Source organism: Oryctolagus cuniculus, chromosome 1 (assembly GCF_051225735.1).
Source record: "Oryctolagus cuniculus isolate XC-2025 breed Fujian yellow rabbit chromosome 1, ASM5122573v1, whole genome shotgun sequence".
NCBI classification, from domain to species: domain Eukaryota; kingdom Metazoa; phylum Chordata; class Mammalia; order Lagomorpha; family Leporidae; genus Oryctolagus; species Oryctolagus cuniculus.
The window spans coordinates 186,419,939-186,541,834 of record NC_142867.1 but is presented as its reverse complement, the minus strand read 5'-3'; the positions used below and the strand labels follow the sequence as shown (position 1 = coordinate 186,541,834).

Here is a 121,896-nt window from a genome sequence, read left to right as displayed (position 1 = left end):
ACTCCTTTTTCTTGTCACTGTCCCTAAATGAGACAGTATATCAATCATTTCCATAACATTCACATTGTATTAGATATTATAAGTGATCTAGGGATGATTTACAGTATACAGGAGACTATGCATAGATTATATGCAAATATTATGACATTTTATATATAAACTTGAACATTTATGGATTTTGGGGAGGGGGGTCCTGGAACCAATTTCCTTTGGATACTAAGGGAAAATTGTACCCAGGTGCTAGCCAAGTACCCACTTGAAGTAGGGCTTCTAAAGATAGTAGTCTCAGGTCTGCTTGGTTAACTCTTTTTTTAAACAGAAGAAAAAATAAGGAAACTAAATTTTCTTGAGCACTTTTGTGTTATTGTTGGTAGATTTTTTTGTTTAGTAGCCCATTTAATTTTCACAAAATCTCCATGAGTTAACAATTGCGGAATATCTGGAGCTGATGGGTGATGAGATGTAATTAGAAGCCATTATCCAGCCACCGCTGGATCAATAGGCTAATCCTCCGCCTTGAGGCACCGGCACACCAGGTTCTAGTCCCGGTTGGGGCGCCGGATTCTGTCCCGGTTGCCTCTCTTCCAGGCCAGCTCTCTGCTGTGGCCTAGGAGTGCAGTGGAGGATGGCCCAGGTCCTTGGGCCCTGCACCCCATGGGAGACCAGGAGAAGCCCTGGCTCCTGGCTTCAGATCAGCGCGATGTGCCGGCCGCAGCGGCCATTGGAGGGTGAATCAACGGCAAAAAGGAAGACCTTTCTCTCTCTCTCTCACTGTCCACTCTGCCTGTCCAAAAAAAAAAAAAAAAGCCATTATCCCAGGCCTTAAGGTTTAAGATTGCTTTAAAACTTTATATCTAATGGCAACAACAAAAGGTTAGAATTGTTCCTCATTTCCACCAAGTGGATACAGGCCTTTTTGTTTTCTCCTGTGGAGTGCATAGTTATATGACAACTTTAGGCCGGCGCCACGGCTCAATAAGCTAATCCTCCACCTTGCGGCGACGGCACACTGGGTTCTAGTCCCGGTTGGGGTGCCAGATTCTGTCCTGGTTGCCCCTCTTCCAGGCCAGCTCTCTGCTGTGGCCAGGGAGTGCAGTGGAGGATGGCCCAAGTGCTTGGGCCCTGCACCTGATGGGAGACCAGGATAAGTACCTGGCTCCTGCCATCGGATCAGCGTGGTGGGCCGGCTGCAGCGTGCCGGCCGTGGCGGCCATTGGAGGGTGAACCAATGGCAAAGGAAGACCTTTCTCTCTGTCTCTCTCTCTCACTGTCCACTCTGCCTGTCAAAAAAAATAAATAAATAAATAAATAAAAAAATATGACAACTTTACCCTAAGAAGAAGTTGGTCTTCTCACTGCCCCCTCCACCTAGTAAAGAGGGCACCTACACTCTGAGGGAGCTTCAACACTTTCTGTGTTCTTTCTGTGCTTTATGACTTCTCATAAAGAATGCAAACATGCACAGAGATTAGCACGTTTGTCAGGGTCTCCGAAGAAGTGGAATGAATTTTGTGTGAGTGTGCATGTGGTGTACGCACAGCACACACACTGTAAGATTCAGGAAGAGATGAAGTTTAAGTTCAATTCTAAAGGCAAGAAAAAGCCAATATGAAAGGCAAACAGGCAGAAGGAATTTTCTCTTAGGAGGGGGTCAGGCTTTTTTGTTCTATTCCAGCTATCAAGTGATTGGATAAGTCCCATCCACATTAGGCAGGGCAAATTGCTTTACTTAGTCTGTACATGTAAATATTAATCTCATTTAAAAACAGCCTCACAGAAACACCCAGAATATTCTTAACAGGGGACTGTGTGGCCCAGGAAAGTTGACACATACTATTTACCATCACAGGTGAGTTTTATTTCTTCATGGAATAGCTGATCTGAGAAATGTCAGAGAAATGCAAACATGCAAGAATGTGTTGAACAGCCAGTCTGACCGTAGCACAGCAGAGATCAAGGGATTTTGCTATCACAGCTCCCCTAGCCGTCTTCTGATAGCTCTATTACCCCATTAACCTGCCCCCCAGCCAGCTTCTTTTGGGGGAACGCTTTCTCTCCTGCTTGTACAGGTTCTTGGATACTTGCCTTTATTTGCATAAAGTGGAGCATGTGCCCCGTCTATTGGTTTCGAGTTCAGCTCTCCACAAGTATCTGGAGATAAAAACGGGTTAGGGAGAGCCACTTCCTCTCTGAAGTGAGATGATTTGAGCTTAAAATCTTTTACACATTAGGAGGAAAGAAGGCAACTGGAAGAGAAAACTAGGAGCAAGAGATTTCATGTTGTGACTGGTCTCAGCTGTGCCCCACACTGCTCCTTTCTGCGAGCTGTTTTAAAATGGACTAGTTCAGGTAGAATTTTTTCCACTATAAATTACAATGGCTCTGGCCCCTGGAATAATCTGTTATACCTAAAACACATTCTTGGGGAGAAGAAAATGAAACCTGGGGCTCAGGATCTTTAAGTGTTGTAGTAGAGGAGGTTCTTCTGCAAATAAACATTCACCCCCCCCCCCCAGAGTAAACATTTTAAGTTGAATCTGGTGTGCAGGGCCAATGGAAACCCAACACAGCTGTAGCTTGTGTCTTTGAGCTGATAGCATTGTAGAACCTCCTGGAACAAGCCAGGCTGTTTTGACCATGAATCAGTTGTGCTTGTTTAGTTATCTATTAGTTAACGTTGTACTCTCTGGCCAGGCAGTCTGGATTACTGACCAGCCGCTATTAGTCACTCCTGTAAGTAAAGTTCATATCTCCCCAGTCTGGACTTTTGGGTGTTATTTTTTTTGGAATTGATGAGTGTCACGCATGAGCCCTCTGAGACCTTGGGCTCCCATAGTGTGACAGTTAAATATTTTTGTGCAGAGTCAAGGGGGTCCCTGCCATGTTAATGATAGCTTTCTCACTTGAATAAAAAAGCTAAAAATGTACATCATACTACAGTAAGCACTGTCTTGGTAGATTTCTAGTCACAAACTCAGAGTTTTATGTGATTGCGTTGAATTCTAAAACTGCTTTCAGAAAATAAGGTTTATCATAACCAGTTCGTTTTGCTTTAACTTTTTACTTTGTCGTATGTTGCTTGTTTCTTTTCAATTTCCCAACACAAATTGCTTTCCTTTCTGTTAGTTACCACTATCTTTGGACAAAACGAACCAACATCTGCCAAATCTATGTCTGATTTATAAATAATCACATTTCACACGGAATCAGTTGTGTATCAAACCACAGACGTAATGCAATGAGATATGCTGTGTGAGTTTACTTCCAAAAGCCTTTGAATGCCATGTTATCCTGGTTGCCTCTTTGTGGTTGTACCCTTTCTTAAATTTCTTGGAGAACTGCCCTGGTTTTGCTGCTGTTTAGGAAAACAATTTGCCATCTAATGTGCTACTGCAAAGTAGCTGGAACTGGTTGCTGTGGGATATTTGGGTGTTTGCATGGTACATATTTTTCCCCTGACGACTGCTGTCATATCCACTCACTTCAACAGTCAAAATAAGCCTTTAAAATGTTTCCCTATGTGCTCCAGACTAATCCAAACCTAAAACAATCAGGCTGACTTTGTTTGCCTCTTTGAACACCAGCAACATCAAGGTAGCAGACAACACTTCGGGCTTCAACAATGATTACCCTTGCTGAAGATTTGAGAGCCTGATAGAGGGAAGCTTGACTTTCATCAAAGAAATTGTCTCTGGAGGGCTTAGAGTGGCTCAGAAAGAGCTTGCCTGGGGAATCGGGGAGACACTATCAATGATTTTAGGTGTCATTTCATAAAGAGCTCCTTTTTCTTTTTTTTTTCCCCACATTCTCCACCCCCGACAATGTTGGCAGAAATTTTTGCGAAGTTACAGAATGAAGGTGAACAGGACAAAATTAGTAGATTCCTGTGAGTCATGACAGTTTCAACACAACCCCTAGTTGTTCTTCATGTTAAATTATAGTGTGGGATATCTTAGTATGCATCAGGGTGATTAACCATGGGGCAGGCTCACCTCCAAAGGTGGTACTTTATGTCATTGTGCAACATAGATTGAGAGAGAAATAAAGGCAGAGTAGGGGGGCAAATGGTTTGAATTTATACCATTTTCATCTCATTACCTTAATGTATGGTATAGACAGCAGACTTAGTAACTTCAAGACTCCCTATTAACAAAAGGGATCTGTAATGAGCCCTGGGCTACACAATGCCAGTGCTCACGTGGCCCAAGAGACCATTCTTAAAGGCCTGATATTAGCTATGGAAGTCCTGACGTGACATTTAGAACTGTAACAACAACAAAAAAAAGAGATGTCTTTCTGGAATGAGGCACCAAAATGATCTTAGAATCACTGAAATGTAAGGAGGAGTGAGAAACTGAACCTTAAGTTACCCTTGCTTTTGAGATAGAGCTGCATTCAGACAGGAAGGAGGAGATTTTGCTCTAATAGCTTAGGAGCAGAGTGATCGGTTTTGCAACAGCAAAAATAACAATTATTGAGATCTCACTGTGTGCCAGATGCTGTGCTCATGTTTACCCCAAAACATAATAGACTCGCATCCACTCCAAATGTTAAGCATGCACTGATAATGTCCATTTTACAGATGGGGAGACTGCAGCTTGGAGAGATTGATATTGTGAAAGGCCACATTGCCAGTCAATGGTGGGACTGCATATGTCTTCTCTTAAGGGTTGAGGGGGTGGCACAGAGGTAGACTGACCTTGGAAATGTGAAGGCACTGATCTAACTAGGATGCAGAGTTCCATGGTTTATCTTGCTGTATTTAGCTTCCTAACGAAAAAGGGGCCCTAGTTTTCTGTGGCAAATTCAGTATCAAATATCGTTTCTGCTTGGCTGCAGTTTAGAAATATGAATGCATTTGTTTCTGTTTGCACCCTTTTCCAGCTGAAAACCTCTCTTGTTAGCTGTCGACAATGTCACTTCCACATTTTCATGTGATGGGTTTCTACTGCTGCTTATTTTGAAACAGAGGTGATAATTAATCTTCCCACATTCAAGCATTGCAAACATATTTCAATTTCAAATGAGATAAGACCCAAGCTGAAACACCCACACTTATATTTTAGATAGCTTTGTACCATGCATTGTAACTGGCTTGAATTTTCTCTGTGGCAGTTGCATTATCCATGATGAGTGTAGAAGTATTATTTCTAATGGGCAGTCTCAGCAGAATAGGGAGCCCATACATTAGCAGCTTCAGTGAGACAGGAAGTTGGAGGAAGAAAGAGAATGAGAATCGGGATAATGGTGTGCTGACCCTGTACACTCCCCCTGCTTCATCTACTTGTCTTTCAATAGCAGTATAATTTTTAAACTTACCTTTGTAGCAGCAGGTAAACACATCTCTTCCTTTATTTGCTGTCATTGATTTTTGAAGTGTGAGTCTTGTCAGAGTACATTAGAATTGGAACTGTAAGAGACCCATAAATCATGTAATTTATATTTATATGTGTGTGTTTGAATACTTATTTCTGAATAATAATTTTAGTAAGCATTGCTGACAGGTGACAGTATCATTAAAGAGGTTAATTGTAATAGTAGACAATAAGAAACCTTTAATAGGTTACATTTTTTATGATTTCTCATTGTGTATGTTACATAAGATTCAGTTTTTATGGAGTTTTTGAAGAAACTGTAAATGCCACTTAAAGTCTTAAATAACATTAACATTAGCCTTAGAGAAGTTGGGTAAGAGGCTTTGCAGAGCACAACATACAATTTTCCACAGATACACATTATGGGCACTTATATTTCACAGAGAAACCGTAACAAAGTTTTGGTTTTTATTTCCTATTTTTGTAAAGGTTTTACTTATTATTTAAGAGGCAGAGTTACAGACAGAGAGGGAGAGACAGAAAGAAAGGTCTTTCCTCCGCTGGTTCACTCCCCAAATAGCCTCAAGTGCCAGATTTGGGCTGATCTGAAGCCAGGAGTCGGGAGTTTCTTCTGGATCTCCCAAATGGGTGTAGGGGCCCAAACACTTGGGCCATCCTCTACTGCCCACCTAGGCCATAAGCAAAGAACTAGATTGGAAGAGGAGCAGCCAGGACATGAAATGGAACCCGTATGGGATGCTGGTGGTGCAGGCAGAGGCTTAGCCTACTATACCACAGCACTGGCCTCCTAATCTGTTATATGCCTTCCAACTATGAGTGGCTTCCAAGATACTGTGACCACTCACCTTTCATGCAGGCTGGTTTGTGATAGCTGAGGATTCCGCAACCTCAGAGCACCTGTGCTAAGGAGAGTACTACTTTGCATTAAAATCACTGTTATTGCTAGAAATTCCTGAGGGTCTTTCTGGTAAATTCATTTTTCTTGATTTTATAGAAATGCATCTACACATATATATAGATTGATGAATATTTATAGAAGCAAAGATGTTCATTTACTTTAACAAGCATAATATAGTGAAATATAACAAAAATATCCAGCAAAGAAATAGAATAAAGGGCAATATAAAAGTAATGGATTGCCTTACATTATTTGTCCTATGACCCAGTATTTCATGTGCCATATCCTGATGGTAGATTCAGTTTTAAAATACTATTCTAACATAAAATGTACCAATCGGGGCCGGCGCCATGGCTCATTAGGTTAATCCTCCACCTGCGGCACTGGCATCCCATATGGGTGCCGGGTTCTAGTCCTGGTTGCTCCTCTTCTAGTCTAGTTCTCTGCTGCGGCCCGGGAGGGTAGTGAAGGATGGCCCAAGTGCTTGGGCCCCTGCACCCACATGGGAGACCAGGAAGAAGCACCTGGCTCCCGGCTTTGGATTGTCATAGCTCCGGCCATAGCAGCCATTTGTGGGGGAGGGGGGGAGGATGAACCTTTCTCTCTCTCTCACTGTGTAATTCTGACAAATAAAATAATGATTGTTACATTTTTATTTTTTTAATCTATGTATTAGATTTTAAGCTTTCTAAAAAGAACAAATTGAGCTAATCCTGCAATTAAACTGTTCCTTTTGGGAGAGTGTTTCTGTTGCAGAATATACTGACTTGGGCATTTTTTCACACTAAGGGATAGTGTAATAAAAAAGGATGATATGGAAGGACAGCAAACAGTGATGGGAGTGATTTGGAGGAGGATACATAGTGAAATTGGGGTGTGGTAGTCTGAGGTTCTAGGTTTTGATCTTGGAAGAATTTCTTAACAAATTAGGTGGTTTAAATATAAACCTCAGAATAGAATTAAAAACTTGATATTAATTTTAAAATATTTTTTTAAAAAACATTTATTTGAAAGGCAGAATTACAGAGAGACAGAAAGAGAAAGGTCTTCCATCTGCTGGTTCACTTCCCCAGTGGCCTCAACACCTGGAGCTGGGCCAATCTGAAGCCAGGAACCTGGAGATTTCTCTTTCTCTCCTACACAGGTACAGGGGTCCATGGACTTGGGCCATCCTCTGCTGCTTTACCCACCACACCACAGTACTGGCTCCTAAAACTTTTTACAAAAGTGACATTTAAGTGTTTTTGAATTGCAGCTGACACACTTCATTGTCAGGTGTTGTCCTAAACTATGTGAATTTACTTAATCGGCACAACAACCATGAATGATGCATATTAATAATGGGCCTATTTTATGGACAAGGGAGGGGCAATGAGAATAACAGGTTAAATAATTTTATACAATAATTACATCAGGAAGTATCATAGTCCGAGTTTCCAAACCAGATAATCTAATTATAGAATCCAAATTTGTAAAATGAGTGAATATAAAAGTACATGCACCAAAAATATCAATGAACAATCACATAGAAATTGCCCCTGACTAACGGATGTAGCCCAACACATATCACTCATTAATTGGGGGGGGGGGATTTTTACTATAAGGTAAAGGAGATACTGTATTTTCAAGCTTATTCATATATTCATGACTCTAAAATCCACCTTCTTCTCCATCCGCTGGTCCACTTTACTTAGGGAATGAGAAGTTGTATTCTATTTCTGCGCAATGTGAGAAATGGAAGGGTGAATTTGGATACCCTCAGAAAGGCGGCATGCCTGAGTATGACCCTGTCCACCCTTCACTGGCACTGAGTCCACTGTGAATCCTTCCACGCAAGAGAAAGGCACATTCTTTGCCACAGTTGCTTGCTTTACCATCTTCCAGCACAGTTTAGTCTAACTCAATTCTCTGAACTTGGAGGTGTGATTCTTGTGCAGAGACTTCATTATTTGTTCACAGTCATATTTTTACAGTATAATTTTATTTTTGAAACAGAAGTTTCATTGTCAGGTAACAAACCCACTAACTGAAAGCTCCAAGCTCCCAAATACCACAACCCGAGAAGGCAAACTCCACAAAGTTCATAACCAAGTACAGTTGTGCTTTGTTTTTAAGAACATGTCCACTGGACACTAAGGAAGCCAGTTTTTGATCTGAAGGTATTAAAGGTAACTATTTCATGCATCGATTCTAGACTGTTCGTTCTTCCTCTTTCCCTCTCCCTTCCCTTTCCTCTGCAACTTTTATTTATTTGAAAGACAGAGACAAAGATCTTCCAAAGCTTAGAACAGCTGGGAATGGTAGAGGTTAGAGCTAGGAGCTAGAAACTCAATCCAATTCTCCAACATGGGTGACAGGGATCCAAGTACTGGACCTACCAGCTGCTGCTTCCCAGGGTCCATGCTAACAAGAAGTTGGAATCTGAAATGGAGCTGGGACTTGAGTCCTGGCATTCCAATATGGTATGCAGATGTCATAAGTGGTGTCAACCCCTGCACAAAAGATCACCCTTGATGATAGACTTTCTTAACAAAAACACCCTCAATAGAAACCAAGTTCTGATTTCCAGCACTTTTTGGCTACTGTCCAGAAATTTCTTCTCTCACTTTGTTTCCAAAGTTGGGAGTTCCAAGGTTGAACTTCAGACACCTGGCTTTGTTTCAGAAAAGACATAAAAAGAAAGGGATGTTAAGAGGGGAATTGTTGTCTACAAAATATATGTAATTTGTACATAATTACTTTCCTGCGTAAAAGAGACACAGAAGGGTGATGAATGTGATATCTGCAGGTGCTTTGTCCTCATGAGGAGCAGAGGCGTGGTGGTACAGTGCAGGTCTCCGGACCTAGAGAAAGAGGATTCTGCTCCATTCAGCAGAGCACTATATCCTGATTTTTCAAGATATTTAAAAAATGTTAATGGTTACTTAAGGGCAGAATGGAAAAGTGTGGACTGGGAATTAAAGCAATTAAGAGACTTCTGCAAGTTAAAACAACTTTAATTTAAAGAATGTTTTTGAATAAATTAAATCACTCAAATTGAGAAGCAGGATATAAACAAAGGATTAATGTCACCCTGGGTGAGGTACCTAGTATTGTGTACTTTAAACTAATTTTATTTAATTTTTAGTAATTAAAACTCAGAATTAAGGGTTAGAGAGAAGTGTATTACAAATATTCCCTCTGTTAGAAGAGTTGAAGGAGACTGTTCCTTTTCTCATGGAAATGCATGATACCTAATAAGAGTAGAATTCGCTCAACTATCCAGGGCCTGTCTGGGAAGAACACGGAGCTGCCTTGTCACAGCTCATCCCACATGAGCAACCAGCTTACCTGGAACACTGGACTAGTGTCTATGGCCTTCAGAGCATTTTTATATTCAACATACTCCTCCACAAATCCCCAGAAGTTTCTGAAATATATCTATTAGTTTCTGTAATTATGAGAAAATGAGGGAAATGCAGTAAAAGAGCAATTCAATTCCAACTCCAATTCCCTTGAGAATTCTCTCCAAGGGAGGAGAGGAAAGGCAATTCAATTTCTAACTCCAAGTCCCATGAGAATGCTGGGGGGAAATGACTATCTGTTTGTGAAAGTCTGAAAAACAATGATTCACTGCCTTCACCATTTTCACTAAAATCGAATATTTCTCTGTGCATTTGTGTTCATCTGCAACCAGAGAAAGTTAATCTGAATGTCAAAATACAATAAAATCTTACACTAAAATAGCTTTGCTTATCAATAATGTATCTAAAAGACATTTTATTTCTTGTGCATACTCCTTAGAAGTACTTTTTCTGGTGAGCAAATACCTCATTTGAACCTTTTATCTGCTTTTCTATAAACAACCATGAAAAATAGAATGTGATGGGAAATTATTATGGAAACAAGGGCAAAGAAACGTTAGGCAAAGTAGGGAGAATGTTTATGTCAATTAGTGGAGGCATATAGATGATGTATACTCTCAAAAATACCTCCTTGCTTTCATGAGAATTAGATTTGAACTCTGATGATCACAACTAGTAAATAATATTTTTGCCTTAGAGCCCAAATAGCTGGAATCTAAGGACATTTTCCTTCACGCACAGTTGTTCACATGCTATCATACACTCTGAAAAGGTCCTCAGGGTAGCACCTGTTAACTCTAAAAATCACAGCTTTTGTCCAGAGAGAACTCAAGAAAATCAGTTCCATTTCTGAGCTCTTAAATAGAATAGTAAGTGAATATTTCTAGATGCCTGTAGATTTGTGCTATCTAAGGTTTTTTGGATAGATATAAATGGTACTTCTGTATAGCTGAGGAAGAATATTAATATTATTGATGTGTTAATTTTTGAGTTTACATGAACAACAAAAATTAAACCTTGAGGGGAGATAGCAAAAACTGCTGCTTTTTTTTTTTTTCCTGGAGATTTTCAACAATTGATTTGGATCAATTTTGAAACTTTTTCAAAACATTAAAATACAATTGGGAAAATAATACACTGTTCAGATACTAATAGTGGCACAGTTTATTTTATATAAGTCCACAATTAATTTGCTACTAGTTTTCCTAAAGATCATTCTGAAATTCTTCATTTATGCTACTTGTTTACAAATACATAAGAAAACAATAAATGTTTAAAACACCATCTGCCTGTATTTTCCCCGAAGGGTTTTGCATATTTTCAGCAAGAAACACATCTAAATATCCTGTAATTTTCACAAATGTTTCCTAATTTCACAGCAGCCCTGCTAATGAAGTACAGTATGAGCCCTTATAATAAGCCAAAATGGTTCCAACTAGCAGACAGAGCCTCCTAATATTGTGAAAACATAACAGGACTGCTGGGGAGCAGGAGGGTTGCTTCCTGGTTTGGGCAGAGAAGAAGGCTGAGAGGAAATTTCATTTTGAAAGAGAATGTGAAAGGCTGATACATGTATCCACCTTAGACGAAGTTCAAGGAATTCAGAAACATGGGGAAATGAATCTAAGAGGACTCTTAATATTAGATGTGAGCACTGAGATCTAGTAACAATTTTGGAGATAGATACCAGATCATCTCCTCATATGTGGTATATGAACATCGATGTAGAAAATCAACGTTTAGATACCTGAAGAAAGGAATAGTGGAGATCGCAAAATTGGATATGAAATTAATTTCCTGGTTTTGCACAGTCATAAATCCAAGCTTTCAACATAGTGCAGAGATACGACAGCATATGAAATTTTATTGAAGTTGGACTCATAGCATAAATTAGTTTCTCTAACCAAGTAGAAAAAGAACCACAAGGACACAACCCGTTATAGCAGCTACTAGCTCTAATTGAGTGCTTATGCGCCCAACACTGAAGTAATCCCCCCATGTAATGTCACATACCCTTGACTCTCCTTCAGAGTGTTATACTGACTTCGCAAAAAAACTTGAGACTTACAGAATGTTTGCTTAATGATTTAAAGCTATTATGTGACAGAATTAAGAGAAATGTCTGATGAAGCCCATGTTCATTGTACACCTGCCTTTCTGATCATCAAGCCCAATGGCTATTTGGTGCTCATTACTCAAAAGTGTATAATGGGATATCTGGAATGGGATGACTATTTTAGGTGGTTTTGGCTGCAAATTATTATATATTTAACATGTTTGCTAAACATTGTTAGCATACTTCAATGTTTCACCTAGTTATATTATTTGGAGGACAAAGTAAAAGTTAAGGCAGAGCCCATGCTCTAATCCAGCTTACATAAAATACAAATTACAGTGTGAACTGAATGCTTCAAACATTTGTTAACAATGTTCTGCTGCAAATCTTCTGAGAATGATAGTGATGTATACATGTCTGTCCATCTGTTTATATCAATCACATATTTATGACTTATCTTCCTACTACAGACTTTGACTTTCTAAATTTCCAAGCCCTTAAGCCTTTTCAGCAGTGCATTATATTTTCATGTAATACTAATCAAATACAGAAAGATTTACGAAATAGGATGTGAGAGATCCAGTGGATTCCAAACTTTTAAAAGTACCAACCAAGAAAATTAGGTGTGTATTATAAATCTATATAAATATATTGTGTGATGTAAGATGTATACGTATAGACAACTTAATGGAATATAATAATACAGTAATATATAAGAACTTATTTTTTTGCTAAACCAATTCTGGATCCACCCACTCCCACACACATAAACACACAATATACCCAAAGGTATTCATATACAACTTTGGAGACCACTGATTGATTTTTTTTTTGTGATTATAGATAGAAAAGGCTGCAGTTTAATTTTGCTAATTTTTATTTATTTTTTGAAAGGTAATAGAGACAGGCATGTACAAAGACAAATCTCTCATCTAGCAGTATGCTCCCCAGATTCCAGCAACAGCGGAGGCTGGGTCAGGCTGAAGTCAGGAATCCAATCTGGATCTTCCATATGGACGTCCAGGACCCAAACAGTTGGTGACTCCAAAGGTGTACATTAGCAGGAAACTTGTATTAGGGGCAGAGCTGCTACTCATACTTGACTCAGTTGCTGGTGTTCTAAGTGCATTTTTAATCACCACACTAAAACCCTATACAGAGACACTTTTTAGTAACTGCTATGTGCTGAGTAACTTCATATACCCAATCATTTAAAAATGCAACAGATTTGTTAATTTTTTTCTGTCACAAATGAAGTCACAAAAGAAGGTTTCCAAGTGCCTTATTGTGTTAAGTATTCTGGGGATCACTATAGTCATAGGAGGAAACATAAATTCATAAAGGTGTGACGCTTGGAATGAAAAGGAAGTATAAATGTAATGAAATCTTGAAAATGAAATAGGTTCAATAGCAATGACTAGTGTTTCAGGATGTAAATTTACACTGATATGAAAAGCACACAGAACATTTATATACTAACCATCACATGGTAACCCTTAATGATGTGTAATATTTATGTATCAGTTAAAATAAAAACATCAAGTGTGGCATTTGAATATAGTTTCTTTCTTTAATTTATTGTACTTATCATCATGGAGATCATTGACATCTCTGGGTAATTTATTCCAAGATATTTAATGGTTTTTTTTTTTTGTAGCTATTGTGAATGGGATTGATTTTAGAAATTCTTTCCCAGCCATGCCATTGTCTGTGAATACAGAGGCTATTGATTTTTGTGTGTTAATTTTATATCCTACCATTTTACCACTCTCCTATGAGAGTGGAGTCTTTTGGACCCCCCATATTTTGAATCGTGTCATCTGCAAATAAGGATAGTTTGACTTCTTCCTTTCCAATTTGCATCTTTTTTATTTCTTTTTCTGCCTAATGATTTTGGATAAAATTTCCATGACTATACTGAATAGCAATGGTGAGAGTAGGCATCCTTGTTTGGTTCCAGATCCTACAGATCTTAGTGGGAATGCTTCTAATTTTTCCCCATTCAATAAGATACTGGTCATGGGTTTGCATTAATTGCCTTGATTGTGTTGAGGAATGCTCCTTCTATTCCCAATTTGTTTAAGGTTTTCATAATGAAAGGATGTTATATTTTATCAAGTGTGTCTATTAAGATAATGATTTTTGTTCTTCAGTTTTTTAATGTAATGCATCACATTTATTTATTTGTAAAAGTATAACTATCACTGCTTGCCAGGCTTAAGTCCTACTTGATGCCAGTGAAAGATCTTTCTGATGTGTTGTTGGATTTGATTAGCTAGTATTTGGTTGAGGACTTTCAGATCCATGTTCATCAGGGATATTGGTTTATAATTCTGTTTCTCTGTTGTATTTTTTCTGGTTTGGAATAAGGTTGCTAGCCTCATGGAAGGGGTTTGGGAAGATTCTCTACCCTTTTAATTGTTTTGAATGCTTGAGAATTGGGATTAGTTCTCTTCTAAAGCTCTAATAGAATTTAGCAGCGAAGCCATCCAGTTCTGGGCTTTTCTTTGTTTGGAGGTCTTTATTACAGATCCAGTCTCCATCTTGGTTATTGGTCTATTTAAGTTTTCTGTGTTTCATGACTAAATTTTGGTAGATAGTTTATGTTAGGGATCTATCCGTTTCTTCTAGGTTTCCCAATTTGCTGGGATAGAGCCCTTTGTAGTAATTCCTGATTTTTTTTTTTTAATTTCTGTAGTATATGTTGTTACATTTCCTTTTACATCTCTGATTTTATTGATTTGGTTCTTCTTTCTCTCTCTCACTTTTGGTTGAACCAATCATATCAATTTCATTTTTTTTTAAACTCTTCATTTCACTGATCTTTTGTATGTTTTTTCTGGTTACAATTTTGTTAATTTCTTCTCTAATTTTAATTATTTCTTTTCTCCTAAATTTGGGTTTGGTTTGTTGTTTTTCTTGGTCCTTGAGATGTATTGATAGCTCATTGATTTAGTGCCTTTCAAATTTCTTGCTGTAGGCTCCAATTGCTATAAGCTTCCAAAATAACATTATGTTTGCTGTATCTCATAAGTTTGACATGTTGTATTGTCATCTTTATTCGTTTCCAGAAAAATTTTGATTTTTATTTTGATTTCTTCTCTGACCCACTGTTCATTTAAGAACACGTTGTTCAGTCTCCATGGGTTTGCACGTGTTCTAGAGATTCTTGAGTTGTTGATTTCTAGCTTCATTCCATCGTGATCAAAAAAGATGATGGTATGATTTCTCTTATTTTTATTTTTCTGAGACTTGCTTTAGGGTCTAGCATATGTTCTATGCTAGAAAAAGTTCCATGTGTTGTGAAGAAGAATGTGTATTCTGCTATTGTGAGATAAAAAGTTCTGTAGATATCACTTAGGTCCATTTGGTCCATAGTGCCAATTAGCTCTTTTTTTTTTCTTTTTTTTTTTTTTTTCTCTCCAGTTGAGCTGTCCTTTGATTAAAGTTGGGTGTTGAAGTCCCCTGTTACTATTGTAATGGAGTTGATGACTATATTTAGATCTATTATCATTTATCTTAAATAGCCAGGTGCCTAGTAATTGGGTATATATACATTTATTATAGTCACAGCTTCCTTGTGAATTGATCCATTAGTCATTACATAATGCCCTTCTTTGTCTCTTTTAACAGTTTAAGTGTTAAAGTCTAGTTTGTTTGATTAGCGTGCTTATATCTGACCTCTTTTTTTTTTTTTTCATTCTGTTAACATAGGATATTTTTTTCCATCATTTTACTTTCATTCTGTGTATCTTTGAAGTGTGTTTCTTGTAGGCAGCAAATGGATGGGTCTTATTTTTTAATCCACTCAGCCAGTGTGTATCTTTAAATTTGAGAATTGAGGCCATTTACACTCAAGGTTACTACTGATAAATCTATCAGGAGTTATATGTGCTTCCTGTACCTGGGCATCTCTTTCTCCAAAATGGGAAATTTTTCTATAATTATTTCACTAAATAGGCTTTCTTATCCATTCTCTTTCCATGCCTTCAGGAACTTGTAAGACCTTTATGTTGGGTCATTTGATAGGACACCATGAATCTCCAACACTGTTTTTAATATTTCTAATTTCTTTTTGTCTGAAAAATTTCCAAAGATTTGTCTTCTAGCTCATATATTCCTTCTTCTGCCTCACCAAGTCTGCTCGTAACATTTTCATCTGCATTTTTCATTTGATTATTGAACTATTCATTTCTAATATTTCATTTTGATTTGTTTAAAATCTCATTGGGAAAATTATTTCATGCATGGATTTCTTTTATTTTGTGGATTTGCTTTTCATTGCTTCTGATTAATTCTGTGATTAATCTTTTGATTTCTGTTACCATCATTTCATCAATCTTTTTTTTTTTTTTGAAGATTTATTTATTTGAAAGACAAAGTTACAGAGAGAGGTAGAGACAGAGAGGTCTTCCATCCGTTGGTTCACTCCCCAGATGACCACAATGGCTGGAGTTGCGCCGATCTGGAGCCAGGAGCTTCTTCCAGGTTTCCCATGTGGGTGCAGGGGCCCAAGGACTTGGGCTATCTTCTACTGCTATCCCAGGTTAGCAGAGAGCTGGATCAGAAGAGGAGAAGCCAGGACTAGAACCAGTGGCCATATGGGGGTGCCGGTGCTTCAGGCCAGGATGCTAACATGCTGTGCCACAGGGCCGGCTCACCAATCTCTTATTCTTCATATTATAGTATTGAAGTGTTGTTGTGTTCCTTTTGGAGGAGTTCATGTTATTCTCCTTATCTTGTTGAATTTCTGCTTTAAGTTTTGGGCATTTGCCCAGAAACTTTTTGTTTTTTTCCTCCAATGGCTTTTATATTTGAACTATACCTATGTGGCTTAGAGGAATATCTGCTCTTTCAGTGAATACCCTGAGATGTGTGCTGGATGTGGCCAGGGAGCTATGGTCAGTGCTCCATGGTAGGGTGAGTATCCAAGTCAACACCCACGTTGGGCATGGTTCATCTCCTTTTATTAACAGAAGGGGTATATGTTTACCTCCATTGGCTTAATCATACCCTCACATCCTATCCTCCAATGTGATTAATGCCTGGCTGTTAGCCCTCAGTGAGTGTAATACTCATCCATGCTTCTACATGAGCTGCACAAAGGATCTGTACAGTCCTCAGTGTTGGCCTGGATCCCACTGCAGTGACTCACAACAGGTGGTACCGATGTCGGAATGGCTGCTTCTCCCTACCCATTGCTGGGTGGGTGCTGTGAAGCTGCTGTGGCTGCCTCTGTGGACAAAATGGAGACTGACCTCATGAGCTGCTGGGTGCTCACACAAGACCTGCAGCAGCTGCCATCTATTTATGTCCAAAATGGCTCCTGCCCTTTCATATCCACTTGCTGGATGCTGCGGTGGTGAGGGATGGGGAGTGATTCTTGCCCCTTTCCTTTTTCTTTGGGTGAGTGGATGCCCTGTTCCCCTCAGGGCTGTGGACCCTACTCAAAGACAATGTAGTGCACTGTGCTCTCCTTCCAGCTATTCCAGTAGTGGCACAGAAAGCTGCAGTCTGATCCACTTTGCTCTCCAAAGCTGGTGCTTTCTCTGGCTCAGGGCTGCTGGGGTCACGTGTTGTGTCTGTGTTCATTGTTGTGCATCTGCAGCTTCCACACAGATCCATGGCATTTCTCTTCCCTCCTCAGAATCTCCACTGCAGTTTTTCCTCCAACTCTCTCCTAATAATGCATATGCATATATATATATATAATTTTTTTTTACTATTTTAGCTTATCCTAGAACAGACCACCCTGTCACTGTTCTGCCATCTTGGAATTCCCTGATTCTAGTTTCTAAGAGGAGAAACATCTGTCCTAAATGTTATAAAAGTCTGCCAGTCTTAATATTGGATTAGTAGTTTCATAAAACAATTAGAAATATTGCTGATATTATCAAAGAATTGCTCATCAGCAACTCTGTATATGGAATCATGTGTGTTCCCCAAACCGGGGAAATCCAATAGCAGTTTCAAACATGTCAACATGTAACATGCTCAATGATATTCTCTAAGTGCCATTGTTAAATCAATAATTTAAAAAGTTCAAAGTGATTTTCCAACATGTGCAAAAAATGTCTAGTTTTTCAAATGCAAAAATGATTTTCATAGTTAAATGATGTACTTTCCCATGAGAAAAATTTAGAATGCAATGTGCTGCCTTGGTCTGGTAGAAATATTGCTTGTGCCACTCTGTGAAATCATTGAAAACTCCAAATAAAAGATTAAGTATGTGCCAGCTGCAGACTGAAGTGATAAAAGAATTGAAAGCTCAACAAAAGGAAAATGGTTTGGTTTGAAATGCATATACACAACTCTGCCTGCCATAAATAAGACAGTAGGCAGCAAGAATCGGAGTTCAATTGTAATTATGTTAAGAAAAAATTAAAATCTCTTCCAATATTTTGCTAATGTAGACTTCACTTCCCACATTGTTGAACCTAGCTTGTTAGTAGTTATCATGATGAAAATAATGCTATTGTATCTAAGAAATGAAATTTGCTGACCAATGGTTCCTAAAAGAATAAATCTGGTTCTTTTTTAATGAAGATAAGCAAACTAAGGAAGGATAATTTTTTATAGTTCTGAAATATTCATGAACTCCTGGGTTGAACTTTGATTTGTTCTCTTGTCTCATATATCCTGTGCATATGTCTCCTTTCATAGTACAGTCGATCCTCCATAGCTGTTGTTCTGAATCAGTAGATCTAGCCAACCATGGATCAAAAATATTTCTTTAAGATTTGTTTGTGAACTGAACATGTACAGACAATTCCTCTTGTCATTATTCCTTAAACAATATAAGGTAGCAATTTCTTACATTGTACTAGTTATTACGAATAATCTAGAGATGATTTAAATGGTACAGGAGTATATACAAAGTTACATGCAAATACTAGGCTCCTTTCTATGGAGGATATGAGAATCATTGGATTTTGGTATACAGGTGTCCTGGAACCAATCTGCCATGGATGCTGAGAGATGCTTGTACTTACGAAGTCACCAATGTCGATTTATGTTGCATATCCCTCATTAGACTCCTTGAAGGCCAGACGTCGGCATACTTTGCTGCCAAAACTTCAACAAACACTTATCAAACACCTTAAATGCATTTCCCCAAATATATTCTGAAGAACTGCCAACTTTACAAGTAGGAGTTGGCCTGGTTAGATCCATAGAGATCTAACTTTTGTACCAATTAAAGTTTATAAATATCTATATATTTTTTTGCCCTAGAAGAGATTACATTGACTTGAACATCTGTAATTAAGCAAGATGTCCTTGTTTTGGTGATTTAATACAATTAGACTTCTATAACCCAAAGGCATTCTGTTTGTACATAGAGAACTGAGGAAAGATGGAGTAAACAAAGATTTAGAAAAGTTACTCAAAGTTCATGTTAAATAAGAATGATCAATCACAGTAAGAATATGAAAGAAATAGATAAGAAACAAACCTTCTTGCCTAAATATTATCACAACTCACAATATATATGCAGAACAATAGATTGAAATGTCTAAGGGGCTTGAGCTGCAGTGTCTCTGAGGAACTATGCAAAAATTACACTTTTGTCTTGAATGAAGTGAGAAAGCTATAAAGGGTAAAAGAACTATCTACAAATCTAGATCCATTATGGCAATACAAAAGAAAGTCACTCCACTGAAACAAAATGTGAGCTATAATGAGAATGAAATAGAATTGTTGAGATCGAGTAAATATTGTTATATATGCTATAAAAATTGAAAAATAGCTGATTTATAATTTAGATGTTCACAATTTCCTGGAATGCTACACCAAATCGTGTCTCAAAGTGTTTTTATTTTAAAGAATTAAGATCTTTATAACACATTATATAAAGCTTTACTTTTACAAAAATTGTAAAATTGCCAATATTTTCAGATAACAAAAGTAATTTACATCCTTCAGGAAGAAATTCTGTAATGCATAAAGCTTACATTACTTACAAATTTTTGCAACAATGAGCACTGAAATAGGTTTTCTGATATGCAAACTTAAGCCACATCTTTCACTGTTTTCTTGAGTTACATTTCAAGGAAAGGAATGACTGGTTGCGAAAGGATTTGGCAAGTTCTAAAGTTCTTTGTACATATTGTAAAAAGTTTTGCAGGTTACCTTTACATAATTTTATTCCAGTTTATTATTTAAAAATCAAACAGAAATGTTTCTCAAAAGAATAAAATCCATATACCCACTGACTTAGCTTAAGCAACAGTTAAAATATTTCCATATTTCATATACATACATATGCTTTTGGGGGCAGAACCATTTGCAGAGAGTCCTTACCATCTAACCCCTAAATATTTCCACTTGTATTTCCTAAAAGTGTGTTTTCTGTACTTGTATAGTAGTATTATCATAATTAAGAAATAGCAATATTTTCTCTTTTTCAGTTATTAAAAATGTATGTCACCAAATTGAGTTTCATTGACTGAATTTACTTTTTATATTACTTTAGCTTCTATTAGCTTTTGGTAGTTTATATTTTTTAATTTAGTCCATATGAACTTTTTTCTCTATATAACATGAATTACATTAGTTACTGACTGCTATGTAATGAATTATCCTCAATCTTCATGGCTTCAAACAACAAACATTATTACATCACAGTTTCAGTAGTTTAGGAATCCAGGAGAAGCTTAGCTGAGTGATGCTGGCTTGGGGGCTTTTCATTAGGTTCCAGCCTCGATGTCATCTGATGGCACAGTTGAGGCTGAAGGCTACTCTTCCAAGTTCATTTACAAGGCTGTTAATGAACACTGACTTCACATTGGCCCTCTAATGCTAACCACTTGGGAGCCCTATAGGTTTTTTCAAAACATAACTGGCTCACCTATTGGGTGAGTAGAAGGAGAGCGAGAGAGAGAAGCTGCAGTATTTTCATAACTGAATCTCAAAAATGACATTTATTTCCAGTTTGTTCCATTTTATTTTCTATTCCTTAGAAATGATCCAGGAAGTATAGCTGATAGCCAAAGGGTGGAGAATTAAGTGTACCTGATGACGAGATGGGTATCTCGAACTTACGACTGTATCTTTTAAAATCACCACGTTGAATAGTTGAAGAAACCAGTCTTGTAACATACCTTAAATGGTGAATTTGTACAAACTTCAGAGAACCAACATCAATTAGGGTAACTCTGTGTTCAAAATGAAAGAAGACAAAATAGGAAAAATGAAATAAGCATGTTTAAAACTCAGAGATAGCACTGCAAATCATAAAAACGACTAAATATCTTTTCTATTATCACTTGACCACGTGATTGTTTCTTCTTGGCAAATATAGCTGAACTCCAGTTACCTTAGTTTCTGCTGCACCCAATATACAATTATCTAGTTACTGAATCGCCCATTCTCTCTGATAGCATTGGTTTCAGAGAAAGCTCTTGTTTCTCTAACTTTCCTGGGATTAAATAAATAACATAGTACCAAATCCTATAACAAGCCATATCTAATATTCTGTTGTTGGAACATCCAACGGTTTCTCTTGGTATGCTGATTCAACCTTTTATTACCATGGGCATTTGATTATATTTAACTTGTGATCATAAAGTAAGTTACAATTTCTTTATTTTTAGAATATAGAGTATAAAATTTAATATTCTTCTGCAAGTTATATGCTATTAAAATTTTATGTCTTCTATATTCTTTATATTATTTTATTTGACAGGTAGAGTTACAGACAGTGAGAGAAAGAGACAGAGAGAAAGATCTCCCATCCGCTGGTTCATTCCCCAAATGGCAGTAACGGCCGGAGTTGGGCCAATCTCAAACCACAAGCCAGGAGCTTCTTCAGGGTCTCCCACGTGGGTGCAGGGGCCCAAGTCCTTGGGCCATCCTCTACTGCTTTCCCAGGCCATCAGCAGAGAGCTTGATTGGAAGAGGAGCAGCCGGGTCTAGAACTGGCGCTCATGTGGGTTGCTGGTGCCACAGGAGGAGGATTAACCTGTGCCACAGCGCCGGCCCCTTCTATATTCTTATTTGATTTTTGCTCTGCTTGATTTGTCCTTAACAGAAAGTTCTGTGTCAAAGTTTCATATTAGCAAGTTTCTGCATGGTTTTTCTTGGGTGAACTTCAGTGTCTTTATGAAGTTTGCTACTCTGTTTATGGGTGCTTAGAGATGCATAATTAATCTTCATTATGAACTGCAGATTTAGTGATATGAACCACTGTTCTTTGTCTTGTTTAATGGTTTTTGCCTATGAATTAACAATTTCAAACATTAATATCGCAACTTCTATATTATATTGAATTTTCCCAAAATTCCTTTGTCCATAGCTTTAATTGGTTACTATTATATTCAGCAATGAGTTTTGGGGTATAGCTTACTGTGAGCCATTAGAAAATATTTTTAATTTACATTTGCTCTTAGCCAAAAGGCTGAGAAGTAATGAAAATATTTTTAATTTATCTTATCTGTATTTAAACTTATCTGTATTTTACATATACCTGATCTGTATTTCTTAATATGACTGATGTATTTAGTCTAAATTCACATTATTTTGATTCTAAATCATTATATGTATTATATAAAGGGGCTGGCATTGTGGTGTAGCCGGTTAAGCAGACCTTTGCAATGCCGACATCCCATATCACAATGCTAGCTTTGCTTCTGATTGCTCCACTTCTGATCCAGCACCCTGCTAATGAGCCTGGAAAGGTAACAAAGCATGACCCAAGTTCTTGGGCCCCTGCCACCTATATGGGAAACCAGGATGAATTCCTGGCTCCTGGATTCTGCCGGGCACAAACCTGGTTGTTGTAGCCATTTGGGGAGTGAATCAGTAGGTGAAAGATCTGTCACTCTATTGCTCTGCCTTTGAAATAAGTTAGTAAATCCTTTAAAACTGTATTGTATTTACTATATTTCATCCACTTGTGATTTGCTTTCCTTTGTTTTTATCTGGATTTTATTTCTTTTGATAATGATGAACTTTTTTTCTAGTGTTAACATTTATGGTGATAAATTTATAACATGAACACAGTGTCCTTTTCTCTTCCATTTAGCCTTCTATTGGTGAGTAGATTATTATTAGCTCTAATTGTCCAACTGCTCCTGTGTTCCCACTCTTTTTTTTTTTTTTTTTTTTTTTTTTTTGACAGGCAGAGTGGACAGTGAGAGAGAGACAGAGAGAAAGGTCTTCCTTTGCCGTTGGTTCACCCTCCAATAGCCGCCGCGGCCAGCGCGCTGTGGCTGGTGCACCGTGCTGATCCGATGGCAGGAGCCAGGTACTTATCCTGGTCTCCCATGGGGTGCAGGGCCCAAGCACTTGGGCCATCCTCCACTGCATTCCCTGGCTACAGCAGAGAGCTGGCCTGGAAGAGGAGCAACCGGGACAGAATCCGGCGCCCCGACCGGGACTAGAACCCCGTGTGCTGGCGCTGCGAGGCGGAGGATTGGCCTAGTGAGCCACGGTGCCGGCTCCCACTCTTTACCATTTGATTTTGGAGTAAATTCATACTACGTTTGGTTATGCTTGCATTTCTGCCTGTATTTTTGCTTTGACTTTGTCCATATGACTCTTTTTGGCCCATAGAATAAAATAAACACAATAATATGACATTTTAAAAACCAAGTTTGAAGAGGCACTGTGTGTTTCCAAAAGTTCTATTGTACCTCTCCAATTTCCATGAGAAGAACATGCCTAAAAGATGAAGATATGAAACATTACCACACTGCCTTGCTTGACTTTCAGCTCATTAATCTTCCTGCACAACAGTGAAGAAGGCAAAGAAGACAGAGTTGCCCAGTGGAATTTACCCCTATTCTTGTTAATATAATTGTTGCTTTAAATTACTGAAGATTTAGGTGGTTTTATGAGCTACAGGATTATGTAGTTGAATGGTATACTTTTTCATTTTTAATTGCTCTCTTTTGAGCAACACCCATGTGGCATTCCACAAGCTTATTCAATTCAATTTTACTGATTATCTTTCTTCTTCCATTTAAAATTCTGTGTAAATTCCATTTACATAGTATTCTTCTATAATTATTCTTGCCTTTATATTACTCTTAGATTTATTAAATATTCATTATATTCATCCTCAGTCATTTTGCTGTAGTGACTCTAATTGTGTCTTAGTTGGATAAATCTACCATACCCCTTAGAAGATCTCCTGTGTATAAGTTTTTTTGTTTATCACATTAAAACTGGGTTTCTTTTGACAGGCAGAGTGCACAGTAAGAGAGAGAGAAAGGTCTTCCTTTTCCATTGGTTCACCCCTCAATGGCCACAGTGGCCGGTGCACCACGCTGATCTGAAGCCAGGAGCCAGGTGCTTCTCCTGGTCTCCTATGCGGGTGCAGGGCCCAAGCACTTGGGCCATCCTCCACTGCACCCCTGAGCCACAGCAGAGAGTTGGACTGAAAGAGGAGCAACCGGAACAGAATCTGGCGCCCCGACTGGAGCTAGAACCTGGTGTGCCGTCACAAGGCAGAGGATTAACCTATTGAGCTGCAGCGCCGGCCTCTATAGTTTTAATATAAGTTCAACTGTGTATTCCTTCATTGGTTAGTTCTTAGATTTTGCTTAATGGCATCATCCCACATTTTTGTACATTGGTGTTGAGGAGTTAGATGCCTATACTTTTTGACCTTGTTAATTACTTCATATTTGGCTGTGGCTCAGAGGGTGTTTTCTTTAAGCATAAGAAGTTATCTGTTATTTAGTAATGATTTTTTTCCCACAAACTTGATGGAATCTAGCAACATGAGAGTCAAGTCTTAGTGAAGTTGTAAGTTACATCTTGTTTTCTATTAAACATCTGAATTGTTTTGACACTCGTATAATTTCTTTGTCATTTATACCAGTTTTATTCTGCTCTTATAGCATGTCTAGTTATTTAACCTTTACTTTTGATCCTATCTACACTCTGTTGGATCTTTTTATTTTTCCTTTCTGAAATAATGTTACCTTAATCTTTAGTTAATTTCTTAGTAATATCTATTACTATTTCTATTTTCGAAATTCTGAATTAGTGATGTTCTTTATTTTTTAAATATACAATTTTTCAGCTAACACAAGACATAGGTTTTTTTTTTTTTTTTTTTTTTTTTGCTTATATTTATTTATTTGAGAGGTAGTTACAGGCAGAGAGAGAGACTGAGAGATTGAGAGAGGTATTCCCTCCGCTGGTTCACTCCCCAAATGGCTGCAAAGGCTGGGGCTAGGCCAGGCTGAAATCAGGAGCTTCTTCTGGGTGTTCCATGTGGGTGGCAGGGAGCCAAGCATTAGGCCATCTTCTTCTGCTTTCCCAGGTGCATTAGCAGGGAGTCAGATCATAAGTGGAGCAGCATGGGACACAAATCAGTGCCCATATTTGATACCAGCTGCAGGCATCGCGCTAGCTTCATCCACTACAACACAGTGCTGGCTCTTGAATAATCTCTTTCGTGCTTAACATCTTGGATGACCCACAATGAAATACAGTTTCTAAAAAAATAAATGATGAGGTTATTTGCTTTTCTATTTTTTGATAAGATTGTCTCATCGTTGTTTTTAGTCACATCTACTTTTTTTCTGAGTCCCAAGCCTGCAGAGAATACCTACCTTCTCGAAGTTGCCTCCATCTTCCCTCAGTCATCTTCCGAAGACTGCTACCACTCCCTTTTTTTTAAAGCTATCCAGTGGCAAATCATTTAAATTATGGAGTCTTAAGGTTTTTTTTTTTTTTTAGTATTTCCCTAGGCACAGTAGCATCTGTTCCTTTTAGCGTTGCTGCCTACAAGATGTTATCTTTCAAGTGCCACCATGGACACGGTAGGATCAGCAATTCCTGTGTGTAATGGCCCAGGTGTCTCTGCCAGTGTGGGCTCTCATCCAGCTTCTCTGCTTCCAGTGTTTGTGTGATCATGGACAATGTTTTCTAGACTTCCTCTGTCGCAGTTCTTGGTTGGTTTTCTGTTCTCCTTAAAAGTTTATAATGTTTTAAAAGGACATGAGGAAGCATTAAAATATAGGTAGCCTTTTTGTTTAATGATTTCTTTATTTCATTTGAAAGGTTTACATAGAGAAGGAGAGGAGGAGAGAGAGAGAGGGCTTCAATTCGCTGGTTCACTACCCAATTGACCACAGTGGGAGGAGCTGCGCCAACCTGAAGCCAGGAGCCAGGAGCTTCCTCTGGGTCATCCCATGTGGGTGCAGGGGTACAAGGATTTGGCCATCTTCTGCTTTCCCAGGCCATAGCAGAGAGCTGGGTTGGAAGTGGAGCAGCCAGTACTTGAACCAGTGCCCATATGGGATGCCAGCACTGCAGGTGGTGGCTTTACCTGCTATGCCACAACACTGGCACCAGGTAGCCATTTTTATTCTACAGAGACCTAATAGGCCTACATTTGTTTTAATTATAACCAAACTCTTTCATGATTAACTTTATAATTCCATGAAGATAACTTTTATTTCTGACTGCAATAAGCTATGAAATATGACTTGTATCATAGGTATTCATCAACTGAAGTTTGAATGTAAAAGAAATATAATTTTTAAAATGTGATATTTCTTGGTATTATCATGCACATTTTTGAAAGTATATTCAAAATCAACGAATGTGCTCATATGGAATGCACCTGCTAATTGTATAGTGATGAAAGAATTATTTCATTCAAAAAAATTAAAAATTCTACCAGGTAACATTCTTAGGGTAGTCAACTAATATGGTATAGTTATACTCACAAAACTATTCTGAAGAAATTTTAGTTCTGTTAGTGATTGCTATAGGAATAGCATTCCTAAAAGAAATTTTAATCTGCTATTTTCTATAATTATATACTGCAGAACTTATTTGACAGTGAAGGGCAAGTTAGACTGCCCAAAGGAAGACATTGTGATTTAATTGTCTTCACTAGTTATCACTTACTACATGTTTTTGTACTGAACTAAAGTTGATCCTTGCTTCTCACTTGGGCTGATAATATTGAAGCAATTTGATTCTCTTTCCAGGGATCATATTTTTATAACTGTAATTTTGTGTGCCCATGGGAGCTGTGGTGGAAACTAAAACAGGGAATTGTGATGGCTTCTTTAATTTTGTTTAACTTTTATTTAATAAATATAAATTTCCAAAGTACAACTTTTGGATTATATTGGCTTTTTCCCCCCATTACCTCCCTCCCACCTGGATCCATCCCATCTCACACTCCCTCTCCCATCCCATTCACATCGATTCATTTTCAATTATCTTTATATACACAAGATATTCTTAGTATTTACTAAGTAAAGATTTCAACCGTTTGCACCCATACAGAAACACAAAGTATAAAGCCCTGTTTGAGTAGTAGTTATACCGTTAATTTGCATAGTACAATACATTAAGGACAGAGATCCAACATGGGGAGTAAGTGCACAGTGACTCCTGTTGTTGACTTAACAACTGACACTTGACACTCTTGTTTATGGCGTCAGTAATCACTCTAGGCTCTTGTCACGAGCTGCCAAGGCTATGGAAGCCTCTTGAGTTCTCCAACTCTGCTCTTATTTAGACAAGGCCATAGTTTTTGTTTTGTTTGTTTGTTTGTTTTTGCCACATTGTCTTGGCTTTCCATGCCTATAAAAGTCTCATGGGCTATATAATACATGGAGTTGTTTAAGGATTCTACAATGTTCTACACGGTGTGCCTTTCTTAAAGGTGCTAATTTCCTTGGCTTCTGTCAAAAAGAAAAGAGAATAAGTAAAAGTAACATTATCTTATATCCAACAACTAGGTTATCAAAGAAAATAAGAGGAGGAAATAAAATACAGTATATAAAGGAATATTATATACATTATGTAAATATATAATATATATTATATATAAAATGTATACTAAGAAATATACTGTATAATAGAGTATATAAAAGAAGAAGCATAGTGGTAATGAAATGAAAAATTATGTTATGAGTTGAAAATTAGTAAGAAGGAAAAAGATAACAGCTAAAATTCATGTGAACTTTTTAAGTCCCTGTCAATATACTATAAATAATTACCATGGTTGGAGAAATGTTATGCTTAATCACTAGCCTCAGCAAAATCAAGAGTCATAGATGTTAACTTCAAAGACATTTTGTAGTAAAGACCTCTGAGCATTCAGCAACATCTAACATTAGGATGGGATATACTTTTCTGCTACGATATTCTTGAAACTGGATATTAAACCTGAGAAGATAAATTCTCCAAGTTTATTTGATGGCACACATACTAAATTATAAACTCAAAATAGTAAAAACCAGACATTATTCAATTTACTTTTTCAAACATATTACTGACTTAAAAGAAATCTGTTAGTATGTTTCAGAATGAAATGAATAATGATAATCTTTAGATTTTTTTTAAAACTAAGGGTATATGAGTAATTAAAATTATTTATCCTTTTTACAATCGTTTATTCAATAAATGTTAAGAAGCTATATGTTGCAGGGATTGTTCAATAGCAGCATAGTGACAACCTAAGGAAACTTGTTTTACTCATTTCAATGGAAGATATACATAAAGTTAAGGAAATAATGTAATTTATAATATTCTCATGAAGATATTGGAGTAAGTAGAGTATCATGGAAAAATTCCGAAAATATTAACTGCATGGAGGGCATCTTTAATATTACCCAGAATTTTAATTTCTTATTCTAGGAAAATATTTTTCTTAGGATGTGATTTAAAAATGTGTGTGTGTGTGTGTGTGTGTGTGTTTTATTTATTTGACAGAGTTACAGAAAGAGAGGGAATAACACAGATCTATGGGCTGTTTCATTCTCCAAATGGCCTTAAAAGCCAGGGCTGGGCCAGGCAGAAACCAGAAGCTTTGAGCTACATCTGGATTCCTTATGTGGTTTTCAGGGGCTCTCAGACTGGACTCATCTTTTGTGCTTTCCCAGGCATATTAACAGGGAGTTGGATCGGAAGTAGAACGGCCAGGACTTGACCTAGTACTCAAATGATTGCTGCTGTCACAGGCTGTGGTTTAACCGCTGCATCATAACACTGATCCTCAGGGGTTTAATTTAAGAATTAATGATTTTAAAATCAAATCAGCATGCCCTCAGATTTTGACTTTGTTCCATAAACTGGCTATTTTATTTTCAAAAATGATTATCAGATTCTTATTAGGATTAACTGTGCTCATATGTGTATAGTAGAATAACTGATTCTTGGTAAAACCTTATTTCTGGTGTCCTTCCTTTGTTATTGAAAGCAAAAAAGTTGTGATATTTAAGCAAGAGAAAACACAGCATCTACTTGTAACTTATTACACTCAGGAATGTAAAATGCTTTCATGCTATTTTTTATCTAGTAGATTAAAAAGATTAAAGTAGAAGAATTTTATAAAATGTGAGTTATAATAGTTATAATACTTGATGTTTAATAAAGCTCAATATTCTATGTAAATAATCCTAATTCCCCAAGTTACATGTAATTGATATCTCCTTTAAGTCACGAGATACTAACAATTACAGATCATGTTATCTTTTGTTCTATCACCAATGTCACCTAGAATATATCCAGGATAATGAAACAAAATTCTCCTTTATTTTCTATGCTATATGCATCCAGAATTACAGATTATTCATTCAATTATATTTTTATATATAATTTTGATAGAAATTAAAGTGTAAGAGACAAAAACTTTTTTACCAGTTTTTTTTTTAAAGATTTATTTATTTGAAAGAGTTACACAGTGAGAGAAGGAGAGGTAGAGAGAGACATCTTCCATCCTCTGGTTCATTCCCCAATTGGCCGCAATAGCCAGAGCTGAGCCGATCCGAAGCCAGGAGCTTCTGGGTCTCCCCACATGGGTGTAGGGGACCAAGGACTTGGACCATCTTCCACTGCTTTCCTAGGCCATAGCAGAGAGCTGGATTGGAAGTGGAACAGCTGGTTCTGGAATGGTGCCCATATGAGATGCCAACACTGCAGGCTGCAGCTTTACCTGCTGTGCCACAGTGTGGGCCCCATACCTGCAGTTTTACAGTAAATCATTAGCACACAATGGAAAGTGACCCTGTTGAAAACTTGCCTTAGGAGAATGTGTATGAATGCTAGAGTTGATAGTCTAGGCTTGGTCGTGCTATCAACAAAGCTTTAAGAAGTTGTGATAGTTTAAGAAGGGGTAATGAGCTGAACTGAAGGTTTAGGCATGTCATCCAAACTATCGAACACTGGAGTAAAGATGAGCTACACCCAGGCAAGCTGATGAAACAATACTAAGCAAGCCTCTGGATGGAGGCACTCACAGGCACTAAGCACCCCATAGAAGGCTTACAGAATGCATGCAACAGAATGAAGTACCATGCGTAAATCGATATAGAAGAAATTTGCTGTTTAAATCAAGAGCATTCCTGCTGGGGCAGGGGGAAAAAAAGAAAACAAATCCCAGCATGCTGAAAATTTAGTTTTATGGGAAGGGGGTTTGTGGCATTTGTGTCCTGTTAGAGATGCCAAGTGTTCAAAAAGAATGGGAATGTTCTGAACGGAGCTTCTAGCTTAAGGAACAGCATGATTATGAAACCTGTCTACACTCTCTTCTCTTTGAGCCATAGTGCCTGTGAAGAAAGAATTCTCTACAAGATTAGTCCATTTCTAGGACTTTGAAGATCTTCCTTTATTGCCTTTATTTTCCTTGTTGAAGATCCTGTATTTGACTAAACTTTCCATGATGGCTAAGATTGAGACTTCCCATTTTTATGTTTTTATGATTATGCCTAGTGTAGTTACTGATCTGAACAGTTTCTTAATATTTTTAACAGGGAAAATATCCCCATCTTTTGTACTCTCTGCATCTGAAGAGAAAGTCCCAGATTGACTTGGGGTTCATAATAGCTGTTTTGAGTGTGTTTAGGTTATCATAAAATTTTGATGATTCAAATTCACTTCTATTACTTATGTGGTAAAGGTGCTTCTGTTTTTTGATGTGAACACTGGACATGGAGCTGAGTGGTGTGAGGCACAGGAACACCCAGATGTCCTTATATTCTACTTGATAATACTGTGAATGTTGAAATGCTAAATGTTCAACAAAATGGAAAAATGTAGAGTAGAAACTCCTAAAGAAACCTTAGAGCAATTTTTAGTTTGCTTTCTTGAGAAATGGGATGCTTCTTAGGTTTGTAGATTGTTTCGGGGAGGAATAAGACTAGAATTTGAAAAAGAATGGACAGAACATAGGCTGGTATGTTCTCTCCAGTGAGTCATTTTTAGTAGGAAAAAGATGGGAGAACAGATCCTACAAATATTACAGAATAGTCACAAATGCAATTCATTTAAATTGCTCTTTTCAAACCATTTTGATTTAATTAGGGAGTGATATGGTCATGAAAACAAATTAGGAACCAGATGATACAACTTAAAAAAAATAATCAGGGCAGGCTAAATAAATAGTTCTGCAGGGACCAGCATTGTGATGTAGCCTGCGGCACCAGCATCCCATATGGGGAATTGGATTGTGCCCTGGCTGCTCCTCTTCCCATCCAGCTCCCTGCTAATGGCTTGGGAAAAGCAGCAGAAGATGCCCCAATTGGGCACCTGTCACCTACATGAGACTGGGGCGAAGTTCCTGATTCTTGGCTTCAATCTGGCCCACCACTGGCTGTTGCGGCTATCAGGGCGGTGAACAATTGGATGTAAGGTCTCTGTCTCTTCAACTTTCAAAATAAATAAATCTCTTTTCAAAAATAAGTCCCCAGAGGAAGAAGGTGTGCTTTCAGATGACCTTCAAACTCAAGCTACTTGGTTCACTTCTGTCCCTGCATATGTGAATATATATTTATGCACACATGTATACTCACATACATGTCAATATGTGTATAACACAGATACATCTGGAGAATGTTGGTCACTATGGGACTCCCTTAAGAGACCGACTTTGAATCAAAAGAATTTAGTCTTTTAAATAATTAAATAAATGCCAGTTCCTATCGCTCCACATCCTGCATTGAATACAAGGATAGCCTTGGTGTCAGGTGTGCACTGGTTTTTCTTCCTCCACTGTCTTATCCCATTCATCCCTGCCTGATAAACTTCTAATATTTTTCAAAGATTTTATTTGAAAGTCAGAGTTACACAGAGAAGGAGAGGCAGAGAGACAGAGTTCTTCCATCCGCTGGTTCACTCCCCTATTGGCTGCGATGGCTGGAGTTGTGCCAATCAAAAGCCAGGAACTTCTGGGTCTTCACATGTGAGTGCAGGGGCTCAAGCACTTGGGCCATCTTCTGCTTTCCCAGGCCATAGCAGAGAGCTGGATCGTAAGTGGAGCAGTCAGGACTCGAACTGGCACCATAAGGGATGCTGACACTGCAGGTGGCAGCTTTACTCATTACACCACAGCGTCAGCCCCTTCTCATCATATTTTAGGCCAAATCCACCTTCTAGCTAAAGGCTGTTTAATCTCTCAACCTTGTGCAAATCCTATACCTTTAACCTTTGCTATTATTGCTCATGCAACAGAATGCAATTAAAACCTTGAAAGTCGAGTCATCAGAGGAGGCAAGATGGCGGAATAGGAAGGGAGCACACTGATAGTCCGGGGAGAGACAGTTTAATAAAAGTGGAGATACTGCAGGTTCAAGGAAGAGTAGGGGAGGAAACAGCAGAAGAAACTCTTCCGGAATACGTGATTCACAGTGGACCTGCGTGGAGAGCATGGGAGCCCACAGTTCGGGACACCAGCGGCAGACTCAACACACCAGCGCTGGAACGCGAGGTGAGCCAAACCTCAATAGCCCGAGACACCGGCAGGCAAGCGGAGAGAGGAGACTAGAGGGAACGAACCCCGGGGGGGGGGGGGAGTTCACCAGGCTAACTGGAAGAGAGAGAGAGAAAAAAAAAAGGTGACTGGTACGGACACGGGTTTCTCTCTCCGCTCACCTCTCATGCGCGAGCAAGACAAAGAGCAGGCGCCATCTTGGACATATGTCATAAGCAGAGCGACCTCAGGTCTGCACCAGCCCTGAGACTAGCAGAAAAACCTGACTCTGGGTGGGGCGAATTAACAGGAGATTAGGACCTAGTAAATTTGTGGTGCTACTGAACTGAGACTGTGAAAAAAGAGATGGTGGGGGAGAGAACTCACGGAATTCACGTGAGTACTCTCCAGAGACGCTACAATTCCATAACTTTGGCAACCCAGTGGGAGACTGAAGGAGAATTTGAGCCCACTCTGAGGGCCGAACAGATTCCCTGTGTGGTCCTTGGGAAAGAGCTTCCGATCTCTGGCTCCTGTGAGAGAGATTTACCATGCCTAATCTGGGAATGTCACCTTTGGCACACCAAACAGAGCTCTCAGGCCACACCCATCTCAAGCCCTAAGGCTCCATCAAAAACAGATAGTCCACTTAATCTAGAGTCATAGTATAACAAGAAAAAGCACCACAGTGAAGAAACCAAATATCTCCAATATGCCAAATAACAAACGCAAAAACCGAGGTAATAAAAACAAGGAAGTCACCATGACGCCCTCAAATGAAAAAGACACCCCAATTCAAGATTATGAAGATGATGACATAGAAGAAATGCAAGAAGCAGATCTCAAAAAATTGATAAGAACATTAAGAAGTTCTCAAAAACAAATTCTTGAACTACAGAAATCCTTAATGGACAAGATAGAAAATCTCTCTCGTGAAAATGAAATATTAAGGAGGAATCAAAATGAAACGAAACAACTAGTACAACAGGAAACTGTGATAGTGACGAGAAACCATAATGAAGTGAGGAATTCAATAGATCAAATGAAAAACACAATAGAGAGCCTTACAAACAGAATGGGTGAAGCAGAAGAGAGAATATCGGACTTAGAAGACAGAGAACAGGAAAGGATACAGTCAGACCAAAGAAAAGAAGAGGAAATTAGAAATCTAAAACATATTGTCGGGAATCTTCAGGATACTATTAAAAAACCCAACATTCGGGTTCTAGGAGTTCCTGAAGGCATGGAGAGGGAGAAAGGATTAGAAGGCCTTTTTAGTGAGATATTAGCAGAAAATTTCCCAGGTTTGGAGAAGGACAGAGAAATCCTAGCACAGGAAGCTCACAGAACCCCTAATAAGCACGGCCAAAAGAGATCCTCCAGCCCCTGCCTTCCTGACCCCTTCCCAGTGGCCCAGTCTCAGGCTTTCCTCCTCCAGCCCTGCGGCCGGAGGGGCCGGAGCCCAGGTGCAGGGGCCTGAAACGCGAGCCGCCCAGAGAGACGCCAACTCCACCCTTGCACTTCCAAAGCAATAGAGACCCTCTTTGCCACCTGGCCCAGCTTTGAATGGCATTAACCGGCCTCAGGAGCCTGGGCCCTGGTGGGGGTGGTGTTGTGTCTGTTTCTTCAGATCTGCTGATGTCTGCTCCCGTGACCCTCCGCCCGTCTGTCGGCCTCCAGGCCCCAGCACTCGGGGCTGGAGCTTTGAGGAAATGCCAGTGACTTATTCCAGAGTGCCTCAGTTAGGGGACTTCTCTGCAAAGAACCCTGGGTATCGAGCAAAACCTTATTGATATTACCGCTAAGGACCCGTATGTGGAAGCTTCCTGCCTTTTTTTGGTTGCTCCTGTGGAAAATACTGAAAATATGACTGTTTTGTTTCCTTGTCTTTTTATAAAGGGGAGGTGGAGAGACCCCCTCAGAGCAGGGATTGTGCCGGGAGAGTGCCTCTGACTTTGGGACATTGCATCCACAGAAATTTCCAAGCTGATGCTTTGTTTTGGGTTTTGGTTTTTAATGTTTGTTTGGGGGTTTGGCAAAACAAGCATTTTTACCGTGCACGTAAATTGGCCAGCGGAAAAGGGAGCCCAGGAGCGGCGGCCGACGGCCCGATGCCCTCGCTGGGCTTGGCTTTTCTTTGGGACTGTGAGGGGGAACTGGTTTTTAGAGGTGGAGGAAGAGAAGTGTCTCTGGGGACAGCAGAGCCTGGCGCTGCCCCGCGCGGCCCTGCCGGGAGAGGCCACCCTCAGACTGCAGGACCCGGCCCTGCCTCCATCTGTCCAGCACCAGGGCGAAAAACCACAAAGGAAAGGAAGAAAATTTATATATATATAATATAAAATCACTTGGTGATTAAAAATAACTGCTCCATAAATAAAACTCCTAAAGTCACTATGTTTAAAAAAAAAATTACAAAACCTTAAAGAAAGAAAGAGAAGAGGATACCAAGAAATGGAAAAATCTTCCATGCTCATGTATTGGAAGAATCAATATCATCAAAATGTCCATTCTCCCAAAAGCAATTTATAGATTCAATGCAATCCCAATCAAGATACTGAAGACCTTCTTCTCAGATCTGGAAAAAATGGTGCTGAAATTTATATGTAGACACAAGAGACCTCGAATAGCTAAAGCAATCTTGTACAACAAAAACAAAGCTGGAGGCATCACAATACCAGATTTCAGGACATACTACAGGGCAGTTGTAATCAAAACAGCATGGTACTGGTACAGAAACAGATGGATAGACCAATGGAACAGAATTGAAATACCAGAAATCAACCCAAACATCTACAGCCAACTTATATTTGATCAAGGATCTAAAACCAATTCCTGGATCAAGGACAGTCTATTCAATAAATGGTGCTGGGAAAATTGGATTTCCACGTGCAGAATCATGAAGCAAGACGCCTACCTTACACCTTACACAAAAATCCACTCAATATGGATTAAAGACCTAAATCTACGACCTGACACCATCAAGTTATTAGAGAACATTGGAGAAACCCTTCAAGATATTGGCACAGGAAAGAATTTCTGGAAAAGACCCGGGATGCACAGGCAGTCAAAGCCAAAATCAACTATTGGGATTGCATCAAATTGAGAAGTTTCTGTACTGCAAAAGAAACAGGAGAGTGAAGAGACAACTGACAGAATGGGAAAAAATATTTGCAAACTATGCAACAGATAAAGGGTTAATAACCAGAATCTACAAAGAGATCAAGAAACTCTACAACATCAAAACAAACAACCCACTTAAGAGATGGGCCAAGGACCTCAATAGACATTTTTCAAAAGAGGAAATCCAAATGGCCAACAGGCACATGAAAAAATGTTCAAGATCACTAGCAATCAGGGAAATGCAAATCAAAACCACAATGAGGTTTCACCTCATCCCAGTTAGAATGGCTCACATACAGAAATCTACCAACAACAGATGCTGGCGAGAATGTGGGGAAAAAGGGACACTAACCCACTGTTGGTGGGAATGCAAACTGGTCAAGCCACTGTGGAAGTCAGTGTGGAGATTCCTCAGAAACCTGAAGATAACCCTACCGTTCAACCCAGCCATCCCACTCCTTAGAATTTACCCAAAGGAATTTAAATTGGCAAACAAAAAAGTTGTCTGCACCTCAATGTTTATTGCAGCACAATTCACAATAGCCAAGACCTGGAACCAACCTAAATGCCCATCAACGGTAGACTGGATAAAGAAATTATGGGATATGTACTCTTTAGAATACTATACCTCAGTAAAAAACAATGAAATCCAGTCATTTGCAACAAAATGGAGGAATCTGGAACACATCATGCTGAGTGAAGTAAGCCAGTCCCAAAGGGACAAATACCATATGTTCTCCCTGATCGGTGACAACTGACTGAACACCAAAAAGGAAACCTGTTGAAGTGAAATGGACACTATGAGAAATGGTGACTTGATCAGCATAGCCCTGACTGTTAATGAACAACTTAATACATTATCCCTCTTAGTATTTTTTTGTCTGTTCTACTTAATATGACTGGTTTAATTCTGTAATTAATACACAGTTATTCTTAAGTGTTGAAATTTAACTGAAATGTGATCCCTGTTAAACATAAGAGTGGGAATAAGAGAGGGAAGAGATGTATAATTTGGGACATGCTCAAGCTGACTTGCCCCAAATGGTAGAGTTAGAAACATACCAGGGATTCCAATTCAATCCCATCAAGGTGGCATGTACCAATGCCATCTCACTATTCCAAGTGATCAATTTCAGTTCACAACTGATCATAATGAAAGGACTAAGAGTCAAAGGGAGCACATAAACAAGTCTAGTACCTGCTAATACTAACTGATAGAATAAAAAAGGGAGAGAATGATCCAACATGGGAAGCGAGATACTCAGCAGACTCATAGAATGGCGGATGTCCTAAACAGCACTCTGGCCTCAGAATCAGCCCTAAAGGCATTCGGATCTGGCTGAAAAGCCCATGAGAGTATTTCAGGCATGGAAAGCCAAGACACTCTGGGGTGGGGGGGGAACCTAAATGAAAGATCTCTGTGAGTGAGATCCCAGTGGAAAGAATAGGTCTTCAAAGAAGGAGGTACCTTTCTCTGAAGGGAGGAGAGAACCTCCACTTTGACTATGACCTTGTCTAAACAAGATAAGAGTCGGTGAACTCAAAAGGCTTCCATAGCCTTGGAAACTCATGACTTGTGCATAGGGAGATTACTGATGCCATAAACAGGAGTGTCAATTTGTAAAGTCAACAACAGGAGTCACTGTGCACTTACTCCTCATGTAGGATCTCTGTCCTTATATGCTGTACATTGAGACTTAATGCTATAACGAGTACTCAAACAGTATATTTCACTTTGTGTTTCTATGTGGGTGCAAACTGTTGAAATCTTTACTTAATGTATACTAAACTGATCTTCTGTAAAAAAAAAAAAAGAAGAAGAAATTATCAATTCCCAACTTGACTCTCACTGGGATTAAACATGGCAATAGGTCTGATCTGATTTCATCATCATTTAAAAAATCTTCTATTATTTTTCACTTTATGTTTCTTTGTGGGATTAAACTGTTGAAATCTTTACTTAATGTATGCTAAACTGATCTTCTGTATATAAAGAGAATCAAAAATGAATCCTCATGTTAATGGAAGGGGAGAGGGAGTGGGAAAGGGGAGGGATGCGGTGGGAGAGACGATATGGGGGGGGGAATCCATTGTAATCCATAAGCCGTACTTTGGAAATTTATATTCATTAAATAAAAGTTAATAAAAATAAAAATAAAAATAAAACCTTGAAAGTCATTGGCAAATGTTTGTTATTGGTTCTTGGATATGAATCCTTCTATTTTTTACATTGGCTCGGTGCCCTCTACGACTCCTTCCTCGAGAGCTTTGGAAATTCTGACTGTGAATTCATCTTCAGCAGGAGCTGCTTTTTATGGGGATTTCCTAAACCTTGTAGTTTCAAAGTTTCCCTATAGAGCACTTTTCAAGTTTTCCCTTTCAGAACTGAAGTGGTTTTAGTAGCTCTGATGCAGTTGTTACATTAAATATTATCCTGGGATGAGAATATTATGAATTCAACTCCTACGTGAGGACTAGCCTTGACATTTTGGTTTTTCTCAGATTACCCTATTTCTGTCCGCGTGTTTGCCAATTTCCTTCATAGAAATAGCATTCAAATTTGTGGATAGATAAGATAATTCTATGCGTTTTGTTCTATTAAGGGACAATTGAGAAGATGTGAGTAGGTAAGTGTACTATGTAAATAGCTATACTTTATGGGTAGAGACAATGGGGTGATAATATGTTTGGGGTATTGGAGTAGCACCAGGGTGCCCAGTGAGGATAGAACGTAATGAGAATGATTGTGAAACTGATAAAATGATGTCAGAAAACATGATGGCCTATCTGTTTAGGGTCTTATATACCTTACAAAGGATGGATTCAGAGAGAATATGGTGGTGTGGAGGAGGATGGTAGCAGGATAAGTGGTGGGAGAATTAGAGATACTGGATATATTTTGAAGTCAGAATTTTCTATTGGGCAATTCATGCGTTTGGAAAGAAAAAGGATTTAAAATTACTTAAGAGCTTTATAGCTATGTGATTTTGGGATATTAACTTTTTCTAAAAGATTTGTTTATTTGAAAGAGTTACACAGAGAGGAGAAGCAGAGAGAGAGAGAGAGAGAGAGAGAGAGAGAGAAAGATGTCTTCTATCCGATGGTTCACTCCCCAATTGGCCGCAACAGCCAGAGCTGTGCCAATGTGAAGCCAGGAGGTTCTTTGGGTTTCCCACGCAGGTGCAGGGGCCCAAGGACTTGGGCCATCATCCTCTGCTTTAACAGGCCATAGCAGAGATCTGGATCGGAAGTGGAGCAGCTGGGTCTTGAACAGGCGCCCATATGGGATGCTGGCGCTTCAGGCCATGGCCTTAACCTGCTGTGCCATAACACCGGCCCAAGATATTAACTCTTAACTTTTGTAGGTGGGCTTCTTTGTGTATAAAATTCATTTTCCAGTGAGTACTTGTTACACATAGTTATTTACATTAAAATTAACAAAATTAAAAAATCTATAAGGGGTATTTGGCACAGGTCAAGTGCTCAACAGCCCCAGGTCCAGAATATTGCTACAAATTTATATTGCAAGGTGCCAGATTAAAATGTTTCCAGATTAACATGTAGATACAAAATTTAACCATTGAATAATCCTAGTAGAAATTGTAGTAGGATTACATTGTTTCTACTTGTCAGTTAATTTATTTTGCCCAATACCTAGCCTTATTTATAGTAGAGTGGAGTGTTGGCAAATGCTTACTGAGTTCTAAGACTAGTCCAGGAAACCTTTAAGCGATGTATTTATGAAACTATGATAAACTGAAAGTCATTAGCTACAGTGAGGGGAAAAAAAGGAGGACGTTGGAAGGCCAAAAAGGGAGAGAATGGTGAATTCTTGAAAATTAACTGTGTAAAGTTGAGTAAGAACTGAAGAGCAATTGGAAATTTACAGCTATTGTGGCCAAGAGGAAAATGGGTCAGAAGAAGGAGCTGCAGCAGTCTAGAAGTGAATGTACAGCTCTTAGGGTGCAGGCACATGCTTGTCTAAAACCTGTCTCTTAGGTTAACTACTGGGAGGAGACAGGAAGAACAGCAGCAGAGAGAGAGACAAGGTGAAGTCATTGATTACTTTTATGAGGATCATCATAAATATATTTAGTTACCAGAAAAATAATTTCCTCCTATGAGGGAGCAATTGGCACCTACAGAAAGAAAATATTGAGGTCAGCTTGCAGATCTTACTTCATTGAACCAAGTAGTATGTCAGGTCCTAGTAGTGACGCTAGTACTAACATTTGCTATTATTAGCAAATAATTACTGTTTATTCCTTCTTGTGGGAGATAACTTACTAGATAAGCCATTCTGCTCACTGCTCCTGTTTTGTTACACATTGACCTCTATACTAAGTAATGACCCAGTTATTTATCTTAGTCCTACATTAAAGAATAGGAATTGAAAAATTCCTTATGACCAATATTCTATATTAAAGCCACAAATAAATTCAATGCAGGAAACCACTGCTCTTTAATAAAAAGAAACTAAGGGATAAAAGAAATCTTAGCAAAACAATTTCCAAACCTCTAATTTTATGGATGGGAATTGAAGACTCTGGAAGCATAATACTTTACCAAGTTTCATACTTAGCTCAGGAGGAAACTGAAGCTGAAACTAAATTCTGTCAACAACCGCTTACTAAATAGTTAGTTACAAAACCACTTTAATGATGAGTTCAAAATAGTAGCAACAGCCGTATAAAATTCTTATGTTTGTTTGAATTTTTACCATGTTATTATTGTTCCATTTTAGATTTTAGCATTTCAGCTGGTTCAGAAGAATTTCTGAATTGTTTTCTTATGTTTTAACAGATTTAATTCTATTCACAATGCTATAAAATAAATTCTAGCATTATACAGTATTATAAGTACACCAAGGCAAAGAGGGGTGGATTCCAACACTTAAGGATCTGTGTTCTGTACACTTTCGTGCATATATTCATAACACAATTTCCTTTTCCATTTCTTGCAGTGTTTACTGTTTCAGTAATAATACCTGATCATTTCTTGAGCAGAATAAAACAGAGTCCCTAGGCACAAGGAGTTCAGAGTCCACTGGCTGATACTTTTACTTAAACCAATCATTACCACCTGCTGTGATAAGCTATATAATGTATTTCACAAGTATGACATTTTTATTTTTCATACTTTTATAATATGTTTCACAAGTATGAAATTCAATAAATGAACCTACTCACAGCTGGAGAAAAGGGGACGATATGCCTGAGTTGTGCATTACAGGGAAGTTTACAGGGTGAAGTGGGGGTGGGGAAAGCATTTCAGGTCGCAGAGTGGTAGAGAAGTGCCCTGAATAAACTCACCTGGGCAAGTGAGTAATATGAAATATGAGGTGATAGAGATGACTCCAGAAGAAAAACCTTGGTGCTTTTTCATAAAATTTCTGTGTCTTCAATTACTTCTAAACCCCTTAAAACACAAGGAAATTCATACATTGTATAAATATTTGCTAACTAAATTGAAAACTGATTTGTTGATTGAATGTGACCATACCTCCACTCATTCCTCAGATGTGCACAGGGTGGTGTGTGGGAATATTTTAATCTAGCAAACAAAGAAAAACCTTGGAATCCTTAAACCAGCTCATGCATAGTGGCGATAAATTATGCATTTCCACTTGGCATCTGTTTATTAAATAATTCATTTGGTTTAAATTTTGTCTAAGTATCTTTCCCCAATAGTTTAGAAAATCCCCTGACTGTCAATGAAATGAAATACATAAAGTTCATTTTCTCTCTCCCTCTCTCTCGTTCTGTCCATCTCTTCCTGCTCTGCCCTCTTTTCCTTTTACCTACCTACCCTTTTGCAGCTCTAAAATGTAAATGGGGTGAAGTCTGAGATTTACCAAAGATGTTATTAACTTATTCTGTGTTATGTAAGAGTGTCAGGATACGTAGAACATTTTAGATGAGAGAAATACATGATTCATATATTTAGGAGTGTAGGGAAGTTTTTAACAGAATTCTAACTTTAAAAGATAACTTGCCTTGTTTTATTTCTTTGTCATCTGCCCTCCAATCATTTCTACTGATAATGCCACAAAGATTGAGGACAATAACTTCTCACTGAAATCAAGTAGCTTATTCTTGCCTGCTTTTATTGACACCAAAGTATAATTCTAGAATATAGCTTGTGTTTTTGGTCTTCATTTACTTTGAGGGGAAGTAGAACTGGTAAATTGGCTGTCAAATTGTTTTTACAAAAGCCACTGCGTGGGCCTGATTGAAAGCAGAGTACAGGACCCAAATGGTAAATCTTTAACAACAGGGAATTCTCCTTCCTTTGCTTGTCCTCTGACACAGATCTGTAATACTAATAATTGGCTTTAATTAATAGGTAGCTGTCTCTGAAGTCACAGCTCTTCCAACAACTCACATACACATCTTATTCTGTCTTTTACTATGGATGGGTCTGTAATATTTTCCACAATAAATAATGCTCTCCTCACCTTTTGTCATAAGTAACACTCCTTGGGGCCACTTATGAGTACCAAACAGGAGCATTTGTTTAATGTGCAAATGTATAGCTAAATGAAGACTGAACTATTTTTCCCTTGTATATTTTTATTTCATTATTTTGGTGATAATACTGCCAGGTTAGATTAGTATGATAATGATTACAAATTTTTGCATTTTATAGTTCTTTGCCATTTGCAAAGTAGTCTCTCATATGAGGAATCTTTAAAAAAAAATCCATGTACTTCTAAAAAATGCATAGATTTCAAGTTGCTTTGTATGAAAAAAATATATTTCATTTAAAATTTAAAAATTATTTATTTGAAAGGGAGAAAGGTAGGTAGGGGAAGAGGGAGGGAGATGGGGGGAGAGAGAAAGAAAGGAGAGAAAGAGAGAGATAAAGATTTATCCCTGGCTCACTTCTCAAATGCTTGTAATACGCAGGACTGGGTAAGACCCAGGCCAGTAATCTGGAGCTCAACCTGGGTCTCTCATGTGGACGGGTGGGGACCCAAGTACTTGTGCGATCACTTGATGCCTGCCAGCACGCACATGAGCAGGAAGCTGGAAACAGTAGTGGATCCAGGAATTGAACCTAGGTACTCTGGTATGGGACTTCTCAAGTGGTATCTTAACCACTATGCCAATCTCTTACCCAAATTTACTTAATTCCATTTCCCTCATGAGTTTTTAAAGATGATCTTATATATTGACCCAAGCAATTTTCATAAATAAAAGATAAGTTGGTTGAATACACTCATTTTCTCAGGTGGTTAGTACTGGTAACTTCAAACCATGCAGGTCTTTTTGTCATCAATTCTAGTGGGTTTGTAATTATACTGAACTGTGACCCCAATGAATCATCTTAAACTGCAGGTAATTTATGATTATAGGGGGATTCCTGCTGTTAAACAGGACATACAAGAAAAGATGTTAGGAAGCAAGATGGCAACATCATCAAAAATATTAACTACTTCTGTGACACTGTAAATTTTATGCCAAGCAAATATAGTTCTTGTTTTTAAGATTTATTAATTTGAGAGGTAGAGTTACGGAGAGGCCGAAGCAAAGAGGTCTTCCATCTGCTGGTTCAATCCCCCCAGATGGCTGCAACAGAGATGGGCAGATCTGAAGCCAGGAGCCAGGAGCTTCCTCTGGGTCTCCCTCGTGGGTGCAGGGACCTAAGCACTGGAGCCATCTTATACTGCTTTCCTAGGCCATAGCAGAAAGCTGGCTTGGAAGTGGAGCAGCCGGAACTCCAGCCAGAGCCCATATGGGATGCCAGTGCTGCAGGCAGCAACTTTACCTGCTATGTCACAGTGCCAGCCCCACAAATATGGTTCTTAAATAACTTATCAGTAACATACTATCAGAGACAAACACAGCTCATAATAAGGAAAAGTTACCTTTGAGAGTAACAGTCATATACTTCTGTGCTATATCTCTGGCAGTTTATATATGGCTTGAGCAATAACTTATTTTTAAGTATTTCAAGGTCATTTCCTACAGTAGACTGTGCAGGATGGAAACAGTGTGGCCAGATGTGACCAACAGCAAGGAAGGCCTTGCTGCTCGGCTGCAGCAAGTGCAGTCAACAGACTTTCTCTGCTTCCTCCTCCTTCAGGGAGGGCCTCAGTGCCGAGTCACTCTCCTGTTCTTTCTCATTTGGATACTCAGGGAAAATGTAGTCTTATAACCCAGGGCCGAGCAGAGTCATTCAACGCAGAACATTCAACTCTGCCGCTATAGCTATTTGGAATTGAACAAGCAGATAGAAGGGGTGTGTTTGTCCCTCTATGTGTCCATGACTTGAAAATAAATAAATAAAAATTTCAAAGGATTAATTAATTAAGCAGTAGACCATCAGCCCCAGGCTGTCTATACTTTGAACTCTTCTTAACTACTTAAGCTTCTAACTTGGCACATTGTAAAACTGAAATCTAAGTTAATAGGATTTTTTGGTAGCAAATGACCAGGTTTCAGTCGATAACAAATAGCTCAGCTCCAGCCAGTCACAGGCAACCAGTTAATCAGACCTTGCCTAAATAAGAAAAATACCTAGCTGTAGTCATTAGATGTTTTCTGTACCTTGTTTCTGTGAGAAGTGAGAAGCTCACTACTCATACTGCTGGGCAGCGCTCTCTGAACCTCCTCAGGTTCTGAGTGCTGTCCAATTCATGAATCACTGTTTGCTCAAATAAATTCTGCTAAATTTAGCTAAAGTTTTTTCTTTTATCACACTAGACTACTTTTTTCTACAGAAAAGTACATTAAATAATCAACAAGCAATTCCCATAATCTACATTGACTGATAGACTTAGTATTATATCAGTGTATTACCCCCAATTGAGAATGAGTGCCAAATAAAAATAATTGTATTTTATATTGTTGTATTTTTACAAGCAGCATATGAAACTTTATTTTATTCTTCTGTGTCCCCATGATTTAGTCAAATTCTCCACAGATGCTTTCTTATTCTCTAAGTATACCCTAGCTTCCTTCTCAACTGCTGGTTAGAGCCCTGTTAAGCTGTGAAATAATTGCATAGTCTGTCTTTACTACTATAATAGTTTTGAATTTTGTGTGCAAGTTTTAATTTCAAACACAGAAAATTTACAAGAATAGCATGAATATATCACATCCCCTTTGCCCGGATTTGCCGATTGTTAATTTCATATCCAATTTGTTTTATTGTATCCAACATGTCATCTATCTATCCATCCACTTATATGTATGTGTATGTTTGTGTGTCTGTATGTATACATGTATAATTTTTCCTGAATTCTTTGAAAGTAAATTGTTACATGATAGCCTTTTACCTTAAAGACTTTAGTGTGTGTTTCCAATTTTGTCAGTAGATACAGTAATGTCCTTTATAGTATTTTCTTCTACAAAAATTCAGTCTAAGACCATGTGTTATTTTAAATTACCATGTCTCATTTTATCTGGAACAGATATGCAGCTTTTCTTTGTATTTTATGTCAATGGCATTTTACAAGAATACAGTCCTTTGAAACATATTTTAATAGAATGTTCCTTATTTGGGGATTGTCTGATGTCTCTTCAGATTGTGAATTCCCAGCTGGAAAGCTTTATAGGTAATGGTGAGTCCTTCAAGTTACTGCATCCATAGTACACAGTGTGTTCCTGCCCTTGTTCATATTTGTTTAAATCACTCAGTCCGTGTGCTGCCATTTTTCTGTATGGTATATTTACTCTTGAAGATTGTACAAATCTGTTCCACATCATAACTTTGCCCATATAATTAGCATTTATTGGTGATTCCTGCATTAGCCAATTTTTACTATGGATTGCATAACAATTATTTTTCAATCCTGATTATTTATTGATTCAGCTATTAATGTGGATTAATAACAATTTCAGTGACTCATTCCCCCCCTGCAAAGTGAATAACCCCTTACTACCTCTTTATTTTGGTCCTCAGTTATCTTAGATTTAACCAATATGAGCCACTTTAATCTAAGTCTTGTATTTTTATGACACAGTCTCTTAATTTTTTTGGTTCTTGCTTCCCTAAGATTTGGACTAGTAAGAGCCACGTTAACCTAACTCTTGTATTTTTGTGGCATATTCCCTTTATTTTTTTTTCAAAGCACTTCTTTACTTTCTGGCATAAAAGGAAACCTTTTGATAGATGAAGGGACCAAGATTATGGAGCTTCAATAAATGTCTCAGGTTTTTAATTGGATTTAAGAATTCATGTTGATTTCTGTAAATGCTTGTAGGAAGTAAGATCATGATAAATGGATCTAGGCAAATGTGTACCTTCCTTCACAGTATTAGAAATATCTGACAGTGTATTAGGTTTCTCCAGAGAAACAACCAAGAGGGGACACATTTGAAATATTATTGGAATTGGCTTTGGTGATTGTGGAAGCCAAGAGATCCATGAGCTGGAGAACCAGGACAGCTGGTGATGTGACTCAGTCGAAGTTTGAAGGTCTGAAAATTAGGAGTAAACAATGTAAGTCTAAGTTTGAGTCAGAAAGTCCAAGACCCAGTACCTGTAATGTCAAAAAGGCAGGAGATGGTGAATATCTCAATTGAAACAGTGATAGCACATTAACCCTTCCTGTACATTTTTTGCCCCCCCCCATCCTTTTGATCTCTTAAAGCACTCAGGGGTTTGGACACCTACTCACATTAGTAACATCTCTATTCAGCCTACTGATTCAAATACTAATCTTTTCCAGGAAGACCTACACAGCTACACCCAAAAAATATTGTGCCAGCTATTCTCAGAACCCTTAGCCCCAACATGTTAGCAAAATTAACCATCACATAACCAGGGAGATTGAAGCAGTAGGTTAGTTTTAATAACTCAACTATTCATAATAGAGATCTTTGATGCTGCTTTTTAATAACCCTGTTCTCATGAGGTTTGAAATCATATGCATATTAATTTAAAAATTCTTCATAATTTTGAGGTTAATTGTCTTTCAGTTAATTACATAAAGAAAATAACATCTCCCATTTATTTTAAAGTTTACTACATTTGAGACAGTAGTTCTGGCTACTTGCATGAGTCATCACTTTTTATTTTTAGAATAGCAATTTTTCAGAAAAACTATAAAAGTAGTACAGAGAGGTCTACTATACACATCTAATTTCTCCTAATATATTATTAGTATGGTACATTTACTATAATTAATGAAGCATATTGACCTGCATTATTGACTAAAGCCCATATTTTCTTCAAATTTCCTTAGTTTTCATGTAGCAATCTGATTTTTTTTGGTTTCAGGATCATTATACAGAGTGCCAGATTATATTTAATACTCGTACTTTCTAAGAATCCTCTTTTTTATTTGAGAGGTAGTTAGAAGGAGAGACAGAGAAGTCTTCCATTCCCTGGTTCACTCCCCAAACGCCGGAGCTGGGCCGATTTGAAGCCCAGCTTCAGATCAGGAGCTTCTTCAGGTCTCCTTTGTGGGTGCAGGGGCCCATGCACCTGTCCCATCTTCCATTGCTTTTCCAGGCCATTAGCAGGGAACTGGATAAGAGTGGAACAGCTGGACTCAAATTGGCACCCATATGGGATGCCAGCACTGCAAGTGGAAGCTTAATGTGCTATACTGCAGTGCAGGCTCCTAGATTCCTCTTGAATATAGAAGTTTCTCTAAATTTCCTTGTTTTTGAGGACCTTGACAACTTTCAGTAGTCTCGGTCCCATGTTTTGTTCAGTTTCCATTAACTGGTGGTTGGGCTGATCTTTTTATCTCAGGATTAGGTAGAATACTGTGACTTGGGGAAGAAGACCAAATAGATAAGGTACCATTTTATCACCATCATGGTTGGTAACTGGTTGCTGACTTTGATCACCTGGGTGAAGTATGCAGTGTTCTTTCTAATTTCCATAAGTAACATTTTAAATATAATAGGTATTTTACTCATTGTAAAGATATATTTTTTATTCATTTTAAAGATATACTTTACAGGCCAGCGCCGCGGCTCAATAGGCTAATCCTCTGCCTGTGGCACTGGCACACCAAGTTGTAGTCCTGGATGGGGCGCCGGATTCTGTCCCGCTTGCTCCTCTTCCAGTCCAGCTCTCTGCTGTGGCCCAGGAGTGCAGTGGAGGATGGTCCTATTGCTTGGGCCCTGCACCCTCATGGGAGACCAGAAGCACCTGGCTTCTGGCTTTGGATCAGCGCGGTGCTCCGGCCGCAGTGGCCATTGAGGGGTGAACCAACAGAAAAAAAAAAAAATAAGGAAGACCTTTCTCTCTGTCTCTCTTGCTGTCCACTCTGCCTGTAAAAAAAAAAAAAAAGATATACTTTACAGATAAGGAGTCATGGAACTTGAACCTATTCACTAGCAAGACTGGCAAGCCCATCATTTTTACCAATGAATTAAGCCATTAAAAAAGTGAGATTAGAGTGAATGAATGATACAGATAAATGTTTCAACAGGAAATTGTGAGTGCTGAAAATTTAGATAAAATTCCTATGACCTAGAGCAGTGCTTTGTCCAAAAATGAGAGAAGGCACACGTACTACACTGCATATAAAGAGTCCAGTATAGTTTTAGGACAAAAATGAAGGCTGACGAAGGCTGATGAAGGGTCATTTCTCAATGAGAATGTCTTACTTGGTCATGGAAAATTAAGAGGTAGAAAATTAATATATATATATATATTTACTCTTTTATTTATATTAAATCTGGAGTAAATTCTGGAATTAAGGTATTCCTTGAATACCTGTCAAGTACTAGACACTTTAAATAGACAATTTCATATATAATATTTGCAATAAAGCTATGAAATAGAGGTATCACAATTTTGCTAATACAGGAACTAGAACTTAGAGATTTTAAGTGACTTGACCAGATTCAGAGGCCAAGTAAGAGGTGACTAATCCATTAAATTAGTCGATAGGGACATGATTTTTTATCTTTGCCTAAAGTACAGGTTATAAGACATAAAATATTATATTAAATTGATGAAGTAAATGGACAGCAGGATGAAGAGACAGCATCAAGTCAAACAACTGCCTCCTAACTCCGAACTCAGTGGGAAGTGGTTAGAGGAAGCTTTATACCATCTACTATGTACCTTGCTATGCTCTAGTATATAAAGATGATTTTTTGCTGGAAAAGTTAACCCTTGAAAATACCTCTATCAAACTGCGTTTCATGGAGATGTCTAACAATTTAGGCAGAATTGCATTTCTTGGCTACTAGATTCATTTAATGTAATTCCAATGTCTCAAGTTTGGACATGCGATAGCCCTATGGGAAATGTAAGCCAATTAACGAACCCAGGAAACAGAAAATAATAAATTATAGTTGGCATTATTAAGGAACAAATTGAGACTATACAAGGGGTATAACTCCTCTAAAAAGCAGAGCCTTTTATTTTTGTAAAGATGTGTGGTTAAATGTTTTAAACACATGCATTCAAAATAGACCATCCAATGACATCTTAAAAGAAGCTTTAAGTAAGTTTATTTGTATATTTTTCTTAAAGAATGTAAATAATATCACAAGTCAGCAGCTACAGAAATGTGTGTTAGAGGGTGGGTAGGAGCACTGTCATTCATTAAGAGATGACAATATCAGTTTTGTCTCCTCAGAGGAGTATCAATGAGAGCTAATGGAATTTCCAGAAAGTCCTCTTTTGATCCTGGATCAGATGATTCTGTGTATTTTAAAACAAAAATGAGTCAGGGGCCTTGAATTCTTCCTATGCTAAGTCAGAACTCTGTGAGAAAGCATGGAACTACGGCCATTTCTCTTCCACTGCTCTGAATATGAGTAAATTGAATTCATAAACCCCCACTGTTGCACACCTCTGTAGCCTTGCCCCTTAGAAACAACACTCAGGAGCTCTTGTTTTTGAAACTGTTCTTCCTGCATTCAGATTCAGGTACAGCAGGGGATGGAAGAAGCAATTTTCAGATTCCATGGTGGGCTGGATTAAATTACTCCACAGGCCATATGTCTCACAGACCTACTAGAGTAGATTAAGTGTTTTGCTTCCTTTTTGCATTTGAATATTTTTTTCATAAACGAAAGAAAATGTTAATGCAGTCCTAGTAGGGAACAAAGAGACAAACAAACAAATTTAGTTAACAAAGAAGCATCCTAGATATTTCCTATTGGTGCATGACTGCCAGGGCTAGATAGATTTGAAGATGAAAAGATGTTGAAGTCCCTGCTTGAATTTCATTAACCATTAGCATATGTTCTAGCAAGGACCATTTTTTAAATTTCTCATTCTTTTCCTTAATTGGATGATTTACATTATTGAAATTTGTAAGCAAAATATCCTAATACATATTGGCATTTGGAAGTAGAATATAATTTAGAGTTAGAAAGAGGTGGGTTTCTATTCCTCAACCAGGTGAATATAGTATTTAATACCTTGAGTCTTTTTTTAAGTAGCCCATTGGGACTAATGATAGCTATTTTTTTTGCAAACTTTTAAACATAATAGTGATTTTAGAATTTTTTTTTGTTATATGCCTCACATTTTGCTTGTCATTTTATTATCCAGCACACTCTGAGGTATGTTATTTTAGTAATGAAATTTCAGGCTTAAGTAACATATCCAGGGTTATACTGTGAGGCTGGGATATAAACCCTGGTTTTGTAAACTCTTGAACTTGGGTCATCAACCACAACCTTACATTTACACTTGTGCAGAAAATGAAAAAGTCTAAAACAATTGTATTAATTCATTTTATCAGATTTAAAATAGCAAGATGTGATTATAGGAGGGAGAAAATTGGAAAAAAATTAATTTAGGAAGAATTTGAGATTTTTAGTTTTCCATTATTTTTAAGCCAGAGAAAAAGCAATAAAAATGAGGTTGTCATTACAAAAACACAGATCTCAAATATCAAAAAAGCACTTTTTTATTATCATGACTTTCCAAGGCATTTGAGTCCAAAGAGAACAACAGAAGTTTATTATAAATAGAAAGTATTAGACCAAATGAAACAAAGAGGCTTGGAGTTATATGAAGAAAAACCTGTTGATGATATAATTGAATATGCTGATGAGTATTTATATTGTCATGGAGAAAAGGAACTAAACCATTAAGGCATTCTTTAGTGTGGGTTCCTTTAATATTATCACTGTTTATAGCTCATGATGTTTCAAAAGTGGATCAGATGGTATCATTTAAACATATGAGGGCACTTCAAAAATTTGGAACGAAGGAATTAAACATTTTGGTGCAGGAAGATTTTGAAATTTATACTCTTTTCATAATATGCATTTCTATGAACATTTGAAGACCCCTCATATTCCCTGTGAGCATCAGACATTTTGGTGGGACAAATATTAAGGCTAAATTTTGGATCAAGAAAATGAGAGATCCTACAACTGTACAAATGGATTAGGATATTGGCAATCACTGGAAATCCATGTATAGAGCCTCACTTTTGCCTCTCATCCTAGCTCTGAGTATAATTTCTAAAAAAAAAAAAAAAAAATGCCTTACTTCTTTGAAGCTTCCTTTGAAGGTATTAGTAAAGTCAAATGTGCGGGCCTAAATAGTAGACTGTGAAATAAACACTCCTCAAGGGCTCTGAGTGCTGTGGTTAGGTAGGCTGCCAGCCCAAGTAGTGTGGCCTCAAGATGCAATTAACCAGACCATCTTAAACAACTGCGTGCACTAGGTTTTGCTCAGCAAGTACTGAATAAATTGAATTTTAAGCCATCTACAGATTAAACTGTTAGTCAAAGAGATGGCTAGGCTGGCAAAGACACTAACTTTGCATATTTAGCAACTTTTAGTTTATGATTAAATCTTTTCACTCCCCTTCTTTAAATTCTCATAATTGGTTTGAATTTAATGTTGGGAAAATGCTGTTTGGTGAATTCATTGCTTCTCAATCTTTTTAACATGCCAAATGCAGATATTGAGTATTAAAAGTAGCACATATTGTTCCGGAAATCATTCATTAAGCAAGTTTGGATGCCACTGAAAGAGCTCATCAGTTTTAGTGAAGTGCTCCGAGTATGAAAAGATTTTCTTGGAAAAATGTGTGGCAAGAGCCCAACTCTGCTTCTTTCTGTCCCCCACACTGAATCCAACTGCCCACACCTTGACAAAAGACAATTATCAAGTGAAATCAGTTTGCTTCTATACTTTCTGTGCCATAAAGGATGTCTTGCACAAAAAGTTCTGTGTGGAACCAGAACAATGGCAGCTGCAAAGCCACAGAACTTGAAAACTGATTCAGGTGAAGGAATATTTTATGAATTGCTTCTATTATATTATAGTAGGCAGTATGTCACCAGAACCTGACAAGGTTAGGAATAATCTCATAATTTACACTGCAGGAGAACTCACAAAAGCATTGTAAGGTTGAGAGTTCATTGGAACAGAGAAATAGTTTCACTTAGAGCAACCTGAGTTTGAGGGTTATAAATCACTATAGAAGGTAGCAGATTTTTTCCCCCAAGAGCATGTCGGTTCATTTAGGTAATATTTACTAATAATATTTTTCCTAATTATAGGAAGTGGTGTAAATAAAAATTAAGGTGAATTAGATATGACTCAACCCAATTCCTGAGGAACAGCTATCACAAGTATATTGAACATATTTTTCTAGTCATTGCTATGAATATATATGTATTTACATACATATATGTATGAGTATTTAACATTAGCAATATTGTTTATGTATTTTAAAATATATATTGTGGGCGCTTTCTCTTCTTCATTATTTATATAATAATACTATTATAGTATTATAGTGCAATGATGTCCTCCCAAAAGTCACATGTTAAAGCCCTAACCCCTGACGTGACTCTATGTGGAGATAGGCTCCTTAGGAAGGAACTAAATAAAAGTTGGAGGCTTAATTCAATAGGACTGTAATCTTATAAAAAAGAAGGAAGAGAGCAAGAGATATTTATCACACTTAGCCATTTGAGGACAAAACATGGGGGCAGGCATCTTCAAGCTTGAACCAGAACCTGACATAATGGCTTCCCAATCTCAGACTTCTGGTCCCAGAACTCTGAGAAATAAAAGTCTATTGTGTAAGCTGCTCAGTCCATCATCTCTTGTTATGACAGCCTCAGCGGACTAAAAGATACAGACCTAACTGAGACATAGTCCCCTGTCACCTTTGGTTATCTCCTTCCCTTCCTTCCTACCAGACTCTGATATTCAGATATTGCCTGCATTCTCTTTTGCAGAGAGGAGCTTCCCAAACTGCCTGAGTTGAATAAAGAGGGTCTGAGACTTCTGTGAAAACGACTTGTGTTTTGAGGCATCCAGATGAGATGTGGATGTCTGATGTGGTGTTTGATGTGACACCTAAAATATCAGGAGGTGACCTCTAAGCAAGATGCCCACCATCTTTTGCTTTCAGCAGCATGTTGACAGTCACAGGGATAAGTTAAGGAAGGTGTTGCCTTGTTAAGTTGAGCATATTTGTTAGCTGAACTAATGGAGAGCTGGCAAAAAAAGTATGGAATCTGTAGAAAAAAAGTGATTTCAGATGAGAAATTGCTTATTTGTAGAAAACAAATGGAAATATCTTACAACTTCCTATGATGTTTGTGAATGGTGGCCTACAGACCTACAAGTGACAGTGAAATATTTCATCTTTATTTACTATTTGGTGAACAGACTACTTTCCTATTTATATTTCAAGTATGAAAATGAGGTTGCTTTTCTCAACTTACATAAAATAGCTCTGAAGGGAAGTAGTGTCCAAAATGTGCTGACAGAATAAAAATAGGAAATCTTGCCTATGGATAAAAACACCCCAGAATGAGGCACTAAGTCTGATTTCTCCTTTAGATAATAGATTCAGTCCTTGAGTGCTTAGCCTAGCAGTTGAAACACCCACATCCCACATTTTATGGCCTACGTTCAATGTCTAGCTCTAGGTCCTGATTCTAGTGTTCTGCTAATGCAGACCATAAAAGCTCAAGTAATTGTGTTCCTGCTACCTATGTGAGGGGCTTAGACTGAGTTTTTGGCTCCTGGCTTTATATTGGCCTAACCACATTGTTGTATTTGGGGAAGTAAACCAGTGGATGGGAGCTCGCTCTCTTTCTTTCTGCCAATCCTTTCCTCCTTCCAAATTAAAAAAGAATACTGGGTTAATTAATAGTAGGCATATTAATATTCTGTTTCAAATGACAGTATCTGTATATTAAGTTGATGCTATGAAAAATAGGGCAGTAAGTGAATGTTTAGGGAAATGTGGAGAGAAATGCACTATTGTAGCCCAGGACCTGAGGCTAAAGAAGGGCTTACATACCAGGGCCTGCAATTCTGTTTAAATGGAACAAACAGAAGCCCATGGAATTAACTTTCCCAGGATTAACAACTAATGATAGTCCAGAATGAGAATTCAATATTTTTAGTTTTTTTTCATATCATTGTATACAATGATGAACCATAAGTTTCCAGATTTGCAAATGTGAGTTTTCATTTGTAGGATTTCAAGTCTAAATTTACCAACTATACCTAATCCTTTATCAAAATAGAAAAAAAAATCTAAAAATACACCTGATATTATTTGGTAATTATACTCCTATTCCTTTTTTCTTTATAGGTGTCTCTATTATAAAAAAAAAAAGGGACAAAATGGAGAATGTTACTTTTTGGAAAAAAAAAATGAGACCTCTAAATCCCTTTGTGACTATTGGTTTAAATTCTTCATCAAATAATTTGGTTTTGTAAACACTCCAGAAGGAATACAGATGGCACCTGTATTTAGGATTGATTTTTTCCCCCTGCTGTGTCTTGGCAGGGAGGGGGAAGTTGAAAGAGTGAGACTATTTGGTAAAATTCTTTGCCCTTTCCTTTTTGTAAATGTTGTCTTTTTTGTAAATGTCAAGTCCAAATTATAGGTGAGTATTGCAGAGTTACAGAGACTATCTGAGAACCATTACAGCCTCTGGCATTTGTGCTGCTAAATTTGTAATGAGTTGCAGGTGTTTGTGATTGAATTTTGTGTTGTCTTTGTGATTGGCTCATAGCTTCACAGTCCATTAAGGCTAGGATTTTTTTTTTTTTTTTGGCAGATGTTAAAATTGTGGTGTTGCAAAAATAACAGTGAAAAGATAAGGTATATAACAATAGTTTTAATATGGAAAGGTCTCTATATTTCAAGCAGTGTCACTTTTCACACTCATCCATGTGAGCAGATATCAATTTAGGAATATGTTGTAAATATAGTGGTAAGATTTTTGACATACTTCGTTAAAGATTCAATTTGGAAGATACCAGTTAGACCATCTCCTAGGCGTTCTCAGCATTTAGCACATATTAAAATTATCTGATATCCTTGTTTTACAGAGGTGGCTCACGTTGCCTCCTCTCCTTTCTCCAAGACTCATACGAGACAGGTGCAATGAGAGATCCTAGGTAATTTCTTGAAAAATGTTTCATGGACAACTCCTTGAAATGTACGTTATGAGTCACATCCTGTGCTTTATAGCTGAGAAAGACCAGAGATCACAGATAAGAGATCTGTTCCTGTTTTCTGATGACTTTATGGAATATATAAATTTACTCAGCCTTCCCTCCCATTTCAGCATTCTTGTTATTTTTCTACTACTTTAGATTACCCTTGGTAATTATGGCTGATTAGTTCAGAGGTAACTTAGGCTGGACTTGAACAATTCAAATCCTATATATAGTTAGAAATATATTTTTAGTTTTATTGGGACCTCTGTCTTCCTCTCTGTCTCTGCTTCTATACTACCAGGAATACAATGAAGCTATAGCACAGTTCATAGAATGTTTGATGTATCAAAAAGTTATTTGTTATCATGGATATGGAGACTACAAATTTCATGTATCTGAATATCTTTTGGGATCTTTCACAGTCATGGTATCATCATCAATAATAATCACACTAGTAGGAACAGGCATTTAACTTAGCAGTTAAGATTCCAGTTAGGATGCCTTGGTGTTTTCTCTGCATGTGGTAGCTGATATAGGTTATGAAAGATTGATATATGTGAGTGAAATTGCTATCTTTGGGTTTGATTGTTGTTTGTAACCGTTGTCTGTATTCCTGGTGAACAGTGGTCTTTCTACATTTTACTTGTTGAACATTTTATTTAGTGAAGCATTAAGCCTTTGATTATAAAGTAAATGAAATATTTTATCACAAAAATTTAAAAAGGGGCAGAAAGAAGATAATCACTGTAGTCTTAGAATTGTATTTATGATCTATATGACATCTGTTCTCTTAATATTTATTATTTATTTATTTATTTATTTTTTTGACAGGCAGAGTGGACAGTGAGAGAGAGAGACAGAGAGAAAGGTCTTCCTTTGCCGTTGGTTCACCCTCCAATGGCCGCTGCAGCCGGCGCACCGCGCTGATCCGATGGCAGGAGCCAGGAGCCAGGTGCTTTTCCTGGTCTCCCATGGGGTGCAGGGCCCAAGCACCTGGGCCATCCTCCACTGCGCTCCCTGGCCACAGCAGAGGGCTGGCCTGGAAGAGGGGCAACCGGGACAGAATCCAGCGCCCTGACCAGGACTAGAACCCGGTGTGCCGGCGGTGCTAGGCGGAGGATTAGCCTAGTGAGCCGCGGCGCCGGCCTTAATATTTTAAAAAAAGTATTAAAAAAAGCCTGGATCCCACATTGGAATGCCTAGAATCAATTCCAAACTCTGGCTCCTGGCTCCAGTTTACCGTTAATGCAGATCCTAGGAGGCAGTAGTGTCAGTTCAAGTGATTTGGTTCCTGTCACTCATGATGGAGACCTGTATTGAGGTCCTGGATTCAGACTTCAGTTCAAGGCCTGGCCTGGGACTGTTTCGGACATTTGGGAAATGAACCATTAGATGGGTGGGATGAGTTTATGTGTAAATTTCTCTCTCTCTCTCTCTCTCTCTCTCTCTCTCTGTGTGTGTGTGTGTGTGTGTGTGTCTACATCCTTCTGTATGCCTCTCAAGCATACAGAAAATCACACGAGTAGCAATTACTTTTTGTGCCTTCACCAAGTTCTAGGGATAAGCATTTTACGTGTATTATTTCAGTTTATTCTCACAACAGCCTTATGAAGCTGGTGGTATTATTTATTTATATTTCCTTTTTATAGTTGAGAAAATTGAGAATTAAAGTGATTAAGAGTTTGTCCAATTCAAAGAGGTGATTGGATGTGGATCTAGGATTAGGATCTCAGAACTCTTGACCCAGAGTCAGAGTCATGAGAGTCAATGACACAATGGTTTCTGTCCTCGATATGCAGATTGGCCAAAGCGGTATAGATCCACAGGTAGCTGAAAAGGGAGTTCTACTTGATAACATGAAAATAAATGTTTATTGTGTTCACCTCATCTAATTCAGTACTGTATTTGTGGATCATGCTGTTAAATATATAATTTCCTATGTGTAAACTCACTCCTACAGTTTGATATGCTGTAGCTATGAGTACAAATAAAGCAAGAGTAAGACTGTATAGGGATGTGTGTGTGGATACATGTAGAGAATCAACAGAAATACTAACTAGAGCAACAGGAACATACCAGAATGCAAGTATTTTGCTTCATTTTCTTAACCTATATTTAAATTAATTTAATTATCCCTAAAGCCTTGCTATACAATGCAATTAAAACATTTGCGTGGCCTTAAGTAGATGTGTCAGATCCATGTAGTGTGGGGTGTCTACTTAGTGCCTGATATGTAATAGGTATTCAATAAATTTTATTTAAATGAAATATTGTTGGGCAGTGTGGAAAACACATACAATACCTGTGTTGGTCATCACTCTGACAAGAAACAAATGCAATCCTGAAAGAGCTTAGCTAACATTAATTAAGCAAAGAACTATTTTGAAAGCTGTAGGCAATGAGATATCCAAATACTAATAATAGCTAAAAGACATGACTGTCCCTAGAGAGGCAAGAAGGAATGACACCATGGAAGGGAAGAGGAGCTTCCAGGAAGAAGCTGTTGGCCACATAGGAAAAGATTGAGGAAGGTGAGTTTTCCCACTGTGAAATTTCAAAGAGAAACTGAAGGGAAAATGGATCTAAGTGACACAGATCAAGGCTGATAGTCACAGACCAGAGCAGGGTAGAGAGGAATGGGGAGAGATCTGGCTTTTAGAACATTGAGGAATAAGTAGTATGTAATTTCCAACATTTACATATATTAGGAATTAACTCTAATTAAAAGACAAGGACACTGACTTGGGGAAATAAAAATGTAGTAGTAAAACTTTTAGAAATGAGCAGAGTTATGATTGGGATGAAGTCGTGACTTAACAAGGATGGTAGTCTTCACCTCACTACTTAAAAATAGTTTTATTTAAATATTACAACAAATATTTATTGTGCTAGCCAATATGTAGATACTAGGGAAAATTGACTTAACAGTAAAGTTGAAGTACATGCCTGCATTAAAATTACATGCTAGAAAAGGAGAAAACACAAATAAATCAGTACATAAGAAGAAAAGTCCAGATAGTGGAAAATCCTGTGAAGATGGTGGAATACATCCATCCTGTGATAGTGCCTGAGAAAAGCTTGAGTGGTCAGGAAACAACTCTCTGGACAGCAATTATTTAAGCAGAAGTCTGCAAGATATAAAGAAATGAAGAGTAGTGAAAACTGGTAGGGAAGTACTCCAGGCAGAGGGAATTGCAAACACAATAGCCTGAGACAAGAACAATCTTTCTGTGATTATTTGAACTTGCTACATCAGTGGCAAATGCTATGTGTTTGGAGTACTATGAATAAGATGATTAGTACTGTAGGGGGAGGTGGAGAGCCTTGTGATTAATTAAATTGCCTTACAACACCAACTGAAGGTTCTGAGAATTTTGATGCCATTCTGTCTGTATTAAATGATTCTCAGGTTGCTGCACTGAGAATGGGTTATCACTGGGATGGTTTGAATAGCTTGGTAAATGTCAGTGCCATTTACTGAGGTGAAGACTGAGATGGTCATGGAAAAGAAAATGCAGAGTTCTAATCTGTCGGTTTTGTGTTCGAGATACATACTCAACATCCGTGTATATCTATGTACTGGGAGAGGTCAGTGTTAGTGTCTCTGGCTTATCAATGTAGCTAAGTTGATTAAGAATGTAGACAAGAGAAGAGAAGAATGAGCGCATGATAGGATCAGCATCAAACTGAAGTCATTTATATAAATGGCATCCATTTTGGAACCTTAAATCAAATTGATGGCAAAGGAATTTTTTCTTTTATTTTTTGCCCTGCTAGACTATATTTAGCTGGTAAGTTAGTTTTCAAATTTATCTATATTTAGTATCAGATGAACATTTTGTGTAAGTCAGACATTATTAAGCTATGTTGAAATGTAAATTATGTTAAACTAGGTGACAGAGATATGGAAGTTTATTATGTTTTCACTGCTTTTGAACATGTTGAATTTTTTCATTAAAAATTAATCTGTTTTCAGATTTCTGTGGAATCTCCAGACTGTCTTCCATAATGATTGTGCTAGTTTACATTCCTACCAAGAATTAGAGTACCTATTTCCCCACATTTTCGGCAGCATTTTTTTTTTAATTTTCGGATAATAGCATAATAACTTGGGTGACATAAAAACTCATTTTCCCCCAAAGAAACCTTTTATTTAAGGATTACAAATTTTATAAGTACAACTTTAGGAATATAGTGATTCTTCCCCCCATACCCACCCTCCCATCCCACACTCCCACCCCGCACTCCAACCCCCTACACTCCAACCCATCACTTCTTCCCTCTCCCATTCCCAGTCTCCATTATGATTCATTTTCAACTAACTTTATACACAGAAGACCAACTCTATACTGCATAAAGATTTCAACAATTTATACACACCCACATACATGCACACACGAAACTGAAAACAAATTTTACAGTTAATTTTTATAATACAACTCATTCAGAATAGAAGTCCTGCCTAGAAAGCGCACAGTTATTCCTGTTGTTAATTTAATCATCAACACTCATATGTCTGATGTCAGTGATCACCCAAGGCTCCTGACATGAGCTGTCAATGCTATGGGAGCCTCTTGAATCCACAATCTCTGTCAGTATTTAGACAATGCCATTAGCAAAGTGGAAGTTCTCTCTTCCCTTCAGAGAAAAGGACATCCTACTTTGATGGCCACTTCTTTCCACTGGGGTCTCACTCAGAGATCCTTCATTTAGGACATTTTTATTCCATAGTGTCTTGGTTCCCCATACCTGAAATGCTCTCATGGGCTTTTCAAACAGATCAGAATGCCTTAAGGGCTGATTCTGAGGTCAGAGTGCTATTTTAAGTGATTATCATTCTACAAGTAAGCTGTGTGGACTGCTTCCCATGTTGGAACATTTTCTACTTTTTAATTCTATTATTTGATCTTGTTTATATGATCCCTTTAACATTTAATCCTATCTGTGACCACTTTAACACTTAATATAACTTAAACACTTAAGATGGCATTTTTACCACACAGCTTAATGAGATTTGGGGTCTCATGGTAAGATTTTAAACTGTACCCCTAGAAGTAAGTTCATAGAAATGTATGCAGAACCATACAGCTTTATGGTTGCAAATTTCCTCTTATTCCCACTCTTTTTTTTTTTTTACTGAGATCTGTTATAATTGACTTTATACACATGATTAACACAATATTAAGGAAGGAGTTCAACAAATAGCATGAAGAAGAAAAAACAAAAACTGTTCTTGACAGTCCAATGAGGGTTATTCAAGTCATTGCTTCTCTTTTCTTTTTTTTTTTAAATGTTTTTTTTTTTTTTTTTTTCATTTGACAGAGTTAGAGAGAGAGACAGACAGAGAGAAAGGTCTTCCTTCCATTGGTTCACCACCCCTCCAAATGGCTGCTATGGCTGGAACTATGCCAATCTGAAGCCAGGAGCCAGGTGCTTCCTCCTGGTCTTCCACATTGTCGCTCCCCCTCTTCGTGGAGGAACGACACAGGACCCTGCGCTGTTCTTTCGTCTGCTCAGCCCTCCCCGGGTTTGCTGCTGGTTCTTCCCGGGTTGGCTACTGTCCCTTCCACCTCCGTGGAAGGGCGGTTCCCCCTGGCCACATTCCCCACTTCCGCAGGGGAGCGGCACACCGCCAGCTGGCTCTCTCGGGGGCTGCACAGGTGTTCCCTTAGATGTTCCCCTTAGATGTTCCTGGTGCATGCCGTCTCTCTCCTCCTTTATAGTCCTCCTCCGCCAATCCTAACTCGGCTGCCCACATGCCGAGTACGCTGCTCTCCTCCAATCAGGAGCAAGTCCTACAGTTTATTGGCTGAACTGGAGGCAGCTGTGTAGAAACTGTTTTCTCCTCTCCCAGCGCCATATTGTGGGAGAGCAGATGCATAGAATAAGTCTTAATTCCAGTAACAGTCTAGTCCGGGTTGCTCCCCACACACATGGTTGCAGGGGCCCAAGCACTTGGGCCATCTGCCACTGCCTTCCCAGACAACAACAGAGAGCTGGACTGAAAGAGGAGCAACCGAGACCAAAACCTGGTGCCCATGTGGGATGCTGGAGCCTCAGGCAGAGGATTAACCAAGTGAGCCACAGCACTGGCCCCCAAGTCATTGCTTCTCTAAGTGTCAATTTCGTGTCTACAGATTTCCTTTTAGGTGTTCTATTAGTTATCACAGATCAGGGAGGACATATGCTATTTGTCCTTTTGGGACTGGCTTATTAACAAAGTATAGTGTTTTCCAGATCCATCCATTTTGTTGCAAAAGACTGAATTTCATTTTTTTTTACCACTGTGTAGTATACCATAGAGTATGCATCCTATAATTTCTTTATCCAGTCTTCTGTTGACGGGCTTTTAGGTTGATTCCATGTCTTAGCTATTGTGAATTGAGCTGCAATAAATATGGGGGTGAAGATAACTCTTTTATTTGCTGATTTCATTTCCCTTGGGTAAATTCCAAGGAGTGGGGTGTCTGGGTTATATGGTAGGTCTATATTCAAATTTCTGAGGTATCTCCATATTGTATTCCATAGTGGCTTTACCAGTTCATATTCCCACTAACAATGCATTAGAGTACCTTTTTCCCCACATCCTCACCAGCATTTGTTATTTCTTGATTTCTGTATAAAATTAATTCTAATATTCTAACTAGGGTGAGGTAAAACCTCATTGAGGTTTTGATCTGCATTTCCCTGACAGCTAATGATCCTGAACATTTTTTTCATGTGTCTGTTGGCCATTTGGATTTCCTCCTTTGAAAAATGTCTGTTTAAGTCCTTTGCCCATCTCTTAACTGGGTTTTTTGTCTTGTTGTGAAGTGTCCTGATCTCTTTGTAGATTCTGGTTATTAATCCTTTTTCAGTTGCATAATTTGCAAATAATTTCTCCCATTCTGTCAATTGCCTCTTCAATTTGCTGTCTGTTTCTTTTGCTGTACAAAGGCTTCTCAATCTGGTTTAATCTCATTTGTGAATTTTAGCTTTGATGGCCTATGCCTCTGGAGTCTTTTCCAAGAACTCTGTGCCAGTGCCAGAGTCTTGCAGGTTCGCACTAATGTTCTCTAATAATTAGATGGTATCAGGTTGTAGATTTAGATCTTTAGTCCATTGTGAATGGAATTTTGTATAAGGTAGAAGTCCTACTTTATACTTCTGCATGGGAAAATCCAGTTCTCCCAGCACCATTTGTTGAAGAGACTCTTTGTTTCAGGGATTGGTTTTAGTTCCTTGATAAAATATAAGTTGTTTGTAGATGTTTGGATTGATTTCTGACATTTCTATTCTATTCAATTGGTCTATCCATCTGTTTTTTACCATTACCAGGCTGTTTTGATTAAAATTACCTTGTAATATGTCTTGAAATCTGGTATTGTTATGCCTCTGGCTTTGTTTTTGTTGTATAAGATTGCTTCAGCATCATTTTTTCTAGTTCTGAGAAGAGTATCTTTTGTATTTTGATTGGTATTGCACTGAATCTGTAAATTATTTTTGGAAGAATAGACATTTTGATATTGATTCTTCTAATCCATGAGCATGGGAGATTTTTATATTTTTTTGTATCTTCTATTTCTTTAATGTTTTGTAATTCTCATCATGGCAAACTTTAGCATCCTTGGTTAAATTTATTCTAAGGTATTTGATTTGTTTGGTAGCTATTTTGAATGAGATTGATCTTAGAAGTTTTTTTTTTCTCAGCCATGGCATTGTCTGTGTATACAAAGGCTGTTGATTTTTGTGTATTGATTTTATATACTGCCACTTTACCAAACTCTTCTATCAGTTCCAATAGTCTGTTAGTGAAGTCTTTTGGATCCCTTATATATACAATTGTGTCATCTGCAAATGGGAATAATTTGACTTCCTCCTTCCCAATTTGTTCTCTTCAATTTATTTTTCTTGCCTAATGACTCTGGCTAAAACTTCCAGGACTCACTCACACACACTCTCTCTCTCTCTCTCTCTCTCTCTATATATATATATATATATATATATATATATATAAAGATTTATTTTATTTGAAAGAGTTACAGAGAGAGGTAGAGACAGAAAGAGAGGTCTTCCACCTGCTGGTTCACTCCCCAGATGGCTGCAACGGCCAGAGCTGCGCCGATCCGAACCAGGAGCCAGGAGCTTCTTCTGGGTTCCCATGTGGATGCAGGGGCCCAAGGACTTGGGCTAGCTTCTACTGTTTTTCCAGGACACAGCAGAGAGCTGGATTGGAAGAAGAGCAGCCGGGACTAGAACCAGCATCCATATGGGATGCTGGTGCTTCAGGCAGAGCTTTAACCCACTGTGCCACAGCGTTGGCCTCTTCCAGGGCTGTATTGAATAGCAATAGCGAGAGTGGGCATCCTTGTCTGGTTCCAGATCTCATTGAAAATGCTTCCAATGTTTCCCCATTCAGAAGGACACTGGCCGTGGGTTTGTCATAAATTGCCTTGATTGTATTGTTGTATTGAGGAATGTTCCTTCTACACCCGATTTGCTTAGAGTTTTCATCATGAAAGGGTATTGTATTTTATCAAATGTTTCCTCTGCATCTGTTGATAGAATCATATGGTTTTGTTCAGTGTTTTAATCTGATGTATCACACTGATTGATTTGCAAATGTTGAACCATTCCTATATAGCAGGGGTAAATCCCAATTTGGGTGAATGATCTTTTATTCTGGTTTTTTTTTTTTTAAGATTTATTTATTATTTACTTGAAAGAGTTAGAGAAGCAGAGGCAGAGAGAGAGAAAGAGAGAGAGAGAGAGGTCTTCCATCCGCTTTTTCACTCTCCAGATGGCTGCCATGGCCAGAGCTGTGCTGATCCGAAGCCAGGATCCAGGAGCTTCCTCCGGTCTCCCACATGAGTGCAGGGACCCAAGGACTTGGGCCATCTTCTACTGCTTTCTCAGGCCATAGAAGAGAGCTGGATTGAAAGTGGAGCAGCCAGGACTACAACCAGCGCCCATATAGGATGCTGGCACTGGAGATGGTGGCTTTACCCACTATGCCACAGCTCCAAGCCCTGAGTGAATAAGCTTTGTGATGTGTTAGATTCCATTGGCTAGAACTTTGTTGAGGATTTTTGCATCTATGTTCATCAGGGAAATTGTTCTGTAGTTTGCTTTCTCTGTTGCACCTTTTTGGGGTTTAAGAATTAAGGTGATGGTGGCTTCATAGAAATAATTTCAAAGGATTACCTCCCTTTAAATTGTTTTGAATAACTTTAGAACAAATGAATTTATTCTTTAAATGTCTGGTAGAATTCAGCATCTGGTCCTGGGCTTTTGTCTTGGGAGGGTCTTTATTACTGATTCAATTTCTGTCTTGATAATGGGTCTGTTTAGGTTTTCTATTTCTTCATGGCTCAATTTAGGTTGGTTGTATGTGTCCAAGAGTCTATCCATTTCTTCTAGGTTTCCCTGTTTGTTGGCATAGAGCTCTTTGTAGTAATTTCTGATGATTCTTTTTATTTATGTGGTGTCTCATGTTATATTCCTTTTTTGACCTCTAATTTTATTGATTTGGGTCTTCTCTCTCCTTTTTATGGTTAGTTTGGCCAATGGGGTGTCAATTTTTTTTTTCCAAAAAACCAGCTCTTCATCTTGTTGATCTTCTGTATTGTCTTTTTTGGATTCAACTCTGTTGATTCCTTCTCTAATTTTAATTATTTCTTTTCTCCTACTGGTTTTTGGTTTGATTTACTGTTTTTTAGATACTTGTGATGCATTGATAACTAATTTATTTAGTGCATTTCCAATTTCTTGATGTAGGCACCAATGGCTATAAACTTTCCTCTTAACACTTCTTTACAGTACCCACTAAGTTTTAATATGTTGTATTATCATCTTCATTTGTTTCCAGAAATTTTTTGATTTCTCTTTTGATTCCTTCTACGACCCACTATTCATTCAGGACCATGTTTTTCATATGTTCTAGAGATTCCTGAGTTGCTGATTTCCATCTTCATTCCATTGTGGTCTGAGAAGATGCATGGAATGATTTCATTTTTTTTTTGAATTGTATTTTGAGACTTGTGTTATGGCCTAGCATATGGTCAATCCTAAAGAAAGTTCCATGCACTGGTGAGAAGAATGTACATTCTGTGGCTGAAGGGTAGAAGGCTCCATAGATATCTGCTAGGTCTATGTGGTCTATGATGTCAATTATATTTGTTGTTTCCTTGTTGATTTTCTTTCTGGTTGATCTGTCTATTGCTGTAAGTGGGGTTGAAGGCCCACATTACTATTGTATTTGAGTCTATATCTCTCTTTAAATCCCTTAGCATTTTTTAAATAGCCCTGTGCCCTGTAATTAGGTGCTTATACATTTATAATAGTCATATCTTCCTCTTGAATTGATTGTTTAATTAATATATAGTGTCCTTCTTTGTCTCTTTAAATAGTTTTTGTGTTAAAGTCTATTTTCTTTGTGTTAGGATGGCTATATCAGCTCTTTTTTTGTTTCTGTTAGTATGGACTATCATTTTCCATCCTTTCACTTTCAGTCTGTGTGCATCTTTGTTAGCAAGATCTGTTTCTTGTAGGCAGCAACTTGAGGGGTTTTGTTTTGTAATCCATTCAGCCAGTCTGTGTCTTTTAACTTGTGAGTGCAGGCCATTTACATTCAAGGTGATTATTGAAAAGTAACAATTTCATCATGCCATTTTTCCAAAAATGTTTCTATTTTTTACTTTAGGTTTCCTTTGTACTTTTTTTGGGAGATTTCCTTCCTTCACCTTGTTTTGTCATGATGACTGTATTTCTGTGTTCAGCACATCCTTAAGCATCTTCTGCAGGGTTGGATGGGTGGTGACAAATTCTGTCAATTTCTGTTTGTTATGGAAGGTCTTTATTTCACCCTCATTCATAAATGAGAGCTTTTCAGGGTACAGTATTGTGGGTTGACAGTTCTTTTAAGATTTGGAATATATCTTGCCATTCTCTCCTAGCCTGTAGGATTTCTGATGAGAAGTCTGCTGTGAATCTAATTGGAGTCCCTCTGAAAGCAATCTGACATTTGTCTGGTGCACATTTTAGAATCTTTTCTTTATGTTTACTATTGAGAGTTTGATTACAATGTGTTGCAGTGAAGATCTTTTCTGGTCATGTCTATTAGGAGTTCTATGTGCTTCCTGTATTGGGATGTCCTTTACGTTCTCCAAAATAGGAAAATTTTATGTTATTATTTCACTAAAAAGGCCTCCAATCCTTTCTTTCTATGCCTTCAGGAACTCCTTGAACCAGCATGTTGGGTCATTTGATAGTATCCTGTAGATTACCAACAATGTTTTTTTAGTTTTCTAATTTCTTCTTTTCTTTGGTTTGACTGTATAATCTCCTGTGCTTTGTTTTCTAAGTCTGAAATTCTTTCTTCTGCTTCACCAATTCTGTTGTTAAGGCTTTCCACTGCATTTTTATTTGTTCTACTGAATTCCTCATTGCCAAGATTTCATTTTGATTTCTCTTTATGATCTTTATTTTGTGGGGAAAATTGTCTTTCATGTCCTGTACAAATTTCATTAGTTCATGCATTTGCTTCTGATTACTTGTAAGTAATCCCCTGATCAATTTTGAATTCCATTTATGGCATTTCTTCAATCTCATCATCATCACAATCTACTATTGAAGTGTTGTGTTCTTTTGGAAGTGTCATGTTATGTTGTCTTCTTATTTCTTGAATTGGTGCATTTGTTAGTTTGCATTTTTGGATACACTTTTTTTTTTCCCCACTGTGGCAGCTTTTGCCTTTGTACTATGCCTCTGTAGATTAGTGGAGTAACTGCTTTCAGTGAATACCTACAGGCATGTGGTGGGTGTGACCAAGGAGCTCCTTCAGTTCTTCAGGGTGAAGTGTGAATCTGAGGAGACACACCCACATTTAGTGTGATAAATCTCCTCTTTTTTTTTTTTTATCAGAAGGGAGGTTTGTTCTTGTTTGTTGGTGTAGACACAACTGAACGCCTCTCCTCAAAGGAGATCAGTGCCTGGGCACTAGCCCCTATGGCTATATTATTCATCTTTTTTGCCATAAGGACCACTCAAAGGTTCTGTGCAGTTCTCTGTGTAAGCTCATATTCTGCAGCAGTGTCCTTCACCAGATAACCAGAGAGCCTTGAGCATGTGGAACCTCCCATAGTAACTGCTTGAAGTCCCAGCCATACGCTGAGTCCTTCCATGCAGCCTCAGTGTTTTTATAGTCCTGGCACACAAGCCTCCCAGAGTCATGAGCAGCCACCCCTTGTCTGTTCTTCTAAACATACTTGGGAGTCTCCACGAGGCTGGTTGCTTGGTGTGGACACAGGCTGGTTCAGCTGTTACATATGTCCAAAATGGCACCTGCTCTCTTTCAGCCTGTAACAGGATGCTGTTGCAGGGTGTTTGGGGAGAGAGAAATGTGCCCCCAACTTTGTTTTTTCTCCTCTAGTCTGGTAGGTACACTATCCCCCATGGGGCTAAAAGCTAGATTCCCTCTAGGATCTTCCTGCAGGTTTTTTGCCAGTGGCTTGGGTTACTGTAGTTTGGTATCACCTCACTCTCCAATGCTGATGCAGAGGCTCTTGGCTTCTGGGGTGTACTGAGATGTACACAACCATGCCCTCCACGTAGATCCACTGTGTCCCTCCAATTTGTGTGATTTCCTCTATTGCAAGCTCCCTCCCTACTCCGCCATCTTAATCCAATCCCTCTCATTGTGGTTTTATTTGGATTTCTCTAATGGCTAGTGATTCTGGGCGTACTTCATGTGTCTTTTTGCCATTTGTATTTCATCCTTTGAAAAATGCCTTTCATATTCTTAGCCTATCTTTTAACTGGATTGCTTTGTTTTGTTGCTGCATTTCTTAAGCTCCTTATATATCCTGGATACTAATTGTTTGTCAGATACATAATTTATAAATATTTTCTCCCCTTCTGTTGATTGCCTCTTTGAGTGTTTCCTTTACTGTACAGAAGCTTCTGATCCCATTTGTCTATTTTTGTCTTTGCTTCTGGGTCTTATCTAAGAAATCGTTGCCTCTGCCAATGTCTTGCAATATTTCTATTATGTTTTACTTCTAGAAATCTAATGGTTTAAGGTCTAAGATTTAGAACCCTGATCCATTGTGAGTTGATTTTTTTATAGAGTGTAATGTGAGGGTCATTTTCATATGAAGAGAGTTGATTATTGTTTATAGCTCTTGTCTATATTCATGAGGAATAGTGGTTTTTCTACTTATTACTTGTTGAATTCTTTATTTGATGGAGGGTTAATCTTGCAGTTATAAAGAAAATTGAGAGTATATAGTTGTCACTCCCCCTCTTTGTGGAGGAACGACACAGGACCCTGCGCTGTTCTTTCGTCTGCTCGGCCCTCCCCAGGTTTGCTGCTGGTTCTTCCCGGGTTGGCTACTGTCCCTTCCACCTCCGTGGAAGGGCGGTTCCCCCTAGCCACTTTCCCCACTTCCGCGGGGGAGCGGCACACCACCGGCCGGCTCTCTCGGGGGCTGCACAGGTGTTCCCCTTAGATGTTCCTTCTAGATGTTCCTGGTGCATGTTGTCTCTCTCCTCCTTTATAGTCCTCTTCCGCCAATCCCAACTCGGCTGCCCACACGCCGAGTACGCTGCTCTCCTCCAATCAGGAGCAGGATCAGCTCCTGGAGGTCATCACTCAAGTTGGCAAGAGGCAGCTGCGTAGAAGCTGTTTCCTCCTCTCCCAGCGCCATATTGTGGGAGAGCAGATGCATAGAATAAGTCTTAATTCCAGTAACTTAGTCTAGTCCGAGTTTCTCCCCACATATAGTCACTGTAAAAATTTAAAAAAAGAAGGCAGGGTGAGAAGGAGGGAGAAAGGGTATGGTAGGAAGTATCATTATGCTCTTAAAACTGTATGCATGGGATACAAAAAAGTTTTTGCAAAAAATGAAGGAAACTAAAGGAGGGGGGGAGGGAGGCAAGTATCATCTTAGAGAGTTAGAAACCTGCCTGGGGATTCCAATTCAATCCCATTAAAGTGGCATGTACCAATGCCATCTCAGTAGTCCAAATGATCAGTTTCAGTTCACAATTGATCATAATGATAGGATTAAGAGTCAAAGGGAGTCCAGGAGAGTATTTTAGGCATGGAAAGCCAAGACACTCTGGGGGGAAAAAAAAAAAAACCTAAATGAAAGATCTCTATCAGTGAGATCCCAGTGGAAAGAATGGGCCATCAAAGAAGGAGGTACCTTTCTCTGAAGGGAGGAGAGAACTTCCACTTTGACTACGACCTTGTCTAAATAAGATCGGAGTTGGTGAACTCAAAAGGCTTCCATAGCCTTGGCAACTCATGACAAGAGCCTAGGGTGATTACTGACGCCCTAAACAAGAGTGTCAATTATTAAGTCAACAGCAGGAGTCACTGTGCACTTACTCCCCATGTAGGATCTCTGTCCTTAATGTGTTGTACTATGTGAATCAGCATGGTGTTACCACTAGTTATACTAGTGGGATAACTAGTACTCAAATAGTACTTTACACTTTGTGTTTCTGTGTGGGTGCAAACTGTTGAAAGGTTTACTTTATATATAGAAGATCAATTTAGCATATATTAAGATAATTGAAAATGTTGATGTGAATGGGATGGTAGAGGGAGCTGGAGATGGGAGGGTTGCGGGTGGGAGGGAAGTTATGGGGTGGGGGGAAAGCCATTGTAATCCAAAAGCTGTACTTTGGAAATTTATATTTATTAAATAAAAGTTAAAAATATATATCTATGAAATTTATGAATCCGTTATCTTTATATTGATAAACATTTTTTCCCAAAGAAGCATTTTATTTAAGGAATACAAACTTCATACATTTCATAAGTACAACTTTAGGAATATAGTGATTCTTCCCACCATAAACATTTTTTAAAAAAGAAAAAAAAATCATCAGAGGTGGACATTTGGCCTAGCAATTAAGACATTGGTTAAGATGCCCAAATTACTCATTAAAGTGCCTAGGTTCAAGTCCCGGCTCAAGCCCTGATTCCAGCCTTCTAACATTCAACCTCCAGGGTCCTTGCCCCTCATGCATGTAGGTAACCTGGCTTGACTTTCCATGGCTCCCAGCTTCAGCCTGGTCCATCTTGCCTTTTCAAGCATTTGAACCAGAATGAATTCTGTCTATTTCTGTCTCTAAAAGTACAGTAAAGACATAAGAGTAGAAATGTCCTTGTTGAAGCAGAATGGGGAAATCCCAAGCTGATTAAGTCATCTCTTTAACTGCTCTAGGATAGATTCCCATCATTCCTGCGGGCAAGATTAAAACTCATGCCATTGCTGGATACTTGAAAAATGTTGAGGCTATACTAACTCATACTGAATGGGAAATACCATACAATCACTGTGGAAAACAATTTACAACTGTTATTAATGCTTGTGATATATATATATATATGTATATGTATATATATATACACACACATATATGTTGGTTTCTGTTAATATCCCTATTTTTCAAATAGAGCAAATATAGTCAGGAGGTCAGATAATTGGCTTAAGTTCAGGTAACTGGTAATTGAGGATTCAAGCACAGTCTGCTGAACTTCACATTAGTAACTACATTAATTACAACAGTTGACACTTAAATCAACTTTTTTTGAAAAAAAAAAAAAAACAACAAATTCAATCAGTTCTTTATTTAAAATGAGGATATTCCTACTAAGAATAGTAAAGATATTAAATGCTGTCTATGAATTTATTTGTATCATAAATTTTTTCCACACTGTGTTACCCGGTGTTACAAAATTTTACTCTAATCACTTGATTCACAAATATTAATGTGAAAATGAATTTCAAATAAATTAACAGCGACTGGCATTTATTTCACCTAGTGACAACATAATTTTAAATTTCAAAGAAATGATTAATTAACTTAGTAATGTACACACCATGTATAGTAACACCAATCAAAGGCGTTTGTACCAGGTTACTTTTTCTTGACTAGACTATTATCACTTTATTTTAGCTGAGATTTATGTCCAAATGAAGAAAAACTTTGATCTTAATCTTTTCTTTCTTTTTGAGATCAAAGTTTCACATGTTACACCATGCTTTACAAGGTCTCAATGCAAAGCACACTGCTGTAAAGTATTAAACTAATGCAAAGGATAATTTACTTTCATTCTGGGAACTGTAGCTTAGACATAGGGGTCTTATTTCATAATGCTTTATTATAAACCATAAACTCATTAGAATATGGAAGGAAGAGTGAGTTTGTTGCACAACACATCTCAAATTTTTTTCCATTTACTCTTTAATTTTTTTTTATTTTTTGGACAGGCAGAGTGGACAGTGAGAGAGAGCGAGCGAGAGAAAGGTCTTCCTTTTCCGTTGGTTCACCCTCCAATGGCTGCTGCAGCCAGTGCACTGTGGCTGGTGCACCACGCTGATCTAAAGCCAGGAGCCAGGTGCTTTTCCTGGTCTCCCTTGTGGGCTCAGGGCCCAAGGACTTGGGCCATCCTCCACTGCACTCCCGGGCCACAGCAGAGAGTTGGACAGAAAGAGGAGCGACCAGGGCAGAATCCAGAGCCCTGACCAGGACTAGAACCCGGGGTGCCGGCTACGAAGGCAGAGGATTAGCCTATTGAGCCGCGGTGCCAGCCTCCATTTCCTCTCGGCCATTTGGTCCTAGATTTTCAGAGACTAGTTTGCCTGGTTGTGTGTATGTGTGTGTGTAGGAAAAGTATGTTTATGCATTTCATTGTGTTTCCTCATTTTCTTGGATGAGGGAGACAGAAAGTCAAAGCTATTTCTATAGTCTTTCTTGTTCTTTCTAATGTTCACTGCTAAATGGTGCAGAATATATATTATTATCTTTCTAATGCAGGCTCAATTCATGTGTAAGGCATCCAAGCAAGTACTGTAAACAGCCTGTCACTTCCAACCTCACAGAGCCACCAGAATGACTTTTTAAAAATCACATTGATCACAGCAGAAATTTAATTCTTCAGTTGTGAAATGAGGTAGAGAAGTCCTTACTATCTAAGATAATTGTGTTGCAACTATTGATTAATGAGAGAAATTTTCATAGAACATGTAGTTTTCGTCTGACTCTGTGGCTCCCTCTCCCATCCCCATTTATCTCTCTTTTCCTCTCTCCTATTATTCCTCTTTCTTTCCCCTGCTGTTGCTTTTTCTCCCTTGTCCCTTTTCTATTTCCCTCAACCTACAATTTTTCCTCTTTTTGCTCTTCCTTATCTATCTCTGCTCCTTCCACCCTCATGATGTAAATATTGGATAAGCATTGACTTAATTGGTGAGAGAAATTTTACAATTATTTGAAGATAAAACTGTTTTTTATTTATTTTAAATCTTCTGTAGTCTTTAATATGGTTGGTTATACAACTGTTATTTACTGTCTACACTTACAGGATTATCACAATGAAGTAATAAATTTAACATTTCAGTTTAAACATTGGATATGGAGGGATGAGAGGAAATTCCCTCTCAACCCATTCTAGATTCACTAAAATAGACTGCAATGGAGAGATTGACAGGAGAAAATGCATATACATTGGGTAACATACATGGCAACATCACAGGAGAGCGATTGCCTAATAACCTACTGCTATTCAGAAACTCATGTCCTTCCCCTGACAGGGAAGAGGAAGATGGAGGTGCAGGCATTTTGAAGGAGTTGATAAATGTTGTTTCGGAGAGATGACTGGGTCTGAAGAGCAGACTGTGACCTGGGAAGAAGCTTCTCAGGGCTCTGGGGGAGGTAGAAGTTGGACATGTTGATAGGAAGGTAAGGGGCGGAACTTCATTGGGAATGCAGATTGTTTCATTATGCACATAAAGTACTCTCAAAGCTGCCTGATGAATAGCAGGTGAAAAATCTGTCTGGACTTGGTGATTTATAATTTTTCTGTTAATCCTTCCTAACTCTTTGGTGAGAAAGATGATCAGGAGGATACAGACATCTACCTAATTTGGTCCTTGAATATTGTGTTGGGATCACCTCTTGATTATGTCCCATTAGAATATAGCCTCTATCTCACTGCCTTTTTTAGGTCCTCAAACATGTTTTGTTTTTCCAAATAGCCTCACCTCACAACTTTGTATATGCTATTCCCTTTGAGGCGCCATACTCCAAATCTGTCTTTTCTGAAAACACTAATTCTTTGAATCTCACCTGAATTTTTCAGTTCCTAAAAGTGTTTTGAATCCTTCCTTTAATAGTCTTTGGAAACCTTATTACTCCATTTCCTGATACTGGCACAGTGATAATTGAACAATTGTTCTGTAATACTTTCTAAAGGTGTTCCTCCCTTGACAGAAAATAGAAGTTTCACCTGGTGGGGAACTGTGTCTATCTTATTGAATACAGATAACAAATTAATTTGAATTCAAGCTGAAAGAAATTTTTTGAGCCAGTCAACTCAATCCAAAGATATAATGAAATCTAAGACAATAAAAGTAACTAAAAATATTGGAAAATCAACTTCATACTTATTCCCCTATATAAAATTTTAAGATAATCGATAGAGATATTTTTACATTTATTTTGATTCAAAAATGTAAAAGTATTTTGCAATAAGTTTTTTACAAAATGTTGCAACTTTTTACCATAAGAGACACTGACTTAAGAACTGGAAAATCTTAGGGTGAGTGTTTGTCCCAGTGGTTAAGATACCCACCTCCCATATTAGAGTGCCAACATTTGATATCCACCACTGGCTGCAGACTATAGCTTCCTGGTAACATAGATGCTGGATGGCACTGATGATGGCTCAAGTGGTTAGTTTCCTGCCACCCACTTGGAAACCTGTGTTGAGTCCCTGGCTCCTGGCTTTGGCCCTGTCCAATTTTGGCATTTTATTTATTTATTTATTTATTTTTAAATTTATTTAATGAATACAAATTTCCAAAGTACAGCTTTTGGATTACAATGGCTTTCCCCCAACCCCATAACTTCCTCCCACCCGCAACCCTCCCATCTCCTGCTCCCTCTACCATCCCATTCACATCAAGATTCATTTTCAATTATCTGGATATACAGAAGATCAATTTAGTACATACTAAGTAAAGATTTCATCAGTTTGCACCCACACAGAAACACAAAGTATAAAGTACTGTTTGAGTACTAGTTATAACATTAATTCACATAGTACAACACATTAAGGACAGAGATCCTACATGCATCCTAAGTGCACAGTGACTCCTGCTGTTGACTTAATAATTGACACTCTTGTTTAGGGCGTCAGTAATCACCCTAGGCTCTTGTCATGAGTTGCCAAGGCTATGGAAGCCTTTTGAGTTCACCAACTCCGATCTTATTTAGACAAGGTCGTAGTCAAAGTGGAAGTTCTCTCCACCCTTCAGATAAAGGTAGCTCCTTCTTTGATGGCCCATTCTTTCCACTGGGATCTCACTGATAGAGATCTTTCATTTAGGGTTTTTTTTGTTTGTTTGTTTGTTTGTTTGTTTGTTTTCCAGAGTGTCTTGGCTTTCCATACCTAAAATACTCTCCTGGACTCCCTTTGACTCTTAATCCTATCATTATGATCAATTGTGAACTAAAACTGATCACTTGGACTACTGAGATGGCATTGGTACATGCCACCTTGATGGGATTGAATTGGAATACCCAGGCACATTTCTAACTCTACCGTTTAGGGCAAGTCTGATTGAGCATGTGCCAAACTGTACATCTCCTCCCTCTCTTATTCCCACTCTTATATTTAACGGGGATCACTTTTCAGTTAAATTTCAACACCTAAGAATAATTGTGTGTTAATTAAAGAGTTCAACCAATAGTATTAAGTATAACCAAAAAAAAAAAAATACTAAAAGTGATAAAGTATTAAGTTGTTCATCAACAGTCAGGACAAGGACTGATTAAGTCATCGTTTCTCATAGTGTCCCTCCAAGATGATGGAATAGGGAGGGAGCACACTGATAGTCCGGGAAAAGATAGTTTAATAAAAGTGGAGATATTGTAGTTTCAGGGAAGATTTAGGGACAAAACTGCAGAGGAAACTCTTCCAGAACTAGTGGGATACGGTGGACCTACGTGGAGGGTACAGACCCATGGCTCGGGACCCCAGCCGCCGAGTCTACACAGTTTTGGCATTTTAGGCATTTGGGTAGGTGTTCCAACAGATAAGAATACTCTCTGAATCCTACACCTATCCTCCGACCCCTATATCCCTCAAAAATAAATTAAAATGAAACAAAAAAGTACTCATTTTTAAGGATTTATTTACTTATTTTGAAAGTCAGAGTTAGCCGGTGCAGTGGCTCATTAGGCTAATCCTCCGCCTGTGGCACTGGCACACCGTGTTCTAGTCCTGGCCAGGGTGCCCGATTCTGTCCCGGTTGCCCCTCTTCCAGGCCAGCTCTCTTCTGTGGCCCGGGAGTGCAGTGGATAATGGCCCAAGTGCTTGGGCCCTGCACCTGATGGGAGACCAGGATAAGTACCTGGCTCCTGCCTTCGGATCAACACGGTGTGCCGGCCGTGGCGGCCATTGAAGGGTGAACCAACAGCAAAGGAAGACCTTTCTCTCTGTCTCTCTCTCTCACTGTCCACTCTGCCTGTCAAAAAAAAAAGTCAGAATTAGACATATTCTATACAGTGGTTCATCCACAGATGACTACAATAGCCAGGCCTGGAACAGGCCAAAACAAGAGCTTCATCAGTGTCTCAAACACTTAAGCCATCTTTCATTGCTTTTCCCAGGCCATTAACAGAGAGCTGGATTCAAGGTGGAGCAGTGGCACCCATATAGGATGGTGGTGTTGAGGCAGCAGCTTTACCTGCTACACAACTCCAGCCCCTCTGATTGTTGTTACTAGCATGGGGACAAATTTTTTAGGCACCTACATTATTTCTAGGATATGAGGTTTGAATAAAGTCATATACACAATTATTTTCACAATTAAAAATACTGTACACATTTCAAATTTATTAGATCTCTGAAGTTTTTAAGAAATGGTAATATTAATAATTTTTTGCAATTTTGTTAACCAAAATTTCTTCAAACATTTCTGATTTGGACAAACTCTCTGAAAGCCAGCAAGACTTTGAATGCTTAAAAGGTTTTTACAATATACTTAATGTATTTTCTAGACATTTATTTATTTGAAAGGCAAAGTGAGAGAGGGAGAGACAGAGTGAGAGAGATAAATCTTTCATCTGCTGGTTCACTCTCCAAATGGCTGCAATAGCTAGGTCTGGCCCACACCAAAACCAGGAACCAGAAACTCCATCAAGGTCTTCCACATGGATGGCAGGACCATCTTCTGTTGCTGTTTCCAGGCTCAGTACTAGGAAGCTGGGTTGGAAATGGAGCAGCCAGTACTCAAAACAGCACCCTAACATGTGGTTCTGGCAGTAGCAAGTGGTGACTTAACTCACTCTGCCACAATGCCAGCCCCTAGTCAATTCTTAATTATTACTTAAAAATATTTTTTCTCACCTTGACACTCTGCACAGAATGCTGCTATGTTGCTATTTTTGTTTAGTTGGTTGTTTTTGGAGCATTCAACATATATTTCTTGATTTTGAATGTGAATCAGATCATTTCTAGGCTTCCTTATCATGATTCTCTTCAACAGTAGCAGGTGCTATTGGGATATTTATTCTGCATCCAGACTATATGCCCCTGGTAATGACACTGGTTTATAACAAATGGATCCTGCGAAAGCTGTGTGTTGACCCGGGTCTACAATATTATTTTCTGCTATTTTTTTCCAACTATTTGCACAAGATAAGGTGTGTGTCTGCATATATCAACAACAGCCAGAGGGGGAAAAGATATGTTCTTTTTCTCACTAGAGTTTCTTCAATGACATGTCAATCAAAGTATGGTAGTTTAGTTGTCACAGTAATATTGAAATGAGTATTAAGCCTTACAAACAAAGTGAAACTGAAAAAGCATCTGCAGAACACTGATTTTAATCTTAGTTATATCAAATATTTACTATGGCAAACTAAAATATTCATCCTAAAAAAAATAGAAAAAAAGCTATTGCTTTTCAGGTCATTCCTCTAAAGGATCAAGGAAGAAGGGACTGTCAAATGTTCCTAAATGCTACCGTAATGTTGGTAGTTTGCAAATATGGAGCAGTTATTGTTTGATTTTTGACTTCGTTACTTCCCAAGTTTGGCAGAAACCCTGCAGCATATTCTCAGGGAAAAAGGAAAAAAAAAAAAAAAACAGACATTTCAACCATCTGCCAGATATACCTATCAAATTATTCATTTCTCAGGCTGCTTAAGGTTATTTAAATTCATAGCTTTTCAAACTACTGACAAGGTTTGCACACTGTGAAGAAAATGAATATTGTTAAGGGTTAAATGGACAGCTTCACACTTTAAATGCATTATAAATTCACCCCAGGCACTTTCCTACTGATTTTTCTCTTTATTATTTTATTTTACAATCAGAGACTCTTCATAATTGTGGACCATGCTGGCAATCTGCATGACAACGGAAAGATTGAAACAAAACTGACCCAGGTATGGGACAATAGTTGCATTATACCTACAAGGAAAGAAGCTTTCACATTTTAAATACACAAACACTGCTTTCAGAAACAAAGATATACAAATGATACAGTCTGCCTTGTTGGACATATACCTTCCTCTGTGCAATTTGCATGGCTTGACATGAAGACGGCAAGAACACCTTTAGAAGTGGTCATCATTAAAATGCAGGCTGTCTATCAAGAGAAATTGTCTCCCAGAAATCAATAACTGAAAACCCTTGTGGCTCACTGTTCTTCCAGACATTTTCAAATTTTTATAATGTTAAAAATACTATAGAGAAAGTAGAGGTTCCATTTCTTTGATTTTTTTTTATCACATTCTGTCAGTCCTAGGTCAAGTTTCATAACTCAAAGACATACATTTACAACTAGGTGTAGTTCAAAGGGGTGTTGACCTGTGATTTGCAAAACCCTTTAGATTTACTCTGTGGTTGTCCTGAGAGATTCTCCTCTTTCATATACCACAAGAGTAATACAAACAAGAAAAGGCCTCAGGAGTCCAGGAGGAGGTTTAGGATGACATTGGACCTTACACCCCCTGGTGGCCACGAGGTCATATTTCATTGTTACTTTTTTGATTTTATAAAATTGGTTTAATGAGAAATTGAAAGGTATTTTTTAAATCTTTGAGGCAAAGTAGCAGTCATGCAGTGAGAATATGGCAAATATTATGTGTTTGAAAATGATTCCACTTGAACACCAGGATCTGTGCTGTAGAGTCAATTTAATAAAATCACATTCTTTACTATAAGATATTGTTGGCAGAAAGACATTCTAATCTCTTCCCAGCAAGAAACTTGGGTGAGTTACATAATTTTCTGAGTCTTAATTTTCTTACCTGTAAAATAGAGCTAGTAAGTCTATCACATAGTTCTTTGATACAATAAATGAAACAATAGTTTACAGAGGCTGATTTTGTAGAGGTAAAGAGAAATGACTATTGGAAAGGAGAACTGTAATGTGCTAATATATCACTGTATTGACATAATTGATAGTTTATAGTTTTAAATAATAGTTATGAATACTTTTATATATAAAATATTATATTTTTATTTTATGAATTATGAATATTGCTTATTTACTAGTACCTGAAGTTGAGATATGTAAAGTATAAATTAAAAAAAATCTCCCTCTATCCGTAAACAAAATCATAATTATAAACAGCCATGTCAAAGTGAGTTCATTAAGTCTAAAGCTAATATACCAGCCCTTTGCACTGAAAACAATATGAAGTTGTGTGATTACATTAGCATTTATTAACTCAAAACATGCAAATATTGTATAAGATGTGCAGTGTTTTATTAGATATGAGTTCCTTAAAAAGATCATGGAATGGGGCTGATGTTGTGGCTGTGGGTTAAGCTGCTGCTTGTGTCACGGGCATCATGCATGATCACCAGTTCAAGTCTCAGGCACTCTACTTCCAATCCAGCTCCCTGGTAATGTGTCTGGGAGGGCAACAGAAGGTGTTCCAATTACCTGTTCACCTGTTACCCACATGGGAGACCCTCATGGAATTCAGGCTCCTAACTCTGACCTGGCCCAGCCCTAGCAGTTGCAGCCATTGTGGCCATTTGGAGATTGAATCAGCAGATGGAAGATCTTTGTCTCTGTCTCTCTTTGCTATATTGCCTTTCAATAATGTTTTTAAGATCATAGAATATGTGCATTGTCTTTTAATTCTGTGAATTTTTAAGTTCTCATTGTCACTTGAGTGAAGTTTGGATTATTGAGAAGATAAGCAGACGCAAAAAGAAACATCTGCAAAGAATAGGAACTTTTGGCTCTTTTTAGAGACCATGGCGTTTAGAGGCAGCAGACTATGCATAGCTCTGTTGTTCGGTGACCCCGATTTGGATTCTAGAGCCCTTAGCTGAAATAACTTGTGACATAGGGATGCTTTTAAATCACTCTCTGCATAAGATTGTTTTGAGGGTTACATAAATGCATAGGTATAAGTGTATGCTAAGTTCCTGACACTGAAGAATAGTAATTATGGCTAACCTATTGGTACGCCTTCATAGGGATCACCAGAGGAATGCTTGATGGCATATTTAAAAACTTAAAGAATAATAGAATATTCCTACAATGTTTAGTCCTAGGTTTGTGGTGAATAGTATCTTCAAGATGATGAAAAGGGAATGGTTAGATTGTCTTCTACCCTTAGTCTTAACAATATCTTTGTAACAATGGGGTTTCATTTGGAGAAAAGTAGGATTTCTTGACCATGGAATCCTTTGTACATTGAAATGGATTATTGAAGGATGCATTATTTCATTCACTGAAAAACTTCAAGAAAATTTTTAAGGATGAGAAAGATTCTTTAGAAGCAGATTATATCTGATATTCTAAGGAAAGAAGTTTAGAATATCCACTTTGCTTTTAATAATTCATCTTAAGGAGCATAAGTCAGGCTAAAAAGACTTAGACCCTAGAACTATGCCCCTACACATCTTAGTGCAGGTAGTGGGGCATGGGCCTCTGGGAACAGTCTGAAAACCAGCAGTCAGAGAAGACTGTCAGAACAGTGTGGACAATTCATAGTCTTAGGAGTACACAGTGTTCACTCCAGTGTCTCTGGCATTACGTGATTGCAGGTTAGGACAGGAAATTGTGCTCTTGCAGCTCTTAGCCATTTTACCCCATACTTATCCTTTCAAAAAGTATGAGTAGCCTATAAAATATATTTGATTCAGCAAGATAAAGGCAAACTAAAAATAATTAGAAGAGCCATTCTGGACTTTGGAGAGATGAACTTGGTAGGGAGAAAGTTAAAGATTACTGCAAACAAATATTGCCTATGAGGTCCTGCATAATTGATAGAAGTGGAGGGTGAATTTTTTAACTGCTATGAAAAGATGGAAAAAGGTTAGTTACATAATTCAGAATGTGCAAAGAATAAAAGCAAACAGGGCAATAAGTAAGGAATAATGAGTTTCAGATAAAATATAATGATTCTTATTCCTATATTCAAAAAGAAAGTCTTTATATCGATACTCATAAAGAACTTGCTGTTAAGGTGGTGAGGAATAGCCTCAATAGCAGCCTTAGAGTGTGTATAGAAATGGATTTCACAGAGCTGGCTGATTCTTATTATGTGCTTTCATGTAGGCTAATGGCATAATAAAAAAATTCATTCTAGCAAACATAATTCAATGAGTGGACGAAACAAACCAGTGCAACAAGGCAACAGTAATCTAAGTAGGCAAGATTTGGACTGTCAGCAAGTAGCAGAGCCTGAGTGTTCAGCTGGAAAGCAGCTAAGTAGCCTCCCCTGGTAAGGAGCCCATCATGAACAAAAAGAGCTAACTCCTAATAATGTTAGGGAAGTAGCTAGATGATAAGAACAGGGACTAAGGCAAAGGAAAGAAGACAGAGAATCATCTATCCAGACTGGAGCAGAAAATGAAGTTGGTATCTCAAGAACTCTGTTAAAATCCAGCTTTGTTAACTTTGTTGCACTTTGTTAAAATCCCAATCCGGGTCACCTAACAACACAGCTGTGTGTATTCTGCTGCCTCTAAACTCCAAGGTCTCTGAAAAGAGCCTAAATTCCCTATTCTTTGGAGAAGTTTCTTTTTGTGACTGCTTATCTTCTCAGTCATCTGAACTTCACTCAAGTGACAATAAGAGAACTTAAAATTCTCAGAACTGGAATTAAAATCCATGGGGGCACAAGGTTAGAAGTAAGAGAATCTACAAGTGTTCTTCCAGAATGCTGATTAATAAACTAAAAGTAGGGCTTAAATAAACATACAGGTTCAGTAATGCTAGCTGGATATAAAGGAGTTACTGATATTTTTGTGGGATACTATAAGGTCATGTGTTCTTCCTTTCTCTCAAAATAAATCTAAAATCTTAGAGTCAAACAGTGAACAACATGTGGTGTGAACACATCAAAAGTTTTTATAAGGCAATTTGAAGTCTCTCCTCTTTCATTAAGCTTGCTTTGATCATTTGTTTTCAATCTCTAATAACTTTGAAATAACTCTGAGTGGTGCCCCTATTTTAGAATCCTTATGAATTCCTTATATTTTTATTTATACGATGATTTCAATTTGACTTTTCAAGTCCCTCATTCTTTTTTTTAAAGATTTATTTATTTATTTAAAAGAGTTACACAGAGAGAGGAGAGGCGCGGCGGGGGGGGGGAGGTCTTCCATCCAATGGTTCACTTCCCAGATGGCCTCAATGGCTGGAGCTGCGCCGATCCAAAGCCAGGAGCCAGGAGCTTCTTCCGGGTCTCCTACGTGGGTGCAGGGCCCAAGGCCTTGCACCATCTTCTACTGCTTTCCCAGGCCATAAGAGAGAGCTGGATTGGAAGTGGAGCAGACGCTCTTGAACCAGTGCCCATATGGGATGACAGTGCTTCAGGCCAGGGTGTTAACCCGCTGCACCACAGCGCCACCCCCCCCCCCCCTTTTTTTTTTTGCTACTTCATTGCTTCCCTTTCCTATCACTTATTCTATAAATTTATTTTTTCCAACTTTGGCTATACTATTCTTGTTTACAATTTTAGACAATGAGATTTATTTATACCAGATAAAATAGTTTCACTTGTTTTCTAGCACATTCTATGTATTTTTTTTTTTTTTACTATTACAATTATCCCAGATGCCTTAATGTATTGGGTCAGGTGTGTAGATATTAAGAGGTATAATAATAAATATAAATTATTTTATCTAACAAATTGTAAAAAACTCTTCTGGGGACTGATTTAACAAAAACAAAATAGGAAAGCTCAAAAAGCTCAAATATCTATTTTGAAATCGTTGTCATTACATAGGTGACAGTGGTGGCAAGGGAAATCATTTTGTGCTTTACAAAGCAATTCTGTGCTTCTACTTTCTCTGTTTTGAGTAAGAAAATTCCCCTGAAGGTATACATATGAGGGTGAAGTTCAATGAAATTTAAAGTTGCCTGACTCAGTGTCAGTCTGAAACTTTGGATTTCTAAATAAAATTGACAAAGTCATTTATAGAAACTTCACATTTTTATCCTTGGGACTAATAGCAGCAGGGAATAGAAACATCTAACCAACAAGATAGAAATATAGGTCCCCTGATGTTTTGTGATTTCTTTAAGTGAAAATAATAGAAGATGAAAGCAAATCTTCACTTAGTCTTGTTTGTGATGCCTAATAATTATCTTTGTGGAGATAAAAATGCTCATAGAAAAAAACATTTAAAAATTCCATAGGCTTAGCCATGCCAATACAGACTTAAATTTTTTTAAATAAATTCCATAGAAAAGGACCTGAAAATGATTGAGAATAGGTTATTTTCATGGTAATTCATTCATTCAATATTGAGCAACATCTTAACCATTGCTATCACCATTTTGAAGGAAGATACAAATGTATCTTCACTTACAATGGGTATAAGGTCCAGTAAAACCAATGTGGGTAGCAAATATCCATGGAAAATGCATTGAAAATACCAAATCTACCCAACATCATAGTTTCGCAACGAAGTATGCCAGTAAAGTTCTAGCTTTTTACCCTCTGATAATGTGGCTGACTGGAAGCCACAGATGGAGTATTTTACTGCATTTTGCTAGCTAAGGAAAGATCAGAACTCAAAATTTTATGTACTGCTTTCATTGAATATCACTTGTGCAGAGTCAAAAAATTTATAAATAGTTCCTGGCTCACAATGGTTTGATTTACTATCTATATTTTGGAAGACATAATAAAAGATGTGAGGGATATTTTAATAAGTATTAGATAATATATTATTAACTCTGCACTGCAAGTACTTAATGTACTGCTTGCCATACAGTAGATACATAATTTTGGTGAATTTATTGAAAAATCTGGTCAGAAAAGGGATAGAGTTATGTTAAGAAGTCTGCATTAATAAACATAAGATACAGTGGGGAACTGGAGGAAGAAGTTCATTCTTACCTACAGAAGTCAGAGAAGGCAATCCATGTAAACTCATTGTTGACCTTAGTATTATGGGAAGATATTTATCCATGAAGCCAGAGGGAGGAAGAACAGTCTATGAGAAGACCATGGTATGCAGGATTGTACTATAGATAACTGACATTATATTGTATGTATCATCAAGTTTTAAAAATTAGATGACTAACTTCTAGAGTAAAAGGAAAGGAAAGGGAATTCAGCTTATAATATTTAAAAACAATGTTTTTATCAAAGAATACACCATTCAAAGTAGTAGGAAAAACCCAAACCAAAACAAATGAGATGGCATTTTTTAGTGCTAGCAAGAGTTTTTTCAATTATGAATCTAAGATTAATAGGAAAAACATTGAAGTTCAAAAACTTTCTAGAAGATATTTTGTCAAACTGACTTACAAATGTTACACATATTTGATCAAGCCATTCTACTTTAAGAGATTTAGCTTGAAAGCCACCAAGTCTGCCCCAAGATATATATAACATAATAATTAAGAAAGATTGAATTATAAAGGAATTTTTAATACACAAAATATGCAACACTAACAATGGTCAAGCAATTATAATTTATCAAAGGAATATTACACTTGAAAGATTGCTAAAACTATAATATTAAGTGAATATTAAAAGCATATACAAAAGCATAAGCACATTGGCATCAATTTATTAAAAACAAACATTTTTTTTTTTTCCAGGGTGTCTTGGCTTTCCATGCCTAAAATACTCTCATGGGCTCTTCAGCCATATCTGAATGCCTTAAGGGCTGATTCTAAGGAAGACCTAAATGGAAGATCTCTGCTAGTGAGATCCCAGTGGAAACAATGGGGCCATCAAAGAAGGAGGTACCTTTCTCTGAAGGGAGGAGAGAACTTCCACTTTGACTATGACCCTGTCGGAATAAGATCGAAGTCGGCGAACTCAAAAGGCTTCCATAGCCTTGGCAACTCATGACTAGAGCCTAGGGTGATTACTGATGCCATAAACAAGAGTGTCAATCGTTAAACCAACAACAGGAGTCACTGTGTACTTACTTCTCATGTGGGATCTGTCCTTAGTGTGTTGTCCAATGTGAAGTAATGCTGTAACTAGTACTGAAACAGTATTTTACACTTTGTGTTTCTGTGTGGGTGCAAACTGATGAAATCTTTACTTAATATATACTGAATTGATCTTCTGTATATAAAGAGAATTGAAAATGAATCTTGATGTGAATGGAATGGGAGAGGGAGCGGGAGAAGGGAGGGGTGTGAGTGGGAGGGAAGTTATGGGGGGGAAGCTGTTGTAATCCAAAAGCTGTACTTTGAAAATTTATATTTACTAAATAAAAAATTAAAAAAAAAACAAACATGTCTTTTACATTACCCATTTTATTCAGGCAATATCATTGTTCTTGATTGAGGATTGGTAACCATATTTGTGAATCAATATTGCCTTCCCCAGCACCGAGATTGTATTGTATAAGCTTCTGTACTGTAAAGGAATCAATTAACAGAGTGAAAAGATAGTCTGTGATTGAGAGAATATTTGCAATTTGGAATACTTGTGCACTGTTGTAGGAATGCAGAATGCTGTAGCTGCTGTAGGAAATATTCTGAACTTTCCTTAGAAAGTTAAAATTAGAATCATCATGGAATCCAGCAATTCCAGTTGTGAGAATGCATCCAAAAGAATTGAAAGCAAAACCTGGAAGAGCTATCAGTATTCCTATATTCATTGCAGTTTTATTCACAATGGTCCAGTTGTAATCACAGCATAAATGTCCATCTACCAACAATTAAAAACTGTGTGTATACGCAATGTTATACCAGTCAGCCTATAAAAAATGAGGAAATTTTGCAATATACAGTGCCGTATATAAACCTGGAGAATGTGATGCTAAGGAACAATAAAGACAAATATTATATGTTTTATGATGTGTTTAAAATAACCAAATTCATAGAGCCTAAGAGTACAGTAAGGGTTTCCAGAAGCTGAGAGAAGAGAGAAATAAGGAGTTACTAATCAACACATATTACATTTCAGTCAAGCAAAATGAATGGACTCTAGAGATCTGTTGAAAAAGATGAAAATATATAAAGGAGATTAAGATGACACAGTGAGTCCCAAGTTCTAGGGCCAAAGATTCCTTATCACTCAATTGGGAAAAATCGTTGCTTCCTGTAGGTAACTACTTTCCTAAATAAGACACAGCATTCCCCTTGAATCTCTGCTGGACTTTTAAATATATAGTGACGTTCTGACTTTGAGGCTAAGCCTCATGAAGGACTGAAAGCTTAGCCTTCTTCCTTTCTGGGATCGGCTTGCTAGGTTCCATGTGATGAATCAAGATACCAAAATTACAGTTCTAGCTGAGATTCCAGGACACATTAGCATTAGCCATATGAATGTCAGTCTTCCAGCCCCAGCTGAGTGATCCCAACCAGTGCTACAAGGAACAGATATTTGCTTCTCTGTCACCTTGTACAACAGAAAATAAACAGTGTTGATTTAAACCATTAACTTCTGTTACACAGCAACAGACAACCAAAACAAAGGACAACTCTGTAGTGGAAACTGAGATTCAGATATTCTTTGAAATGATTTGTCAAAGTCACATTCACTTTGTGTTTGAGATAGGCATAGTGACAAGATTCAAGTCTGGTTGTATATAAGCCACCTCATTCACATGCTAACAGATTCCTATTTTTTATGAGATCTTTTTATATCAATACTTTCCTTGAGTTACCCTTCAAAATGAGTTCAGAACAAATCCTCGTGTCAAGAAGAGCCACACACCTGCTGTTTTTTTCTTCTTGCCACTTATCTGTATTTAAATAGATCTAAAATATTTATCTAAAAGATAAATATGTGTCAAAGTCACTTGATATTAAAATTTTGTACATTTTAAATTTATCATAAAATACTATTGAAACTTAGGTCACAATGAAAAATGTAGCTTCTTCATGCTTGCATGAATGATCTTCATAGAAATCGGGGCTCTTTCTTCAGGAGAGAAAACACTCGTTTTGTTGACTGTGCATTTCTACCTTGAGTACCATCAAGGAGTAAAACAGTATTGGTCTTTGCCTTGCCATCGCTGTATGGCTACCTGTAGATGCAGTGAGTTACTAAGTTGGTGCTTAAGGAAATGTATGAGGCATGAATGACTCACCTTTTGCTCTATTAGTCTAAAGAGCGCTGCCCAGGAGATCAGTAAGAAACATTTTGCATTCCTTCCCCTTGTTGGAAGCTTGTCAAGGTAGGTCCCTATAGGGGAATTCCTGTTGTGAATCATTCCTGTCTCTCACTATGTAGATACATTTGTTTAGTGATGGGATTTCTATATTGCTCCATAGCTAAGTGGCATTCTTCAATATAAACTTTAGCTAGAGTGATTATGGATATTATTACTCATACTGAAGACGATAGAGAAAGAGGGTATCAAATACAACAAATGTTAATTGATAGATAATTCAATCGTATATCAGGATTGTCCTTGGCAAACTAAGATGGCAATCCTAGCTTTAACACTAACAAAGGCAATGTGTTCAATTCTGTCTGCATTGTTCTATTGCTCTATTACTCAATTAAGTCAGTCCTTATGATGGGAGAAATAGTTATTTTTATCTACCACCTTCGAACTCTAACATTGATAATTTCTTAAAGCTTCCTAGCTTTCAGAGCCATGCTTTGTCATGTAAGTAACCTGTATTAGTGTAAAAAAATCTACAAGATTATTCATAAAATTGTAAATGTTGCTTTTTTGTTCATAAGATGTAATGTTCATTTCAATATATTCAAATATATATACACACAAACACAAACATCTGTGTTTGACAGTCTTTGGGGTTTTAATATTTATAACTACTTCTTTGATATTTAGAAAAAAATTAAAACAAAGTCTAATGATATCCAGTGACTGCTTACTATGTAGTAACACTTACATTATCTCATTTAATCCTATTAACATCATTTGAGATGGATCTTATCTCTCTATTTCATTAATGAGGACACTGAGGCTCAAAGATACCGTGATCAGGTAATGATGGTAAAGCCAGAACTTGAACTTAGATCTATTTGGGTCCACAATCCATATGGTTAATCGTGGTGTTATTCCACCTTACTGTTCAGCTCACGGTAGCTGATAATTAAGTTGGGAATTGATGGCTCATTTCTCATTTTACTCTGTGTTATACGACTGGTTCATGTGTGAAGATAAGTGCACCTGAGCTCAGTTCTCAGAGCATTCATTTCTAATTAGCAAGAATATCTAGTATTCTATTTCTATAGTCATAGAACTATTCCATCATATCTCACAGCTCCACTTCTCTCAGTTGAAATTTCATCACTTGATTTGGATGTCTTGTTTTCTATATAATCCTCATATGATTTATTTAAATGTCTTGGATATAGCATCCTGCATATTTAGGCATCTCTCAATTTTGTAATATTCAGCATATTTTATGCTTTTTTTTTTGTTAACTTGCTGTGTGGAAGCACATGAGCACAAGATTGATTGAAGACAATCTACTCTATTCAGTTGTGTGTGCTGACAATTGGAACCAAATTTCACAGCGGGATTTGTTTTTCATCTAATAGCTTACTTCTTTCTACCAGAAAATTTAGTTACACTGAGAAATTAGCTGTGAATGAATTGGAGTTTAGAATGAAGATCTGCGAAAATGGTTGTGTGATTGTTCCCTATGAAACAGATCTTAGTTCATCTCTAGATATGTCCTCTTAAAAGTAAATATTGTCAATTTTGTTGAAAAAAATGAGCCAATCAGGAAAATACATATATAGACTTCAAAATGTTACAATTAAATTTACATTAGAATGCTTTTTATTTTGGACTTGATATAAGATCTTGCTCCTACTCTGAAAAGATGCTGTGTAGTCATCAACTCTGAAAGAAAGTGGTAGAAAAAAATATAAGAAGAATAAAGTTGAAATAAATTGTGAGTCATGGAAGAAAGTTTACACTATTGGAACAAGGGTCCTCAAAAAATTTTGACCTGATCACTCCTTACCTTAGCTTTCCTCACTATAAAATGACTATTACAATAAATTATTAATCTCATAGGAAAATGAGTTTGCTTATCTGATTAAAGTCCATAGGATCACATGGAGCAAAATGTTTATGAATATATTTTTCATGTAATTAAAAAAATAGAAATAATAAAATAGTAGCCAATCAAATATTGTATCCTATGACTAATTTGTCTAGTACATTTTCTTATAGACATCCAACATAATAAGTACTTATTAAAAAGCATAAATATTTTTAGAAGAGGTACAAACCCAAAACTTTCCATTGGAGTTTATAACTGACAGAATTGTTACTTATCTTTAAGCGACAACTTTTTTGTTAGTAAACATTTAACACATACCTTTGTGAAGAGATATGAAGACAGAGTATAGCTATTGTTTTCCACAGAGTTTATTATTTTGTTGAGAGTATAACTATAATATTTTCAGGAAGAAACAAAATAACAAAGTCTCTCAGAATGAAACTGCTTGAATCTCTCTTGCTTGATGTAAGCAGAACTCTCCTAATTTACAGAATAATAAGACAATTTGAGAAAAATTGATAAGGGACTTTCCTCTTATCCAAGTCACACTAACAAAAGAAGCTAAGTGGTATACATTGGATATAAAACATTATACATTAAAGGAGTAAATCATCTCCTATTGTCAAACATCTAAAGGTTTACAAATATTTTCACATTTGAATACAGAGTACATAATTCACAGGAAGTGGTCAAATTCTTTTTTAATTTGTGCTCAAATTGCATTGATGTTTATTAACATAGAATCTCTTAAAAATAAGGGAAAAAAAATGAAAGTGTTCTCTTTCCCAGAGCGTTTTCCTTTAGTCTTAGATCTCAACTTTAAAAAAGAGCCTTGACATAAAAATTGTATTAATAATTCATGGACTATATTAATGGCTGAGTTAAAACTTTAACAAGTTGGTGTTACAAAACTGTCAAAAACGTAACAGCCCTGCCTTCTTTAATTTCAACTGCTTCTGATGAAGCATGGGGAAATGCCTTATTGGTGTGCAGTGTTACCAATTATCTGACAGAGCCAGAGTGTATTTCTAGCTAATCAGAAATAAGAGTGCAGAATTAAATCTCCCGTGTGAAACTCGTCATTTACATATTTATGATTCAAAAATGATAATAAGGCTAATGAGAAACTCACATACTGCCTTTAAAAGTCAAGCCAATCTTACAGTTAATTTCTAACAGATAAAACTGATACATGGTTGTTGAAAGATGACATCTATTGATGAGAATTTAGTTTAATTAAACATTGCAATTATTTGTGTGGAAATATCCATATAACATGACTTGCTTTTAAACTGCCACTCTTTGAATTAAGAGGAAGAAACAAAGTTAATCAAAATGGCTGTAGCCCAGGTTTATACACATATAATACCTTGGGGAGAAATGGTGATAATATATACACTTATTCACAGACCTAACCCCAACAGGCTACTTCATACATCTCTGGGATTACTATAGAGGAGGTGACCAGTTGATTATTTGGGAGCTCTCTAAAGCTGTTAACATGTCACAGTTGTATGTTGTGTAAATGCAATATGTTTCTGAGTTGAGTTGAGGCAGTATATACTCATTAAGTGGCACTATCTTCAGAACCAAGACATTTGTATATGTTTCATTCTGCAGCATCATCAGCTATTTGAGTGTTGTGGTTCTACCACTGCTTCCACTCTAAGAAATGCCTTATATATGTCTTCAATTTGCTGATGCTGGCACATGACTGTTTCTGTGTGTAAGACAGATTTTAGTTCTCTGAGGGCAATCTTGTTTGCACAAGGCTTTTGGACACACTTTGGGTAATCTAGCACTGTATTACACTTCATAATCAGAGTATAATTTTTCTCTCTAATGTAGCTTTAGGTAAAGCACACCTGAATTGAAAAGATTTGGTGCCAAAAAATATATGTATTTCTATTTTGTTTCTTTTCAACTGCTTTCCTAAGAAAAAAATTATATTGAATAACTTTGCTAAATTGAAAAAGAATAAAGACTTGGAATGCATAAAGTCTGTTACAGTATCATTAAAGCTTTATTTTTATTTTGAATATGATAATGATGTAACAGTAACAAATAAAAATAACAAAGCAAGGACAATAGACTGTATTGTAATAAGAACTACAGAGCTAATTATAGCTCTAGAGAAGGAAAACATCATCATGGCCTAAATAGAATTTCCTATTTATGCTGCTGTATTTTCTATTTCTGCATAAAAATTACCAAAAAAATAGCTTAAAACAATACACATCACTGCATGATTTTTTTTCGGTAAGACGTAAAGACGCAGGTTAACTTAGTACTCTGTTTAGGGTTTCATAGGCTGCAAACAAGGTACTGACAGGAGCTGTGGGATCCACGGAAGCTTTACTCCATTTGTGTCATGTGAAGAAATTATCTTAGATATTAACTTTGTAACAAGTATAATTTTTATTCTGGCATGATTTGTGTTGGTTTGTATATTAAAATATGTCTTCTATACATTCATTTGAATAATATTTAAACTTTTGAATCCATTAACATGAAGAACAGACTTAAACTCAATATATTTAACTAGTGATAGAATAATGTATTAACCTTTCCAGATAGCAGAGATTGTTTTTTAATTATCTTTTTTTATTTAAATATCAGATGGCAGTAATACAGCTTTTTTTTGTTCTATCCAATATGGAGATAAACATTTTTTATTATCCATTCATGACTGAGAAATCACTGATACAATAAAAAGGAAAAAGACTTTCCTGCAGGCTTAAAGGAGCATAGAAAAGTGAACAATAATATGTAAATATTTTGACCTGCAGGTATAACTAGTTTGGAAGAACAAAAATCTTTCTTTGCTTACATAAAATATAACAAAGAAAAACTAAAATCTCCCATCACACTGGCTTTCCAGTTTTTTCTCTTCCCTACTTGTGGCTTAAGTGTTCTGATACCTTCTTACAGCAAGATGCAGGCCTGTGATATACTGTAAAATTTTACTTCCTAGCCATGAATGCTCTAATATGTTATGGATTTGTAGGAAGTATAACTAAATCTAAGAAGCTAACTTGTCATCTGGCATAATTTTAGAGTCTAATAGGTGAAGTTAGTGAGGTTTTTACTTTGAGTTAAAACCTCATTATTCATCTAAGATAATGTTTAAGGATAAGTATTATGTAGTGGGAAAAATATCAGATTATAAGATGGAAGAATAAATATGTTGTATTTAGAATGACAGATTTCCTATCTTTGGAGTATGAAATATGCATAGGACAGTATTTTATAATAAGGCAAAAATGATAATCTGATAAACACAATTACAGGATTTTTTATCATGACAAACTTTTAAGTGTATATTTGAGGAAAGTATCATAATCAGATTTGGGTTTTAGTACGATCATGAGGAAGAAGATTTGAAAGAAAAGAGAACAGAGGTACAAAAAAGTAGCTAAATACACTTTAGGACTCATTCACACCTTACATAGAGGTGGCAAAGAGATGGAAAGAGGAATACAAAGGATGAAGCCATGATTTATAGATTAACACAGGAGTAGAGGGTAATGTTTTCAGCAAAATTAGTAGGGAAGAGGTGAAAGCTTGGGAAAATCGAGGGGGAGACATGAATTCAACTTTAGAGGCTCTAATTCAAAACTGCAGATAAAAAGCTTAGGCTTAGGGGAAAACTGATATACAATGATATGCAGTTGAAGCATAAGGATAATTCTTGTTAATCACACCTGTGTCCATAAAAAAAGGGCAGTGTATTACTGTACCACCATTTTGTAATGCCATTATTTTTAACTACATTGCCACATCATTTACTACTTAATACCAAAGAACACTAATTCGGAAAATAAATTGACTGTAAGTTCATTTGACTATTAAATTTAAATTTGTTCTTTGGCTGGATGTTTGCCTTAGCAGTTAGGATGCTGGTTGGGACAATTGCATTCCATTTCAGAGCGCTTATGTTCAAGTTCTGGCACTGCTTCTGATTTTGAGAGGAAGCAAGTGATGGCTCAAATAGGTGGGGCCCACCATCCAAAAGGGAGACTCAGAGGAGTTTGGGTTTATGGTTTTGGCTTGTTCCAGCCCTGGCTCTTACAGATATTTAGAAGATGACTCCTCAGATGAAAAATCTCTTTGGTTTTCTTTCTCTCTTTCTCTGTATCTCTGCTTTTAAAATACATAAAAATTATCTATTTGCAAATAATAATTTTAGAAGTGATGAAAAAATAAATGCCTTAATGTAATGAGTGAGGACAAATTGTATGCAAAAATTGTCAGAATATCTGATTGAAGTATTTGTCTCAAGCTGATTTGTGCTGATATAACAGGATCCCAGAGACTGAGTAATTTATGCAGAATAGAAATTTATTTCACATAGTTCTAAAGGCTGGAAAGTGTAAGATAGGGGCTGCAGCAATTTTGGTGTCTGATAATGGGCTGTGTTACTCCTAAGCCAGTGCTTTGAACACTGTATCCTCCAGAGGGGTGGAGCCCATCTTCTCATGTCACAAACAGTGAAAAAACAGAAATTGTTTTTTTATAGTAGTATTAATCCATTTATGAGGGTAGAGCACTCATGACCTAAACAACTCTGATTAGATCCCATCTCCCAATTCTGTGGCATTGGAATTCAACATATGAATTTTGGAGGGGGCCAAAGATAGCTCAACCATAGAAATATTATTGACTGTCTTTTAACTATGATACTCTATCTTTAGAAATTTTGATTAAATTTGACTCAGACTTCGTAAAGGAAAAACCTGTTTCTTCCAATGTCTTGAGACAAATTACAATTTTTCCTAGAGGAGGGTAGAAAGTAATCTTTCCTGGGCACCTCCCTCCTCTACGTACCTGAATATAGTTATGCTCTCAACCTCTGTGATTTCTTTTGAACTTGCATCTGTCCTGTTTTTCCACATTTCTTCAATGTAAGAGGTCCCCTGAAGGAATGAGAGCATAACTCTTGGTGTATGGTAACTATTTCGATTTATATAACAGGCATGTCATCAACTTTTTTTTTAACTTTTATTTAATAAATATAAATTTCCAAAGTACAACTTTTGGATTATAGCAGCTTTTTCCCCCCATAACCACCTTCCTACCTGCAACCATCCCATATCCAACTCCCTCTCCCATCCCATTCACATCAAGATTCATTTTCAATTATCTGGACATACAGAAGATCAATTTAGCATATATTAAGTAAAGATTTCAACAGACTGCACCCAAAAAGACACACAAAGTATAGAGTACTGTTTGAATACTAGTTATACCATTAATTCACATAGTACAACACACAACACATTAAAGACAGAGATCCTACATGGGGAGTAAGGGCACAGTGACTCCTGTTGTTGGTTTAACAATTGACACTCTTATTTATGACGTCAGTAATCACCCGAGGCTCTTGTCATGAGCTACCAAGGCTATGGAAGCCTTTTGAGTTTGCAGATTTCGATCTTATTCCGACAGGATCATAGTCAAAGTGGAAGTTCTCTCCTCCCTTCAGAGAAAGGTACCTCCTCCTTTGATGGCCTGTTCTTTCCGCTGGGATCTCACTCACAGAGATCTTTCATTTAGGTGGTTTTTTTTTTTTTTTTTTTTTTTTTTTTTTCAGAGTGTCTTGGCTTTCCATGCCTGAAATACTCTCAGGGGCTTTTTTAGCCAGATCTGAATGCCTTATTGGCTGATTCTGAGGCCAGAGTGCTGTTTAGGACATCTGCCATTCTATGAGTCTGCTGTCTGCTGTGTATCTAGTTTCCCATGTTGGATTGTTCTCTCCTTTTTAATTCCATCAGTTAGTGTTCACAGACACTAGTCTTGTTTATGTGATCCCTTTGACTCTTCATCCTATCATTATGATCAATTGTGAACTGAAACTGATCACTTTGACTAGTGAGATGGCATTGGTACATGCCACCTTGATGGGATTGAATTGGAATCCCCTGGCACATTTCTAACTCCACCATTTGAGGCAAGTCCAATTGAGCATGTGTCAAACTTTACATCTCCTCCCTCTCTTTTCTCACTCTTATATTTAACGGGGATCACTTTTCAGTTAAATTTAAACACCTAAGAATAATTGTATGTTAATTAAAGCGTTCAACCAATGGTATAAAGTAGATAAAAATACTAAAAATAATAATGCATTAAGTTGTTCCTCGAAGTCAGGACAAGGTCTGATCAAGTCATTGTTTCTCATAGTGTCCATTTTACTTCAACAGGTTTCCTTTTTGGTGCTCAGTTGTCACTGATCAGGGAGAACATATCATGCTGAGTGAAATAAGCCAGTCCCAAAGGGGCATCAGCTTTTTAAAGTGTAGCATATTCCTATGACTGGTACCATTTTTCAACATTCTTTTTATTTTTAAAAATATTTATTAATTTGAGAGGAATATTTACAGAGAAAGATCTTTCATCTACTGGTTCACTACCTAAATGGCTGCAATTCCCAGGGCAGGGCCAATCTGAAGCCAGGAGCCAGGATCTTCCTCCAGGTCTCCCATGTGGGTGCAGGGGCCCAAGCACTTGGGCCATCTTCTTCTGAATTTCCAGACCATAGTAGAGAGATGAATTGAAAGAGAAGAAACCAGGACATGAACTGGCATTTGGAAAGTGAACCCACTTATGTAAAATCTGCTTCTGTGTCCCCTTGTATGTCACACTGACCTTCAGATACATAAAAATAAGGAAACAACAAAAGATATGTCCCCGACACACTTGGCCCAAATTGATGAGGACCAAAAAATCTAGGGAGAAATATAATCCCACAATTCACAAGGATAATACTCTAAAAAGAAAAAAGACCCTATACTCAAAGAGGCGATAAAGTAACTAAACAAACATTGTAGTTTAAAAGATAAAGGTCAGACAGGCATTTGTTATGGTTGTTAACACAGTGTCTGTGATGGCTGTATACCATAGCAAAGTACCTGGGTTTGAGTCCCATCTCTGCTCCTCATTCTAGCTTCCTGTTAATATATATCATAGATGGTCACAAGTGATAGTTCAGGTAGTTGGGTCCCTGTCATTCATATGGGAGACCAGAATTGTGTTCTTGGCTTCCAGGCATTTGAAGAGTGAATTAGCAGAGGGAAGATCTTTCTATCTTTCCACCTGTGGCTTAAATAGAAATAAAAATGTAATAGTTTACTACCACGTTCTTTTTTGAATTTATTTGAGAGGTAGAGTTATAGATAGAGAGACAGAAAGTTCTTCCTTCCATTGGTTCACTCCCCAAATGGAGGCTATGGCTATTGCTGCACCCATCCAAAGCCAGGAGCCAGGTGCTTCCTCCTGGTCTCCCATGTGGGTGCAGGGCCCAACCACCTGGGCCATCCTCCACTGCCCTCTCGGGCCACAGCAGAGAGCTGGACTGGAAGAGGAGCAACCGGGACTAGAACCTGGCGCCCTTATGGGATGCTGGTGCCACAGGCGGAGGATTAACCAGGTGAGCCACAGTGCAGGCCCCCTTTTTAAAATTTTAAAACATTTTTTTATTTATTAAATTTTTTCTACCACTTTCTTGTGAGCAGTATCCATGGTACTGACCAGTCAACTTTAATCCTCTTTGAAATAGAGGCGACCTTAACTTCTCCAAGAAAACAGTTCATGTTTCATTTTATGACCCTTAGAGTTTTTGAAACCATGTAGTTTGCTTAAAACTTTTTAATGATATCTTCATATATTGAATTCACATTTTTTTTTTGATACGCAGAGTGGACAGTGATAGAGAGAGACAGAGAAAGGTCTTCCTTTTTTCCATTGCTTCACCCACTAATGGCCACTGCGGCAGGCATGCTGTGGCTGGTGCACCGCGCTGATCCGAAGCCAGGAGCCAGGTGCTTCTCCTGGTCTCCCATGCGGGTGCAGGTCCCAACCACCTGGGCCGTCCTCCACTGCACTCCCGGGCCAGAGCAGAGAGCTGGCCTGGAAGGGGGGCAACCGGGACAGAATCCGGTGTGCTGGCGCCGCAGGCAGAGGATTAGCCTATTGAGCAGCGGTGCTGGCCTGAATTCACATTTTGTTACAGGTATATATGGATTATATTAATCCTCATAATCATATGAAACTTAGATTGTTAATAATTAAGATTTAATTTGTATGACTTGCAAAATATTATACAAGAGGTAAGTTTTTTCATTGAGATTTGAACCTAGGTCTAGCTCAACTTCAATCCCTTGCTCTCTCTTCCATGGTTATAGCATGCTTAATCTTGGCAGACTAGAAGATGGGGGATATGAAAAGATGGAAAAAAGGTGTGGACTAATCATGGATTTTAAGTAGATTTTTGTGATACAATCTTCAAATTTTCTGCAATCTAAGAACTGGAAATTCCTCACTCTTAAAATATTGGGAGTATAAAGTTATCCTTGTTTTTAGGCCTCTGTTTTATCTGGCATGCAGAGCAGAGAGCCCAGTGAGTAATGAAGTAAGGGAGGCACTTTGAGGAATGAGGATCACATTTAAAGTGATATGAAAATGAAAATGTATGAATTTGATGAAAACTATTGATTCGAATCTGAATTCTATTAGCCTTGACCCTAGGTATAGAAGGCATTTTTTCTAGTTTATAAAATAAAATCCATATAGAATAGAATTATATATATTTAAGATTTGAGTACTTGTTGAAAATGTTGTATGTCTAAAATTCTTAAAGGATAATAAGTTTTAACTGTCTTAGAAATTTTATGCCGGCGCCGCGGCTCACTAGGCTAATCCTCCGCCTAGCGGCGCCGGCACACCGGGTTCTAGTCCCGGTCGGGGCACCGGATTCTGTCCCGGTTGCCCCTCTTCCAGGCCAGCTCTCTGCTGTGGCCAGGGAGTGCAGTGGAGGATGGCCCAGGTGCTTGGGCCCTGCACCCCATGGGAGACCAGGAAAAGCACCTGGCTCCTGGCTCCTGCCATTGGATCAGCGCGGTGCGCCGGCCGCAGCGCGCCGGCCGCGGCAGCCATTGGAGGGTGAACCAACGGCAAAGGAAGACCTTTCTCTCTGTCTCTCTCTCTCACTGTCCACTCTGCCTGTCAAAAAAAAAAAAAAAAAAAAAAAAGAAATTTTATAATGTGGCCGGCGCCGCAGCTCACTAGGCTAATCCTCCGCCTGTGGCACCGGCACACCGGGTTCTAGTCCTGGCTGGGGTGCCCGATTCTGTCTCAGTTGCCCCTCTTCCAAGCCAGCTCTCTGCTGTGGCCAGAGAGGGCAGTGGAGGATGGCCCAAGTCCTTGCACTCACATGGGAGACCAGGAGAAGCTCCTGGTTCCTGGCTTCGGATCAGCGCGGTGCGCCGGCCGCAGCGGCCATTGAGGGATGAACCAATGGTGAAGGAAGACCTTTCTCTCTGTCTCTCTCTCTCTCACTGTCCACTCTGCCTGTCAAAAAAAATTTTTTTTATAATGCTTTGCTGACATTCACCACCTGATAGTATGCTGATTAGTACTGTAAATAAACATTTAGCATGTGTCCAAATTAACTGTTCTAGATTAAAATAATCATTTACTGGTATTTCTTTAAGTTCAATGCACTATGGTAAGGTGGGAAAGAGTTTTCATTCTCTGTAAGCAAGAACCATGTTTTTTTTCCTGTGGTGCAAATTAATTCAAAATATAATTGTATCCATAAGCTTTAGTGATATGCTAATAATCAACCAAATAATTAGAATGGATCATTACACCTATTTTCTTTTTTATTCACACACTAAGTATAAGTTAGTCAGAAAATGAAGTTCAGAAATCTGCATAGGGGTGTCGTTGAACATTTGGTTAGATTCAAGTCTGTGTGCAGAGGGTAAAATCAAGCTCTGTTGGATAAGAATAAGTTATGAGAAAAGAGCAATTAATGATTCTGCTCTATAGAAAACAATACCTGCAGCAAACACAGAGCTGGAAATCATTAATGGTACTCTATGCCAGAGCAGAAAAAGTAATTTAAATTATACAGGAAATTAAGGAGAAACTGTAGAAAGTCACATGAAGTACAAAGGAATTAGTTCAAATATTGAGGTTAAATCTGATCCTTTCAAATTAGAGTATAAAGAAAATAAAAAAGGAATCACAGGAATCAACATGTCACAAACCTGGCCTGCCAGACCATGTTCAATACACTTTAAAGAAATACAATACCCTTTACTCAGTAAACATCTTCCCCATGTTTGGTATCCAATTAAAATTATGATACATAAACTGGGACATGTCACTGATAACTAGGGAGAAGGAAACAAATAGTAACAGATGATATGATTATCAGCAAAGTACAGTCAAGTAGGCATACTAATTGTATTTTATGCTAAATTATTTAATTGATAATATTAAATGAAGCCAGAAATGGAGATATGAAAAAAAATAGAATTTGGGAACCAAATAAAAATATTAACACAATGTTGATTACTAGAGGCTTGGAGGGAGTGAATTGATGAAAGTTTTTGTGTAACAGGGCAATCTGAGTGTGAATTATTAATTGTGACAAAGATTAATTTGAGTTGTTTATAGTGGAAATATGATGAGCATACATGGGAACTCTACATTTCTACCTCATAATTTTTTAGTAAATTTAACACTATTTTGAAATAAAATGATTTTTTAAAGTTATAGAAGGTACAACTTGAGATGAACAATTATACAAAAAGAAAAAAACACTAACTGAAGAAAATCTACATTACTGTTTTAAGAAATAATGGCTGGAAAATACATCAAGCATGTTTTTGAAACCAAAAGTCCAAGAAATAGAGTGAAACCTAAGCATAAGAAAAGGAAACTTTCATCAATATGTGGAATTAAATGTTTGAAAGTCATCAAAGAAGACAGAATATTAATGACACAGGGGAAAAATACATTATATAGAGGGAAGCAAAGAAAATAATGACAGCAGACTTCTCTTTAAAAACAATGCAAGCTAGAAATCAATAGAGAGCCTTTATTGAACCACTAAAGGAAGAAATCTATATCTAACAAATATTTCTAAAAATGAAAAATAGAAGGCAAAAATAAAAAGAAAATATGGAATAGAAGCTCAATTTATTTAAAAGAAGACAGGAAAAATGGAGAAAAAAATAAGATAACATACCCCTTAACTATGAAGGGTTTGAAACCAAACGTATCAATAATTAAATATTTAAAGAAAAATAGGCTTAAAATCTATTTGAGGGCCAGCTTTGTGGTGCAGCAGATTAAGCTGCTGTTTTTATAGCGCTGGCATCCCCTACTGGAATGTCAGTTTGCTTCCAACCTTGCTTCTTAGTAATGCACCTGGGAAAGCAATGAAGGAAGGCTCAAATACCTAGGCCCCTGATCCCTGTGGTGGAGACCAGCATGGAGTTCAGGGCTCCTGCCTTTGGCTTGACTCAGATTTCTCTGTTGTGGCCATTTGGGGAGTGAACCAGCAGAGGGAAGCCATCCTCCCTCTCTCTCTCACTTTCATCGCCCTCCTTCTTCCTCCAGTTACTCCTCCCCTCCCCTTCCCACTTTCTCTGTTACCCTGCCTTGCATATCAATCAATCATTCTTTTAAAAAATCTATTTCAAAAAGCAAAGATTATAAACTGTAAAGGCAAGATCAACTACATTATTTTGACATGAATATACATTAAAAGCTTTAAATATATAAAGATTAAAAGTATTATAAATGAGAAAAGCATGACATTTAAAGAATAATCAAAAGAAAACTAGATCATAATATCAGACAAACTACACTTTGGAATATTAGAGAGCTATTTATAAAGATAAAAGGTGAATTCCTCAAAAAGTGAAAATTCCAAGTGTATATGCATCTAAAAATGTTTCAAAATACCTAATATAAAAACTGGCAGAATGGAAAAGAAAAATGGCAAATATCTTCATGACATTCTTCTCTTAGAAATTGACAGAAAAAAGATTCTCTCTTCTGTCTCTGCCTTTCAGATAAATCTCATTTTTTAACAAGTTTAAGAAAGATATAATGAGCTTAATGTTAATTAACAAATTAAAATTGATATTTTCATAGCTCTCCACACAGCCAAACTGATATCCACTTTTTCTTTATGTGTGTATAAAAATCAACCTTACAGAACACAACTTTGATTATAAAGTTTTATCAATATATTTTAAAATATTACAATTGTACAAAGTATGTGTTCTTATTTTTTCAAAACTTTTTAAAAATTTATTTTATATATTTGAAAGTGTTAGCTAGAGGGAGAGATAGAGTACGTGAGAAAGAATGGATAAAAGCCAGGAAGCTAGAACTCCATCTGGGACTCCCACATGGCAGGGGCCCAAGCACTTGTGTATCACAGGTGGCAGTTTAACCAGCTGTGACATGAAGTTGGCCCCATTTCCACAAGGGAATTACATTTAAACCAGCGAGATAAAGATATCTGAGAATTCTCAAACATGTGGATTGAAATGGCACACTTAATAACACATGGGTGAAATAACATAATAATGAAAAATGGAACATTTCTCAACACAATCAAGGTAATATGAGACAAACCCACAGCTAGCATCATATTGAATTGGGAAAAGTTGCAAGCATTTTAATTAAGATCCAGACCCAGGCCGGCGCCGCGGCTCACTAGGCTAATCCTCTGCCTTGTGGCGCCGGCACACCGGGTTCTAGTCCCGGTTGGGGCACCGGATTCTGTCCCGGTTGTCCCTCTTCCAGGCCAGCTCTCTGCTGTGGCCAGGAAGTGCAGTGGAGGATGGCCCAAGTGCTTGGGCCCTGCACCCCATGGGAGACTAGGATAAGCACCTGGCTCCTGCCGTCGGATCAGCGTGGTGCGCTGACCGCAGCATGCCGGCCGCAGCGGCCATTGGGGGGGTGGTGAACCAGTGGCAAAAGGAAGACCTTTCTCTCTGTCTCTCTCTCTCACTGTCCACTCTGTCTGTCAAAAAAAAAAAATTATACAACATTAAAGAAAGAAATGAAAGGAGCCACAAAAAATGGAAAAATCTTCCATGTTCATGTACTAGAAGAATTAATATCATCAATATGTCCATACTACTGAAAGCAAATTACAGATGCAATGTGCTACCAGTTGACATCAGTGACATTCTTCTCAGATCTAGAAAAACTGATGCTAAAATTCATATGGAAATGCAAGAGACCATGAATAGTTAAAACAATCTTAAACAACAAAAGCAAATCTAGAAGCATAATAATACCAGATTTCAAGACATACTCCAGGGCAGTTAAAATGAAAACAGCCTGTTATTGGCACAAAAATTGGTGTGTAAATCAGTAGTGGAATTCTCAGAAATCCTCCACATATCTATAATCAACTTACCTTTGACAAAGGAGCTAAAATAATTTCCTGGAGAAAAGACAGTGTCTTTAACAAATGGTGCTGGAAAAATTGGATCTCTGTGTGCAGAACTATGAAAACAAGACCCCTAACTTACACAAAAATCAAAATGGATCAACATCTATGTTGGATAAACAAAAATGGATAAACGTCTATGACCTGATACCATCAGATTACCAGAGGAAATCATTGGGGACACTCTGAAAGACATTGGCATTGGCAAGTATTTCTTGGAAGAGACCCCAGAAGCACAGACAATAAAAGCAAAAAATAGAAAATGGAATTAAATCAAGCCAAGATGCTTCTGCACTGCAAAGGAATCACCTAAAGTGAACAATCAACTGATAGAATGGGAGAAAATATTTGCAAACTATGTAACTGATAGATGATTAATATCTAGAATATATAAAGAACTCAAGAAATTTAACAATAACAAAACAAACACTTCAGTTAAGAAATGGGCAATGGACTTGAACAGGCATGTTTACAAGAGGAAATTCTAATGGCCAAAAGACACATGAAAAAATGCTCAGGATCACTAGCCATCAGGGAAATGCACATGAAGACCACAATAAGGTTTCACCTTACTGCAGTTGGAATGGTGCTCATACAGAAACCCCAAAAACCAATAAATGCTGGCAAGGATGTGGCGACAAAGATTGCATTCCCAAAAATACTGAATTGGGAATCTACTACAGCCATTGTGGAAGATAGCATGAATGTTCCTCAGAAAGCTAAAGATAGGTCTACCATATGACTTGGTCATCCCACTCCTGGGAATTTACCCAAATGAAATCAGTATATGAAAGAGTTATCTGAACCCTTGCACTTGTTGCAACTCAATTCACAGAAGCTAAATGTAGAATCAACCCAAATATTCATTAACTGATGACTATATACATAAAATTTGGTGTGTGAGTATGTGTGTGTGTGTGTGTATAATATTATTCAACCTGTATTAAATTATTCCTGAGCATAAACTGTTTAAAGAAAATATCTTAAAATCTAAACGAGCTTAATTATTATCTCGTAACCATTGTCATTAGTTCTATTTCATTAAAGAAATTATGAATGACTACTTGACTGCAACAAAAAACTATATATGAGTTAAATGGTCATTTTCCCATTCAGTTATTGTTTATAGCCACTGTCAAGATTCTCATCAAACTAGAGTCATCTTGCTTTTTACTTGTTAAACTTCTTGTTTGGTGAAGTATTAAGCTTTTTATTGTAATGTAAATTAAAAATGTCATCTCAAAAACTAAAAAAAAATGGAAGGAGGATGGGAAGGTGATAGGGAGGAATGGAATATCATTATATACTTAGACTTGTATCTATAAATCATATTGACTGTTACAAATTAAACAATGAAATTAAAAAATTTTGAAAGTTAGTGGAAATCAATTACCTTCAAGAAATATTTATAGTATTTCTATATATCCATATATTTTCTAAATCTGAGGACCTAAATATATTCATCCGGTAAGGCACAGAATAATGCTTACTATGCATATACACAAATCATAGTGTATATATTCTTATATAATATAGGCAATTACTCAAATTCTGATGCCAACGAATGGATAAATCTGTGACCTTGGAAAAAGTTTGCAGATGTTCTTAATCAGTTTTTAATACTTTTTAAATGATAGTCTTGATAGTAGTTTCTTTATAGCATTTTGTGAGAATTAGAATGTAACATACAGTATATAATATTCTTTCAACTGTAACCAATATAAAATGCTATTTAGTGCTATAATTTTAATTCTAAATGAATTAGTAGTCTTTGTTTGGATGCAGTAGCATGAGGAAGTTTGAGATAACTTTTATTGGTTGTTTACACTTTTTCACAGTATATATTTTATTTAATTAATTGATATGCATATACCTATGCTAGAAAGTGTTTTCATTATTGGATATTTTGAACTCTTCATACTTAAAAGTCACACAATAGTTGTGATAACCATTTATTTATAAATATAATATCTGATGTATGCTCTTATTTCCTGCGATTTGTCTCATTCCTACAAAATCAGAGGCTGAACAAACACATCCTTGAGAATGTGAGTCAAAGAAAGTCTATCTCGGTCATCCTCTGAAGCACCTTCATAAACACCTTCTATAGTACACACTCTAATGCATATTCCTGGCTCATTTCAAACTTACAGAACAAGAATCTATATTTGCAGTGGCCAAGCATCCTATGTTTTAAAAACTTCCCCTGAGTAATCCCAGAATCACAGAGGCACTGGTCTGAGAAATTGGCCTCAGGGACCAAAGTTTGTGGACATCAAAGATTGTTATCAACACTATGTAGCCATATAAACTCTCCCTATGGTGCCAGCTTTTTAGATCTTGCTGCTTCTTTGCTTCTCTTTTAATATTTATGTCATGCAGATGCAACCCACTCACTCTGCAGAATGCTTATCCAATCTCATGGCTTTTGTCATTTTCCAAAAAAATCAAAAGCATTGCTATTCTATTATAGATTATTTTTTAAAGGGGGAAAAGAAAAAAATATATAAAAAGCTTAATTCTCCCAAATCAAGCACTCAGATGTCCTTTCATCACCCTAACCTTTCCCTCCAAAAGAGCTTTTCTGTGTGATATTTCACAAGGATGACAGAGAGCTATGAGATCTCAGATTTGCTTTGAACAGGAAACTTTTCCTACAGCTCTAATTAAAAGGAAGTTTCAGACCTACAAATTAACAGTTTTAATATGCTGTTCCTGGTGATTAACTGCCTCATTTTAACAGGCATTCACTGTTAACACTGCAACTGTTAATTTTAACGACTTGATTTTTAAATTCCAAGAAGAGTAAAACTGGTTCAAAATGATTCCTGTAATTTTTTGTCATTGGTCTAACCATCTTTATTTAGAATGTCTTCCTTAATAACATTATGCTTCTCTCAAGAATTTTCTCTTTTACTTAGAATAGACCCTGGGCAAAAATCTGTTCTTTTAAAACTCATTCTCACCTTTGTATGTTATTCTGCCTCTGGAAATGGATGGGGAGCGCATGTTTTAACAAATTTCTTACTTAATCAAATATGTACATGTTTGTAGTTTTTAGTAATAAGTTAAGCCACAACATAACCAATTTGCAATGACTGATATTTGCAAATAAATCATTTGAAAAATCTAGAATAATACTGTGTGCATCTTTGAAGAAGCTCACTTCTGACTTTGAGTTTTGTTTCTGCATTTGTATCCTTAGAGGATAGGGCACTTGATTATCAAGGATGATAAAAATTTCCAGATGATCACAAAATTCTTTTTAGCCTCTAGTTTAAAGGTTTTCCTTAAAGAATTATTTCTTCAAAACTGCTAATCAGCAGTTAGAGTGGCTGGTTTAAAATTAATCTCAAATAATTACATCTTATGTGTTTACAGTAAATGTTACTTTCCTGTAACCAGTATCTTCCATTTAATTTCTTCATTGTATTCAAACCATGTCTATCTACCTCCTCCATGTCTATCTACCGATAAGAAACCAATCTCATTCATTTCTGATTTGTCCTTTCTGTTTGTTGCTGTTTACTTTTTCTATTTATTCCTTAGGATCATGTTAGCTAATGTATATACAAATATAAATATGTATACCTATATTAAATATGCAAGTGCATTTATATATTTTTACATACATACATATAATCTGATATTAAATGTAAATATATTGTACTTATTTCTTTTGCCCTTCACCTTTTCCCTGAGAAATTGGATGTTGAAAATGATTTGGTATTTTACTTTATACTTTTATACAGCTGTATTATATTTTGTATATGAACCATGCTTCATCCAAGAACCCTCTTGTATATAACTTTTCAGTATGCTTTAAATATTTTGTAACTATACATAATGCAATCAAGAATAACCTGTGTTTCCATATTGTTGAAAGTGTATCTTCAGAGAAAGTTCCAATAAAGACCATAGATCAAAGAGCAATTGCATCAGTCCGTGACAGCTTACAGTGACTGCTGGGATGTTAGTAATTGTATCAGGTGTACGGCTTATGGATTACAATGCCTTCCCCCCCATAACGTCTCTCCCACCCGCATCCCTCCCCTTTCCCACTCCTTCTCCCCTTCCATTCACATGAGGAATCATTTTCGATTCTCTTTATATACAGAAGATCAGCCTAGCACACACCAAGTAAAGATTTCAACAGTTTGCTCCCACACAAACATAAAGTGAAAAATAATAGATGATTTTTTAAATGACGATGAAATCAGATCAGACCTATTGTCATGTTTAATCCCAGTGAGAGTCAAGTTGGGAATTGATAATTTCTTCTTTTTTTTTTTTTACAGAAGATCAGTTTAGTGTACATTAAGTAAAGATTTCAACAGTTTGCACCCCCATAGAAACACAAAGCCAAATATACTGTTTGAGTACTCGTTATAGCATTAAGTCCCAATGTACAGCACATTAAGGACAGAGATCCTACAAGAGGAGTAAGTGCACAGTGACTCCTGTTGTTGACTTTACCAATTGACACTCCTGTTTATGGCATCAGTAATCTCCCTATGCACCAGTCATGAGTTTCCAAGGCTATGGAAGCCTTTTGAGTTCACCGACTCTTATCTTGTTTAGACAAGGTCATAGTCAAAGTGGAGGTTCTCTCCTCTCTTCAGAGAAAGGTACCTCCTTCTTTGAAGACCTGTTCTTTCCACTGGGCTCTCACTCACAGAGATCTTTCATTTAGGTGGTGGTTTTTTTTTTTTTTTTTTTTTTTTTTTTTTTTTTTTTTTTTTTTTTTTTTGCCAGAGTGTCTTGGCTTTCCATGCCTGAAATACTCTCATGGGCTTTTCAGCCAGATCCGAATGCCTTTAGGGCTGATTCTGAGGCCAGAGTGCTGTTTAGGACATCCGCCATTCAATGAGTCTGCTGAGTATCTCGCTTCCCATGTTGGATCACTCTCCCCTTTATTTATTCTATCAGTTAGTATTAGCAGGTACTAGACTAGTTTATGTGCTTCCTTTGACTCTTAGTCCTTTCATTATGATCAATTGTAGCTGAAATTGATCACTTGGACTGGTGAGATGGCATTGGTACATGCCACCTTGATGGGATTAAATTGGAGTCCCCTGGTATGTTTCTAACTCTACTATTTGGGGCAAGTCAGCTTGAGCATGTCCCAAATTGTACATCTCTTCCCTCTCTTATTCCTACTCTTATGTTTAACAGGGATCACATTTCAGTTAAATTTCAACACTTAAGAATAACTGTGTGATAATTACAGAATTAAACCAGTCATATTAAGTAGAACAGACAAAAAAACTACTAAGAGGGATAATGTATTAAGTTGTTCATTAACAGTCAGGGCTATGCTGATCAAGTCACCATTTCTCATAGTGTCCATTTCACTTCAACAGGTTTCCTTTTTGGTGTTCAGTCAGTTGTCACCGATCAGGGAGAACATATGGTATTTGTCCCTTTGGGACTGGCTTATTTCACTCAGCATGATGTGTTCCAGATTCCTCCATTTTGTTGCAAATGACTGGATTTCGTTGTTTCTTACTGCGGTATAGTATTCTAAAGAGTACATATCCCATAATTTCTTTATCCAGTCTACTGTTGATGGGCATTTAGGTTGGTTCCAGGTCTTAGCTATTGTGACTTGAGCTGCAATAAACATTATGGTGCAGACCGCTTTTTTGCTTGCCAATTTAAATTCCTTTGGGTAAATTCCAAGGAGTGGGATGGCTGGGTCGAATGGTAGGGTTATATTCAGGTTTCTGAGGAATCTCCAAACTGACTTCCACAGTGGCTTGACCAGTTTGCATTCCCACCAACAGTGGGTTAGTGTCCCTTTTTCCCCACATCCTCACCAGCATCTGTTGTTGGTAGATTTCTGCATGTGAGCCATTCTAACCGGGGTGAGGTGAAACCTCATTGTGCTTTTGATTTGCATTTCCCTGATTGCTAATGACCTTGAACATTTTTTCATGTGCCTGTTGGCCATTTGGATTTCCTCTTTTGAAAAATGTCTATTGAGGTCCTTGGCCCATCTCTTAAGTGGGTTGTTGGTTTTGTTTTTGTGGAGTTTCTTGATCTCTTTGTAGATTCTGGTTATTAACCCTTTATCTGTTGCATAATTTGCAAATATGTTTTCCCATTCTGTCGGTTGTCTTCACTCTCCTGACGGTTTCTTTTGCAGTACAGAAACTTCTCAATTTGAGGCAATCCCAATAGTTGATTTTGGCTTTGACTGCCTGTGCCTCCTGGGTCTTTTCCAGAAATTCTTTGCTTGTGCCAATATCTTGAAGGGTTTCTCCAATGTTCTCTAGTAACTTGATGGTGTCAGGTCGTAGATTTAGGTCTTTAATCCATGTTGAGTGGATTTTTGTGTAAGGTGTAAGGTAGGGGTCTTGTTTCATGATTCTGCATGTGGAAATCCAGTTTTCCCAGCACCATTATTGAATAGACTGTCCTTGCTCCAGGAATTAGTTTTAGATCCTTGATCAAATATAAGTTGGCTGTAGATGTTTGGGTTGATTTCTGGTGTTTCAATTCTGTTCCATTGGTCTATCCATCTGTTTCTGTACCAGTACCATGCTGTTTTGATTACAACTGCCCTGTAGTATGTCCTGAAATCTGGTATTGTGATGCCTCCGGCTTTGTTTTTGTTGTACAAGATTGCTTTAGCTATTCGAGGTCTCTTGTGCCTCCATATAAATTTCAGCACCATTTTTTCCAGATCTGAGAAGAAGGTCTTCGGTATCTTGATTGGTATTGCATTGAATCTATAAATTGATTTTGGGAGAATGGACATTTTGATGATATTGATTCTTCCAATCCATGAGCATGGAAGATTTTTCCATTTCTTGGCATCCTCTTCTATTTCTTTCTTTAAGGTTTTGTAATTTTCATCGTAGTGATCTTGAACATCCTTGGTTAAGTTTATTCCAAGGTATTTGATTGTTTTTGTAGCTATTGTGAATGGGATTGATCTTAGAAGTTCTTCCTCAGCCATGGCAATGTCTGTGTATACAAAGGCTGTGGATTTTTGTGCATTGATTTTATACCCTGCTACTTTGCCAAACTCTTCTATGAGTTCCAATAGTCTTTTAGTAGAGTTCTTTGGATCCCCTAAATAAAGAATCATGTCATCTGCAAAGAGGGATAGTTTGAGTTCTTCCTTCCCAATTTGTATCCCTTTAATTTCTTTTTCTTGCCTAATAGCTCTGGCTAGAACTTCCAGAACTATATTGAATAGCAGTGGTGAGAGTGGGCATCCCTGTCTGGTACCAGATCTCAGTGGAAATGCTTCCAACTTTTCCCCATTCAATAGGATGTTGGCTGTGGGTTTTTCATAGATTGCTTTGATTGTATTGAGGAATGTTCCTTCCAAACCCAGTTTGATTAGAGTTTTCATCATGAACGGGTGTTGTATTTTATCAAATGCTTTCTCGGCATCTATTGAGATAATCATATGGTTTTTCTTCTGCAGTCTGTTAATGTGGTGTATCACATTGATTGTCTTGCACACATTCAACCATCCCTGCATACCAGGGATAAATCCCACTTGGTCTGGGTGGATGATCTTTCTGATGTGTTGTTGCATTCTATTGGCGAGAATTTTATTGAGGATTTTTACATCTATGTTCATCAGGGATATTGGTCTGTAATTCTCTTTCAGTGCTGCATCTTTTTCCGGCTTAGGAATTAAGGTGATGCTGGCTTCATAGAAAGAATTTGGGAGGATTCCCTCTTCTTCGATTGTTCTGAATAGTTTGAGAAGGATTGGAGTTAGTTCTTCTTTAAATGTCTGGTAGAATTCAGTAGTGAATCCATCTAGTCCTGGGCTTTTCTTTGTTGGGAGGGCCTTTATTACTGTTTCAATTTCTGTCTCAGTTATGGGTCTGTTTAGGTTTTCGATATGGGGGGGAAGCCACTGTAATCCATAAGCTGTACCTTGGAAATTTATATTCATTAAATAAAAGTTAAAAAAAAGAAAAGTGTATTTTTCAGTTGAAGAATTTTTGTTTAAAAAATTACTCTCCCCTGTGTCAAGTCTCCATGTTAGAGTATTTAAATCACTTCACTGAGTTCTTTTGAATTTTATTGATTTTCCTCAAATACTATTTAAAATTTTTCATCTGAGCATTTGAAAATTTCTGAACATAGTAGTCGGTTCTGCAAACTTATTTATTTTATTATGTGAGGTCACAATTTGAGATCTTGATACTTGCTTGCATGTGATGGCATCTGTGCATTGGAGGATTAGTTATATTTTCCCTGTGTTCAAAATTTGGCTTCGTGTCTGTGTTAGAAAATCTAAGAAAGCCGTCTATTTTCTTTGAGCTTGTGGACTTTTCTGCCACCTTGGCACTAGGTGGCACCCTATATTGAAGCTTGCCTCAAGTCCACTACCAGAGTACTTACTGTCCATGTGATGCTCTGAGCTCAGGTTTGTTCCAAATTCACAGCTGATATGCACTCAGAATAAAGTAAGGAGGTACTGAACAAGGAGTGGTTCATCCTCACAAGTGTTCACCCAGGACCATGCCAGACTCAAACTTCCAGTTCTGTGGCTATCGATGTTGCAATTATAGATAAACCCCAGAGCCCCCAGACCTTCCAGACCAATGCAGCAGAGGGAAAAGAATCAAAGCCCACAATACTAAGCTTTTTCTGCTAGAGATGGACTCACAGCCCATGGCTATTGCAACTAGCTATAGGTGATGCTGGATTGTCCATAAGTGGACAGATGGAGTCACATGACCCCTCTTGGCACTAAGGCAGGCCAAAACTTCCATGTAAGGAAACTGGTTTGCGATCAGGGGCTATTAGGATATACACAATGTCAGCTTTTTTCTAGCCAGGACATAGGCATATGGTTCTCTGCCTTCCATCAAAGGATTAGGAAAGCTGATAAAGGGAGCCAGTTGGACATCTAACTTGGCACCAAGTTGCATCACACTTGGGTTTCACAGTCACCAAACATTGTTAAATCTTTGGAGTGCACATTAGGCCCACTTGAGGCTGGCAGCGATACATACTGAGATGAATCTGTCCCACCAGCATCCATCTGCATGATGTCAGGGCAAGTCTGGAGAATCTGTGAGCACGGGTGGGAGTAGACTTAGGGTTTACTGGGGTCTGAATCTCAGAGCAGTTGGCCAGCTCTGACTTCCAATGCAAGGTCCCAAATTCCTTCTGTTTCCCTATTTTCTAGAGGGGAAATAAGACTGGAAGAAGACTATTGCAAATAATCATAATTAATATCTCACAGAGACAGGAAGATACTGTAATTTTGTAATTAAAACAGAATGTATTTATTGCAAAAGAGCAGAGTAAATTATAGCCCTGGATATATATGTGTGTTTTTAGAAATATATAAAAAGTAAGTGGTTCAAAACACACAGCTGAGAAATAATCCTAAAGTAGAACCAGAAGTCCAAGGACAATGAATCAGCATAGAAATGGGAAATCAAACATTGTAGGAGGCAGAGCATCTAAACAATTGGAGTGAGAGAAGGAGAAAATAATGGAACATTTGAGATAGGCTATCTTAGAAAATAGGCATTTCCGTTTTAAAACACTGAATTTTCAGATTGTAAACCATTGCTGCAATAAATGAGATTTATGGAGATGAGGAATAAAAGGATATTTAATACACTTCAGAAAGATATTAATCATATTTTTTGAGGGAAGGGTAATGAGATTACATACAACTTTAGTGGTCTCATGATCCCTTTGCCTGGATCAGTTTTCAATTCTAGGTAGTTCTTAGTTTTTGTAGTTCCATGAAGACTCTCCAAGATACTTAGTGTTGTACATATTCCTTGTCACTTTCACTTATGGAATAAAAATTTGGATTATATGTCCTGTCTACAATTAACATTTATTAAGCTTTCAAACACTTTAGCATATATAGAGATTTAGTGAGTTGTCTTGGAATGAGGATTTAGACTTGAATTTTTGCTCCAGTTCTTACTAGACAGTTAATTATTTCCATGAATCTTGGAATACCTTTCCTGCCTTACCTGATATGGCCCTCAAATGAGGTGATGAATGTAGAAGCATTTTAAAAGATTCTATGTAACTATTCCATTATCAAATATTATGGCATATGTTAACATCTTTATAGTATCTTCACCTTAAAAGATTCCATCTATAACACATAATACAGAGATGTTTACTATGCAAGTATCACCATGCCAGATTCCCTTCAAATTAAAGTCTGTTTGTACACATGTTGCTGCATCAGGCTCAGTCATTAAGAAATTGTTTCAGTCCCCACACTAATTGTTTTTTTTTTCCCCATTGGATGTTTCCTTATATTCTGGTAATGATTTTATTAAAATTTGGCTGTGGTTAATACTTCATTTTTGATGCAACATTTCATATGGGAAAATTTTACCTCCCTGTCCCTAATAAGAAATAGGTCTCTTCCTTTCACCAAATTCTATTCATTAAAAAATGATAAAATGTGGTAATGCTACAACATTTTGTTAAATCCATTCTAATGTTTGAATGATTTTGCTCATAGTCGATCCACAGCCAGCAATATCCTCACATTTTAATAAGAAATTTAGATAATTAAGTTTTAATTTCCAAAAGATCTCAACATTGTCACCAACTTGGACCTGTAACAGAGATTTTGGCAGCCTGAGTGTTTATTTTCTTTTCTCCCTTAGTAACTAATATATATATATATATTTTAGGATAGTGTCTATTTTTGATGGTTAAACTTAGTTCACCAATAATCATCAGCGTTATTTTTTAAAAATGAATGCTCATATGTTGAGCCAGATCCATTTTCATATGTCACTGATCTGGCCTATTAGAATAGATATACTATAGCTATATTTTCAGTAAAAAATGAATTTGTATCCTAGTGTATTTGCTAACATGAAATTTTTGTATAAAACATCATGTAATATTTTATATTCAAAACATTAATGTTTCTTTTTTGTTAAAGCAACAAATCTTTGTGCTATAAATTGTCATTCAATGGAGAAGAAGGGAAGAGTCAAATGAAAATGAAGGGAACAGAATGGGAGCATTTTTATGATTAATTTTCTACCCAATTGAGGACAAAAAACGGTTGTATTACTCATCTTACTAATTTCAAATGATATTTCTCTTTTCTGGAAAAATTGAAATCTTCCCTTTGGCTTAAATCCTCCATACACTACTTATGTGATTGAAGCATAAAACACATAGACAATCATACATTAGTACAATAACAGCATAAAAGTATAATGAACAAAAGTTTTAAGAATTTACTACTAGATAAAGTGCTTGAGTTGAATGACAATTCTTCCTGAGAAAGTAGATGGATATTTCTGTTGAAAGCAAGCACTAGGGGGCAGAAATTTGTCCTTTTTTGTTCCCTACTGTATCTCCAGTGATACATTACCTGGAACATAGTACCAATTCAATAATAATTGTCAATTTACTAGCATATTAAATGAATGAGACATAGTAATTAATAAATTGATTACAGATTAAAAACATTAACAGAATTTGCCAATTATCCTATAATTTGAAGGATCAGGGATTTCAGTTCTGATTGCATTTAAAGTAAGCATTATTTATACTCTACTTTCTAGGGGAGGTTAATAGTACTTGCTAGAAGCTGTACCTAGGATATAAGGGCATGACTAACTGTCAAACTGGAAACCCTTGGTTTGAAGGGCTTCCCTTCAATTGAAGCTTTTTCACTCTAGATGACCTCATTTTAATCTTTCAGTGGAGTACGATCCTCTCTTAATGGTGCAAGTACTCTTTAAATAGGGAATAGCACCATGGAGAATGCCAGTGTCAGATACTTGGACACCCTGTAAAGATCCCAGGCCACCCTGAAAACTCAGTATGGATAGCTGGTCCCTGACTCAGCTTTGTCAAGAAAACAGAGGTCAGAAATCATGCAGGGATGGTTTCTCTTTTAGAATGGCTTACACATCCAGCTTATTGCCCCTCACCCTACCAAAGCTTTTGGTACTGAAATGATATAGAACTGTATCCTATGGTCTGATGGTTTATGATCTGACTGACACAAAGACAAATAAAAGGCAGAAGAACAAATGAAAGCCCACTCACACTACTTTTGCCAAATACATACATGGGGTAGACCCATTTTCAATTATAGATAGATAGACTTGAATTTTAAACAAATTCCACATCAGAAATGCAAAGAATATACTTATCTTCATGAAATAAAAAATGTTCTATAACTAATAAAAGCCTCAAGTAAATTTTAATAGTACCTGGTTTTCATTGTCAAGGAAATGGATTATATCACAGTGTATAATAAGATCTGAAAGATTAATGATGATTAATAATAAAATGGCATACTAATATGCAAAGGAAGTAGTCAGATTTATAAGCTATATATCAATTTTGAATGTATATTAAAAACCTTTAATCTTTACTCATCTTTATAAATACCTGGTGAGTATTTTTCCCTGAGCTTATTGATAAAATTTTGTAGTGGAACTTGTTTTGTGTTGGTTTAAAAATAAAACTCAGGCTGCACTTGGTGTCTGGGCATCTATGTACGAATGAAAACAATTTGAAATTCAGAGTCCAACAAACCACTTTCCAGAATTCACTAGAGAACTTTATTTCATATATCTGATAAAATAATATGAAGCTAAAAATAATTCTAAAGTACAAATATTGCATTGGCGATGTAACATTGTTTGGGTCAACTTCATAGATCTCTCTATAGATCCTATATCTATCATAGATCTCCCTATAGATCCCATATCTATCATAGATCAAGTATGTGTCCTTCAAATTAGGATACAGATAATACACAAGCATTGTAGTGAAAATCAGACTAAAATGGCAAGGGACATTGGAAGTGCAAAGCACACTAGAAAGAAATTTATATCACATAGGTGAACTGTATTTTAATGTGACACATTTGCCTGGCATGCATATAAGACTTTTCCTATGGATATAAATACAAAACCAGAAGTGGACATGAATGTAAAACTGGAAGTGATACGAAGCTCAATAAGGTCCTAAACTGGATTGCTGAAAATTTCCAAATACAATATTCCCCATGTCAATTTTTATATTTTTTCCTTTATTGTCCAAATTCATCACTCTGACAAGACTCAAATAACTTTTCCTTATCATTGTCTTTCCATTTCTGAACAGTATATACATTTGGAAAAATCCATCTTTCTCAATTACCTATTATTTTACAAAGGCTTCACCCACAATGACATTCCTGATACAGATTTTGTAGCCAGTCGACTCTTCACTATAAATACCAAAGAAATTTTCATTTATAAACAGTTCTTTATTTAAGAACTAAAACTTCTGTTAAATATCAATTTCCATAAATCCTTAAGACAAATCAATGCTGATTTTTTGAAAACTTATCTTAAAAAATTTGATGATGTATATACTTTTTTTCTACATCATTAAATTACTGTAAATCCATACCTATACACACATTCTCTTTTAAATAAATCCTCAGAGATTATTTCTATGGCCATCCATGAAATACTAGTTAGTTGGTTATATTTTTAAAGTTTTTTTTTTAAGATTTATTTATTTGAAAGAGAGAGTTATAGAGAGGCAGAGGCAGAGAGAGAGAATTTCCATTGCTGTTGCACTCCCCAGATGGCCGCAATGGCCAGAGCTTTGCCGATCCAAAGCCAGAGGCCAGGATCCTCTTCTGGGTCTCCAATGTGGGTGCAGGGGCCCAAGGACTTGGGCCGTCTTCCACTGCTTTCCCAGGCAATAGCAGAGTGCTGAATTGGAAATGGAGCAGCCGGGACTTGAACCAGCGCCCATAAGGGATGCCAGCACTGCAGGCGCGACTTTACCCACTATGCCACAGCGGCGGCCCCTTTAAAGGTTTTTAAGCTCATTTTTGTTATGGAGTCTTGTTTACACTCTAAGACAAAATCAATCAGAAAATATGGGTAAAACAAATTGGAACTAAAATATAAAATGGCATGTTCTGTGAGGGAACTATGACTTTTGTTTTCAGGCTTTATATTTTTTCCCCTCTGTGATAACTGTCCATCCTTTCTTGTGTAACAATGCAAGTACTCTGTATTGAAAATCAAGAAAAAGGAACTAGTAAAGTGTAACCACGTAGATCAAATTCAAGACTACATACAAAATTAATGTTGAAGCCTTGTAAAACTCATTCATAGGCAAAAAAAAAAAAAAAAAAAAAAAAAAAAAAAAAAAGGGTGGGGGGAGCTGGAATTGTGGCTAAGCAGGTTGTTACTGCCTAGAATGCTCTCATCCCATACAGGCAGTGGTTTGGTTTGAGTCCTGTCTGCTCCACTTCTGATTCTGCTCCCTGCTAATGTACCTGGGAAAGCGTCAGCAGATGGACCAAATTTTTGTGCCCCTGCACCCATGTGGGTGACCCGAATGTAGTTATTGGTTTTGGCCTAGCCCAGCTCTGGCTGTTATGCCATTTGGGAAGTAAACAAGCAGAGGGAAAGTCTTTCTCTGTCTCTTTCTCTGTCTGTAACACTGCCTTCCAAATAAATAATTCTGAAAAAAGAAAGCAAGACAGTTGGGAATGGCATGATTCATTCACCATTCAATTCCTTTTTTGAAGATGAAACTGTTCCTTTCCATTTTGGTGGTTTTAGTTAGTCTTCAAAAAAGCATTTAATTCAACAATTCATTTCAGGCAGAGGTAATGGTGACTTCAAAGGCTTTTTGGGGACAAATACAGGAACATAAGACCATATGTCCTAGAAAAAAAGTAGGAAAAATATGGTTCCTGGTGGGTGATTGATCTGCCCTGTCAAATGAAGCTGATAAATAGGGCAATTGAATGAGAGCTAACCATCATATTCATAATATGGAGCTCATAACTTGTTTTTCACGAAGATGGTTTTGTTGCAGATGCACAGGAAAAGCTTGCTTAGGGTGGGCTAATAGAAAGCAGGGGAGGAGTTGCCAGCAGTGATTACATACAATGCTTTCAAAATATTTTGATACACAGAGGAGCAGGCAAGCCTGTTGCCAAAGGGAGAAAAGGAGACAACATACAGGTTTGCTTAATGAGAGGAATAACCATATCTATATGTTGATGGGAAAATTAATGATTTAGGGGAGACAGAAGAGAATTGCCAGTGTGATGTCCTTGAGGACACAAGAGGAAAAGGATCCATTGCACAATAGGAATGGTTGGTCCTAGAGAGGAACCGTGAGCATTACGAAAGGAAAGGAAGAGAAAGTGAGTACAGAAACTGCTAGGTCAGTAGACGTTGGTGGATGATTGTGGAAGTCCTTTGTGATTATTGATATTGATTCTTATTTCACTGAAAAGAGAAATAAACAATCATGAGAGGAGAAATAAGACGGCGTAGTGGTACAAGGGAAGATGGTAGAGTGATCCATTAGTTGTGGGTTCCAATGTGTCAAAGAGTTGTTTAATGCAAGCACTAGAGATTGCTCCATGTCAAGATGCTACTCTATTTCAATATAATTATCATCTGAAGTTTGAGTTTCTACTGTATGTACAACATATGTACCACAACTGATCCAGTTATAAAGAATTAAATGAAATTTGGATGACTTATTGTACTAAATAAATATAAGGGGACTTTAAAAGGCTTCTCAAAAATTTTTTAAAATCTTGTGTAGTTTTTCATAATATATATTTTTATATTTTTTATGAAAAACTACACAATATATATTATGAAAAACTACACAAGATTTTAAAAAAATTTTTGCATAAAAATATATCTTAATTCTGTGAACTTCAAATTAAGATAATTTTTAATTATAACTAAATATGTTTCATCTATTAGAATATCTATAAAATAGAATAAAAATACATGCATAACTGTTTCATCTTTATATGAGTATTATGGTAGAAATATGAAAATGAGTTATATTTAATCAAATTACATTTGTTATTTCTGAGATATCTTTGTTCTCTGCTTGGTATCCAATTGTGGAAATATAGAAGATATGCTCTGTGAATATTAGTAATACTGCTTTTGAAATGTCAACCAAAATTTTCTGAACAAAATTGTCATGTGTTGTCTATTACTAGTTTGATTCCTATGAAGTTTCCATTCTTACAGAGTTTTGCAATTAGTGTTATAAAGCTGACATACTCTATCTCTATAGTTCTATTACTATCTCAGAATGAATGGAATCTAAACATCAGTTAATGCCTAAGTCCCACATTGTAAAGATTGAAATGTGTCTGAGGTGAGTTATCTAACATAATGTGATAATGTATTAAAAAGTTAGTTTTATGTATATCCCCATTCTATCAAATCATTAATGATCCCTTTTGAAAATAGTTTGTTTTGAGCTTAAAATTTTTAGACAAAAACCTGCATTGCTGAGTCTCATGACCAACACTGGGCCAATCTCCATGTCAATTGCCATCAGATGGCACAGCCTTCCCTTTTCAAACTGCTTTTCATTTGGCTTCCAGAACATGCGATTGTCCTAATATCTCAGTGCCACTCTGTTTAACTGATGCCTGTTTCTTTCCATGGATTTTCAATCCTGGGCCCTCAGAGCTCCATCTGTGGATTTCTCTCTATTCTGATAAAACATACAATGAAAATATAGAACATTCCATTGATTATAAAACCGTGCATTGTGCTCCTTACTTTCAATCCTTATGTCCCCCTTAGTGTAAATAACATCTTGTTTAAACCACTTACATTATTCTTATCTAAATTTGTATTTTATGCATGCAAATATTTATGTCTTGCTTATTCTGCTTAACACAAAATTTCTGAAATTTATGTTGTATTGATAGTTCACTCTTCTTTATTGCATAGCAGTGTTTTATAAGCATATCATGTTACTCATTACTTTGTTTCCATATATTTCAATTATCTTTAGTATTAAGTTATCATGAATAAAATTCTGAAAATATGTTTGCATGATTCCTCTGCAGACCTATAATCTCATTTCTCCAAGGTAGAATTACTATCCTAGGCCTATGAGTTTAATTTTAAAGAGCCTGTATGAAATGTGTCATCATAAATCATTTAATTCTACCATGATCATTGCATAAGGGTTCTAGCTGCTTCATATACTTACTAACATTTATTGCTCTCAGTGTTATTTTAAAAAGATTTATTTATTTAAAAGGCAGAGTTAGAAGGAGAGAAAGAAATCTTCCATTTGCTGGTTCGCTCTTCATATGGCTGCAGTGGCCAGGGCTGGGCCTGCCTAAAACCAGGAGCTTCTTCCAGATTCTCTTCGTGTATGGTAGGGGCCCAGAGACTTGGGTCATCTACCACTGCTTTCCCACATACAGTAGCAGGGAGCGGTATCAGTAGTGGAACCGTCAGGATTTGAACAGATGCCTGTATGAGATGATGGTACTGTAGGTAGTGGCATTACCCTTTGTGCCACAGCACTGGACCCTGCTCTCAGTATTCTTAGTTTTGAATATTCTAGTAGACTTACAGTATCACCTTATTTCATGTGGCTTTGGCTGTTCAACATTTATGTACTATATTTTTGTCATATACACCAAAACCTTTGTCCATTTTTGCCGGAATGTATGTTGCTTTATTTTTAAACATTCCTTTTGGAGTAGCTTTAAATTTACAAAACAAAAACATTATCAGGTGGTAATACTAAGACTTGCCAGATACACCACATCCCATTTCCCCTACTAGCATCACATCTTAGTATATTTATCATAATTAATGAATTCCACCAGCATCCTCTATTTTTAAATCCAAACTCATTTTATCCCTCCCATCCTTCCCAGCCTCTGGCAATCAACATTCTGTGTTCACATTTAGGTTTGTTTATTTTTGTCATTTTTTTTTTTTTTTTGTCTCACATATAGGAGGTAATGTAGTGTTTGTCTTTTTTGTGTATGGCTTATTTCATTCAACATGATGTCCTCCTGTTCCATCAATTTTGCTGCAAATGATAGGATTTTTCCTTTTTAAAAATATATTAATAGTATTCCACTCAATACCGTACTTTATCCATTCATTTGATTTTGGGATACCTGAGGTGATGGCTCATTTTGGTTATTGTGAACATGATTGCTATAAATATAGTGAATCAGTTATCTCTGAAATGAGTTCATGTCTTGTGGGTATATAACCAGTAGAGGAATTGCTGGACCACATGGCAGTTCCATCTAAGTTTCAAAAACATCTTCAGTGGCTTCATTAATTTACATTCCCACCAATAGTGCGCATCCTTGCCAATCATTTGCTGTTCTCTGTTTTCTGAATAATAGCCATTCTGACAGGGGTGGGACAGTCACTCATCCTGGTTTTGATTTGCATTTTCCTGATGGCTAGTGATATCAAATATTTCTTAATATATTTTTTGGCCATTGGTATTTCTTCTTTTGAGAACTCTCGATTCAGGTCCTTTGCCCATTTCTTGACTGGTTATTTTTTTGTTGTTGAATCTTTTTTGTTGCTGATTAGATACTAATCATTTGTGTATTAAGTGATTTACAAACAATTTTTCTCATTATGTTGGATGTCTCTTTGCACCATTTCCTTTGCCATGCAGAAGCTTGTGAGTTTTATATAATCCTGTCTGTCTAGTTTTGCTTCTGTTGCCTGTTCTTTTGGGGTTTTATTCAAAAGATCATCAATCATCAACTATACCAATGTCTTGGATGTGTTTCCTCTGTTGGTCTCTAGCATTGTCATTGTTTCAGGTTAAGTCTTTGATTTATGTTGAGTTGATTTTTGTAAATAGTGAGAAATCTAATTTTATTCTTCTACACATATTTGTTCAGTCTTGCCAGAACCTTTTACTGAAAAGACTGTCCATTCTCCAATGTATGTTCCTGACATCTTCATCAACAATCAGTTGGCTGTACATGTGGATTAATTCCTGGGCTAGCTACTCCGTATATTGATTTATGTGCCTGTTTTCATGCCACTATCATGCTGTTTTAATTACTGTAGCTTTGTAGTACGCCTTAAACTTGATTTTTTTTTTTTTTTTGCTTAGGATTGCTTTGGTATTCTGGGTCTTTTGTGATTTCATATGAATTTTTAGGATTTTTTCTAATTACATAATGTATTACATTAGCATTTTGATAGGTATTGAGTTGAATCTTTAAATTTCCTTAGGTAGTATTGACATTTTAATGCTATTAATGTTTTATTGTTGAGTTAAAAGTATACCTTCTATACTTTGGATCCCAGTCAATGTCTCATATATGTATAGCTAGTATTTTGCTCTACATTTGTGGCATGGATTTTCATATCGATGTATTTTAAAGCATTATGATATTTTAGTCATCAAGTTTTAAAAATGTTTTGCCTTGTTTTGTTTTATATATCTGTGCCTACCTCAAAGTAAGGAAGATTTTTTTTTTTTGATATTTATTTAACTTTGATATTTAAGTTCAAGATGCACAGTTTTGCATGTAGTATGACTTAAAGGTTAAATGTTTTGTTTCTATATCCAATTGATTCAACATTGTTTGTGAAAATACTTACATTCTCCATTGAAATGTCTTGGCATATTGTGGTAATTCAATTGATTATGTATCTATTTGGACTCTATTTTGTTGATCTATCTTTTTTTTTTTTTTTTTTTTTGACAGGTAGAGTTAGACAGTGAAAAAGAGAGACAGGGAGAAAGACTTCCTTCCATTGGTTCACCCCCTACATGGCCGCTATGCCGATCCGAAGCCAGGAGCCAGGTGCTTCCTCCTGGTCTCCCATGTGGGTGCAGGGCCCAAGGACCTGGGCCATCCTCCATTGCCCTCCTGGGCCACAGCAGAGAGATGGACTGGAAGAGGAGCAAATGGGACAGAACCGGTGCCCCTACTGGGACTAGAACCCGGAGAGCGGGCGCCTCAGGCAGAGGATTTGCCTAGTAAGCCACAGAGCCAGCCTGTCGATCTATCTTTCTGTCTTTATGTTAATACAATATTGATATGTAAATCTGCAGTAAGCTATAAGTATAAGCTACAAGTATAGAAACCCAGTATTATGAGTCATATAAATTTATGCATTTTTTCCAAAATTTTTATTGCTTCTGGATATATTAGTTTTTTATATTAATTGCTCCTTCACAAAAGTAGGTTGATAACTTGGGATTGAGTTGAAATTGTACAGTTCTGAAGAACTGATATCTTGAGAAATTTGAAGCTTCAAACATGTAAATATGGGGTATTCCTGCACTTACTTAGATCTTTTTAAATTTCACCCAGCAGTGATCTATAGCCTTTATTGTCAAATCATGTATTTATGAAATTGATTTGTAAGTGTTTAATATTTGTGATATCATTGTAAGAGATTTTTTTTTTATTTCCTGCTACTACATGTAGAAGTACAATTGATATTTATATATTGACTTTGCGTCCTACTACACTGCTGAATTCAGTTAAGAGTTCTAGTAGGTTATTTTTTAGAATTGTTAGTTACTTTCAAATGTGAATGAAGACATTTTAGTTTTCTGTTATTTTTATTTGGCTTTTAGCC

At 37.2% G+C, this 121,896-nt stretch overlaps 1 long non-coding RNA gene across 1 annotated transcript; it reads left to right on the top strand.

Moving 5' to 3' along the window:
• The first annotated feature begins 2,587 nt into the window (after window positions 1-2,587).
• On the top strand, window positions 2,588-84,203 carry LOC149128790 (uncharacterized). Its single transcript, XR_016213791.1, has 3 exons — window positions 2,588-2,733; window positions 77,168-77,239; window positions 83,884-84,203. It is a non-coding gene; the product is annotated as an uncharacterized LOC149128790 (long non-coding RNA).
• The last annotated feature ends 37,693 nt before the right edge of the window (window positions 84,204-121,896 follow it).